Here is a 144,179-nt window from a genome sequence, read left to right as displayed (position 1 = left end):
CCCCGGCCCGGCCCGAGGTGGCCCGGTCCGGCCCGGCCCGGCCCGGCTGCTCCCCGCCCGGCCAGGCAGCCGTCTGCGGAGCTCCCGCGGGCGGGAGAAAAGAGCTCCGCGGAGGCTTTTCGTATGGAAACCAGGCGTTTGGGGAGCTTTTGTGGGCGGCTGAGCGTGCCCCCCTCCCCGCGTCCCTGCAGTCAGCGCTGAGGCGCGATTTAAATCCCATTTCCATAAGCCGGCGCCGCGGGCAGCCCGCCGCCCCCTGTTCGCGTGCCGCCCCGCGCAGCGCCCCGCGCAACGACCCGCGCAGCGACCCGCGCAGCCCCGGAGTACCCCTGCTGAGAGGGGCGGCCCCGCACGGAGCCGGGGATGGAGACCCCCGGGATGCTACATTGCTTCGTGTGCGCAGCGGAGCCGAGCGCTTTTATCCGAGGTTTCCGAAGGAAACCGGAGCGGGGGGGGGGGGGTGGCGGAGGGGGTGACGGACCCCATTCAGTTTGTCCCCCCTCTTCCTTTAAAACGCATCTCTTAGGTTCCCTGACACATGGAAAGAGGGAAGGAGGAAAGGGAAGGAGGGAGGGAAGGAAGGAAGCAGGAAAGGAGGCAAGGAAAGAGGGAAAAGAAGGAGGAAAAGAAAGCGAGATGAAAGAAGGAAAGGAAAGATGAAAGAGGGAGAGGAAGGAGGAAAGGCAGGCGGGAAGGCAGGCAGGCAGGCGGGAAGGAAGGAAGGAAGGAAGGGAGCGAGGAAGGAAGGAAGGGAGGAAGGGAGGGAGGGAGGGAGGGAAGGGAAGAGAAGAGAAGAGAGAAGAAGGAAAAGGGGGAAGGAAGAGGGAAGGAGAGAAGGAAGGGCATGCAGTTTCCCGGAGTGCCGGACGCCCCTCAGGACCCGCAGCTTCCCTCCCCGTCGGGTCTCCTCCCTGCGGGCCGGGGCCGGGGCCGTCGGCCGCCCTCCCCGTGGCCGCCCAGGCACCGCGGGGCCGGGAGGCTGCCCCGGGCTCCGCGCGGGGCCTTGGTGCCTTGCGGGGCAGATGGTTTCGTTCCCCCCGGTTCGTGCCAGGTTTCAGCCTCATGCTGTTATTTTGTTCTTCTGGAACGAGACTGGTGTTGCTTCCCAGAGAGGCCCTATTAGGACAAAAAGAAAATCCTGTGAATAGGCGTAACAGGGCACCAGGAGGGATAGGTCTTAAATGTATTTTAATATGAGCAGGGCATTGTGTGTAATTCAGCGCTCATCATCGTTTAGTCAAAGAGTTATGGCAGTGATTGGGAATGAATAGAGGGACATAATGGATACATGTGGCGTTTGCTCATTATATTCAACTTAGTCCAACTCCTCTGTGGAAACTGTTCAACTTTCTCTCCCTTTAGCCTGTCATAGTGAAATAATACAGACATTAGTTCCTCGAATGGGATAGCCTGCCATGCTATTATATTTCTACAGCTAACGAGGGCTTCATAAGCCTTTGATACAGCCTGATCTTTGAAACCTTTCCAAATCTCCTCAAGCTTATGCTAAATCCTATTTGGAACTTTTTCTCCTTTCTTTTTTTTTTTTTTTTCCTCCCGTCGCCTGCTAGTGCCCCAGGCTTAAGAAACCCGGGCGGTGACATGCATACTAAAGCATGCGGGGACACCTCCTGAAAGGCGACTTACGGCGCTGATCACAGGCTCTCACGCGAGTAACACACCACTCCGGGCGCGCAGCTGAATGCCGCCAAACCCCCCCCCCCGTTCCCCCTCACCCCGCACCCCGCTAATCCGCGCCCGCCACCGCCCCGCGCCCGCGCACCCACCCGCGCCCGCGCCGCACGACACGACACGACACGACCCGGCGCGACATGCCACGACACGACATGCCACGGCATGCTACGACACGGCACCTGTCCGACCTGTGGCACAATTAACAAACCCCGCCGCGCGTTTTACTCCGCGCTCCCCGCGCCGGCTCCGCTGCCGCGCCTCCGGAGAGAGCGAAAAGACGGGAAGGGGAGGAAAGAAGGGGGGGGGGGGGAGAAAGAAAGAAAGAAAGGGGGGGAAAAGGCATAAAGCCGGAAAAAAAAGGAAAAACCCCAAACCCCGGAGAGTTAAAGAAAACAAAGGCGAGGGCCCCGCGCCCCCGCTCCCGCCGGCTGCCGGAGCCGCCCCGGTTCGGGGACCGCCGGGGGGCCGCCCGCCGCCCGCGCCCCGCCGCCTCCCATTGGCTCCGCCGCCCGCTCATTTGCATACCGCCGTCTATTAAAGGCCGTGCGGAGGCGCGGAGGGGGCGCAGACGGCGGCGGAGGGTGCGCGGAGCCGCCGCCCGGGTACCGCGCATCACCCCCCCGCCCCCGGTACCGAGCATCACCCGTCACCCCGGACCGCACCGTCGGGCTGAGCCCCGCGCAAGTGCCATGAGCCCCCTGCGGCTGCTGGCCGCCGCCTGCCTGCTGGCCCTGTCCCGCTGCAAGACGGTGAGGTACCGCACCGACGAGGAGGGCGCGCCGGGCACGGTGATCGGTACGCTGGCCGACGAGATGCCGGTGAAGGCGCCGGGGGAGATGAGCTTCCGCCTGATGCGGCAGTTCAGCAACAGCTCGCTGGTGCGGGTGCGGGAGGAGGACGGGCAGCTGAGCATCGGTGAAGCGGGGCTGGACCGGGAGCGGCTGTGCGGGCAGGCCCCCCAGTGCGTCCTGGCCTTCGACGTGGTGAGCTGCTGGCGGGAGCGCTACCGCCTGGTGCACGTGGAGCTGGAGGTGCGTGACATCAACGACAACGCGCCACGCTTCCCCCGTGCCCAGATGGCGCTTGAGGTGTCAGAGAGCGCCGCACCCGGCACCCGCCTCCCGCTGGAGGTGGCCGTGGACGAGGATGTGGGCTCCAACTCCATCCAGAGCTTCCAGGTCTCCCTCAACAGCCACTTTGGCGTGGAGGCACAGACACGGGCGGATGGGGCACGCTGCGCCGACCTGGTGCTGCTCCAAGAGCTGGACCGCGAGCGCCAGCCCTCCTACACGCTGGAGCTGGTGGCGAAGGACGGCGGCAGCCCGGCGCGCTCGGGCACGGCCACCGTGCACGTCCGTGTCCTCGACGCCAATGACAACAGCCCTGCCTTCGCCCAGGGCTCGGTCACGGTGGAGCTGCCCGAGGACGCACCGCCCGGCTCCCTGCTGCTCGATCTGGACGCTGCCGACCCCGACGAGGGCCCCAACGGTGAGGTGGTCTACGCCTTCAGCAGCCAAGTGCCCCCTGAGGCGCGGCGGCTCTTCCGCCTCGACCCGCGCTCGGGCCGCCTCACGCTGGAGGCCGCCGTGGACTACGAGCGCACCCGCACCTATGAGCTGGACGTGCGCGCCCAGGACCGCGGCGCCAGCCCCCGCGCCGCCACCTGCACCGTCGTCGTGCGCCTTGCTGACGTCAACGACAACGCGCCGCGCATCAGCATCAGCGCCCTCCGTGGTGCCGCCAGCGCCGCTGGCGTGGCCTATGTCAGCGAGGCGGCAGCCAGCGAGAGCTTCGTGGCCCTCGTCAGCGCCTCAGACCGTGACTCGGGCGCCAACGGGCAGGTGCGCTGCAGCCTCCGCGGCCACGACCACTTCGCCCTGCAGCGTGCCTACGAGGACAGCTACATGATCGTCACTACGTCGGCACTGGACCGCGAGCGCATCCCCGAGTACAACCTCACTGTGGTGGCCGAGGACCTGGGCTCGCCACCCTTCAAGACCGTCCGCCAGTACACAGTGCGGGTGAGCGATGAGAATGACAATGCGCCACTCTTTGCCAAGCCCCTCTACGAGGTGGCCGTGCCAGAGAACAACCCCCCAGGCGCCTACATCACCACCGTGGTGGCCCGCGACCCCGATCTTGGCCACAATGGTAAGGTCACCTACCGGCTCCTGGAGACACAGGTTATGGGGGCCCCCATCTCCACATACGTCTCGGTGGACCCCGCCACCGGGGCCATCTATGCCCTCAGGACATTCAACTATGAGATCCTCAAGCAGTTGGACCTGAGGATCCAGGCCACTGATGGTGGCTCTCCACAGCTCTCCAGCAGCACCCTTGTCAAAGTGAGGATGGTAGACCAGAACGACAACCCTCCCGTCATCATCCACCCGGTGCTCACCAACGGGACGGTGGAAATCGGCGTGTCCAGCAAGACCTCCCGTGACTCCCTGGTGGCCCAGATCAAAGCTCGAGACGCAGATGATGGGGTCAATGCCGAGCTCACCTTTGCCTTCCTAGAAGAGCCCCAGCAAGACCTTTTCACCATCAACCCAAGTACTGGGGACATTGTGCTGAGGGGCGACCTCTCTGAAGAGCTGGGACAGCTGTTCAAGGTCATCCTCACTGTGACAGACAACGGCAGACCCCCCCTGGCCACGACCGCCACAGTCAACTTCCTGGTGACCGCCACTGCTCCTTCCAGTATCCAGGAGATAGCTAAGCCCAGCTCCTGGGAAGGAAAGGCTTTGCAGTGGGACATCCCTCTGATCGTGATCATCGTCCTGGCGGGCAGCTGCACCCTCCTCCTGGTGGCTATAATCACCATCGCCACCACCTGCAACAGGCACAAGAAGGGGAATGAGATCAAAAACAACGCTTCCTTGAAGGACCAGATAGATATCTCCCACCTGGAGAAGGGCCGGCAGGAGGAGGGCAGCCAGAGGGGCAATGTGTTTGAGGTACGAACCTTTCCCAGCAAAACCTCTTTCACCAGCCCCGACCCTTCTCCAGCTGCCGAAGAGATCTCCACCGCTGACAGCGGCAGCGACAGCGCTTGCCTCTACGAGGGTCAGAAGAGGCTGAGAGGACCGAGCGGGGAGGTAAGGTCAGGTCCCACCGCAGGGAAGGGGGGTGGGCGCATCTTGGAGGAAGCGAATCGCAGAGGTGCAATTCTGATGTTGGTTTACCCTTCACCACTTCCCTCTCTCATGTCTCCTTTGATCCCCCCACCCCAGCAGGGTTTCGCTGCCGCTCCGAGCTACGGCAAGGAGCCTGCTCCCCCCGTGGCCATTTGGAAGGGGCACTCGTTCAACACCATCTCCGGCCGAGAGGCAGAGAAGTTCAGCGGCAAAGACAGCGGCAAAGGCGACAGTGATTTTAACGACAGCGACTCGGATATCAGCGGAGATGCCCTGAAGAAAGATCTCATCACGCACATGCAGAACGGTAAGGGCTCAGCCCCTGCTCCCAGATGGCCCCTCTGGACAGACGGATGGGCAGACGGGGAGGTGGACGGAGGGACCCATCCCCGGGGCACAGTGGTTAGGCAGGGCAGCTGGAGGGGGAAGCCTGATGCTGCGTGACTCGAACTGCCCATCTCTTCGCAGCAGGCTGCTAGACGCCGGTTCCTCTCTGCACTGAGTGCCCAGCACAAATTAGCAGATGCTGGAAGTACTGGAGTATTGGGGTTTTTTCCTCCCCAAAAAGCTTCCCGTAAAGTTAGGATTGTGAGGAGTGTCCCTAGCAAAAGGACATAACCTTCCCAAGTGTGTTTTTTCGTTGTGCCGTAGAGCATCGCCTCCCAACTCCCACCGTCAGTGCATTGAATCATCCCATGACTGATAACTCTGAGGATTACCAATGATGTGGATTTATTCCTGCAGTAATGACAGGTTTCTCCTCCTCTCTCTCTCTCTTTAGGTCTGTGGGCATGCACAGCTGAGTGCAAGATCCTGGGCCACTCAGACCGCTGCTGGAGCCCCTCCTGCAGCCGAGCCAACCCTCACCCCTCTCCCCATCCTTCGGCACCCCTCTCCACCTTCTGCAAGAGCACGTCCTTGCCCAGGGATCCCCTTCGCAGGGACAACTTTTATCAAGCCCAGCTGCCCAAAACAGTGGGGCTTCAGAGCGTCTACGAGAAAGTGCTGCACAGGGACTTTGACCGGACGATCACGCTCCTCTCCCCGCCACGCCCCGCACGGCTCCCCGACCTTCAGGAGATTGGGGTGCCCCTCTACCCAGCCCCCTCGACTAGATACCTGGGCCCTCAGACTGACACTGCTGAGAAAGCGTAGCCCAACGCGCTCCCCACCCGAGCACACGCGTCCCTGCACGCACGCGACTAGGTCACTCCCGAGAGCCTTTAAGTTATTGACCAGATCCGGTGTCATACGTGTAAATATGCAAGATGTGCCTTAAAAATGAAGTCGTTGGGAAAGATTTCCAGTCACATCAGTGCTGTTTGATATTTGCAAACAAAAGAAAATTGTTTGTAGTTGATGTAATTTTTATGAAATGTGCAGTATTTAAATTTTTTTTTTCATGTTTTCTACATTGGGGTTTTTTTGCTTTCGGTTCACCCATGGCCTGCCATTTTTTGTAGTGTTTTTAACCTGTACATTGTGTAATGTAATGTTTGTACATAATGAAAATTGGTTATATTTTTATATAATAAAAGCTTAAAAAATGGGAATTCTTGCCAAAGGAACTGTCTGAAAGACACAATAATAATTATTAATAATATCCTGAGTACGTAGAACCTTGTAAGGGAAATTCCTCTTTCACGGTGTAATAATAACCTGAGCAACCCAGTGTACTGAGAATTTTGCCTTGCCAAATGTGACTTGTATTTCTTGAGTCTGTGGTCAACTTAAATGTTATTTAATTGCCTTTGGTTCCTGTAATCTGTGTCACTGATAAACACTAATAAAGGTTTTGTGATGTGTCGGAGGGATCTGTTCATGGATTTCATGCTTCAGAGCGTAGAGGTCTTTACAGGTCAACAAAAGTATTTTGTGCAGAGAAATGCAGTGGGGAGGAGCATTAACGATGCTACTTTTAGTCTCGCCCATCCTTCATCTCTGGCAATACCTCACTGGAGGTTTAGCTCTAGAGATTTTAATGATGGGTTGCAGGGTGGGAGGGAGGGCTGTGTGACGGAGCTGGCTTTTGCTTTTCACTACCTGATCTGAGCTCTTCCAGCTTGATCCTTCACTGGTGGGAAGTGGTGTAATTTTAGTGAAGGAAATGAAGCTATGTCCATCAACTGAAGTGCTCATGCTGTGCAAATATCCTTGCATCAGCAGCCACTCGAGCACTTTGCTTTCTGATCTGGCTGAGACGTTGGTTTGAGTCAAGCTGCATAGGTATGTGCTTATATGTTTATCCCTTGTTAAGGCAGCCTTACTAAAGGACAGTAGCTTGCATTTGTGTACATATATTTATACATCAAGAGAAAGGATAGGCTTATATTTGTGCATAAACCAGAAAGAATAGATGTTGATTATGTTGAGATTGTGATTGATACATATTTTGTCTCCTCCCAGAAATGATAGTCCTGAAAAAAAATCATATAGAGCTTTGAAATTCCCTTCCCTCACGGTTTCAAGGTAAAAGCACATCTCAAATCCTTCTCATGAAATCAGGTATAGAATAGCATTTAATGAAACAAACTGAAGCATGAGCATTTCTTCCTGTGTTCAAAAAAATGCTTATACCAGAGATAACACTTGTATTGGAGTTTTAATATTAGATTGAACTTTTCCGGAAGGAAGAACTGCTCCTCACTTCGAGTATATAATTTCACATTTTGTACAAATCAATAGTCCAGAAATTTGTATATGGCAAAGCTTTTGGTTTTTGTCGTGAATTCTTCAATTATATGTCTAATTAGTACGTGTCGTGGTTTAACCCCAGCCGGCAACTAAGCACCATGCAGCTGCTCGCTCACTCCCTCCACCCAGTGGGATAGGGGAGAGAATTGGAAAAAAAAAACCAACTTGTTGGTTGAGATAAAGGCAGTTTAATAGGACAGAAAGGAAGAAAAATAATGATAATGATAATAATAATAATAAAATGACAATAATAATACTAAAATAATTAGAATATACAAAACAAGTGATGCACAATGCAATTGCTCACCCCTCGCTGACCTGAGCAGTGATCCGCCCCTCCCGGCCAACTCCCCCCAGTTTATATACTGGGCATCATGTCATATGGTATGGAATATTCCTCTGGCCAGTTTGGGTCAGCTGTCCTGGCTGTGTCCCCTCCCAGCTTCTTGTGCCCCTCCAGCCTTCTTGCTGGCTGGGCATGAGAAGCTGAAAAATCCTTGACTTAGTATAAACACTACTTAGCAACAACTAAAAACATCAGTGTGTTATCAACAATATTCTCATACTAAATCCAAAACACAACACTATAGCAGCTACTAGGAAGAAAATTAACTCTATCCCAGCTGAAACCAGGACAGTATGGTACTTACATATAGAAGATGACTCACCAAGAAATACAAAGCCTTCTTAGACATAAACAAGGCCCTCTTAGACTTTGTGTCTCAAAATGTAAGTAGAAAACAGTATCCCACCTCCATGTCCCTTAACCAACAGAAATTCCCTTTCTACACCAACTTCCAGCTTTCTCAAGCCCACGTAGCAGAAGTGGCAGAGTCTGACCAAGATTTTATGCACACACGGTCTGAGTTTTAACATGGGCTTCATAAAAGCCTCTGCGTGAAGATTTGTGGTGGGCAGAGAGCTTCAGAGGCTGTACTTGAAGGGAATTGAAATCAGGTTGATGCAAGACTCAACTGGGAAGCAATATCTGTGATACAGCTTTTATGGTCAGAAAAATAGGTGAGCGTTTCTGGCGATTCATCTAAACCTGGCAGTAAAAATCATGGTGCATCTAATGAACCAAGAGGATCGTCTTGGCTAAATTTAGAGCTGAAGTTGGGGCTGAAGGGTGGGTGCTGAGAAGGAAGGCTGGGAGCCTCCCTGCCGGCTAATCATCAGTGATGCAGAGCAGCAAGCCTGCATGTAAAGTAATTAGTCATAACTCTGAATGTGGGGAGGGAAAGGCTCTCCGTCAAAAAAGCAGGGCAGTCTGATAAGCTGGTTCTTCCTCATCTAGTTCAAAAGCCTGGGTTACATACTGCAACACCTCCACAGCAGGTCCCTAGGCTCTCCTGGGGGAGGCTGGCAAGAGGTAACCGCAGCCGAAGGGCGGTTCATCGCATTGGGTTGAGGTGCCGAATCCACTCTGTTGCCTGCAACAAAGCCTGTGCACTTCTATGGATGGGTTGATGTTCATTGCTGCCTAACCAGGAGTTCGGGCCACCCCAATGCGAGGCAGTCTTGAAATGGGGGGAAAATGAAGTCACCTGTTCCCATTCCCAAAGCAGCTTTCAGCAGCAAGCAGCAACAGTCTCGTTGGGGTGGGGGAATCTGTCTGTTCTGGGATCCTACGTGCTGCCAGTATAATGTGGGATTCATCCACTCAGCATTTAAATCTGAGCCCATCGCTTTGCAGGGACTCTCTGGTTAGTGGAAAGATACGGACCTCTTCTGAGAGCTTCTCATCTTGGCTTGAAGACAGGCAATGGGGACAGCTCAGGTGCATCACTGAAGCTCCTGATCTCCCCTTTGCCTGTAAGGGCAAGGGGCAGCAGCCCAGACGCCTTTAACTTTTAGATGCCTAAAATTAGGTGAGCAAAACCCCCAAGCTCCATCAGATAAGAGCACACATCATCCAAAGTGCAGATGAGTGGAGAGGGGAGCCCAAGGCTTAGCTCCTGGGCAGGGCTCCTTGAATCAAACGTTTGCTCCATCGATGCTATTTCACTGTGTATGTCCTAGTTTTTTTCTTTTAGTTTTTTGATTAACATAACTGAGATTTTTGCTAACATACTTCAGAAATTAAGGCAGACCTCTCAATTAAATTCCATTTATTTGCCAAGCATGGTGTGGCATCAGCCCTGTGTCCTGTGTAGCAGATGAGACTGTGCGGCCACACAACCTCTCCGTCGTGGAGAGCTGCCCTCTCCTGCCTGCCTTTCCCCGGATCAGGGGGCAGAGGTGAGGAGGGGACATGGGACTGGAGACAGCACCCTTTCACTGAGCCAGCATTAATTCCATGGTCCAAACTGGCTACAACAGCTGGAGATCACAAAAGCCCTAACATCGAGCTTGAGCCTGCTCCTGCAGAAGTCTCTGGTAGTCACCTACAATGAAGCAAAGCACCCTTGGCTCCCTTCACAGTCAGTGGAGAGAAATAGGCACTTTTAGGACACGAATCATCTCCTCCTGAACCAGCCAGCTAAAATAGGTCTGGTGTATTGCACTGAGAAGTTCCCCATCCCTCCCTACATGCAGCCGGCAGTGGCAGTAGATGTTTGCACTGTGGACATCCAACATCTAGTGAAACGAATCTCACCCCATGTGCTTTCAAAAACTGCCAGGTAGTTCGCTGTTTGCTATTGCCGTGAGACCGTCTGATCAGAGCATACTGAGAGTGTGGCAAAACTAAGGAGCTGTAACTAAAGTAGGTTAGATGAAGATGAAGATACCTAGTAGCATGATAGCATCAAGCCAGGCCGTTGGAGACCAGCAGACTCACAACCAGGTGCCAATGTCCAATTTCTTTGGCATCAAGGGAGAGGACTGAAACAGCACAAACACAGAAGTGAGTAATTCCCACAGACTCTTTTCCAGGTGTACCTGCACAGCCATTAAGACGTAGCTGCAATACCCAGGACACACAGGAGTGATGCTGCAGAAGCACAGCCATGAAATGCCTTGTCTCCTGAGTGCCCCAGAGATGTTCTGGGACTGTGGGCTTGCAACTGCCACCCTGGAGACCTTGGGCAGACATCCAAACCTGTTTTAATTGTCAATAAATTAAATTAATTTTCCCAAAGTGGAGTCTGTTTTGCCTGTGATGGTAATTGGTAAGTGATCTCTCTGTAGCTATCTCAACCCATGAGCTTTTTCATCTGATTTTCACCCGCTGTCCTGTTGAGGAAGGGGAGTGAGTGAGCAGCTGGGTAGGGGTCTGGCTGCTGACCAAGGTCAACCCACCACACACACCAAGGAAACAAGATCCCAGAGATGCCTTCTGTGGCCCTTTAGCCAAAAAAATAAAGTGAAATTCCCACTGACCTGCTCTTCTCTCCTGTGCCTCTTGAATGCCTTCAAGGATGTTTTATGTTTGATGATGTGTGAGGGAGTCAAACACCACTGTGAGGTGTCTAATTCTGGTTTGTGCAGTGCATGCTCTAGATGCAGGACTCCTAGTAAAATGGGGTGGCAGCACTCATACTTGTAAGTGGATATGGCTGTGACCTCTGGGATGGGGGCTTAATCCTGTGATCTCAACACGTGCAAGAGATGCTCAGAAAATGCTGCCTGGACCAGGCCCTGAAGGCAGAGAGACACCAGGGTGGGATTTAGCTGAAGATTCAGACAGATGTGCCTTTTGTGGCCAATGCGTAGGGGTCTGCATGAACGGTAGGCATCTATGCTCCTGTGGCAGACAACAAGGGCTGGTCAGGGGGGTCTAGAGGGCTGCCTGGCTCATCTCACAGCAGGCACTTGCATTCGCTTAGCAAAATCATTCTCTAGTCTCCCATAACTGCGTTGATTACCTCACCATTGTATAACACAGCAGATTAAGCACCTACCTTACACGTAGACACACACTTTGTGGACACAGAAGTTCAGGTGGGTGCGCTGTCACCAAAGGGGATGGTCCACCCTTCTCTCCATCTCCAGCTTCATTTTCCCATGACTCCTTTGCCACCAGCACCCAGGAAAGCCATCTGCCCATGGGCAGACGTACAGAAGTGCCAAACCCCAGTAGATTTCTGCAGGTTTAGCTCAACCAGGGGTCAGGCAAATGTCAGACGCTGTCAGAGAGGGAGCAAAGAGGGAGGAGGCCCCCAGGGCCTGGGAAGAAGGCAGGACTGTGCTTTTGAGCAGCAGCCAACAAGTAGATCAGCCTATATGTAATGTAAAACCTCTGGAGGCTTCTAGACGATTCAAGGTTGGCCAAGGAGGAACGTAATGCCTTTTGGATAATTTGAAGGCTTGGCATCACTAGTGATAATGCCCGCTCACTCCTCAAATGTCACCTAAGCCCAAATTTAGGCTGAAGAATGTGGACTAGTAACTGGGGAGAAGTAAGTGTTACTTCCCACCGTATATGCCAAGGTCTTCAGGCCTTCGTTATTTAAGAGGATGCTTTGGAGAAGCTCCCTGGAGTGGGTTTCCCCCTCCTTAAGCAGTGATAAGGATCCCTCCCCTTGCTCATCCTTCCTGATGGACGCACAAAGCTGGTTTCACACTCATGCCCACAATGCCCATGGCAGTGGGATCCCCACCACACTTAGAGCTCCTGGGGCATGCTGCCCATCCAACATTAACCATATTGGGAGAGTTCACAGGGAGCCAGGGACCACAACGCAGGCAGGGAGGGATGCAGGGATCAGGAGGGGAACTGGCTTCGGTGGATTCCCCCCGCGCCGTAGTGCCTGGGGACAGTTAAAATCCTGGGAGCTGAATTGGAAAGGGAGCAGATGGCCACTAAGTTGAGAAAAGCAGTGACTTAGCCTGGATGTGAGAAGCCAGTGGGTTCATTCAGTTGGTAATTATTAATTATTTCTGAGTGGGCATTATCATCCTCGGGGTCACAGGCATGAGCACCCATTTTAGCCTGCAGCAGGCAAACCCCGCTTGCCCGTCAGCTCCTGCTGCGGTGGGCAGCCGGCTGCTGTGTCCTGCCAGTACTTTTTGAGTAAGGAGGACCTACCGGCCCGACACATGAGGTAGGGGAGCAACCCTGTGTGGTGCTATAGTTGAATGCTGTTTAAGGATGCAGATGTTTTTGTGGTAACTCCATCTTTCAGATTTGAAGGCGGGTGTCTGTTCCAAGCCCAGTTGTGCTCCATTGCCTTAACCTACACAGGCTGAATGTGCTGGAGGACAGAGGTGGAGGCTGCCTCCTACCCATTCTCCCCTCCCAGGTGACTACTTCAGATCCCAACACAACATCTGCTTTCCAGCTACCTCCAGCCATGAAACAGTTGACTAACAGTTTACGGATGCTTCTTAAATCAAGGTATTGGGCCTCAGCAATAAGGTTTTCCAGTCACACTTGTCCTCTGTGTTATCTGAGTGCCATGGGATTTGGGCATTTCTGTCCTGGCATGAGCACACAGGTGGCTGCAAGAGCTCCCAGTTCCCACCATGGCAAAGCCACCTCTAGGCTTTCTTCTGGATCTAAAGTGGATACATAGTGGGAACAGCCTTTGTGCCCACCACAGATATAGATGGGCACCAACACCTTCACAGCTTCCCAGGGTCTTGGGGTGGATGGCCTAATGTTGGGTGCAAGAAATGACATTTGTCCCTGCAGCTGTCTGCCAGGCAGCCCCTGCCCATCTTCACAGCCCAGGTCCTGGGACCCTTCTCCCACCTGCCTGCTAGCTGTAGCCTTCTGGCAGGGTGATGAGGCCTGGCCCTGCCTGGGTTGGCTGCTCTGCAGACGGTCGCTGTAACCCCAGCTGTGTTATCCATCCCCTTGGGATGGGGCAGCTCAACGAAGAACAACCAGCCCAAAGGGCCCTGCAGACAAGACCTCCCTTTCCCCACAGGCTTATGCTCTGTGTAGAAATACTCCTTATGGTTAAAGCAAAATGGCTCAGGGATAACTTGAATTTGCTTCTGCAAGAAGAGGGGAGTTTTGCAGGAGGTCAGCAGAGGCCATCATGATGGACAACGGTGTAAAACTCCATCGGAGGGATGGAGATACACAAAGAGAAGAAGAAAGGGCAACAGCTTCCTCCCTTCACCTGGAAAACTCTCTCCATCCCACTCACAGTAAGAGGAAGACAAAAGCACGGAGTTTGGGGGGACAGGAGAGAGGGACCCACATGGCATGGGACTAAGCTGTCTAGAGGCTGCAAACACACAACGGTTTTGGAGGACAATCCCCAGTAAAATAACCAATTTCGTTATGTACAGAGGTTTCTCAGCTTAATTCGTCCTCTCTCTTCATTCAAAATATGGCCACTGGATTTGGAAGAAATTCAAGAATCTTGACCTTCCAAAAATCCTATGATGGCAGACACTAAGAGCAGGTTCAGTGGACAACTAGCTAGAGAATAGCATGAAGAAGCACCTCTGCAGATCAAGATCTTAAAATTGCTTTTGCCTACAAATTTGCTACCGCCTGAATCCCTGCATGTGGGACAACGGTGCATTTGGCATGTGACCCCGTGAGTGGGGGCATCCCATCCCCAGGTCTTTGCCGCGGCTCCCGGAAAATAGTTCACCAAGGTCTCCTCCCTCCCCAGAGTTTAATTTCACTGCTGTACCAAAGACGTTCCTCCTCCCTCCCTTGGGGGCTAGACCACTTCAGAAATGGGATTCAGCCAGGGCTGGCAGCCTGCTGTAACCTTTGCTTGTTTGAGTAATGCATGGTAACAAGAGATCTGAGATACTTCCGAACACACAGCTTGGCAGGATGTTAATTAAAAGAGAGTAACACCACCTCTACTGTTTGCAGGGCCATAGCTCAGAGCAGTTTATGAACGCCTAGGAGGTAAAGAAACATGTTCAAGGCCACACAACACATCATCCGTGAGAGAGCTAGGAGTAAATCCAAGTGCTTTTTGTTTACGTATCAGCATACAACCAGGCATATACGATGAATCCAGGACAAGACCAGATGGATGCACCAGAGACCAGTGGCATGAGAAGGCAGAAAAATTGCTTCCAATCACTTCGCTGGAAAGGGAAAAAGCATCTGGCCTCCATCCTCTCTCACTCACACCAGCAGCAAACCATCACTGTTCAAATCGCGTTTGTAAAGGTCCCTGCGGTCCCTCGCTCCCCTGTCAGATGACAACAAAGAGGTTCAGTCTGTCGCTTCCAAATTCATAGCTCCTTTGGGCCCCAGGATGGCCAGGGTTCTGCTTCGGTTTACCACCCTGACATGACCTGGGTTTTCTTAGCAGTTATTTATTTTTATTTATTTAACTTTGTAAACTGATTATCCATGTAACAATTTTAATCAATTATCTGTGGCAAAGAACTTCTCTGCAACTTAATTAGCAAAGTTCTTCCCTGACCTAGCAATATCTGATTGCATCATATAAGAGCTTAACTTTGAAATGGCAACACAGTTCATTAAAAATAACTAATAGCTGCAGGGTTTAAAGATGTAAATGTTAATTTTCTTAATGAGAAAAAAAAGGGCATGCAGACTCTACCTGTCTATATTCATTATACTGTGTCCACATGGGATGACTCACATTTGCAAAACTCAGGTTTAATTAACATGCTTATTTTTACAATGATATTTCTCATTATAATAAATTAAATGTTTAAACAGCCAGTGCAAACATTTTGATCCAAGACAAAAATGCTTGCACAGTGCTAGTTTAAGCATTTAATTTATTATAATCCTTTCCATAACAAATGCCTTAGAAGTTGATTTTTTCGCTGTGAAAGGCTATTAGTATTATTTCCTCTGGTAATGTTTAATCCAAGACAATCAAAAATGTAAGGCGTGAACAAAATTGGACTGGAAGCAACGATGATAAATGAGATAGAGTGAAGGAATCTGCCTCCACCGGTAGCTGTGCCGGAGCCTGCAGCTGGTGCCAGCTCTGCGGCGAAGCTGCGCCCTGGCAGGCTGCGTTGTCATTAGGAGCTCACACACAAATTAATCAAAGCGCATCGACTAATCCAAAGCGCATTTGGTCCCCGAGAGCGTTTATACCCCGACTCTCTCCGCCGCCCTCCGGCGTACCCCGGGCCGGGGGGGGTTCTTTCTGAAGGGCTCCTTCCAAGTCGGAATTAGCTTTCTTTTAAACCAACCCTCCGACATGTCCCGGCTGAGGAAGGGGGATGGATGTGGTTCCTGACGAGGGGGCAAAGCCCCCTCCCCCGGGGAGCCGCGCTGCCGGCGGGACCCCCGCATCCCCCGGCCGCTGCCGCCGGCTCCGGCCGGGGCCGCCGCTAGATGGGGGTGCGGGTCCGGCAGTCCCTGCCCTGCCTGCGGCGGCCAGGACAGGGCCCAAAACTGGGGCTGGGCAACGGGGGGGGTGAGGGGGGTGTGGGATCTGAGAAACATCAGCAATAAGTGGAAGCAGCGGATTCGGGAGACTCCAGCATCCTCCACCGTGAAAGCGGAGCGGGAGGGGGTTATGCTGAAATCATGGTGTCTTGTAAGATGTAGGAGCTCTCTGGTTAATGTAGGTCCTTATTTTCGTGGGGTTTCCAGCCTAGGCGTTGGTGCAGGATAGGAGGCTCAGCCATGAAATCAGCAGCCGCTTTACGCCCACTACAACAAGGTTCAGCTGCTAATTTCTAAAAAGCTAAAAAGCTCCTGGCCCGGCTCCTGTCTGGCTGGAGTCCTGGGGGCAAGCCAGGGCAAGGAGGATGTCCTTATCCCCTTGGCATAAACTCATTGAAGGCCACGTTGCTCCCCAAAAGGGTGCCCATTGAGTGGGCTCCATCAGCTCCCACGCTGGATCGGGACTGGGACGTGAGGCTCCATGAGAGGCCGGGACAGCAGGGCATAGCAAGGCAGGCGAGGGGCTCCCTGGGGGCACGGGGAGAGCAGGAAGGGATGCTCAGCCTGGCTGGGAGCTGGGAGCCAGCCTCCATCCAACTTTCCCTGGGTTTGTGCTCCCAGGAGACACCTCCTGCACCTCCTCAGGGGAAATTTCCACCTTTGAGCTGGAGTGGTGTCTGCGGAAAGAAATGGGCCAGGAGGCAAATTCCTCTCAAAGTGGTCCAAGAGGAAAAGTCTTGCGAGGGGTAAAGCCAAGGCAGGGTCATGCAATCAGGTGAGAAAAGCCCATGTGTTCACCCCCCCCCAAGCAGCTAGAAAAACATGAGGCAATGAGCCGCCTGGGATGGGGACAGGCACACAAGGACCCACTGTGGGTCCCCAGCGTAAAGCCACCGGCATCCCCTGCCACCATCTCACCCTTGCATCCAGGAAAGCCCCCACCCTGGCTCGGTGGCCTGGAACTGATGTCAAATAACCATAGCTGTACAGGATATTTCGGTGATGCTGAAAAGTTAGTCTGCAAGTCACTCCAGTTTAGTACGTAATTCAGAAGTATATAATTTGAATTAATAAATAAAGCCCTTTAGGGGATCTCATTACACTGTGAAGAGCATTAGCAAAACACAAGTTGTCAATCAATTTAGCCAGTTGACAAGCTAGAAACCAGCCGATGGTCCAGACTGAGCCAAATCAGCAAAGGAAAAGAGAAATCTCTCCTGGATTTATCTCGAACGAATGACCGTGACAGTGATCTTTTTAAAGAAACGGGCATTAAAACATTCATGGACAAATGACAAAGTCTCCCCAAACTACTGAATTAAATTCAGGGGTTGCTCATGGTCCGACAAATGTCCTGCCAGAAGGCAACGATTTATTTTTCATTGCTTGCTGCTTGACAAATTGCTGCGTTCACAAAAACTCAGCGGATTAATAAACTGATCCCACTGCTTAACTAATTGCGAAAAGCCAAAAAGTGATTTGAGTACTAGTACGATGGTCATTACAAAAATATCCACTGACTTTGGAAAATTGAGGGCACAACATTTTTACCTCGGAGGGCAGCTTTATGTAGGCCACAAAGTGCCTTGGGTATTTCTTAGAGTCCTCGAGTTTATTCATCTATTATTTCCTCGGATATTCAGTATATTTTTCCAGCAGGCAAGAAACTAGGGCTTCTATGTATGAGTTTCATCTGCTCAAAATGTGCAAAAATATAGATCCCCTTAGCGCATTCTGCTACAGTAGAAGCAAAGTGTAAAAGAAAAATTCCAAATATGTAGATTTAAAAATAAAAGCACAGAACTCTTTCCTCCCTAACAGGGATTTGAAGCTAAAAAACCCTGGGCTACATATAGGTCTAGACTTTAATTGTCGAGTTGCCTAAGAAGAATTGTTGGCCTGAGGTCATTTTAATCAGGTTGCATGTCAGCTTGCAAAATCTCCAAATTAGCTTACAGCTCGGGGAGAGAAAGATGTTTTTCTTTCCTGAAGAACGCAAACAGATTGTTGTGACATGTTCTCAGTCATCATGACAGATCAGACCCCTGCCTTGCGCTGCGAGTCGGGAAAGAAGTCAGCCGCTTCTCTGGCTCCTTTGGAGATTTGGGCATCTCTCAATTTGTCAGAGCCGGGGATGGAGTTTATAGAAATCCTTCTGAAAATGAGGTTTATATGCAAAGACTCTGATAAAAGAGATTGACCTTAATTGGGAAGCAAGTTTCTTTCACATTTTTTAACAACCTCCAGGCCTTCCTAGCAGTCTGATGAAAGAGAAGTTGTGAAAAGAAACAATCTGTATTTATGCAGCAGGAACTATCACATCCTGAGCTGCGCGGAGAATGACAAGGAACCGACTCATCCTTTTAAAAAAAGGATTAATTTGCCATTTTCTTCCCAAGTTTGTAAAAAGTAAGGCTGTGGGTGGATTTCAAAACAGGCTGAGTACTTTAGTTAGATTTACGGCAGGCTCTGAGCCTGTGTGAGACTCTGCACGTTGCTGTGGAGCACCTGACCTGGGATGGTGTCCCTCCCTGGGTGTCCCCAGCCTATGTATCCAATTCAGTCCCTTGGCCCTAGCACATTTGGATGCTTTTTTCTTTTTTTTTTTACTTCTCCACGTTCAGTTTTTCATCTGCATCACCAAAGGGCTCCAACAGGATCACAGGGGGAAGACGAAGCAGGGGGACAGGAGCTGGGCTGGTGACAGGAGCTGGGCTGGTGGCTTGGTTTCATCTTGATGGACTACCAGAGGGAGAGGCAAGCACAAATTCATGACAACAGGCTGGTAGTGGGATGCATCTCACCTACCTGGTGACCCCCAAAGGTCTGCATCTGAACTAGTAACCAGCAGTGTCTGGTCCACAGGACGAAGGAAAGAAACAGAGGTCTCCAAATGGTGATTCCTCCAACTTCTAGCTGCTGCCTCTTTCTCTTAACTAGTTCAGGCACCTTATTTAGGGAAAATGAATCTATCTGTCCTTGGTAGTGGTCAAGGGCTCAGTATTGCCTGCAGCCGGGAAAGGATGCAGGCAGAAGGAGGAGCCCTTTCCTGAGACCCTGGCATGGTGCAAACATAGGTGCATGCCTGGGCAGAGATGGACCTGGGACCACTTTGCTGAAACAGGAGAGGATGTGATGTGCAGCAGGCGCTCACACGTTCGCCACGAAGGAGCCATCCTGAGTAGTTGACGTAAGACCCCCAGGCCTTTAAAATTGGACAGAACAAGACAGTGGGGGTATCTCTCTGTCGGGACAACCCCGGTGGCAGCAGAAGAGACCCCACTTTTTGTTTCTGTGATTCTGCAAGCCAAGAGAAGTCACAACCGTACATCTCTGGGTAGAAGCTGCCAGTTTCTTTCTCCCAAAGGCCTCTGCGTTGACAGCAGAAAAATCTTCATCTTCCCTGTTGTACGAGTTTGAGCACTTTTTCTTTTTTGTTCCCTGGCTCCCTGCCGTCAGCCCTGGTGAGACCCAGGGCAAGGCAGCAGTGCCATGCAACCCAGATGTCAGCAAACCATTAATCCCAAGGGACAGACCCCTGGGGTGAGATTCCTGCTGCAACTTCTCCAATTAGACGGCTTACCTCCTGCTTGGCCTCTGCTTTAGCCATTTCGGACCTAACATATTTTATTGTTCAGCCTCCTAGTTAAACGGCTGGGAAGCTCTGGATGTAAGCACACAGAGATTACTGGTTCAATAATAGAGTCGGGCACATTGGCTTTACTTCGTTTTGCTAATAAAGCTGCAAAATAAAGCTGTTGACTCTTCTTTCATCAGCATCAGCCCCATGAGGCTCTCCCACGTCTCGCATGGTGATTAGAGCAGAGGGCTGGGAACACAGGTCTGGAGTTCAGTCCTTAATGAGCCACCCGTTCAGCGTGTTTCACTTGGGGCTCTTGACCTCTTTGCACCTCGGCCAACTCAGCTGTAAAACTGGCTGAAGGGTAGACCTTGTGGAAACCAGCCACCGTGCCCCAGTTGAGTCTTGAGTCCGGGTTTCATGGGTAAACACAAAATAAAAATCAACAACAATTTGAATCTGCGGTGACCCAGCTCAAATGCCACGAGGACGTCAGGCTTTGCCAGTGTAAACAGCATCAGTCTCTGGGGTTCCCCATTACAATGTCAGAGCAAATATAAGTAGCGTCCCTGCAGTTTGTGCTGCAGTGAAAAAAAAAGGTGCTGCAGACATCAGCACAGAGAAGGCAACGTGGTCCCAGCTCCGGTACCCAGATACATCAGCACATGCAGCACCGAGCAGCGCTGGGAAAACCTGGGTGGCATGCACCCATCCAGGTGGGCATGCGGTCCCCCAGCCATGGGGAGTGGGGTCCCTGTTACTCTCTAAATCTCTGAGCTGTGAGACAGCCCCACAGCCCATCCCTTCTCCGGGAAGGCTCCTCATGGAGAAACCAGCACGAACCGTGCCAAGGACAGGAAAGCCCTAGTGCTCTCTCATACCAAGTCCAAAACATTTCCAACCTGTCCCACAGCCAGGACAGCTGCAGCTGCTGGCACCTCTGTTAGCACTCATTGCTCAATGTAACAGAAGGACATGAAAGGAGGAGCTCGTGTCTGGTACAGCTTGTTTGCTGTGTAACACCTTCTAGGTATGATGGGGATGCTGAAGAGAAGTCGTGCCTCAGCCATCTGACCCTGCCCAGCACATACACGTGTCTACTCACATGAAAGATGGTAGTTTCTCTCAAAGTTGAGAACAATTGAGAGCTTTTTCCCTTTTAAATGGGAGGTTGCAGGTCAGACTCCGAGGTGGCATAGAGGAGCCAGAGCTACCAAGCTGGCACTTCATTGGGGGGGCAGTGAAGAAGGGAGAGGCACCATCCCTTGGGATTTCAGCAGTGTGGGGTCAGCTTTGCATGTGCTGTTTGTCACAGCCGGCTTAGTAAAATGGATCAAGAAACTGTTTTCAGGCAGAGCAAGAGCACCTCGGATCCAGTCAATCCAGTCCTGCGGCAGGGCCATTCGCTCCCACACCTTCTCTGCACCTCATACAGTCCTCCGCTGTGCGGCCGTGTGGAGATGAGACTCCTGACCCAGAAAGCTCTTCCTTGGGCATCAACAAAAGTCCCAGAAGTACTTCTCCAGATGTCTCAACATTATCCCACCTTGCACCATGCAGACATACCCAACCAAGCATAGGCTTGGAAAGGGCTGAGGTTGAGAACTGTCCTACAAAGCCTTCTCCATACCAGGTACCTACCACTTATAACCCCAGCTGCCCTACAAAGTGCCCTTTCATGATTGGTGACCTGTAGGTGTGGAGAAAGGGCTGGCATGAGGCGTCTTCTGGAGTTGGGAAGGTGGGTATTTGCATGGTGTTTCCACCGTACAACGTGCTGGGATCGGTGCGGGTGGCTGGGTGTGAGCCCAGACCTTCAGCGTTCAACGGAGGTCTCTGTTCTGGTGTACGGATCCTTTCGCTGAGGATTTTCCATCCCTTGAGGAAAATATGCTAACAGGCTTTAAATAATTAAACAAATCACATTGCAGGCAAACCCAAACTGATCTTTAAAATGCATTATCCTCAGAAGGCGAGAGAAATGCTCAGTGCTTTACGCCTTCCTCCGACCTCTTCACACATTAACTAATTCATCGCACGAGGGACCACCCAGCTGCATCTTGGCCACGGAGCAAAGGCGATGCCAGTCACCTCCGTCTTTAAAACCAGTATTGCCACAGCTGGGGGCCAGGTTTCTTCAGCACCAACAAGCACAGGCAGTGGGGGAACAAAGCTCTTTTCATCAGGCCAAGCTTGCACGGAGGATGTTGCTCCCACAGAGCCACTTGCTGGTCTCGGCTTGGCAGGGCAGGCTTCCCTTATGGCAACGAGATGCTCTGGGGCAGCTGCAGCCACCTCCTTGCAGGAGGGGGGAGTCATGTGTGGTCACGACCAGGGACAAGTTTGGCTTTCTGTGGGCAGAGGCAAGGAAATCAGCTACCTTGAGCATCTCCTGTGGGCCACCGAGGACATGTATGGTGGAGACCTTCAAAGAGGGGAAGGCAGAGCAGCTGCAAGGCGGTTCTTTCCACCTAGTGTAATACTACAGAACATTTACCTAGCTCTCTGCAAGCTAACTCTTCTTCTTCCCCAAAAACAGCCCCAAAACTGCCTGGAGACAAGTCCTTACTGTCTCTGCCAGACTGTGTGAGGACAGGTGAGCAGCTTGAGGCAGCAACCAGAAGGTCTGTCAGCAAGGAGAAGGCCTTGCTGGCAAGAAGCAGGGAAAGGCCAAGCCTATCCTCAGCCCTCCCCGACATCCCCCCAGCCTGGCGGTGGGGCTGGGCTTCACCCCTGTGCTCACAGGACCCCATGGAGGACAAACTGGTGGACAGAGGCCACTGCCACCCCCTCTCCAATTAGTCTGGTTTCCTGCGGTGGTGTTTTCCAGCTCCTCAGCTCTCCCCCGTGCTGTGCATGGCCCAGAGCAGACGGGCTATAACATGTGGAGCTTAAATTATTTGACAGGTCTCCCTTTTGGGATTAGGGAATGCCATGGAAATGCCTGCTTGTGGCGCCGTGGGGCAAGCCCTGAGAAACAGGGCTGTGCTGGGGGTAGCCGTGGCTGTAAGCCCCGTGGCAGCCAGCTCTTCACAGGAGCTCATGATCCCTTCTCCCGCCTCACCTGGCCTCCAGGTTCACGGGTCGCCATTCCTTCCTCCATCCCTCGCTCTTCCAGGCTGTCCAAGGTGAAAGGTCCCCAGCTTTTTTCATGCTGTTTCTCAAGCATTTGTTTCCCTCAGCAGTCCACACCAGACACGCATGAGGACCCCGCTGCTCCAGGCTTATCAAATCACATCTTCGGGAAAGGAGATTTGGCCCTAGCCAGGCCAAAATTATTATCATTGCTGTTGCTAGAGCTTGATTTCATAAGGAAAGTCATGGAGGGAAGACAGGGAGTGCCCAGAAATTATGATTCCTCTTGGTCTCTCTCTACTCTATCTTTTATCTCTCAGGGAAATATTTATCCAAGCGGTCCATGGCTCCAGTTGAGCCATGGCACTGTCTGCTGCATTTTCCAGCGAGAACTTACCCATTTTCTCCACCGTGTCCCACCCTAAGCACAGAGGTCCTCAGAGGGAATGCAGCTCTCACGGCCTTCAGTGGGGAACAGAGAAGCCCTGGACCACCTTGATGTACATGTCACGGTCTCCATGGTCATTTCTGAGGACCAGCAATCTCAAGAATAGGGATGTGAAGCAACAAAAAAAAATCAATGCAGCACTAAAATTTAGCAGAAGACATGTTTGTTTATTGGTTCTTTCACTCTCCCAGGTTTAGTTTCTTAAATCTGATGTGAGGGAGGCTTTTTTGGAAGAATTTTTTTTTTGAGAGATCTGAATCCGGGGGAAGAAGTATTATAGATTGGATCCAAAAAAGCCTGATATAAGAGGCTAAATGAAAGAACAGAGCGTAGGTGAATAAGGATTAAACTCAGATTAAATCAACCCATGCAAATGTCTCACAAAGGTAATGAAAGCAAAAAAATATGTTTAAAGTGTTGTCAGAAGGGTGAGTAAAATACACGTTTCAAGAGATTGGATTTGTGAAAAACATTCTGGTGCTGCAGGCACCTCCAGGACAATCTCATTGGAAATATTCTCTAAAGTTGGGTCATGAAATCATTAGAAGAACAATGCATAGATCAAAAAAGAGAAATTTATTTGATTCATGGGTGCTTTCGGATGAAGGAAAAAAAAAAAGCCAGGCTCGGCCTTTGCTACAAAGCAAAAAGAAACCTCGCAGATTTCTCATGAAAGTGTAAAGAAGCCTCTGGGAAAGAAACAGATTGATGCTACCAAGTTGTTTAAGATAATAACTACCTCCAAAGCACAAAGCCGTGGTTGGAGGTTAAGAAAGAAAGTGGCCTATGAGCAATTTACACAGAATAGCTACAAAAGAGACCACATGGTTAAAGGTAGGAATGAAAGCATGTAATGACAGCTAGTTATTTTATTTTATTTCTTTAATTCAAGGAAAACAGAAGGCACAGCCACTAGCTAAATTAAGAAGAATAAGATGAAGACATATGGATAGATGGGATTCAGCCCTGGGGAAAAACAAATCAGCCTTTAGTGTCCTGGGGTGAGGAAGAGCAAAGCGCGATGGGCCATATGTCCTCACCCGACTGCAGGAGAGAAGGGGAAGGATTCGGGATGAGCGAGGTCCTGTACCCAGCATGTTTCAGGCCATCCTTTCAAGCGGGGCCAGCTCAGCTGCACCGTGCCGTCCTGCTGGGGATGCACCCCAAGCAGAACAAACGGGGATGCCCATCTTCTCCAGAGAGTAGCATCAGAGCAACAGACGTTGCAGGGCTTTCCAGGGAGAATTTCACAGCCTACCAGGAAAAACAATGGTTTTGGTGTTTGAAATTCCATGTGTTGCTGGTCAAAGAAGGGAGGACAGTGTCAGCACACACCCCGCACAGGGCAGGGGGAGAGAGGAGGAAAAGTGAGCATCCCAGGGGCACCACAATGTCCAAGGCCACTGCAGAGATGAGAGCTGTGGTGATGACATACGTACGTGGTTTTTCATCCTTTGGTCTCACTGCCAGCAAGAATCCTTAGAGTTTCTCAAAATCCTCAGGCTGTCATGGGTTAAATACCTGTATTGGGTTTGTGTGGCAAGGTTTTGGTAGTGGGGGGGCTACAGGGGTGGCTTCTGTGAGAAGCTGCTAGAAGCCACCCCTATGTCCGACAGAGCCAATGCCAGCCAGCTCCGAGACGGACCCACCACTGGCCAAGGCTGAGCCCATCAGCGATGGTGGTAGCACCTCTGGGATAACATATTTAAGAAAGGGGGGAAAAGAACTGCGCAACTGCAGCGAGAGAGAGGAGTGAGAAGATGTGAGAGGAACAACTCTGCAGACACCAAGGTCAGTGAAGAATGAGGGGGAGGAGGTGCTCCAGGCACCGGAGCAGAGAGAGATTCCCCTGCAGCCTGTGGTGAAGACCATGGTGAGGCAGGCTGTCCCCCTGCAGCCCATGGAGGTCCACGGTGGAGCAGATATCCACCTGCAGCCCGTGGAAGACCCCACGCCGGAGCAGGTGGATGGCCAAAGGATGCTGTGACCCCTTGGGAAGCCCATGCTGAAGCAGGCTCCTGGCAGGGCCTGTGGACCCATGGAGAGAGGAGCCCACGCTGGAGCAGGTTTGCTGGCAGGACTTGTGACCCCACAGGGGACCCACACTGGAGCAGTCTGTTCCTGAAGGACTGCACCCCGTGGAAGGGACCCATGCTGGAGCAGTCTGTGAAGAACTGTAGCCCATGGGAAAGACCCACGTTGGAGAAGTTTGTGGAGGACTGTCTCCCGTGGGAGGGACCCCACACTGGAGCAGGGGAAGAGTGTGAGGAGTCCTCCCCCTGAGGAGGAAGGAACGGCAGAAACAACGTGTGATGAACTGACCCAAACCCCCATTCCCCGTCCCCCTGCGCCGCTGTGGGGGAGGAGGTAGAGAATTCAGGAGTGAAGTTAAGCCCGGGAAGAAGGGAGGGGTGGGGGGAAGATGTTTTAAGAGTTAGTTTTTATTTGTCATTATCCTACTCTGATTTGATTGGTAATAAATTAAACTAATTTCCCCAAGTTGAGTCTGTTTTGCCTGTGACGGTAATTGCTGAGTGATCTCCCTGTCCTTATCTCGACCCACGAGCTTTTCGTTATATTTTCTCTCCCCTGTCCAGCTGAGGAGGGGGAGTGATAGAGCGGCTTTGGTGGGCACCTGGCATCCAGCCAGGGTCAACCCACTAGAATACCAAAGCCAAGATTTTCTTTTTCTGTAGGACTTCTTTCCCCAAAGGACTTTGGTTCTTTCAGAGAGACATCAAGTAAGTGGGACCTGAATCAGCACCGTGTTATGGTGGTGTAAAACCACGGCAAAGCAGAGCAGTGAATCAGGTGCCTGGTCTCAGTAGCCCTCACGAATTTCTGTTCAGGCCACCACGGAGTTCAAACAACTATTTGGGACACTTAGAAAATGAAGATAAAATGCATAAGGCACCACAAGAGACTTACGGAAAGGCGCGCAGCATCACCAAATCCTTCTCATTTTTCATATTTCCATTTCTCCTTCTAAACTTTTTCTTTAAACTGAAAAATAATGAGAAAATGTGCTTCCTTGAGACAAGCCAGTACTATCAGCTAAGCAACCTCACATTCATCGTAGCACTCCAAGTACTTTGGAATGCTTTTCAGCCCAGAGGATAATAGTATTAGACGACCAGAAAGGCTGTCCTGTAAAAGACTGTTATTATGATTTCCAGTCTCAGAAGTTGGCTTAATCCAGCTGAGCACACACATGTTATTTAGAGAGGAGACTGAGCTCAGACGCTAGTATCATCGTCATCTTTATTGCAAATGAAGAATTCAGCCGGTGAAAGGCAAGTCACGTTTTTTTGTCCTAAGCCCTGCAAACACTGGCTGTTGCACTCATCTGTGCTCCGCTGCTGAATGCTGAGCTGCTTGTACGGATTTGCGTCTGTCTAAAAAATCCCATTTTTGCTCTTGTCACCTAATCAATCAAACAGCAAAAGATGCGCTCCCCGCACCCTCTAAGGAAAACAGATCTGTGCCCACACAAAAGGCAAAGCATGAGCACAGGGGTTAACTAGAGGTGGTAAGCTGCAAACCGTATAACAGGAACATTTTTTTTTTCTCTTCTGTCTGCTTGAAATTTCATGCTGCTCTTCCTCTGCCTGTGGAACAAAAGAAGAAGAGGCAGTGATGCTCTGAGTTGGGAAAAAAAAGATCTGGGATTGTTCCCTGCATGAGAAAAATATGTTTGGAGGATTATTCGGGGGATTTGCACCTTGACTTGAGGAGGAAATGCTGCACAGCTTCCCTCCCAGGGTTTGGGCAGAACAGCTCCCTCCCGAAGGACCAGTTCTCCCACTCACACCTCCCCACGCAAGCAGGACCCATCTCACAGCCAGCCTGACGAGGACCGGCAGCCAGGCACCCATCCCTGCAGATCGGCCCACGGCTGGCACCATTGCTTGGGATCGTGGGAGTCTGGCCAAGCCGAAACCTGCCAGGGCCACTGCTGCCGCATCAGTAGGGTGGGGGTGAGCCCTCCGACCCCATCCTTTGTGCTCCCGGGGGTGATATTGCACTTCACCACGCAGCCCACCTCAGTTGCAGGGAAGCAGCTCAAACGAGCCGAACCCCAGTGAGCAGCAGCTCTTCCCGGGCAAGCGCTCCCTCCCTGGCACGTTTTCCCACGGGAGACAAGCAAAGGGGCCTTAAAATAAATCTGTCTTTTTAAAGCAGCGATGCTAAAAGGAGGTTTGAGATCAAAGGCTGGGATTCTCACATTTTGCCAAGATAGACATATCCATTCACGAGATTTTTTGGTGTAACAAAATACTTGCTAATGAAGAGGATTATAATCTTTTTATTAGCCCCAACCTACAACAGTATGTCATTCGAGAGCGGGCTAGAATATGCCCTAGTTTAGGAAGTTGCACAGTAGGCTTCGCTTTTGATTTAATGAGCTGTGATTGTGTTTATTTTCGGCAGCAACTATGCCCGTTAAATTTTAGTTTCAGGTCTGATGGTTAACGACAGTAATCGACAGGAAGGATGAATTTGGGCTGAAGGGAGGGAAAACGGGATGGTGTCTCTGGGATTTGGTCCCCAAGCACGCGGACGCAAGGCGATCAGCGGGGCCTGAGCTTTCTCCACGTTCGCGTTGCTTGATGATGGCTTTTAAGCTACTGGTCATGCCAGTGAGGGGATTTAGACATGAGAAACAGCAAAGATTTTTGCAGTTACTGGAGTGGCGCGCAGAGGAGAGGCAAGTGTAGGAAATCAGCTGCAGGGGCCAAACCTGCCTCCTGAGGGCATGCAGAGCTGGGATGAGCCACGGTGGGACAGGGTCATTGCCTGGCCTCTGCTGTCAAGATCCCAGAAGGTTTAAGATGGGGGGACATGTCAGTAGTGTGCAACAACTGAGCAAGGAGACAAAAACCTGCCAGGTAAGCAAAACAGAGAAGAGAGGGGAAGAGAAATATAAATGAAGACGCATGCTTTGAAAAAAATTTGCTATTGCAGGGTTGGCTAGCGTAAGCATTGCTCTGGAGTGAGATGGAGTCCCGTGTGCCAGGGTCTCCTCAGTTTAACAACCTCCCACTCCAGTGCTGTTGCCTGTCTCAGAAATTGGAGGTGGGCCAGTGAGCAAGTAGGGCAGGGCAGGAGAGGGCAGGGCACAACCCAGACTGTCCCCTTCACGCTCTTTTTGCAGTTGATATTTTTTCCCTCTGCTTCCAGCCTTACGAAGGATACTCTGCTCTGTGTTTGATAATGTCAGCCCCAAAGGGGTCCAGCACTATTTGTTTTTGAGCATCAAAGAGTGCACGCACAGACACATGCATGCGCATTTATGTACAGGCAAGATGTCTATACGGTGCATGAAGGGCACACAGACGCGGACAGACACACATAACCAGTTGTAGCCCTGAGTTTAAGCTTCCCATGTACAACACTGGAACAAGCAAATAGATGCAGATGAATGTCCCTTCCAATCCAGATTCCCCTATGATCCTACTGTACTTCAGATGCTCAAAAAACCAACTGAGCATCATGAGTAACGAAGAAATGGAAGAAACCTCAGGGGTACATCCACTTTAGAGGTCAAGTCGCAAGGTATCCATGACCTTTCTAAATCAAAAGATGACATTACCCGCCGTGCTTTGCCCCCACTGAGCCTGCGCCAGGCCTGGGCTCGCTGCGTTTCCCAGGCTGTGCCCAGTCTCGACGTGGGGCTCCGCTGGAGGCAGGGCTGTTTGCTTGTGCCACACATCGAGGTGTTTTGCAGAGCAGTCACGGAACACCAGCTTGTCAGCTCCAGCGCCTGTGAATTCCTGTGGCAAGTGTAAAAAAGCAGTTAAAATGCTGTTCTACTTTAAAAGCTGGTTTTTACGACGGCCGTCTGTCTGCCGGGGCACCTCTCCTCTCCGCAATGGCATGCGGGGTGTGTGCATCCCCTACACCCCTGACTCCCCCCTCTCCAAAGCTGCAGACAAGCCCCGGGGGTGGGGGGGAACGAGACTGGGATAGGGGGTCACAGCCCCAGGGAGCTCCGACGGCTGTTGGGCAGCTCAAGGGCTCACTGTGCCCGGGCGGGGGACGGTCCTGCCCGCCCCCCCCCCCCCCCCCCGTCGGGTCCGGGGCGGTGCCGCCTCCCCGCCGGCCGGGACCGGGGCGGGCCGGGGCGGTGCTGCCCCCCGTCGGGGCCGGGGCCGGGATCGGGGCGGCGGAGGAGCCCGGGGCAGCTCTCCCTCCCGCGGCAGCCATGGCAGAGGGCTGCGAGAAGGTGCCCATCGCCCGAGCGGGGCCCGACGATGTGGAGCAGTGCCTGCCCCCCGTGAGTGCTGCCGGGCGGCAGCGGGCGGGACGGGACGGGACGGGACGGGACGGGATGGAGTGGGATGGGGTGGAATGGGGGTCGGGACGGGTCGGATCGGGACAAAACGTGTCGAGATGGGTCGAGACGGAACGGGACCGAGCGGTTCGGTTCGGTTCGGTTCGGGACCGAACGGATCGTAATCGGGTCGGATCAGGATGGGTCGGGTCCGGTCAGGACCGGAACGGGTCGGGACCGGGACGCGGCGGAAGGGGGGCGGGGGGGGGTCAGGTCGGGACGCCGCGGTCCGCACGGCCGGGCCGAGGCTCCGAACGGGGGTCCCAGGGCTGGGGTCCCCGCCGGGCCGGGGGGGGGGGGGGCACAGGCTCTGCCGCCGGCGGGGGGGGGGGGGGTGTCCCTGCCCCGCACCCAGCACCGCGCTCTCCGCAGGCGTACGCGGCGGCGGCGGCGCCCCCCGGGCCGGGGCGGCTGCTGAAGGCGGGGGCCGCGGTGCTGATCGCCGGAGCCCTCCTGCTGCTGGCCGGGGCCATCGGAGCCTTCTACTTCTGGAAAGCCACCGAGCGGCAGGTGAGCGCGGGCGGCCGCCGAGCCTGGAAGCACATCCTCGCATCGAGACGGGGTGGGTTTTTGAGCTGTTTGATAATGTCAGCCCCAAAGGGGTTGCACGTAAGGAGGGGCACAGGCTGGAAACTCTTCTTGCGAGGTCGATAAAACGGTCTTTAAGCAGATTTCCCCCCCCCCCCCCCAAGCTTTCAAAAAAAAAAACCAAACCCAACCTAAAAAACCACCACCTAAAAACCAAACTCATGATCATTATCTTTACTGGCTGTTTGGATGGAGCCTCCTAGAAGCACATTTATTAATGAACATGAAACGTATCTTTGAGAGCACAGACGCTACATTGATTTCTGCTCGCAAATCCTCAGCAAACTCAAACCCCACGAAGTCCCCGGGGATTCACATCCTGGGCAAACTCCAGCTCCCAGGACAAAAAAAGTATTGAAATGTGTAAATTCCTTTTTCACATCATCTGCATTCTTGGTCCAGATTCTACCTGGACCCTCAAATATGTAATGCTATATTTAACCCATTAACAGGCACCATTATTTCACTCTGGCGGTTTGTATGACTGTGTGTACACATAGGCATTTATGGTTAGCAGCTGTGGAACAATTTTTAGTCATGATAAGTTTTATTATTTACATTTTCTGGGGTACATGAAAAACCCTGTATGCAAAGAACAAAACTGAGAAGCTGATCAGTTTAAGAACCAAACTTCAGAGCATTAGAACATGTTTGTATATGAACTCCTCTTTCTGTTTACATAAGATTTTGGTTTAAAACATGGTGGTGCACACGTGAATGTAACTTGCTCCGTAAGTGCAATTAGTATCTTTGAATTTACTTTGGAAGAAGTTTTGTACTGCCTCCAGCCACGCGCCAGTCCCCATCAAGGAGAGCCTTGTGCGAATCCCAGCAGCCAGAGCAGAGGTTCCCCGGTGAGATACACCCGTGCACATAGGAACAATTCAGATAATCAGAAAGAAAGTACAAGGTTTTACACCAAAAAGACAGGAGCGGTTGCTGACCTCCAGGATGCGCTGTAAGAGCCATCTGTTTCTGTAGGCTTTTGAAAAGGGAGAGGGACTCGAACGGGCAGGTAGACAGGGAGGGGGTACGGCGCATTCAGCTCTGACCGGGTGGGTGCATTTGCGGAGTACAGGACAAAGTTTCCTTTTTTTGATTGCTCCTGTCATCTAAATTCTGGTTTGCAAAATGTGTCATGTTCATGGTTGTCATTAAGCTTCCAAGTTGATCTCTAGGTAAAGATACTGGGAAAGGCAGCTTGGAAAAGTAACTCTGACCTTCAAACTCAGAAAGCTACACTTGACTTGAAAATGGTTAGGAAGCAACTGTAAAAATTATATTTAGAGTCATTCATAAAAAAATTCAAGGCATTGAATTTTAATTATTATTTTTATTTTAAATCTTTAAATTCTCCCATAACTGACAGGGGTAACAAAGTCTCAACTCTAGCTCAGCCCCTAGCAGGGGAGACCACATACATTGGTCTGGTTTTATGGACCACGTTCAACAGGAGTCCTAGACAGCAGAGAATATGGGACTGAATCTGTATAACTGAGGAACCATAAATCTTTAGCACCTTAGACTTTCCTGAGCAAAGGCGAGAGAAGAAGAAATTTGTCTCTAGCTGTCAGTGTAAATTTTTCATTAAAATGCTGTAAGGCTTTTTTAAGACCAAAAGTAAACTGCTTGTGCAGCACTTTTAGCAGAGCTGCACAAGAGAATCACAAAACCCCTCCACAGATTGTGGTCCTCCAGCAAATACAAACCATGCTGCAGCTTTCCTCATTGAAAATAGGATAAGAGCAAATACGCTGACAAGGAAAATACAAATCTATACAACTTCACATCCAATTTAAACAAAGTTCACATCCATCACAAGCTGGGAAGCATGTTCATATTCAAGAGGAACCTGTTTTCCCGCACCTCAGCAGAACATCTTAAGAGATAAATAGGGGTTGGCCTCCTTAGGAGTAGGATGTTCACTCCTGCTCTCCTTTGGGAATCATGCCAGCGTAAGAAGCGATTCCTAGAATATGACCTAGAAGAAGGTTTTTAAGTTGGAATAAGCCTGGATGTGGACTCACCCCACATTGTTTTTGAAGTAAAACTGTGAGTACTCCCTGGAGGAGGGACCTCAGGAGGTCTCTAGTCCTACCTGCTGCTCAGAGCAGGGACAGCTCTGGGGTCAGAGCTGGTTGCTCAGGGCTTTTCTCCAGTCAGGCCTTGAAAACTTCCAAGGATGGAGACTGCACAGCCTCTCTGGGCAACCTGCTCCACTGCCAGCCTGCCCCGACGGTGAAGCGTTGCAGTAGTGTGGTGGTAGTTGTTGGAGGGTTATCAAATGCCTACAGAAATAAAAGTTAGGAGCTGAATAGGGACATGACAGACAGATTGACCCCTCGCCTGGTATAGGAGGAAGGCAATAAGCAATTACTGATGTCTGCTACTGCTCTTATATCAATTCCAGGTGTACAATGTTCACTATACTATGAGCATTAATGGAAAAGTACAAGATGGATCAATGGAAATAGATGCTGGAAACAACTTAGAGACATTCAAAACAGGAAGCGGGAGTGAAGAGGCTGTTGAAGTTCATGATTTTCAGATTGTAAGTACCACCACCCTTGTCCTTCATGTAACATGCTCCAGCGCTGGACTCTAAGGATACCCTGCCCTGCCCCAGCTTCTCTGCCCCAGTCGGTCTTGGGTTCCAGCCCCCAACTATCCACACAAACATCCTTGCTCTCCCAGCTTGCTTTCACAGCGAGACAGGCAGTTTCCTCCAAAACAAAGTCTGAGTGCCTTTTGGGGATAGGCAGTGCCAGGTCCCACTGCGGGAAGCAGTATGGATCAGGCTGCATCAGGTTTGGCTCCACGTAACACTTTGCGCATTTTCAAAGCATTGAACAGAGCTACAGCATGTGCCCTTGGGATCCTGCTAGAAAAATGTTCCGGCAGGCTGTGACACAGCCCTTGCATGATTTCATATGATTTGAACTGGAAAAACCACCTCCCCCTCCCCAAAACATCACCCTTTTAGGAGCATAGGGTCAACACAGTAAGCCAAGTAGACATCAAGGAGAGACCACTGTACAGCGCTGGACCCACGCACTGCCCTGCGGTCAAGGATGGGAGCTGCTCTCCATGGCTTGGCCTGGGTTCATCCCCAGGGGAGAGGATGGAGGCATTTAGCATAGCTTATGCATCCGTGCACCGAACACATGGTACTGGGCCACCTGGGCTGACAGCAAACACATTTGGGTACCCCAGCATCTTGGCTGTGGCTGCTCAGCACAGTGCCTGGACTAACAGATGCCGAATCTCAGCAGAGCTCAACAGCTCGGATAGAGCGGTTCACTGAGCTGTACCACCTCTGAGCTACTAAAGGCACATCTATGTGATGTTGCAGAAACCTATTTACAGGGCCCAGATCCTGCAATTTACGTTCTCATGTGTGAAACACTCTACTTACTTAACTTCAGAGTTAAGCCTTCTCTAAGTCAAAGCAGCATCTAAAACAAAAGATGCTGCTGCTAGGAAGACTTACCCAGGGCTTCTGGAGCAGCCACCTTCCCCTTGCTGAATCTAGGAAGGTGAGGAAATTCAACTCCTTGGCTTCTCAGCAAGTACAAACAAATCCACGCCAGAAGACGCAGGACTCTGACTTTCCCAACAGCTGCGGTTCAGCCTTTATGAAACTCTCGTTAACATCACCATAGCAACATTATTAGCAGCTGAATAAGAGCAGCCACAACGAGCTCTTCTCATTTGCCTTCTCCGTTCCACATCTGTACAAAAGCACCAGCCCACTGGAGAGATGCTGAATTCATATTGCCTCCATGTGTGCTGCTGGTAAGCTACCGCCCGTCACAACCAGGTCAGAAATCAGCCCCCAGCACCAACCAGCTGAAGGGACCTCCCAGGGACGGTGCCCGCTTGTAATTACAGCGGGCCGGGGACAGGCTCAGCGAGAGCAAAGGGATGCTGCCAGTTGGGTTTTGAGCCAAGAATGCACATAAAGGCGAAAGAGATTGAAGAGATGCGCTTCCAACGGCCAAGTATTTACATTAGCAGCTTTGGATTGACTGGCACCGCTCGAATGACTGCACAGTCAGTGAAGACTTGGATTTGGCAATATTAGGATGCTCCTAGCACGCTCGGTGCACCATGAAGTCTCATTCCCTTGTGCACCCATCCCTGCGTAGCCATCTCCTCTCTCGCTGCTTTAGAATTGTTTTGATGGGTGTCTGTCCAACCGTACAGGACTTGCAGGCACACAGGACGAGACTCGGGTGCCTCAGTACCTTCCATCTCAAGCTGCACTAGATACCTAACGCATCCATGATGCCCGTACGAGGCAGGTGAGAGGGGTCACGATGACACCCATACCCCCCTGTCCTGGCAGCTAGAGGCTAGGCAGAAAACCAGCACACCTCAAATGGCACTAGATAATTCTATTTAGGTAGTTGAATGGAGCTTGTGCAACCCTACGAAAAACGCAGAAGTTTTGCCATCTACAACGAGGTATCTAAATTCCTAACATAAAAGAGAGCTCTATGGGTACCCAAAAACCTACAGAAGAAACACGAAAACTACAGACAAGGTTCCTATGCCAAAATGTTGATGCCCAAGGTACTGGCAGATACGACCCAGGACTTGCAGGAGACCTGCAGCCCTCTGGAGCTGCTGGGATACCCTTCTCTTGCTTAAAACTAGACATCCATGGTTTAGGCAACTGCATTTCACCCTTATAGGCCAAATGAAGGAAGTCCCACACAGAGATTTCTGCACCAAATTCCCCATCACGAGCTTCCCCTTGCAGTCACAGCCACTTATGTGTATAAATTGGACCAAGCTGCCCCCATATTTTTGTAAATCTGTGTCATAAGGGTACTGCACCACCAGCTAACACAATTTTGAGGCTGCCTACGTTAGGTGCTAAGTTACAGTTCAAATCATGTCAACTAATTCCTTAACAAAACTACTCCAAGTAGCCTACAGCGGGCATGGAAGCACTTATATAAAACACCCCCATCTTTCAGAAATAGAGCGAAAACTTCTAGACCCATTTGACCAAAATTGTAAAGCTAAAATGAGGAGGGCAAGGCGTTTTATTGCATCTGGTTTTAAATAAGATTTAAGCTTCAGACTAAAAATTCAGTGGCAACTTTAGCAGAGCTCGAGCGCTTTCTTGGGGGTGGTGGGGAGCTGGAGGGCTGCGCACAACCCCCTGCCTTCTGCTTTTGCAGGGCATAACTGGAATCCGTTTTGCTGAAGGAGAAAAGTGTTACATCAAAGCTCAGCCAAAAGCTCACGTCCCCGAAGTTGATGCTATGACTAAAGCGAGCCTCTCATCTGAGCTGGTAAGGGGTAATGTATTTACTTAAAACAAATCTTTGTATAGAGAGGGTCTTAAAGCAGTATTTAAATACAAATAAAAATGACATTTGAAAGCCACTGTGGATAGTGCTAGGACAGTTGAGGGTTCACACTGACTGATTGCAAGGGGTCCCTGAAAGGCAAGAAAAGCAAGATTGGTGTCAGAGGTGTCAGTGTGTCCAGGGGCATCGTCAGAGGCTGCAGATTAGTGAGCAGGGAAAGCCATAGACCAATTTCTACCAGATCCATGGGAGACCTCAGTGACAAGAGCATCTGCCTGAGATCAGGCTGTACACAAGGCTGGAAGGGAGAGCATGGAAGCAGCAGCTGCTTTAGTCAATGCACAGAGGGACTGTGGTAGATCCCAGGAGATTTCTATCAACACTCTTGAGCAGAAGCTCAAGCAGAAGACTCCATCACTCAAGTCCTCTGAAATAGTCAATAAAGGGGAATTGTGGAAAACATTATTGCAAAAATTCAGCTAACTCAGAAGAAATAATAGTTTAAAAAAAATGAAGAATTTGCCTTCTTAGCATCAGACTTCATTTTAGGATATTGTGGTACTAAATTTTACGGAATCTGTATTGCAACCACCACAAAAGCTTCAGTTCTCACCCAGATACCGCCAAAACCTCTCCTTACCTCACATTTGTAAAAAAGCCTATCGCTTTAGGTGCACAAAGCCGGAGTTTCCCCAGCGCTCAGACCCCCAAACCCATCGCTCACACAAGAGTGGCTCTGGTGACTTGAGTATGGCTGAGCCTGGATGCTGGCGGGGGCTCGGCCACCAGCAGGAGAGCACAGGATAGCCACAACTCCTTTTCCTGGGTTTGCTCCGCTCCCGAGAAAGTAAAAGCAGATACAGTTAGCTGGGAGAGAGGCACCGTTAAGGCTGCACCTACCTGCAATGGTGCTGTGATTACTGAGCATCTACTTTAAAATGAAGGGGAAAAAGGTCTCTCTAAACCCAATCAGCAAGGCACCAGCAATGTTACAAAGCCCCCTAAAGTTGGTGGGATTTTCCCCATGATGGGAAAGAGATCTTGCCCAAATTTGAGGCAGAGACCTACATCTTTCCCACCTTGCCTTATTTTAAAGGAAGGCTGGGCTATTTGACTTCATTAGCACTATTCCCTAAAGTCAAGGTTTCAATTCTTCATCTTTTTGTAAGAATGAAGTCACAGTCCTAAAGACATTATCCTAAAATAGTCAAAAAGTTATTTCTGATCTTCTACCTGGCTACAGTAAACCTATCTCCTTGTCCTGTTTTCTGTGCCTCTTCCCCAAAGATGCATCGCCTACACAGCCGCTGCAATAAATTGTACGCACCGAGGCCAAAACAAGCAGACGACTTAGTGCTACTGTTGGGATATTAACCTTTCCCTGTTGCTCAGCTTTCCAGGTTAGATGTACGACGGGAACGGCAAAGTAGTATTTATTTTTCTAGAGCAAGTCCTCTCTCCGATACGCACGTATTTAGGAGAAAGTATGCATATGCAGTTTTCGTACAACATGTATCACAACCAACGCTGCCTATAAAAGTGGTTGATTAAAATAAGCTTTTATAGATACCCAAACTCTGCCTGCTCACAAGTCAGGATCATCTCAAACAGAAACAAAGGATATTTTTATTTCTGAAAACTAGATTCAGATATTTCTGATGCTGATAAAAGCTTAAGTGGGAGAATATAAATAAAGAGCACTTCTCACTAGACAGATTGGATAGCGAACTTAAATGACTTGAGACCTACAAAAGAAATCAATAAACACTAAAGGAACAACAACTCGCCGGAATAAATTGATCTAGTCAGTTATATAACAAGTTTTGATGACTTCTATGGAAGCAATTTAGAATTTTAACTTTGAAATCATACTGGTTTTCATGATTCAAAAGTTGGTTTTCTTTTAATATTTCACTGTTCCTATAAAATACTTACACATTTTATGTAAAATAATACTTTGAACTAACAACTTTAAAGAATCAATCACTGGCATTCTCCTACATTACTTTGAAGATATGAACCAAAAACCTGCAGGGTACACTTCAAAAAGGCAGGCTCCTTTAACTTGCACTTCAAGCTTTTGGTCAATTGAATTGCTTTTACCAAACAAGACCTTTAATCAGACTGATCACGTTGACTTAAAACTGGAAGCTGGAGCAGTTCTGAAGCTATAATCCTCTCTAAAACTTCTGAACAAGATTTCTTTTTTCCCCTCTATTGTAAATATATCTTGGGAGTACATCAGATGAGAATGGGGCATGATAAGAGATTAGGGTCTTGTTTTTAGCTAGCGTATTTCATTGCTGCTTTGCTGAAGGTGGTAAGTCTTCAGTTTCTACCACCTGAAAATCCGGCACTTTGGGCTGAAAGATCTCTGACACCTAGTCCTTGTACATAGGGCAAAAGCCTTCCGAGAGAGATGGGTGAAGTCTTAGGCCCAGCAAAGCTGACAGTAGTTTTGCCATTTGTTTCAGTGGTGGCAACCTTTACTCAGGTTTTGGCTCAGTACAATTGGTTCACATTCATGAAATACAAGGATGCTCGGTATTAGCTGCAGCGGATGATTATACAGTTTGATGCTCAAGAATTAACAGCGAGCAGGCACATGACTGTTCACTGAGCAGCAAAGGATTTATGCTCTTCTATTTGCAGGAAGATGAAATCATGCCTGTGAGATTTGACGAAAACTCCCTTATCTGGGTGGCTGCAGACGAGCCTATCAAGCATAACAGTTTCCTAAGCCCCAAAATTTTAGAGCTTTGTGGGGATCTTCCAATTTTCTGGCTGCGACCAACATATCCCAAAGGTAACGCTTCTCTTATTTGAAAAGTATGTTATCCCTCTCTTCATCTAAATGCCTTCCCCAAATCAGGTTTGCCACCAAGACTTGCACATCGGGGAAACCAGGATCCTTTCCTCCCTTGCCCAGCCTGTCTTCCCAAGCCCTCATGGGTTGGTGCCAAGATTGCGGGTTTGGAGTTTATCCACACTTACTATACTTTTTCCATATTTGTATTTCCTCAGACAATTTATATAGCCCATGTGGGTGACTTACTATGAGATGAAACATTCCCAGAGAGGTCAGCCTCCTTCTACAGAAGGACAAGACAACAGCTTAAGCTAGCCCCCCAAATGTTTAGGCAGCTGACACCACGTAGCAGGAACACTGTACCTGGCCAAGAGTTGGGGAATATCAAGCTCCTGATCTGGGACCATAGCCTGTCCTGTTTCCTACCCTGCTTCTCCAGAGGATTTCAGTGGAGTGGAAGGACAAGACGCTTTAGCTAGGCAACTGGTGGATGAAGTTTATGAGGTCCTGGGGGCAGTCCCAGGACTGAAATACTCCCATCACCCAGAGCCAAGCAAAGGTGTTCAGGAGTCGCCAGGGAGACAGCAACTTCTCCAGGTGACTTCCAGGCCTGGGAGGAGAGGAGAAGGCTTGAAAATATTTACTCTTCCTTGGTCCAGTTAGTATTAGAACACTCAAGGCAGGGGGCAGGGGAGAAAAAAAAAAAAAAAACCACCACATTTTAGAGCACCTGTGGATCGAAACTATCAATATTTTCCACTTTTCTCATGACCTTGCATATCCCACTGGGCAAAAGAGCAGTATCAAAGCTGTCCAGAAGCTTTTTCTACCAGGTTCACTAGCTGCCCTTGGGAGCAAGGCACCAGTCTGTCACAAAAGCACTTTAAAAAAAATGAGATGCGTGTGACTGGTCTTGCTAGTGCTGGCAACTGCTGCTGAGTTAACATCAGTGACCACAGGGTGGGTCAAAAAACCCCCAACAAATCTCCTCAGACTCATTTTGCCTCAAGGGGAGAAACAGGGCGGGGGGGGGGGGGAGGCAATCTCACATCCCTTTGGACTGACGTTGGCTGCAGATACAACACAGGAAGGCAAGCAGCTCCCATGGGGATGCTCATCAAGTTTGCCACCACACAGTTTTGTCTTCCCCTCTGCCCCTTGCCCTCCCCATTTTTTAATATTTAAAGAAATCACTGAAACCTTAGATAATGTGTGAATAAGTACAAGGGCACGCTGAAGATAAGATTATCCTCTCGTGATTATTTCTTCAGATAACCAAAGGAGAGAAATGAAGAGAAACAAACGCCAGTCAGAATCAAACTTTGATACGGAAGACTTGGAAGCTGCTACTGAAGAAGTAAACACCAGGTCACCCACCACGCAGCTGACTCAAGAGCTTGATCACCAGTCTAATGAAACCAGACCAATGGGACAAGAAACCGACCAAACACTTAATCCAGACAACCCATATAATGTAAGCATTTGCACTGTAATCTTCTTTTAGAGCCCGAGACTGTTGTAGACAGGTACTACTGGTGATGTGGGGTTTGTTCGTCTTTTTTTTTTTTTTTTTTTAAATCTGTGCAGTCTTTCCCTGTTCAGCTTTTCTCTGAAATTACAGACTTGTGAAACAGCTAAGAAGCTCAAAAAAGTCTTCCCTCAGTCCTCCCTCCCTCATCCCAGTTTTCATTAGACTTCAGTGTGAAACAAGCACAGGTGCTTGCAGTGGCAAGACTAAGGCGAGTTGATGCCAAGTTGCTTTTCAGGGTTTCCAGGTCCATATGGAAGCAGCACTAGAGAGATCTGACAAGGATAGCACCTTCTGAAAACAAACCAAAGATGGTCTTGATCAGACAGCTGAACCCCATCATTTACTGACAATGTAAAGAGAGTCCAGTAGCTAGAAACATACTTTGCCCTCAAATAGAAGTTAGTATCAGAAGTGACTACTACAGAGGAAAGCAGTAGTAGTGTCTGGTTGCAAAGAGATTAGGATGAGGCCAAATAAATCTGTTTTCTCAGCCTCTCCTCTATCAGGGTAAAACGGCCCTAGTCTAGCAAGCAATTCACAGAGGAGAACCTGTTCAGAGACAGCAACAGTGGGCGGAGGATGACTATCGCAAAACTTGTTCTCGCTCTTCGAGATGAAGCAGCCCACAGAAAGAGCACAGGAGCCGCCCCGCTGTGTCCCAACACCTTTGCCGCGCTGCAGGAAAACCGACTGTACAGTAGGCACCCCTTCCAGTCTACTGCACCAGCGCCAGACAATTTACACCCACCATTTGGTGCAGCAGGAGTAAGTCATTTTAATACAACACTGTCACAAGATAAATGCCTCCTGCTTTGGAAGTAAGTCCCAGCTTTGACTTGACATTTATGCAACAGCAGGAGATCATTATACTGTGACAGCATTCTGCCGAGTTGACATCCCTTAATTAAACTTAAATTAATCACTCCAAATAAAGTGGATCTAAATCGACTCTCTCACGAGGTCAGCAAAACAGCAGCGGCACTGGAACGTAACTTCTCCTCACAGCTGCTAACGTGACCACGTCCATGGGGTCTGAGCTGCCCTGTCTCTGGAGGGCAGCAGCAGAACAACTGCCACAGGTCCCATCTTCCAGCCAGAGGGCCCCTGGGCCAAATGGAGAACGTCCAGTCAGATACGGTCACCAGACTTCCCTCAGCCTGCAGGGCGGGATTCACCTTCACTAACAGTTATCGCGTAGATGCCTATATCCAAGCTTTCTTTAGAGACTGATTCATTCGATTCAAAAGGACCATTAATTATACTGTAGGTCTTTCCTGTAGGGTGAAATGAACCCTCCCCAGAGCTATTTCTCTTCACCCACTATGAGTGGAGTCTGGACGATGAGCTCAGGTGTAGAAGTTCACACTGCAGGGATCTGAATTCAAGGATGATGAATCCTGCCCAAGGAAACGACGCCCTCCCTGCTCTCAGGGCTGGGAATGGGTCGCTGGGGGCCTCGACAACACCGAGCTGTCACTAGCGTCCTGTACAAGCCCAGACGAGAGATGGCACCTTTCTGTGCCTCACCTTTTCGGTGCGCTGCTAGTTTTCTGAATGCAAAATGCTCAGGTAAAAAGCTAAGTGTTACTCCAGCATTTGCTCTTTGCTGCTGCTTTTCTCGAAATAACACCAATGGGAAAAGAACAAATGAGTTTCAAAAAGCAGAATATCCAGGTTACTTTTTTCCCCAGAAAGGAAGAAAGGAATTTTGAAGGGTGAAGGCAGTAGCAAGAGCCTGCTTTTACATATTGTATGCATGCCTTGCTCCATGTAACTCCTTACTGTCAGATACAGAACAGGCAGAATTCTCGCTGTCCACAATGTACAAGTTGGCATTGTGGCAGAGGAGGAAAAAAAAAAAAAAAAAAAGGCAGACTGAAAGACAAGGGAGAAATATTCAGAAAACTGCAGGGTAATAGCTTACTGAATAGTTTCCTGGGAATGCTGTAAAAAGCATTAAAATACAAAAATTAAAACAAAACATTAAAAACATAGCATACACTTCAGACATTGTCATCTACGTAAAAGATCCAGATAACTGTCTTGAAATCTTTTCCATCACTAATATTTAAAACTTGGGAGTTTACTGCTGCTGGATCTTTTGCAAGAACTGTAGAAGAAAAATAATGAAGTTAGAGCTCCCTGTTGTTTCTTTCCATTTTACATGGGTGATTGCACTAATTCTACACTTCTACCAAACAGAGCAAGACAAAAGAAAAAAAAAAAAATAAAGCAAGATGCATGGGTCAGTTAGTGGGAGTCTGTTAACTTCAACAGGACCAAGATTTCAGTTTTTACCCTTTGTAGGGTTAACAGGAGCATCGGTATATTCTACATTCTCCAAGAATGAGAGCACCAGGATGACATTTAATATTTTACATTTCAGCAACTGGAAGGTGAAGGGATGGCTTTTGACCCCATGCTGGATCACCTAGGCGTGTGCTGCATTGAATGCAGACGAAGTTACACACAGTGCCAGAGAATTTGCGAGCCTCTCATGGGCTACTACCCATGGCCTTACAACTACCAAGGCTGTCGTACTGCCTGCCGAATCATCATGCCCTGCAGCTGGTGGGTTGCTCGTATCATGGGTGTTGTGTGAGAAAAAGCAATCAGAGCCTTGACAAAATAAGCAGGAATGCAATGACGACAAACTGGTGAAAGACTACAACCAAAGCAGCAGTACCAATCCTGGCTTTTAAAATCAAAAGTGTGTGTTACTGCACCAAAAGCCAGGTCAGCTATTCTAACTGTAAATAAAAATCTTGAGTTAATATTCCATTAGCTTTACAAGTTACCAGGGTATACTAGCACTTACTGAATTCAAAAACTAAGACATCCCCAAAAAAAGACAATATTCAACTTTGCTCACAAACTGGTTTAGCAGTCCAGAAGCTTGCTCATCAATCCAAATTCAGCCTTTCATAACAAAACCCTCTCTTTCCAAGCTACATGTGAAAATTTACGTCCAATTAGGCAACTAGCTCAACTTGTACACTTGGGAGTACCTTTCATTCATGTAGCTTACTTAAATAAATCACAAGTTAAGTTGCTCCCCGTTGCTATTCATACCGAGTTGCCAGGTCATTATGAATGGTTATAAACGAATTACAGCATACCTTTCCCACAAAGCTGCTCCAGGGGACACGGGAAAGCACACATTGTGCTAAATCGGAAACAACCGGCAGGAAAAGGGGCTGCGGAAGGGAATGTGCGTGGCCACAGAATCAAAACGCTTCGCACATCCCAACATCAAAGAAGCCCCAGCATCAAGAATCTTGTATCCATGATACCACTGTAGTGTCTAACAAGTATCTGCTATCCAGCTACTACGGCAAAAGTATTTACATGCAGTTGCAGACCTAAGAGTCTCAAGACCCTTCAGAATCTACAACAGCCACTGTATTTATAAATCCTTGAACTAGACACTTTTGACACAAGATTACAACCCCTCTTTATTCCACATGGATAGCAGCCATTCACGCTAGCTCCTTTAGCTTCGCTGAAGCTAACCTCCGTTCCCCGCAAGAGAAACTGCTTACCAGTAAGGAGAAAAACAAAAGGAAAAAAAAAAAGGGGGGTTTCTAACCTCATCCTTTTTGCTTAGGCAAACTCTGCAATTATTTGGATTGATCCTATTACGTATTAAATCTCTAAGGAAGGTACTTAGCTGAAACACAAAGATGGAATGACTAAGGATTTCTAGGCTTCAAAAACAAAGAGAGAGATATTACACTGCCTTCATCCATGCTATATGTCTTGAACCCTGCCATTGAGTTTATGGAGCCATCTACATGGGCTTTTTAAACAGAATGGTCCAATTTTTCTTAAAGTTCACTTTCTGGAGCATTCACTTTTGTGACTAAACAGCTCTTGAGATGTTGCAAGCCTAGTAATGTTATTAACACTGCGTGACACACAGAAAAGAGGAATTAATTTGACATAATCGTGGCTTAAAGAAAATAAAGACAACCTCATGTGGAATGCTAAACTGCATATCTAAAAAGCAAAGTGTTAAATGAGAGTAAGATGAGAATAGAATTCAGTATTTTGTTCTATTGTAGCTTTTTTTAATATAAGCTTCACCTTCCCTTAATCTGAAGACTTGCTTTGAAATATTTAAATTAAAAACTTCTTAAAGTGGGATTTCAAGGCCTGTTAAATTTGAGTTTCTGCTTTTTTAAATGAAAATGACCTTGATCATTATTTTGTTTTAGAAGTACGTCATTCATACGCTTAGAAAAGTTGGTTTTCCTTTTTTTTTTTTACTGCAGATTAAACAAATATATTAAAAACAGCAATCGCTTTCTGTGCTTTTTTCAATGTAGAAAGTGTAACAGTACCTTTATGTACGTGTTCCTCTCCTTTCCTGGAGAGGAAAACAAGGGGATCAGCAAGTGAAACACTGAAGGCAAAGAGAAGGAAATGTGACTGTATCTATGAAGCAGACTGCTGCTGTCTTTTGCATCTAAGGCCATCTTGAGGCAACCTGTGACCTGCTTCTCCCTGTGCCCCCCAGTAAAAAAACAACCCAGTCTCCTTCTGAAGACAGAAAAAACTATCTTGTAGGTGATTTCCATGTCTACATGCTCTTAACAAAATTAACTCTTCCTAAATAAAAGGCTTGTATCAGTTGTTTTCTATTAGGCAGTCACAAAGCATGTAAGAAGTAAAAAAGCATCCTACTCATGGATGTGTTAAACTGTCACATACAGTATGTACACTTTGAGAACTCTTCTGTATGCACCATGCCAAGAAAGCCCCAGTGATCATAAGAGAAGCATACACACTACTTACGTGGTCTGTGACCAGCACAATTGCCAGAACTACCATACTGCCCAACTACAACACAGAGGGCACAATTTATCCATTTCCAAAAGATATGCAACAAAATGCCTTCTCCAACTCATGCTTCAAGTAAGCAAATTCACATTTACGTATATATTGCATTCAAAGGAAAAAAAGTAAAGATCTCTTGCTGTGGCAAGGTTGAAAAATCTTATTTAAGCGCAACATCTAATTTTGAAGGAAACGTTCTGAGGCGACATAGGAATGACAATAAAACCAATGATCCAACGGTATGAAGTCGTAGCAATATTCCCCGCAGTGGTGGCTCAGACTACAGTTCTAACTATCCGCAGTGATCCTATTCACTACCGTACAGCATTTACTACCGATGTTGAAGACAAGTTTTCCACTGCCCCCACAAATACAATACCTTGCACACTGAAGAGGTTACAACACGTCTGCATTTGGGGGGGTGGGGGGGTGGGGTGGGGGATGTTCCTTGAATCTGACCCTGCACTAGCAGAAACCAGTTCAAAACCCTCCTTTGGCCAAAGCTTAGGGGGGGAGGAAAGAAAGATGGATGAGCTTGTCACCGACGGCGTTTCCCACCACAGGTGGGTGGATGTTAGTCAGAGCACCGTAATTCTACTGTCCTTAAAACTTAATTGTCCATGTGAATGTATACTAGGAGGATTAGGATGGCAGGGCAGATTAGAGCTGAAAAGGGGGATAAATTCAGGCTGGTGGAAAAGAGAAGGAAAACAGGCAACAAAGCCATAGGGTTAAAAAGACTGAAAGCCAGTGATGGGAAGGCTGGAGTCATCTCTTCTCTGCATCTACAGCCCCCTTTCTCCCCACTTACAAGGAATGAACCTGAGTCTCTCCCTTTGTCCTTTTTGATATGGGAATCATCCTCTACTTGTATCTACACTGAGAAAGTAAGAAGAAGCTGGGGGGCGTGGAAGGGGGGGATCTGTCTTCTGCCTCCCATGTAACACTTCACCCCCACTGCAGCACGAATAAATTCCAAGAAAGTTTCAGTGAAGAACAGACTAGTCACTTGTTCCATGCAGTGAAAAAAAAAAAAAAAAAAAAAAAAAAAAAAAAAAGTAGTGAAGCATAAAACTACAGTTGGCAAAGAACAGATTGTTGATTGGCACATTGGGGTGGACAGAATCTCTGCTCAGAAAGGGCAAGAGTTAAGACTGAACCAGGAGCACCACCATCTTCTGCTTCTGAGAGGCTCAACTGATCTTTTACAAACACTGCACGTATACCAAAGATGAGAGAGGCAGCCTTAAGCTACAACAGGCAGGCATTTTCTATGACCCCCAGAACAGTAGCAGAGAGTGATCCCATCTGTGGCATTAAATGGGAAAGCTACTGTTACCTCTTGCTGTCCTGTTGCCGTATTTGCAACAGGACTACAAATCAGAGCACTGAGGTGAAACTGCCTGGGTCTTCTAGACAGCAGTACATACAGATGACCAAAAGGCTTGGAAAAAAACCTCACGAAAAGTTCGAACACAATTAAAACATCATCCACTCTGTCCTTGCAGGCAGTTCTCTTGCCTCCAGCCAACTCATTGCCAGTGCTGCAACAAATTCCACTCACCCTCTGTAGTCCCAAAGGAAATGCCCTTTGTCACTGGTACCCTTCACAGCCTCTATTCAACCTCCAAGCTCCCTGCTACCTTTCTCTTGACCTAGGGCTTCTGGAACCATTCTGTGCATGTGTTTTGTCAAGAACAAAACATAAACTGTTCACAAAGTTGATGAAGCACCTTCCCCCAGTTTTGTAAGAAAATTTTGCCTACTGCTTTAATCCAATCCCCTCCCACCAGACCCCCCCCGGTAAGGCAACAAGAGCTACCATTATTGGTTCACCTAAATTCTAAGGTGGCACGCACACAGATTATCTGTCTGTGCTCAGAAATATGCTGGAATTATGTTCAGACCTGCAATCCTGGCTTACAGGATTGAGATGGACAGGGAGGTCTACCACTTGATTGCTACAAGTTTTAGCCCGAAGCTAAAGCATTATATTTGCATTACATATGCCTCAAGAGCACATAAGTAACAATGCATTTTATTTTACTTTTTGCCTTAGGCTAAGTGAATTGAATCCCAAAGCAGCGAAACAGTACCCACTTAATACAAGAATATATTGTGCTTATCTGACAAAATATTTGCATGGTCTTTCCATAAGTGAAAGTAGACAGAGGAACCCCTACTGTGTTCTCTTCAGTAAGTAAGAAGAACTTGATTGGCAGAAAACATAGTCAGATTACTTTTTCACTTCTATTTAAGAGATTTTTATCTAGGCTTTACCCACAGCAAGTCTTCGCTAAGCGCTGTTAAGTGCCCCGAATGACATTTATAAAGCAAGGCTGGCCAGGAGACAAGAACCCAATTTTGTGACAAAGTGAAGCGCTCATACATTTGTCTTCCTTCTACATTAGAAAGGAAGAAATGCCTTTCAGAGCATAAATAAAAAGCAGCAAAGCACTTATCCAGGAGAATCGAGTTCAAGTCCCTGTTCCAAATCAAGTCAACTTCAATGTTAGCATCCCATATGGATGGCAAATGCTCTAGATACTGAGCAACTAGCTACTCAGAATTCTCTGAAGGGCAAGAAATTCCCCACTGAAGCTAACAAATCTTCACTGAAATATGCCAAATGTATATCCTTAGAGAAACTCTTCCAAGAGGCGGACGTTGCTCAGTAGGAGTCAAGAGGTAAGGCACACGCAAAACCCTTCCTAAATTCAATCCATCTCCCTTCGTTGCATTCAAAGACCAGGACAACATTCAGTTCTGAAGGTCATCAAATTTGAGCTTTGGAAAAGATGAATCAATTCTGAAGCTAAGAGTGATTCAAAATGAAATCACTGCCCAGCTTGCACTATAGGATAATCATTATCTGAGTGCATCAAGAAACCGCAGCTATGTCAAAACTGTAGTCATAGTCTACAGCTGCCCAGTATGACAATCTGAAGTTCACAGCTATGGCATACATCCAAAACCAAGTTCTCTTTTTAAGATGTGTGGATTTTAAAATCTTGGTATCTATCTACTGCTACAGGCATAGTAACAATAGTAGGGGAAAAACCACTGCCCAGCATCACTGTAAAACCTAGATTCCTAGTCCTCAGGAGGAACAGAATACATCCTTTCTTCCTCCTCCTTAGTTTTCAATCACCTCTTACATATTTATTACTGTAATAGCTGCAGACTTCACTTGTCCTATTAAAACACCTGTTCTAATAGCCTTTATATTTTACCAAGCTCATCCAATTCTCACTGTAGTAAAATAACATATCAAATACAAAGAAAACAGGCAGAATAACAAACAATCTGGAAAAACCTACATAATTAGGAATGCAAGGCAAAGTAGCAAACTTAAAGCAGCATCCAATGGTTAGCAAGCAATGAAGTGGCTTTCAGGGGGCTGCCAATATTTGCAATTCATGGTGTTTTCTAGAATCTTATTTAGGTATCTCTGAATTCCCAAGAGACAGTGGCACATGGACTAGGCATGTTTACCACAACTTTGTAAGTTCATCTCTCTTTCACAGAATCACAGAACAGCTGAGGTTGGAAGGGGCCTCTGGAGGTCACCTTGTCCAACCCCCCCTGCTCAAGCAGGGCCATCTATAGGCCCTTGCAGACTTGTATCCAAGTAGTTCAAGCATACACAGTATTTCTTACATTTCTCAGTTCTTTTTCCGTAAATACCGTTCTTTTCCATTGATCATGATGGAAAAGCTGCACTGATGGAAACAATTAAGGACACACGGGCTCTTCTCTAAAATAAAACCAGTTTGCAATATTCTGAAATAACAGAACTTAAAGCAACTGCTTGCTATCTTTGATTTCAGGCAATTGCAAGAGATCCTTCTTTCTGAATATAGAAGGCAGACAGAGGATTCACTTTTCTGTGGAAGTTTCCAGCCACAACTGATGTTCTCCCTTCCATCACAGATGACTGCGGTTCAACCTATCACCCACGTGGAAGGACTCCAAAAGTGGAAATTTTGTGTCTGCATCAAGAATAGCAATCTCATCCTCTTCACTGAATGTGTGTTTTACTCCTATGCATGCCAGCTTTTTTTTTTTTTTTAAGCAGTGTATTCACATCCTTACCTACATGCTTCAAGTGATTCCCCCATCAAAAAACAAAATTACTAAAAATGAAATGAAGCAGCTTCCATATAGAAAAAGTTATATTTACAGTTTTATTTAGCAGATTTAAAGAGCAAACAATTTTAACACTGTTGTTGAAAAGTGTTTTTACTCAAAGTTGCCAGGATCTAGTAAGTTATTGAACAGAAATACCGGGCGTAAGGCAATAATCCTGACCAGCCATTAGAGATCACCCTATCCCCAAAGAGCAGAGCTGATAAAGGCGGTAGAAAATTTAGACTGATTGACTCAATTTCCAAAAATTAGATAGAGATAATGAAAATAGGGTTCCACTCTTGAATATATCTTTAAGATCTGCAGATGAAGGAATTTCTAAAGCACGCAAAATGTAAAGACAATTCTTGTTCCCAAGGGAACATTCAGTGCTTTGAATCCAAGAATGCTATGTCCATACACAGTGGTCAGTACATGACTATGGCAACTCATAGATGGTAAAAGATTAAAAACAGAATTAGAATTTTTTCCATTCCATGTCATCAGGAGGATTTACTTCTACCTTCCTTTTACCAACATCAGACCAGTTGGTGCTCAGAACTGTGCCTCCAGACTCCATCTGCAATATGAGAAAAAGCTTGTTTAGTTTGCTAGAGGAATTCTAGTAATATAAAAGCCACATTTCTTACAGCAGATTAACAAATTCTGAAGAAATGTGAGGAATTTAAGCTTCATGTAGTAGCAAGTACACAGGAATTCTGTGGACATATAGAATGAAATTTGACACAGCCATCATTCCATAATCTTCAGCCCAACAGTACTTTTATCAGTACTGGACACAATGAGATGTTACTTCATTAACAAGAAGCTTTTGAAGGGTCAGTCACATTCTTGCCTATGAAGACTACAAATAAAAGGAACTAGATATAAACAATTAAGAGGAATTTGATCCTTTCACCCATGGCAAGTCTTCAAGCTCTATATAAGCCAAAAATTGTATTTCCTTTGATAACACTGATTGAAACAAAGAGACCAGTGACAAAGCACAACTTTGGACTTGAAGAGTCACATTCATTAGTGTACAACGTTGTAGCTTTCAGTGAGACTTGTTATAGCAGTAACTCCAACAGAAACACTGCCATTCATTATAGGCGCAAGGTTTTGGTAGCTAGAGGCTTCCCGATTCATGCAAAGTTTAGTAAATTGCATCAGTGTGCAGAAGTTACACATTTCTTCAGAGAAAAAGAATGAAGACTTACAAACGATTTGTTCATGGCACGTTTCACTTCATCTGTACCATCTGAATAAATTTGCTGGAAGAGTTTATTTAAAGCAGCATCTCCTTCTAACTTCTCATTCTTCTCCTCTTCTTTGATTTCAACTACCAGTTTGTCCCAGTTCCTTGTATAGTGAGAGGATGATGGGTATAAGTGCTGGGTATCTGAAAACAGAAGTGGTAGTTATCTAAGCATTTTCTCACGACTTCTAGAGCAGTAGAGAAAACATACACATACATATATCTGATGAATCAAGAGATGATAATGGAACATGAATCTGAAAATGCAAATGGATTCCTCCTTACTGATATATGCATTGCAGTACAAAAATAAAGGAAAATAACAAATGCTAGAGACTACATTCAGCAGCTGCAAAAGTTTACTTTTAAGGAAATAGAGTTACATAATTTAGCTACCCAACAAAAAAATGCTGGACAACAGCAACACAGATAATTAAAGTCAAAATGAGGCAGGAGATAATGGCTGACAGTAAGGAAACAAAAAACCCAGTAGCCTAGAGCCATAGGAAAATTTGAGCTAAATGTCAAAAAATATCTGAAATCAATAAATCAGGAAATTCAAATACTCTCAGATTGTTAATCTGTCTTGAAAAACTGCAAAAGTATTACTTTCCAAGAGAGATGGAATACTTAATTATTTAAGCAACAACAGAGGTGTAACAATACCTAGAACTGCAAAACAGTGACCAAAATAGATAGCCAAACAGATAAGCCCAGAGGAATTAATGACAAGCATATAGCCTTAACAACCCATCAGATTAATGGAAGTTATGACTAAATTTAATTCCTAAATTTTAGTAATGCCCTGCAGACTTTTTCTGTCAATTCTTGGCAGTAAAAACAAAACTATTAGGCTTTTCATTGTAAATATGAAGCTGTGATTTTATTAACAATATTTAACACAAAAAAATATTATTAATAACTGCAAGTAACTTCACACAAATAAAGCATTTAATACTTAATAGTTCAGAGAACAAACCTGGTGTAAATTGCTTTAATTTAGGAGAATCTCCCTGACCCTCCAGCTTCTCCCATCTTACGGCCTCTGGCTTCTTCATTTTTATCTCAACCTATAAAACACAAGACAAAGAACAAATTAATCCAGATGGCAACGAGTTTTGCCAAATAGTTTCAAAGCAGTTGGATCCTGTAGCAGTAAGAAAATAAATAATTTGTTTTTAGAAACACAGTTTCTAATATGAAGCCTGTATTTTAGCAAATTTTACCTACCTTACAAGATGAAGTTACGTGACTTCAAGTCATGCGTCACCTAAGCTCTTATGCGGCTGCACAGCTCTTGTATCCGACTTTTATCCTTTCGTTTAGTACCACTTAACTTTCTTCTGCTTACTATTCACTTGATTCTTTTTGTGAATTATGGCATCCCAAAAGTAATGATCAGTCCCAATGTCTCTACGCTGCCGGGCACCAAGGTATTATCTTTCAAGCATCCCTTTCTTGCCAGTCAGCTCTAATAATTAAATAGCACTTTTGAAGGACTACAAAATCCAACTTTATCTAGGTTTACATTTCATCCACCAAAAAATTTCATATTTGATGTGTAGTACACAAACCAGAGAAACACCTTGGGACTATGCAGATCTTCCCACTGGAGAAACTCAGAAGCTGTATTCATTTGGTTCAATGAACAAACACTGCTATGGAGAAAACTGTCTAGTATTCATTGACAAAACTGGCAATTAAAAATGGATATGGTTGCAATTATCACAAGAGAAACAAAAATAAGTGAAGTATGTCATGCTCTATTCACAGCTACACATAATCCCTTTAGACAACCATATTGAAATGTTTTTTCATAATTAACCTTATCCTTTGGTTACAGGGTTACAAAGTTGCAAAACAATGTCTGCAAAACAACGACTGTCTAATGTCACTCCAAACGACAAATTCACTTAAGAAAATGTCACAAAGTTCCTATGATGCTATTAATTAACTGAAATCAGTGCTTGCTAAACTTCAGCAGCTCCTTATTTGTGAACAGCTCAGCAGAAGCAAGTTCTTAGTTCTACCTAAAGCCACTGTAACCTGGGGATCCCTGCAGACCCAAGAACAAAGGCACCACTGTAAAAGCTAACCCTAGAGATCCTAACAGCAAGCTCCTTGCACAGCATCATGTTGACCCGAAATTTGATCTTTATTTAATCCATTCTTCAAATCAGTCACTGGTGAGCAACAGACTGAGATACCTTATAAAAATAAAGAAACGAGCTCATTTAAGTTTCAAAGCTTCCATGTTTGCAATCATGCTGCATTTTAAGAATCAGAATATTCAATTATGATTGCTTCTTTTTCTTTTTTTTCCCCCCCCTGGGGAAGCTACCATTTCCCTAGACAAGTTTAAATACTTATTTTCCACCACTAACTTGTACTAACTGAGAACAACAAAAAGTTTAAGACAGGAGCATGGAATGCCCTTCAAGGCAGAGAAGAGTTTCAGTAAGTTTGTAAGTCCAACACCCACATGTATTTGACTTCCCATTCCCTGTGTCTGTTGGATTTCCAATGTTTTTAGCAACTTTACAAGTCACAAATTGAGCATCAGAGTATCAGTTTTTAAAATAGTGGAAGTCACAGTCACAGAACCAAAAATAATCAAATAAAGTTAAAATATTGTATTACTCTAGTTGCTCAACCTACTGTCCCTAAAAAAGGCCTGTATTCCAGAGTTTAATATTGCAAGCTGTAAGGACACAGAGATTTCTGTTGAAACTATGCAGAAGCAGCATTCAAACTGTGCCAATAATTAGTCTTCAGTAAAACGAAAGAAGTCAGCAAAGCTTCCTCCACTAGACTCTTCTAAAAAGACTTTGGAAACTACAACCTTAAAGCTCATTTTTGAACACCTACACTCATAAATCTAATGCTCTGCGATTAGCTTAAGGAAGCTAAAAATATTTGTATATCTACATATAAGACAAACATGTAGTTCCACAAGTGACAGAACTAGCAGGGTTTTTTTTCCAATGGATTTGGATCTCATGAGTCAAACATTTAAGTTAATTAGCCACTTACAAAGGCACTAATTAGTTACAAGTGAAACGTGAGTATTAATTTAAAACAACTTGTCTCTCCTCTGCTTCTTATATAACTCTCAACCTGAGGAAACTGTATTATCAATTCAGTTGCACATTTAAGTTGAGGAAGCCTTAATTTTAAGATTTTATACTCTGCTTATTAGCGCATCCCCCCCATATGTTCTGTTTAAAAAAAAAAAAGAAAAAAGAGATAGTAAATGCTTGATACTGAGACTGCTGAACCCTATACCTCTTTAATTTCTCTTCTATTTGTTTCTTCCTTTGCTATCTCCTCCTACCCTTACGCTTCAGGCTTTCCACCAATATCTTTCAGTATCTCAAATACAGACTATTTCATCCACACCAAGAATGACCTCTAATGCAATATAATGCTTGACGTGAGCTACTAAACATGGACTTTTTTCTTCCCAGAATACAATCCTCCTCAAAGAACCCTTGTAAAGACCTTCGGCTATTCATCAGAGTACTCTGCCCACACATAAAAAGAAGAAAAAAAGGAAGATCTGCACTTTTGCTGCTCCAATAATTCCCCTCTCCTTTTTTAATCTGCTAGTTCTTACACTTTCCTCTCTGAAACTGTCCCTAAGCCAATACTACATGACAAACATCCCTAAGGAAAAGGAAATGCTACAAACTAATTCCCAGTGTAAGATGCAGACTTCTTAAATCTAAACCATTTCAACCTTGCCAAGATAGAAGTATAGACAGCTGAAGAATTGAGACAGAATGTATTTATGACATGATTAAACCTCTACCCATCTACTCCATCCAATTGAAGTTACTCATTAGGCAAAGTGGCAGGCAGGAGTAAAACTAGGGAAATCATTAGCTTCATACCATTATACAACCACATCTTCCAAAAATATAAAGCTATAAAATTCTGCTTGTGAGGGCGCATATTTCTTCAACTTGAGAGCTTTATTTGATCTAAGGAGAAACAACTTTGCAAGTCTCAATTATGTGCACAAACGGCAATAAATGCATTTTAATGAACATTTTAAAGCAGATACTGATAGCTATCACACAGAAGAGTGACATATCAGTACGGACATTTGTGTCATATCTAACACAGAAGCACTGTTAGCTTTTTCCTCTCCTTTGAAAAAAATTCAGTACTCAGGCAAGAGAAATACATCAACACTTGCCAACTACTTTGATTTAACATTTATATTTCATAAAACGTATGCCTATGTGCCTCGTGCCAACTTTAGAATAAAAGACAGGAAAATTTCATTGCAAATTAAATGCTTTGCATGCCACTTAAGGACAAGCCTAATTTCTCAGCCTCTCATTGTAGCTCATGCCGTGCAGCCACCTGACCACCTCGGTAGCCCTCCTCTAGGACTTGCTCCACTACCTTAGTGCCCTTCTTGCACTGGGAAGCCCAAAGCTGGACACAGTACTCCAGATGTATGAAAAGTTCCAATGCAGAAATAATCCACTTTCTGTTGTAATTTTTAAGTTCCCGGTATTTTGGGCTCAAAGGGAGCAAAGCAAAAAGGAAAAGAAACATGGAATTTTGACAGAGTAATTCATGCACTACTTGTTTGAAATACTGTCTTGAGAGAAACCTACCCCTCTGAGAAGAGGGTCAAATGGGGGATTCATCGTTTAGAAGAAACCCCATCCGCAGTGAAAGGATACAGAGAAGTTTCTACTCACAGAATTTTCTAGTCATAAAAGTAATCAATTTTTTAAAATCTATCAGAGATTTAGACAAGTTTGTTTGCAACTTAATCCAAGCACTAGCTATCAGAAAAGATGCCACAGAGTTACTCTCAGAAGCTATTCTAAACTATTTCATTGGTAGTATAAGAACACAAAAAACCCTTACTGTAAGGTGACTGGCATAAAAGAGCATTTAGTCTAGTTTTAAGAAAGAACTTCTCCCCTTAGCTACAGAAAAACACAACGCTAGTTAGCCAACATTAATTTTCTAGGCAGAAGCTTACTGTTAAAAAGCCCAAACCTCTGATGAACTAGATTTCACCTGAACTTACGTTCTGGGACAGACATTGCCAGTTTAACTGAGAAACATTAAAAGGGAAAGAATTTTTATCTTCCTCCCTAAAAGAAGATTCTGGTGTACACTGACAAGTTACAAGAAGTTTTTTCTGATTTCTACTGTGTTTCTACAGTCCATGCTAAGGTAAAGTTCACTTACCACTGGCAAATTTGTGTCAAGCTCTGATGAGATGGACGAAGGAAATCAGAACTGGCAAAGCTTAAGCAGTAGTTCAGCCATTGATTTTAAGATGCATCAAAAATACCCTTTTAGATTCTGGCGTTTTGCTATATCAAACACACGAAAACGAGAATTCAGGGTTTCCAATCAAATACTTAGTTATTTACTGAACTACTGACTGCCTTGTCTGAGTTGTAAATTTTAAGTGTTCAGAGTTGTCATTTTGCAATCATCTCATGTATTTTGTTACCTAAATTTAAGGGTAGGACAAAATAGCACTATCTTCTAAAAATGTATGACCTATTCAAACTTAACTCTAAGATCATATGCACGTACAGTTTTGGTATCCTAGTTATTCAAAGACCTTTTATACATTGCTTATATTGTGAATTCCAAGATCTTTGGTCCATAACTTTAAACATATACTGAGATGAAAATAACTCTACACTGTTATCACAAATAAATGATAATTAAGAAATTTATACTGTAGCGAATACATTGCAACAGAAGGGATTTAGCATGCACCTTTCAGTTTCTTTGCCAGCTATGTACTATGGAGAACTGAGTGCAAAAAGGTCAAAGTTTCCACTTCACTGATATTACATAGCAACCACTTGTTAAAATTTTGAATTTTAAAGGAGCTAACAATACAGATCATTTAGGTATCCTAAAGCTCTTTGTCACTGCATCCTCAATGTAAATCATCACTATTTCAATAGTTCTTAAATCCACCTTCTCTCAAGACAGAGAAAAACCCTTATGCATAGTTTTCCTTTATGTATTTATATAAAGCATGCACACTGACTTATATGCTTGTTTAAAATATAGTTCTCAGAGTATTAACAAGTTTAAATCTGCCCTGCATCCATCTGCATTCATGGATGGGGGGAATCAAACTTATTTTGAGCCAAGTAAATATCATGCCAATCATTGGGAAAGTTTCTTTATGGTCTAGCCAGGGAATTGCTCCAACTAGCCCTGCCTAAGAGATGCAAGAAATTTCAGAAAAGTGTCCAACTCATATCTTAGATATCAGTTTATAATTTACAGAAAACACTCAAGAATATATATGGGAGATATGAATCTGCATGAAAGCCTCACAGAGAAAACAAGTACATGAGAGCAGGGAAGTCTGCATCCAAGTGTCTGCAAGCAATTTAATGAAAATATCCAAAATGAGAAAGTATCTTTTAAAGATCGGACTGCAAAGGTAAGAACCAACTTCAGTTAAAATAAATCTGTTCCTCTGTTTATCTATTTGTGTGCATTTGCCTCTGAATAAAGACTCTGACGACAGTCCAAGAGTGTGTGAAAGTTTCACTCTTTGCCTCTTCCTTTACATTTAGCAACAGGCATCGGTGTGCTTTTCCAGTAAGCTGCAGAGAGTATTTCAAAGTTTGCAAGGCAAAATGTTGGTTTGAGGAAAAGAAACATTCCACTGATGCACACTACCACATTCTTGGCATGAAGCTGCTGACAGTGTGCTCCTACCTCTAACATCTCTATTAAGTAACAAATGTCAACTGTAAAAGAGGCTGAGGATTTCTAACACGTCCCCTGTTTGCAGCACGACTTTGATCTCTCATTAAAGGACAGTTCTGGGGTAAAGAAACCACTTTTTACCACTTTTTCAAATGGCTCTGAATTGCTGCAAGTCACGGCTTGCAAAAAGCCCAAACCACTAAAAACTGAAAAACTTATAGTAATTGTCCCCAGACTTTGTAGATGCAAGAGCAAAGGGGAAGAAAAAGCACTAGCTCAAGTTTCCTTCGAGTTCATAAGCACACGTGCTAAAAGCACATCCTCATCCTCACTCTCCTCTTCTAGGTCTAAGGAAAAGAAAACCCTGAGCATCACCAACAACACAACAGAAGACCTAGAGAAACTGCTCATGTTACACAAGTTTCCAACAGAACATGGCAGAATATTCCCCTGGAATCCCAAATACACCGACTGATAGATTAAACAGAAGAGGGAAAAGAAAGCGAGGCTGATTGTGCACAAAGAACTGTTTCAGAATGTTAGAAATCCTTACACTCTTTGTGCATTTCTACTTTCCTGCCATATTTTCTGGACAGAGACAGATCAGCTAGTTTTGTCTAAAACATATTTAGTCACTCATTTTAAGTTTTTATGCCTTTTTCCTTTTATGAAGGGAACACAATGATACTATGCACACTGAGCTACAGGACAACTCCACACAGGCAACTTTCAAAGAGCAAACTTGGTCCAGCCTTTACATTTTGGCTCCCTCTTCTGGAAAGAAGTAAAAAACCAAGTAGCACCACTAAAGGGTACCTTCCTCCTGTTAAATGCTGAGTGCAACATGCAGCTTTCAGCGCGGCACAGTTTTTCACCCACTTCACCCGACACCTGAACGCAATTGAGGATGACCACCAAAATACACAAAATCCTACCTAATTGTGTACACAGTCATGCTACACACAAAGACCAGATCAGCTTCCATTTGTAAGACACAAATCTCAAATTTATACGGTGCTTTTTGGAGCTGCTGTTACTTCTTGCTTGATCAGATTACTACAGTCAGACACCTTTGACAGATGAGGAGTATAACCAATAATGTCAATTGATCAAGTTATGATCTATCAACTATGCTGTTCATGTACAAGAAAAAAATGCTATGTATATATAGCAATTCCCTCAAGAGAAGGACTCAATACAGTTGTATTCAGCATTGTCTCACATGAACATTAAGTTGAGGCCTTAGATCATCAGAGTTATATGCTGAACACCACCGGGTAATTCTAAGTAACTCATGACTAAATGTGAACAGGAACCATAATCAACTCAAAGCTGAATTTGCAAGTAGTGATATCTATTAAATAGCAGATAAACTTTTGAATTAGGTAAAAAAATGGCTCCAAGCATGGCAGTAATACATACAGCCACTATTAAAGGCAGTCTGTATCATCTATTAAACTGTTGACAATTAGAGAATACACAATACTAGGATGCATAAAGAAAGAGATGAAGATTTTCTCAAAACTGGACTTCACCCACACATTGTGCTGTTCTTGAGTTGGCATCAAGTGTTTTTCCTCTTCTAGCTCACAGCTTGAAGTCAAAAGTCTGCAGATCATGAACACTAATTTACTTCTGCTCATACAGAAACCATTCAAACATCTATCTATGCCACCTCTGTACCATTTGCTAGTTCTGTTCTTTTCCAAACAGAGACTTTGCATCTCAGAGCTAGACACAGCATGGATTTATTGAAAGGTATAATTTCTATTTCATTGCTAGGAAAGAAACAATTCTTAAGGTATCAATTGCATTTTTCACCACTGTTAACATTCCCTGAAAGAACCAATTCCAGAGTCTGTAAGTTCTGTCTGCTCTTTGCAGTTATTTTAGAATCTGTAATTCTGCAAATACAATTAAGGCTATTTTCTCCTCCTGAATTTGCATCTTTACATTTATTCCTTTGCATTTGTCAAGTGATGCTGAATTTCAACCAGTATTGAGAAATGCCTCTCCGGCTTCTCTTAGTTACCAAAATACGCAGGATTGTTCTACTACCTGCCAGTTCTGTTGTTTCATCCTCTATCCATTACATTTATTAGTTTTACGAAGCTCATGGGAAACCCGAACTATCCACCACATAGCCTGCCCATACATTCCACTCTGTTTACTCATATATTTCCTCATATAACTGGAAAAGAAAGACCAGACTCTTCGTTGCCCAGTGAAGACTACACATGCTAATGGCAACGTGGCTCACACATTCAAAGCAGCAATACAAAATAAAGCGGAGTGAACACATGCAGTTATTCTTATCTGAAATTATTAACCCACAAGAACAGAGCTGTTCCTATCCCACGAAAACACAATCTCTTTAGGAATGTGTAGTAAAAAGTTCATATAATTGGGAAGATAATGAGATTATGTCTTTCTTTCCAAGTCCTTACAAAAGGACGTCATGTAAATGGTACAAAATAATTTGTAAAGGGTTTGAGAAGTTTTAAGTAATAAGATAGTTTATTCAAAGTAATAACTGCATATTTTCCATACTGCTCATAAGAACAAAGTACATACATGAAACTTATGAAATCTGAACTTCTAGTATTCAAACACTAAGGCTGCACCCTTCCCTTAAAGCGCTTAATGTTTTTCAAAGTAAAATATTCTAAGCCTTTAAAGAAGTCTTTGCATGCTTAACGTAGACCCGCTTTTAAATTTTTTTCTCCAGACTCCATCTGCTGGTCGGAACTGGAATTAGCTGGGGCATCATTTAAATTGTATTCCTTCACCTTGCCTTCACAGATGTCCTTATACTATTTGTTTCTGCAAAAGGAAGAACATGTTGAAGCACTGACTTCTGCTGTTAGAACACCTCCTGTGTTCTCTCTTATCCTGTTTCGTCTCAAAAATATTCTCTCACAACTATACAGGAACAGTAAAACTTGAAAAAAAGTACAAAATATTTACAATTCAGACACTGCCTGAAACATAACTAAAGCTTTCACACCACTTTAGGAACCTCAATCTAAACCAGGCTCTAGACTACTAGAGATTATTTCAGAGATTAACCCAGGCTAGAGATGGTAGCGTAGAACGACAAAGTCAAGTTCGTTTCAACAGTGCTCAGTAGCATGCAGATACTTCATAAAAGCAATGGTAAACTTCAAGACGAAAAGTGTAACACAAACTAGATGGGAACATAAAGCAAACAGGACCTCACAGTTACTCCTCTTGACAAGGTCCGTGCCCATTCCACTCAAATTTATATAAATACTAATGGACTACCAGATTTTCTACATACTTTGAGCACTGTGCTTATCTCCCACAGCATAAGAGCTCACGTGACTCAATCACACAACCTGCTCAGCTTCCTTAGTGCGAGCAGTCGAAAAACGAGACCACCGTTCTATGGCAATCCTCTCATGTCATCTTGAAGTCCCTCTTCCCTGAAATGATGCAAGAACTATTATAGGTACCTTTCCAAGAAGGGAACAGGTAAAATGGAACATGAGAACAGAAAGGAATTTCCAAAAGCTCTACAGAACCACTGCTGAAATACAAGGAAAGAATCAACAACACACTCCTTCAGAGATTCAGGCTTGGTTCCATGGACAAAGCATATGTCTATGCATTATACGAACAATATATGCTATGTCAGACCACAGTCAGTTTCTCATTTTTCTATACCTGTAGTATAGAAGAAACAAAATGCTGAGACAGAAGCATTCTCTCTCATGCCATGCGATTTTCAAGTGTCTCCAAACAAGTACTATTTCCAGGAACAGCGTGGAATACACTCTCTCAAAAAGCCAAGAACAGTTAACCGTATGGCTAATCTTTACCAGCAACAAGTCATGAAAGGGTAAAGAATTATTTCAACACTGAAATCTTCAAAGTCTGACTTTTATTTCTTGGGCACACAAAGACAACAATGCTTCACAACGCAATATTGGCTCCTGAAAGTTTAGTAGAAAGGTGTTCGTACTTTCCTAACACATGAATTTTAAGAGTGAAGACCACAGACTTCTTTCTACAGCAATAACTAAAAGCATCCTCAACATAACTGTCATTTGCACTTCAATAAGCACCATCATATTACTATTTCTGATATTTGCACAAGTTTAGAAAGTCTCCCACTGGCTGAAAGGCACCTTGAAGAAACAAAAAGCATTTCTATATGAAAAGCAAGATATGACTGTTGCAGAGAGACAAGACAATAGAGCAGAAACGTTTTCAACATCAGGAACAGTCAAAGAAATAATTTGCACTTTAAGAAGCTTACCTTTGTTGAAAGCACTTTAAATGTACTTTGCTCTGGCACTATAGAATGAAGAAGAACAAGCTTTAAGTTGTAGTCTTCACCTGATGGAAGTCTCACTGATGCATTCATCTGTTAACAGGTGAAAACACGTCTCTGGTCATCTTTGAGAGCAGTTTTACATTTCCAAGTAAAGGACAGTCATTTCGCACCAAGATTATGCGATTAAATTAACGACCCTTCACTAGGGCACTTAAAGCATCAGGCGTCAGAAATTCAGACGATGTCATTACATTACTGCATTACTGAACAAGGTGTTTCTAAAGTATACTACAAAATGAACAGGAGATTTCAAGTCTTAGCCAGCAAATACTCAAAAAGCCTATTATACTGTCTGCTTGATCTGCATTCTTTGGGGGAAAGAATCATACAGCAAATGAAGTATCAACACATCAATAACAGAACCCGAAAACAATTTGCAACTTCCCTTCTAATACATGCAAACTACATTGCAAGCGCTCACACAATTTTAACAATCTAAAGCAGATAGTAACAACCAAGTAATTCTGGTAGTTCGTGAAGTATCAACTTAGTTGAGAATAAGAACCTAACTCTTCAATATTCTCAGCTAAACTAAACATGAACATTATTGGTACTGCATATGGTATTACAATAAAGAGATTACTGCACTTCCTTGAAATATATACTTTGCTGCCATTAACAATTTTAGTGATGCCAAAAGCAAGAAAAACACACCCACCAACATTCGTTATTTTTCTATAATTGTCCTAAAGCAAGATATTACTCATTCATACCTATTTTTAGAATACCTTGTCTCTGTCCATTCCTACTCCAGATGCATGCATACACAAACATTTTAAGTCCAGATTACTTCTTCCCCCACGCCTCCAAACACACAGGCAGCTGAAAACCAGATGTTCCCTTTGCAGCATGCACACCACACTACTGCTTGTATATAAATCCTATGGACACTGTTGTGGCAATAGATCCTGGTTCACTTGATTGGGCATATATACATGTGCAGAGTAACTGTATATAAAAAAAGCTCAGGCAGAAGACCACCTGTACCATTCTTTTCATGCTATTGCAGCAGATAATGTTCACTGTTTTAATTACTACATCTTAGGGAATCTCGGGATGTGTATCAATAACAAATACAAATCACCTCTTTCTCCGAGAACTGCACACTGACATCATCCTTCTGCGCATTCTTGATCATTATAGTCACAATTACTTGAGATTCTGTTTGGTACCAGTCATATCTGGGGGGAAGGGGGGGAAAAAAAAGGGGGGTGGGGGTGGGAAGAGAGAGGAAAAAATGACTGCAAAGAGATATACAGAAGAATACCAAAAGCTGGAACAGTACATTGTGTAGTTCAATGGGGGAGAGAAGACATACAAAATTATATTTCTTCCCCTTCCTCTAAAAAAGCAGTTGCAGAATTGACAAGATAAGTAGTTAAAGAACAAAGAATGTTTTTTAATCAAGAAGCATATCAAAATTAGGTCACTTTCTTAACCAATTCATAATATTGTTTGCCTTCTATAAATTAAATGGCACTTTTCAGTTCAGGATCTTAAAAGGATCTCAAAAACACTACCTATACTAGGTACAATGGGGCAGTCTTTGAGTTAAGCTCAGCATGAGAATTAGAAACAGAAGCCAGAATGCTTACTCCATTCCCCACTCTCCCAGTGAGGCATAATCTCCTGAAAGTACAAATTCAGTCTGAAGAAAAGCGATGACACTGAGAAACACTTCACTTAGACTGCCATGTTTTTAAAGTTACCCAAAAAGAGTTTCTACAGTCATTACCTTGTTTCTCCTATCCCCAAGTCAAAGAACAGTTATACGTCAATTATCTTAATTCTCACAGTAAAGCTAAAGTCAACTTACTTGATCTTTGGTGGCAGACGTTGCTGCTGCGTATTCTAGTTGATGCATATTTCATTGGAAAGAAAGTTACATCAGTGTAAGTGAAAATATACCATGAAGTACTTTTCAAAGACACAAATAATTTTCATACTGATTGCTCCCCTTTTCTTCATTTATGTATGGGCATTAACTTACAGGTGAAGCGCTTCACTGTTCTCCTAGCCATTTATGCCAGATTAAGAATTAAAAAGTTTCAATTTACATTAAATGTATCAGTCTAACTTAGAATATCTTGGTCAGACATTTTATAAATAGCAGTATGTTCAGCTTTAACTCGTTTTCTTCCTGGATAATAAGTATACCTGAAAGACATACAGTGGCTATGTTGCTAATCTAAAAGTCATGACGGAAACCTGAAATAGATCTGAGAACTCAAGGTATAACTTTTAAATATAAAAACCTTTTAACTCTAAGATTTGTCTTTACATACACCCGCCATGTTTTCTGTACCCTTTCCTCCTCTACCCTATTCTTAAAGTGTAAAAAATGGAAGTAACTAAAAAGAGGGAGCAGAACATCCAATGCAAATTCCCATTTTTTTGTCTCAAGGAAAAAAAAAGGGGGGGGGGGGAATGTTGTGTCAATTTCAACATTTCTTCTGAAGACTTCTAATAAAAAAAGGAAACTGAAAGCTGAACAAGTTACAGCAGAAAAAAGTCCGCACAAACCACTTGCAAGCTACTGGGGGGAAAAAAAAAAAAGTTACTTTCCAGCAGTCACAAGAAAGTTGGCATTGACAACATGAGCTGGCTAATTTGTAAATTAGGCCAGAGACTGCAAGCCAGAAAGTTAAAATTTACTTCAATGACTGCACAGTAATTGTCAGATTTGTATGCCATTCCTAAGAGTTTTCAGGGTTCAAATTTTGCAACTTTGGTCTCAAATAAAAGAACACATGTTTAGAAGAAAAGTTAAATCCTTCAGAATTGCATGCAATAGAAAAGATTATTTTTAAAGCCTGAAAGTTGTAAGAAGCCACTGAAGCCTAAAAGTATGCTCTAGCTTAACAAAGAAATCGAAACAGTAAATGTATTAAGGAAAACATCTTACCACTTCTGTCTGTGATGCTGCAGAAAGAAAAAAGTTGCACTTTCAGAAAAAGACATACTGTATTTACAAGGCATATACTTATTCTAGCTTTCCTCAGTTACTCCAGACATTCCGCATTTATTCCAGTCTCAACAGTAGAAGAGTTAAAAACATGCCAGTTCTACCTCTAGTATTTTGCTTTTAAGACACTCTACTTTTTAATCAGATTTCAATCAGCAACTTGTGCAAAGGAACAACTGTAATATATAGCATGTTCTGATTAACAGAAGGAACAAACTTTCCATTACTTTCCCTTGCTTATCGGAAACCTATACAGACCTTTTTTAACGAAAGCAACATCAAGGCAAACAAAAGTTTTAAAAATCACTTCCCGTGAGTCTGTACTAGGTTTATCATCCATCCATAGGAATAGCACAAAGTTCTCATCAAATTTGTATCTCATGCTAGGCAAACCCAGTTGGGGAATGAGATGGAAACTTGGCAGACAAATTGACTCATGTGACCTTAATACTGTAATACTTAGATCTACACTAGAGCTCAGTATCTCCTCTTCTAAGTATTTTTTCCTAAAAATATTTCAGATTAAATAGGTTTGAAAAGAAAAAAAAAACATTTCCCTTTGCTTCTTTATAATGCATACTGCTAAAAAGAAATAGTGATTAACAAAAAAAGAGTATTAAGTTGTAATGAAGAAATCAGAGTTGTTGTTTTGTTGGGGGTTTTTTTGCTGGTGTATCAGAGAATTAAGAAAATGGCTCAAAAAAGAAAAGACAGGGATGAATATTCAGGATAAAACAGGACAACTGAGTTGAACCAGACAAAACACTGCAAAAAGTAATTATGACATTAGAGAAAAATGTATATTATAACCTCTTTCCTTGAGAGGGCAGAGAAAGTTGTCATCCAAGATAACTCTTTGCAAGTAAGACCATGCATGCCAATCTAATTTCTCCAAATAAAAATAAACCTGGCAAAAATGTATCATGAAGCAGAAACTTGTTTATTCCTGTACAACACAAAAGGGTTCTCCTCTATTTGGTTTGTAGTCAACAGGTTGACATGAACTTGTTCTACTGCCCCATTTTCCAGTGTGCACTACAAAGAGGAGGGAAAGTCACAACAGGTGGAGGAAAAAACTACATCAGTTATTCTGTTATATCTCATTAAAATCCACAGGCAATTTAAGCACTATTGATGAGTTAATTGTTGATGGTTTCAGTCTGTAGGAAGGTATGAAAGGAAACTATACTCACACTGACTACTGTAAGACACCAGAGCAGCAATTAGCACCTAAGGCACTCTCCACATGGAATCAAGGAGTAAAATCCCCAAATTTCCACCTCTTTCCAACTTTATATTCTGCAAGACTTGAAAACTTATTTTGATGTTGTTTTTAGAAAGCAAGCTGACACATGCTTCCACAGTTAAAATTAGTTAGCAGTTGTGTATGAAAACAAGTTAAAATTAATTTTGATTGTCTGAACTTTAAATAGGTACTCCCTGTCACAGCTGATTATTACTTTAAAAACCTAATATTAATGTTTCTCTAAATCTGAAGTATAGAAGTGTTCAGGATGTATGCTTTCAGACAAACAAGAGATAGGAAAAAATTACTTTTTTTTTTTTTTAAATCTTTTGTTCTAATTAAGAGGTAAGCTGTAAATCTTTGAAAAACATGACATAGCTTCAAAGCACAGGGCACATCAAATCCCTTATCAAGTAAGTGTGTTTTTTCTTACCGTTTAGTGTTTCTTCACATCTCTTAATCCAAATAGTAAAGGTATCATCTACATCTAGAAGAGATCAAACACAGTAACTTTAAAACTCTTCAAGCACTACACGTATTGCATAAAGAACAATTCCTCACAATTGCCAATTGGAACAAATCCGTCCCAAACTCGCATCAATTTACTAAAAAAGGTATTATTTCCTATTATCTTCTTGTAACCTCTGTCATTCCAGTTCAGCTTTAAGTATTTTTATACAACTCTACTATTTAATTCTGTTATATTGTCATAGTTTAACCCCAGCCAGCAACTAAGCACCACGCAGCCGCTCCCCCCTCCCTCCTCCCAGTGGGATGGGGATGAGAATCGGGGAAAAAAAAAAGTAAAACTCATGGGTTGAGATAAGGCAGTTTAATAACTAAATTAAAATACTGTCGTGGTTTAACGCCAGCCGGCAACTAAGCACCACGCAGCCGCTCGCTCACTCCCCCACCACCCCTGGGATGGGGGAGAGAATCAGGAAAAAACCTCGTGAGTTGCGATAAAGACAGTTTAATAGGACAGAAAGGAAGGAAAAACAATTATAATAATAATATGACAATAGCAATACTAAAAGAATTAAACTATACAAAGCAAGTGGTGCACAATGCAATTGCTCACCACTCGTTGACCGATGCCCAGTTAGTTCCCGAGCCGCAATCCGCCCCTACCAGCCAACTCCCCCAGTTTATATACTGGGCATCATGTCATATGGTATGGAATATTCCTCTGGCCAGTTTGGGTCAGCTGTCCTGGCTGTGTCCCCTCCCAGCTGCTTGTGCCCCTCCAGCCTTCTTGCTGGCTGGGCACGAGAAGCTCAAAAATCCTTGACTTAGTATAAACACTACTTAGCAACAACTGAAAACATCAGTGTGTTATCAACATTATTTTCCTACTAAATCCAAAACACAGCACTATACCAGCTACTAGGAAGAAAATTAACTCTGTCCTAGCTGAAACCAGGACAAATACTAACAATAATAATAATAAAAATATAATAATAGTAATGAAAGGAATATAACAAAAAAAAGAAAAAAAAAGAAATAAAACCCAAGGGAAAAAAACAGTTATGCACAATGCAATTGCTCACCACCTGCTGACCGATGCCCCAGCAGCGATCCGCCACTCCTGGCCAACTCCCCCCTGTTTATATACTAAGCATGACGTTCTATGGTATGGAATAACCCTTTGGCTAGTTCGGGTCAGCTGTCCTGGCCATGCTCCCTCCCAGCTTCTTGCACACCTGCTTGCTGGCAGAGCATTGGAAACTGAAAAATCCTTAAGTTAGGATAAGCACTACCTAGCAACAACTAAAATATCAGAGCGTTATCAACATCATTCTCACACTAAATCCAAAACATAGCACTGTACCAGCTACTAAGAAGAAAATTAACTCTACCCCACCCAAAACCAGGACATATATTTAACTAACTTCAAATTAATTTGTAGGACACTAGATTTTGTCTGAACTGACCCAAATACGCTATTGCTTTCCAGTCTGCTCAACCCCTATATAACTGTTTGGAAAGGAAGAAGTATAGTTTTACACATTTTTCCATTATTCTTAAAATTATTTTTTCAAACAGTCACACACTTCCTCTCTAGAGAAATATCAGAAGAGATGGTCTCTTCTGAGAACAACCCGAAGTTGCACAGTTTTCACAAACACCAAGTATTTTCTCCTGGTGGTTTCACACAAACTTTACAAACATGTCTGAAGTTTCAGGGATGTTAGAAACACATAGGTGCCAATTACACCCTATGAATCAAAATCACAGAAAAGTTTAGTAAGACTTTGATATTCTAGGAAGCAAGCTCCCCAGATAGAAATGAATTCACTGGAAAATAGCTCAAAAGGTAGCAGTGTAACAACAAAGTAATCATCTTATTTCAACAAAACTCCCAGAAAAGTCTTTCACAGTCAGGAAAGTAAAAAAGTGGCAATGTTACTGACCAACTACTAAGAACAGCTAAACTTTTTATCGTTTTACAATAGAGAGAATTCACACTGAGGGAGTTCACGCAGCCAACTATACAGCAGAGGGCTTGAAGAGGCTCGACAAAAGAGTTCCCAGCAGACACGCCTGTAACACCAAACGTGACTCCACTGCAGGTATGCAAAGTATGCACCCCAACCCCTTCAAACATAAAATGTACATAAATTTTAAGGTGTGCCTTAGGTCTTAAAATTGCTACCCCACTCCTCAAGCCACTTCCTCTTCCCTTTTCTTCTGCCATCCCCACCAGTCATCTTAGAAGCTATCTAAATTTTAAGCTACACGATATTTATGTAATGTCTCAGTTGTCGTTAGGAAAAGATAAAAATGCAACTAATAATATGGCTGTCTTGACATTACAATACAATCAGTCACTGACTGTTGCAGTCTTTTCTATATTCCTAGCAAATCCTAGAAAGAAGATACCTATTTTCAGATGGAATTAACCAAAATTAGCTATCAGAGGGTTCTGTTGGGGGATCCAAGGGCTGTCTTCAATTACCTAATACTTAAGGTATTCCAATGACTGACCGCAGAAGTACATGGGGAAAGGAAGCGAGGTAAAGGATCCAAGATGCAGCAAAGTAAGTTCTGACTAGATAAGGAAAATTCTTTACTAAAAAAGTGGTCAAACACTGGAGCAGGTTGCCCAAAGAGGCTGTGGAATCTTCAGTCTTGGAGATCCTTGGAAATCAAAAGTAGAAGGACCCAAGCAAACACATGCAAGTTCAAAGTTAATACTGCTTTTGGCCAGGGCATGGAATTAAATGAGCTCCAGAGCTTCCCTGCAACCTAAATTAATCTATAATTTTAAAACTTAGCACCCATACCCTAAAAAGACTTCCAAGTTTTGCAGCTGGGAACAAAGTCAATTCATCAAAAGTGAAATTAAATGAAGTAGGTTCAGGAGTCTAAGCAAAGAGAAACTGAGTCAAGTCTCCACTGATCCAGCCTCTGACTTTCAGCAGCAGGTGAGGAATTCTCTTTTTAACTATGGCCTACGACAAGACTGCTATGCAACACAAACTTTAAAAGAAAGGTCCAGTGTTATCTTCCCTATTTTCCTAGAGGATCCCCCTTGCCAACCACTGCCTCTTTCCCTGCATCCCAGCACATTTTATAATTTGAGGCAAAAGATTTTTTTTTTTTTGTGCTCTATAATTGCATTATCCTCCCAAAGAACTTACCAAAAACTTCTATTAATAACTTTCTATTTCAGAAAAACTAGCTGGGTCTTCACTTCCTGAAAATCTACTAACTCCTAGAATACAAGAAAAGTACCTACTAAGACATTTCTTTAAAAAGTTGACACATTCCACCTTTACTAGATTCATTAGGTAGTCACAGCAAAAAAACCAAGAAAATTTGAGTATAACTGTCCTAAATCCACATAACATACTGAAGAACAACAAATCACACTGCTTCTTCAATCTAAGGCAAATTAATGAACTCCAAAAATCCACGTGCGTCTAGTCTCATGGTTGAGTGAAAGGAATCTTGCTTCCTAATGTTATTTTATAAAATAAAGAAACACTGCACATTCAACAACTCATCACGTCAAGTCCTATTTAGATATCTCTCTAGGTGGGTTGGGCCTAACAGTAATGAGCACAAGTAGGAAGCTCATCATTGTTAGCATTCCAGATTAAGATTTAAAACAGCCCTTACATCAGCAAGGAACAGAAACATGTACCAGTGTAGTTCTGCCCCCTTGCGTGGCAAAGAAACCAGCCTTGCCAACAAAGAATTCCCCACCACAGCAATTCTCTCCAAGGCAGCAGCAGCTAGTGTCTTCTCTATCACCTGCTTAGCGGTACGTGGCAAATTTTCCCTCTGCACCTCATTCATTCTGCACTAGCCGCACTGAACTGGAAGTTAATTGTTTTGCCAAAATGCTTATGCTCACAATTGTTTTCACCTGGGATCCATCAAACATTCTGCTGAACTGCAAAGGCAAATTCTGTTATTGACATAAACTTGCCAGCAAATTAGGTAATATATGGAAGAGAATCAAGACCTTTTTGAAAAGGCCTTCAGGAGACTCCTCATCTCACAGCGGGTCACAGAATTTTGTAACGAGATATGGGAAGCCCAGCGGAAGCTATCTTCAGATGAGAGAGTAATCAAGAAGGACTGGGAAGCTTCAGAAACACTTCAACTAGGTAAGCAGCAAAACAATGGCAAATCAAACTCAAACAGGTAGAAGTCAAGCAATTCAACACAGGAAAATGTTGTGCTGTATTTCAGGGATTCTGAATTAGGTAAGAGGATCCTGGCATTCACTGACGTACCTAAAAAGGTATCTGCAGCTCTGTGTGCTGTTGTACCCTAAGTAGGATGTGAGGTTAAACAGAATGGGGGGGGGAAGGAAGAAAAGATGCTCTGGCCTGAGGAGATTTTGTGTATAATCTGTATTTTGAACAACTCCAACCGACAAACTAGAAAGGTGACAAAATCCATGTACATGAAAAGCTTCAAACGGATAGTGGTTGCTCGGGGTGGGGCAAGAATATGAAAAAATGTAGATTGATCATTCAATTAAATTCAGGAGTGACAAGTTTGGAGATGTATGAAAAGTGACCTATCAAGTAAGGAAAGCTACAGAAGTCACTGGTAGGAATCACGTCCTTTCACGGGAAGATACTAAACAGAGAACTTGGCTAGACTGCAAAGACACACTTGTCTTTCTAGTGTACGAACTAGTGGAGACTACCTAGTTATCCAAACTACCAAAACTGAAAAAACTTTAGGAAATTTCTTATAGTCTAACTCCTATTCCAGAGCAGCCTAAGCTGACAACTAACAGTTGCTGCAATTCCACCACATCCCCCTTCCACCACCATTACCACTACCCCAACACTGGTCTGCCACTTCACTTCTGCTGGCTTCAGCACTCAGACCCTTCATTGGGCCATTTCAACACATCAATCCAGGGGGAAAATAGTTTAAAAACAGTCGCTTTCTGCAGACTTCATGCACTGAAAGAAGAGACTAGGCAAGCAGAAGAGTAGGAGGGAGCATGATTGCTTGGCAGCAAGCACATATTAGCTTAACGCTCCCATGAAACTCCAGTTTTAGATCAGAGGATCAGATCACTTATTTGGGAGACGCAAAGTAATTAAATTTTTGCTAAAGCTTCAGGTCCCAGCCACTGTTACAGATAAGACAACATACTAGAAAGATCTGAGACCATGACAATGCTTATCAGATTAGTGCACTTTGCTCTGTGTAACCTTTCAAGGTGCTTTTCTTACCGTTTCCTTCTGCTGTTGGGAGGGGAGGGAATGGAATGAGGAGAGGGTTTTATTTAAAATGAGGAATAGGAGGGAAGAGAAAGGAGTCACAACCATCTTTCAATTGCTTTGTTTTATGCTTCCCCATGTCTTCTACCAAAGCTTTCTGTATTAAACTACTCCTTTCTTGCTTCTAAAGTCAGGTTTTAAAAAAAGCTCTAATTCTCCCCAAACTAAAAAGTACCCAAGTCCAGCTGGGAAGCCAACACTTTAAGAAAAAAAGAGACATAATAAATATGCTTCTGTAATTAAGTGATATGTAATGTGAGGTAAAAATCCATTTTGTCAGTTTGAATACCCATCAAGTTGCATGTTCTTTCTAAAGATCAGTCTATCAAACGGTTTAAGAAGTAAGAAATTCCAGCTACGTATAAGGAGCCTGTTCTGCTCAGAAACTTTTCTATGACACTTAATGCTACACCTTTGCCATCATTTATTTGTAAGACCTCCAGGAAGCAGGAAAACACTTCCCATTTTATAAAGAAAAAAATAAAATAAAAAAAAAAAATCTACTACTTGCTAAGAACTTTAATACACCTTTTTAAGCCGTTTTACACTTTTATGCAGTGATTGCACAAACTTTCCCAAAAGCCAGACATCTGAAGTCAGGCACTTAATTCATTAGCTTTTAAAAAAAAAAAAAAAAAAAAAAAAAAATCCTTTGTCTTCACTTTCAACTAACACATTAAAAAGTTTTTTCTCATTAGCAAAGGAGTACTGTGCACACAAGAAATTTTAATACTTACTGTCCAACCTCTGTCCCTCTCTGAAAGACTCTAAAGCAGATGCATAGTTTTTGATATGATATTCACCTAACCTGACATGAACAAAGAAAAACACAATGAAACAGTAATTACTTTCCAATCTAATCCACATTCTGAAGATCACATCCTTAGTTCACACACTGCATTGGTTAAAATTACACATCTAAGAATTTAAATCACCTAAGAGGTGTGCTTTTGAAATGGCTAGGCTGTTAATCACCCCAAACTAAATTGCTTCTTGTAACCATAGCTTTATTCTGGATGGGTTACAAGCAGTATGGCATTAAATTTATTCATTCATGGTGTTACAAAAAGCTTGTACAGAGCCATAATCCAAATACTAGTATTGCCCTACAGATTATCACAATATTCACAAAGTACAATAGTTGATACATACCCTTTTCTAAGGAGTGCTACAGCATTATTGGGGTTGAGTTGTAGGGACTTCTTTGCATCTGCAACTGCCTCTGTTGGAAGTCAGTTTAAAGATGAGGAACATAATAGTATGTTATAAAAAGCAGTGAACTGTGAGTCTTTTAGTAGTGAAATTTTTTTAAGGTGTGCTATGTTACCTTTCTTAGCTTGCACACAAATCACACCATTTGAATTAAATCTAGCCACAACTGCTACAGATGAACCCTTCATTCAGCTGCAGAGCTCTATGTAAGATGTAGCATGACTTTCATTTAGTCAAAACCTCTACTTAGATTTGAAGTGTGAATCTGTTTGTTTGGTTTTTACTGGAAAGAAAAAATAGACCAAATCTTAAGTTGTTCAGTTAACCTTTTTCCCAGGTATTATTCAGTTATCACATTCCTACCATGACAGGATTCAGTCTATACCAAAAACATAAGGATGGAAGATGCTTACAACACAAAGCTTCAAATCTGCCTAAGAAGTCTACTTAAAAAAAGCTGCCAAGATAATACTAGGCTAAAATCAAATGGCAAGCTGGGACTGCAGAGTATCCAATTCATTGGAAGGTTTGCAGAAACAAAACAATCAAAGACAAAGAAAACTATAAAACTATGCACTAACTGTAAAGGCAGCATATTAAGTTACAGATAACACTTCTCTTATTACTATATTTGGCTTCAGATTCAAGACATCTTCTGTAAAGAACGTGTTATAATACATTTGTAAGAGGATTCTCAATGTTGTCTGAAGATGTTACCAGCATATTTCTGTAGAAGAATATGAGCATAAGCTCGTTGACAATAATATTCGGCATCATCTGGATTCTTTTCCAAAGCTCTTGTCAGTTCCTGTAAAGACATATTAAAAAAACATGAAATGGCACCTCTGAAATCCCCATAAAAAACACCGTACCAAACTCTGTCAACTCAGAGACATTTCAGAAGAAAACATCCTAACTGGCATGGCTGTTTACCTGTTACTCAGTTCTCACCCACAAAGCTTAAACATCAGAGCTTGAAGTACAAGGAACCTGTCACTTAGATCAAATTCAAGGAGCCTGTTTCTTACTGAGAAGGAAACAGGACTTTCAAATGCCTTAAACATTAAGTCTAATGCACAAATGATCCTCTACATTCCACAGACCATCCTACAATTCTCAGCATATTTGCACACAGGTCTGCTGGATTTGAGGAAGCACTGCAGCACCAGGAATTTGGAAATCAATGTGCAGTATGTCAAAACACTTGTGTGGGGATAACATGTTCAAAGCATTGTAACACATGATGAAATACCACATTACACGATATTATTGAGCATAAGATTGTTCCGATTTATGCTGAGCATAAAAGCAGGAGAACAAAAGACTTATGGAGCACAGGGCTCACAGGAAATATTGTTGCGCAATGGAAATAAGCATAAAGTAGTCTCTTGTTAGGGGAATCACTGGGTATACATATTGAAATAATTATATTTTGCTCTTTATGAGAAAAGTTTATGACTTTTGCACAACAGAATAAAATCACAATGACTCAATGCACGCACCTGGAAAGAGCATCTCCAATTCTCTCCTTATTAGTGAGAGAAGTTCTTCTCTTTGCTAGAAGACAGTAAGTCTTCCAAAGCCACCACAGTACATCGCTACAGTACGGTAACTCTGTTTGCTAAATTGACTTCTACTCACACTTCTACCCAGAATCTAGCAAGCATGAATGTAGCTAAGATACAGGCTTTAAACGTGCATAAATATTAGTACAGCACAGCTGCCAAAACTCTGTCCCATCAAGCCAGAGAAAAAGGAAGAGCAGAAGGACTTGCCTTAGTTTTAATTCAGATCAGTCTCTTGTTCTATTTCACAGATGTCATATGAAACGTTTATACCAACTAGGAGTTAAGTGGCCACAACAGCTTCTTTTAGCAGTAGCATGAGTTCTTACCAGTGTAAGATATGCCAATCTATATATAGGTACAGCATATAAATCTAAAACCTTGGGGGTCTCTGAAGAAAGTGGCAGGCAGTAGACAACTGTAACTTGATCTAATTGTACCGATGCCCTCCTAAGATTAAAAGTCATTCAAAAGCAGTTGTCATTACGGAAATACTCATGGCTATAGGTATTCCACATGGGAGGGACATGAGGTAACCCACATATTAAAATTGGTTCATATTATGCTGAGAGGTGAAGTACAGCTTTTGACCCTCAAAACCAAGTGGGGTCTGACTGACACTGAACACTACAGGCACTTCACAAGCAGAGTCACTTCTGCGACAGATCACCTCTCCCTCCAAACATTATTTCCTGTTATCTACGCTGATGACAGAAGCACCGATTAGAACCAGCAGACAAGATATGAATGGATTCTCCTACAGAACTAGCCCTCACCCCAGGAAAGCAAACACGACCAAACCCAAGCTTTTTCAACAGTGTGAAACTCATCTCTCTGTTGGCTTTTTATCAGTAAGTTGTCACATATCATTCAGCCACACACACATGGAAGAAGTTAGTCCTATAACACAGCTATCTGAGAAGACAGCCAAGTAATACTCACCTAGCACCAGGAACTCCAGATTATGGACATCAGCAACACTTACTTGGAACAAGCTTAGACCTTGTCCTCAAAAACACTCAAGTATGTGTTTTCTACATATTTTGACTCTAAAGGCCCTTACCATACGATCAAGTTGAAAATCTATTTCTAAATACATCGGGAACTTTCAGGTCCCTCCATGCTAAGAGTTTGTATGAATTAAAGGTGCTTTTGGTCTCCACATAGTAACCTACTTTTTCAACTTAAAATGACAGAAAAGTCATTAAAGAGTTCACAGCTTTATCATTCAGACAGTATTTAAAGATGGATGATGATCTTTCAGTTGTATCAGACCCAGGTGCAGAAAGCCAAAGCATGCTCTTCAGGAGTTAAACGAATCAAAAGTCCGGAGGACACAGTGCAGAAATGCCATGCCAACTGGACACCAGTCTAGTCAGGCATGGAAGCATTACACAGCACCATTTATATAGTATCGTGTCCCAAATTAGAAATATTAAGTGCATGAGCTAAAAGACCACACCTAAGATCATGCAAACATGGTATACTACCTGTAGATCCAAGCTTCTATGTCAGCAAAATGCTACACTGAGCTATGGGACTTACCAGTTCAGACGTTATCAAGCACAATCTGCTTACTCAATTCAGTACTTTTAAAAAAGGCTACACAAGTGATACCAGTATCAGATATTAAATAATGTCTACAGAATGTGTTACATATTGTTTTGAAGCGCTGAATGTACAAAGAACTGAAATATAAACTAGAAAAGCAAAGCAACTATGTTAATAGAGAAAAAAATGGAATGCATATTCTGACAGCATTCTTTAATACTTCCAAAGACCTTTTGGTGTTGGTGGTTTTTCAGTTTGTTGGTGGTTTTTTTCCCCCACAATAGGAAACTTACTTTTTTTTTAGATCTTAAATTAGTTTTACTATGCCAAATATATTTGGTTATTCCAAATTACTTTTTAGATGTCATTTATCTTCTGAAAAACTTTTACAAGCTACAGCCTAAACCCCAAAGAACTGTAAGATTTAGCTTCACCATTTTCTTTATGGAAAGATAATTCAGTATCATCTTATGCTTCTGCCATCTACCCTATTCAAGCAGAACTAACCATTTACATCCCCTCTCCTGCCAAATATCCTAAATAGAAATACCTATCAACCCTCCAGTTCTGTCTTCTTGCTAACCCTCTGTTTTAAGCAAAAATAACCTTTGAAAGCACATTAATACATGTTAACGGGTAAAATCACAGAATCATAGAACAGGCCAGGCTGGAAGGGACCTCGAAAGATCATCTTGTCCAACCTTTCGTGGGAAAGGGAGCCCAGATGAGATTATTCAGCACCCTGCCCAGTTATGCCCTGAAAACCTCCAGTCATGGGAAGTCTACCATGTCCATGGGGAGGCTGTCCAGTGGATGATCGTTCTCACTGTAAAAGATCTAATTTTTATGTTGAGATGAAATCAGTTCTGGTCCCCACAAAATATAGAAAGAGGAAAAATATAGACCAGGATAGAATAAAAACTAATAAAGATTGAATACATTTCTCCAATAACCTTGGGGCTTTTTTAAGTGCAAATCGCGATTGATTTAGTTATTTGAACTACCATCTACCTACACAGAGGAGAAAGTTGGGGTTTGTTGTTTTTTTTTTTCCTTCTTTGCAACACAGGTAGCACAAGTATTTTGACAGAACTGCGCTGAACTCCTCTGTAGCCAGACCTCACGAGAGAGGGGTTTCCAGGGGGAAACTCTGCAAGCCCCCCGCTCGCACCAAGGGCAACCCCACGACACTTCAGCTGTTCCCCTCACCCCTAAGATCGGCGCGGCACGGCACGCTGCAAGCCCCGGCTCCCTCCAGCACCCCAACACCGACGAGCTCGGCAGGCCGGCAAACTTCAAACAGCCGAGAGGCAAGGCCCGCCGCCGCCCCCCACCGCTTCCGAGCCCCCGCCGCCCTGGCCCGCCCCGGCCCTCACCTGAGCCGCTGCCTCCGGGTCCCGGTCGACGTCCCCGTCCGAGAACCTGCCGAGGAAACACAACGGCGTGAGAGGGCGAGGCGGGGGCGGGCGGAAGGGGCGCGGGGACGGCGCGGGGCGGGGAGGCAGGGGCGGGGAGGGGGGGGCTCACCGCGGAGGAGCCGCTCCCGCCGCCGCCATGCCGCCCGCCGCCCCCGGGAAACTTCTGGAGCCGCTGAGGCACCCGCGCGACAAACCCCAAGGCCGCAGCCGCGCAAGGCTTGACGGGATGCGGAGGGGCGAACCGGCCCCGCAAGCTCCTCCCGCGCCTCTCCGGGCGAGGCGGGGCGGCCGTGGCTACCGAGACAGGCGCGCCTCCTCCCCTGCCATAGAGCTGGAGGACCGGCCGTGGCAGAGGGGCTCGTCAGCCCTTCCCGCCCGCCTCTTCCTCCCCCGGCGGCGCTGAGGGGGGATGGCGGCGCTGTGGGGGTTGGCGGTTCCTTCCTCTGCCGAAGCTCGCCCTGGATGGCGGGCAGGGCTTCCCAAACGGGGTCCGCGCAGACACGGGGAAGAGCAGGCAGCTGGCGAAGCCGCGCAGCTGCCATTTGGGGTGCGAGCCTGAAGGGAACGGGGGTGAAGGCTGAGGCGTTCGTGGCCGCGGGCGCAGGGGCGGCCCGCCCGGGAGGCACCGGGCTTGTCTGAAGCTCAGAGGCCTCCTCTCGCCCCAGCCTGAAGGGTGCCAGCGCCCACCGCTGTCACGGTGCCTTAGCGAGCACCTCCGTCCGCCTGGCAGCTGCGTCCCGGCCGGTGGGCCAGGCCAGGCCGGGCCCGGCGCTGAGGCAGCGCTGGCAGCTTGAGGCCTGCCTCTCTCCCTCCCTCCTCCTCCTCCCCGGGCTCCCTTCCGTGAAACGCCTCAGGAAAAAAGAAGTGCCTTTTTCTCCTCCGCAGCCTCACACGCGTGCAGAAAAGAACTGCGGCCTTAATTTTTTCTGAGTCAGCAGCGGCTGGGGTGTGAGATCGTGTATTTTGTTTGGCTGCTGCCACAGGCACAAAGGCAGCTGTGAGATGGGAGGAGTTGCTCAAACTCCAAATGTGAGCCCTCATTTTATGATTTACTCCAGCTTCTCCCTTCCTTTGTCGTACTAAGGAGAGCTAGAAGTACATATACACCCGGCTGGTAGACTGGAGCCTAAGGGACATGGGAAGAGAGCGATTTTCACTTACTGTTGGTTACAGAACAGTCTGCTGCTGGAGACATGTTACTGTCTGCTGGAGATTTTCTCTTACTGACATAAACTAAGCTGACAAATCATTTTCCCTTTGTGATAGTTGCATCTATGGCAAAAAGTTTTGTTGGTGAAGTTGTAACCTTATGGTGTGGTTTGGTTTTTTTTTAATCTTTCCAGTAAATGGGCAAAACAACTTCCCCAAGTTTAAAAACACTAATGTCAGTCAAGGATTATCACTTCAGGTTTCCTAGTATTATGAAATACTTGTACTACAGGAAAAAGTCCTTATTTTATAGTCTGATTAAAAAACCTAGCCTCCCTCTCCAGTGCTTTCATCAATCTGAAATAGCCCTCAGGATGAGAACTGCATCAGATACGCTTCTACAATGCTTGCCCACATTCCTAGCAATATTGCCAGCACTCCCCAGCTGCGGGGAGTGCTGCCAGATTAACAACCACCGGTCAGCTGGCAGCAGTCGCTTCGGTTTGGGTACGGCCAGCCTTCCTGAAAATGAGGTGAGGTGCGTTGGATTTGCAGGTGGAAGCCTGACTGCATGGGAGTCGGAGGGAAGAAACATTTAATTAAATGGGGCAGTTTCAACTGCCAAGGAACAGGGCAGCTGTGGCAGAGAACTGCTCGTTCGATTCGGTTTGTAGAGTTACTTCTGTTCAACTAGACCAAACTACCTCTGCCACTGTTCTGCTCCCATTATTTTTTCTAGTACTCATATGCTTATCTTTAACCTTATGAACCAATGAAGAAAACTCCTACGTGAATTCAATCATAGAAAGTCGTATTTCCTTTAATTTTACATTCCACTAATCTTACCAGGCATCATGCTTATTTTTAATCCACCTTCTCTTGAAACATTGCAATATGCAAGGTTTTGAAGCCCTAGTAGTTTGGGCCAAAGCTACAAAGTCCTTTGCGACGAACGGCACCCCAGGATTATGTTCAAAGTTTTGGGTTGTTTGTCTGTAACATATTGGGAAGTGATGGAAAAGGAGAAGTTTAAGTCCACTTCTTGGATTTAGCTCAACTTTAATTAGAGCTACAAAAACGTACAGTACTGCAATTTCAAAGGATACCCACAGCATGTTGGTTGCGTTCAAGTCTGTTCAGAAGTGGTTCGTGAATTGCTCATGTCCCACCACCGACCCACACTGATTAATCACGTTGTCCTGTTTCTCAGTGTATGTTGGTTATTTGTGGTGATCGTCGAAACATTATAATAATATAAAAACATTTCAGAGTAAATACAGAAAAATGTTTTTCCACTGGATTTATTTTCATAATAAACCAATTAAAAATACAAAAGACAAGGACCCAAGGTTCAGAGGGCTCCATCATTTAAAAATTTGTCTTTAAATACAAATTCACTCTGTAATATGAATACATATAACATTAGACCTCTAAACATAATGATCTTATTTGCATCTATCAAAAATTTGTATGGAAACAAATTAGCTGAAAAAACTTCCCTGTGACATTGAATGTACATTATTTACAATCAAAAAAAGAACTCTTAGCAGTATTAAATCTCCAAATACCTGCATAAATTGTATATATTTCATTTCCCTCCCCCCTTACAAAATAATCTGAAGTAGAAAGCAAGATTGTTAAGCTTCATAGTTGCAAAATGGCATGAGAAGTTTGCACCTGTAGTGATGCTGTTAGCTTCTGTAATTAAATATATCTGATGTTTTCATATAAAATATAGACATGGCATTGTCCATTACTGGAATAAATGTTTCGTGTACTCTCAATAGGAGTGTATATTCAATTTTGCACACACAAGAGCTTGTGCTGCAAAAAATGCAAGAGGATACCTGGTTATCAAAGTCTAAAACTGGTGTAATTCACCAGTATGAAACAGATACTTGATCATAAAAATTCATACACATGGAATGAAAATGTCTCACTAAAAGTAACTGTTGCTTCAAAAGTTAAGTGATACACATACGGATTAAACAGAAAAGGTTATAATAACGTTACTGCAATGTAAATCGGCAACAGACTGAAAACGTACAGTAAGAAAGAACTTTGAAACTTTGGCCAACAACCTCAGGGGAAAGTCTTCATAGCGTAAAAAGCATGTTCCTTCATGCCTGTATTTTGAAATATGAGTAATATATAATTTTATTTATATGATAACATTTAGCAATTAACAGAAAATCAAAATCCATTCTAAAGCATGAATTCTAACAATTAACTGCAGAAATTAAGTAGCATTGCAACATCTTGTTTCAGAATCAAATCATATATACATAACTGAAAAGGTCCCATCACATTTATGAAAATAATGATCCACAGGGTCTTTTTTTTTTTTTTTAATTTATTAATATGAATTGGGTTCCAATGGCTCATTTTCTTGCTTCACTTGCACGTTAGATGGGAAACCATTCGAACTGGACACTACCATCACAAACGGTTGCTGCTGGAATCTCTGCTCCGACTGCTCAGTATCATCTAATTTGTCACTGTCTTCTTCTTTTACCACTCCTTGCATGCCAACCTGTTTCGTTTCTGGTGCTTTAATAACCGAAGTGATCACCGTGCCCGATGGATGAGCTACCACCTGTGAGCTGCTAGGCGAAAACGTTACCACGGGGGTGGTGGCACTGAAAGATGGAGACGAAGCCATGTTGACTGTTCCATTGCAAATTGTCTGCACGCTGCTGGTGAGCACCTGCTGAACTTGTGCTGGGCTCAGCACAATTGAGGAAGGAGGCGAGACTGGCTTCTGAGACTGTAGCATGACGTTTTCTTTAAGAACCGTCATGGGTTGCGAAGTAGGAATGGCTTGTAAAATGAATTTTTGGGGCGTTGTTGCTGAAGCTGGATCTGTGCTGGCTATCACGGTAGTAAGAGGCACCGTCTGGAGTGTTACAGTATGCAGCTGCTGATTTCCAGGAGAAACAACCACTGGAACTTGAGTTGGAGTCTGTAAAGTCCTGTTAAGATTAGAAAAGATTATAGGGTCAGAACACTTCCACACTGAGTTTTGAAAAATCATTATAGATTTGCTATTGAAAAACCACTTGGCATCATAAACATTTCATTTACCCAACAGTTCCAGAAGAGGTAGCAGTTGTTCCCCTAATAAAACAAGAACTGAACCTGACCCCTGAACTCAGCAACACAGTTCCCAAAGGGAAATTGCATGAACAATACTACCATCGCCAAACTGAACAGCCTGCCTTTGAAACGTTCCGTAGTTCATCAGAAAACCTGGCAATTGCATCCAAGATCTCCCTCTCAAGCATCAACCATCATGAGCATGACCCACTACACATCTGCCATCAATTTCACGAGGTACCCTAAGTAATTCGTAAGTCAGGCCTCAATTCTTCTGACATCTGTATATACATTTACCTATATGCAAAAGTATCTGCACTGTAACAGTGCGTCTGGTCAGGACCTTCTCAGACTCCCCGGACACACAGTTCTCTGTCTGCCAGGCTTGTACACTCCTTCTGGTAAAGCAACTGAACAGAATGTGCTCCCAAAAACATCAGTTTAAATTAGGAATGATTCCATCAGTTGCAGGCTCAGAGACCTGGGTACCACATTACTTTCTATATATGTACAGCTGAGAGGGCAACGTTAGAGGATTAACAGCCATATTGCTGAAGTACACAACTACTACAATGGACAATGGTGACTTAGAGATGTGGCTGAAACGCATACACTCCGGTCATGCAAATAACAACAAAACAAACAAAAAACCCAAACCACAACATACTCCTGGTGAAGCAAATGATTTCCAGGGGAGGGAAGGAGGAAGGGAAGGGTAACTGCTTTGACACCCTCCCACAGCTTGCTCCAGCCCACCATGCCATGCTGTCTCTGACAACCTTTTTCTTTCCTTCTGTTTGTCCTGCAAAGTTCTCTCCAACCTTCCTGCTTCTCTTCAGTGTTTCTCCTGCCTGCCCTCCTCCCCTTTTTTAGTCTTAAGCTCTCCCTTGGGTTTTCTTGAACATGTTTGACGCTGACCGAAAACAAAAATAACTATCTCCTCCTCCTCCTAGCTTATTTCTACCCCTGCTGAAATCACTTTAGATGAAAAGCAATTTACTGTCAACTTTTGTACTTTCAAGTCTATGCACAATACTGCATGCTCTACCTTCTGAAGACTGGTCCTCAGATACACTGTAAGGGTTGCCTACTATACATCTACCATGGAATGTCCTCCTTTCTATAGTCCTTCTATCCACGTAGTACCTATTTTTTACAGCTCTCTGAAATCCTACTTGCCAGCGTTTAGCCATTGACCAGTCAGATCAGGTTTGCATATTCAAAACTTCAATTTAAAACCATGCTCTGGCTACCGCAGTTAAAACAAAGAGCTTACCAAAGCAGGACTTGGGCGATGCTGAAGCCATGGGGCAATGTGGATGCAGATGCTGCTGCTGGTGGTAGTCCAACCGCACAGGGAGCTGCATTCCCCCTTTCTTAGTGCAGCAGCAGAGACAAGTGAAGGAATATTTGTAGAGGATTTACCAGGTCCCTCTCAGCTCAGTCCTCTGGGAAAGGCCTCTAGCTGAGCTCCAAAGATTGCTCCAGCAAGAGCAGCTCCACTAACTCAGCTGGTATCAGGCTCGGAGCACATCAGTACTCCCTGAGCACCCTCTAGCTGCCAGTCCCTGCTGCAGGCAATCTCTTCCCCACCTCCTATGTGACTTGGTAATACAAGGAACAAAATCTGCATCTTGGTAATACAAGGAACAAAATCAGGAATGCTGCTATAGCAAAACAAATCCTTGCCCATGAGGCTCCCATGCAGGTCTCATTACAGAGGCCATAATAACCAGGACACAAAATTTGATGCGAGTGACACCAGAGTCAATCTTGTCCTGTTTCACACAACTGGAGACAGCCCAAGGAAGAAGCTCACAGAAATGGAGGCTGGCTGGAGGTGAAGCACCAGCTAGAGTGATGGCTTCTTTCTTTCCAGCTTCTGGAGAACTTGGTGCTGCACAGCAAATACCAGCAACTGAGCTTAAAGTGCAAGGCTGAGAATGACAGTACCAAGGCTCACACCAAGTCTGCTAAGGGCTATCAGTGCTAACTCTTCCCCTTGCCCCAGCAAATCCCCTGGGACCTTGACAGAAATATCACAAATGTCTGTGTCAAAAGTAGTAACAGGATGAGGGCATCCACTAGCTTTAAAAAAAAAAAAAAAATTAAACTACCTACAGTTAAACAAACTTGCAGTAAAATCAAAATATCACATAGATACAGCTCAACCCAGGAAAGTCTACAGAGACCAGCAATGCAAGTGGAACAGCGAAGAAGGAAAGACAACTGACACTTGCCATCAGAAAAGCATTAAAAGTATCAGAGTAGATACCAAGCCAGCTCTTTAATCCATGAAGAAACAAACTTGAGCCTGAAGGATTAAGATCAACTCAATAGCTGCAGTTTTGAAAGCAGCAGCTGAAGCTGCTAGCCTGTGCTGGTATGCCATCCAAGTATTACTTTGAAGCTACTTTCTTGTTCTTTAGCTGTTTTGTTTTAAAACAAAATAGTAAAAATAAAAGCTTCTAGCTGCTAAATGGCTGCAAAGGACAACCTCAAAAAGTGTGAATTGGATCTAATCAATGCAGAAGGTATTCTGCAAAGCACTAGGAGCAACAGCTCTGAGAGGACGGAACCAGACCGCTTGTCTCAGCACACTGTAATTAGTATTTGCATATTGATGCTAACCCATTTTATTTCTCCTGAAAGCAAGTCCCGTACCTGTACATCATACTGTGACTAACAGTTTACTCCAGATGCTCTATCTTCTCCATCAGTCAAGATACATATATATGATATGCACATATATAAACATGTATATACACATATATGTATACACACACACGCAGTGTGAACTCGCTACAGGGAAAGCATGCAGCAGATGTCTGTACGAGCACACAGCACCATAAATACATGTTGTAATTTATGCTACTGGTGGCCAAGCAAGACATTTGCCTTAATTGGTAAGACTACAGACAACTGTGTCTGTTTACAAACTAAAAATCTATCTGCTCAAACTCTTTGCCTTGAATATAATTGAAAAAAATACAGGTTTGGTTAATCGTTTTGCCTGTTTTACAAAAAAACCCAACTAAGTACATACTACTTACGGTGATCTGTTAACACTGGGCTACATTATTTTAGGTGCTCTGAACTGTGTATTTTGCTATGCTTCTGAACTTCACTGAGAATTTGCTGACAGCCTTCCTACTCTAAAGTACAAATCTATTGGGTGATTACTTTAAAAGTTCCTGCTGAGGTTACAAAAAGAACAAGAACATTGAGCAACAGTGATGAAAAGGAAATGCTGCCATAAAACAATCTCGTTACAACTGAGAAAAGAATGACAAAAATTCTGAAGTCATTTTAGCTTGGCAGAAAATGATCATCTGTTTCTTGGTCCATTTGGTACTGTTAACAGCCTAGAATTGTGCAATATCATATTAGCTCATCAAGAGGTAACTAGTGATAAAAGGAACAATAAGTGACAGGCAGGAAAAACAAGTTTATTCATGGTAATTTACATCAAATTTATGAAATGGAGAAAGGGAGAAGATACCAAAAAAAACCTGAAGCTACAAGCCAAAGTAAAGAAAGTATTTCACAGCACAAGAAGAAAATTTAACGAAGCAATATTAAGAAATACATAGGGAGAGTTAACAGAGGAGAATTCCCTCTCCAACATACACATTGTTCAACTTACAGCTACAGGGGAAACATTGTCCTTGAAATAAACGGGTAAATTTCCAGGGACTTTCCCCATTTGTTCAACTAACTGGTTGCAAACAACTCAGTCAAGCTAGGAAGAGCGAGGGAGGTGAAGGGGCGGGATGTGCTTGTTAGAACCACTCCAGATGTCCGAATCGAGAGGCAATCTCTTTTGAGTGACTACAGGAAGCATCAGCTAAATGCAACTCAGGAGCTCTACTGTCACTGCAAACTGCTCCACAGCTGCGCTCGTGTACATGATCCTCAGACTCGTCAGCAATCTTGTCAATACTTCACCCCAGCATATTGCCTCATAGCCACTGGCCCTTCTACAGCACAAGCCACGCAGACAGGAGCTGCTAAGCAGTCTAGGGGGATATGTCCATGAGAGGCAGAAAGGCACTTGATGCCTTCACACCCAGTCTGAACATAGCCTCCTCCGAAGGGAGGGCAGAACTTGCCTGTTCTTGTCTAGCTCTTTGCCTGGACAAGATAATCTCTTATGTCATGAGGACAGAGACAGAGGACTCAACTCTCAAGTCTGGTGTCCTTTTTTACTGATCCATGCAGTCTTACAGTCTTCTTTCCAGAGTTTTTTCAAAACTGCACACTCACCTGAATTAAAACTCAGAAACTTTGCTACTAACAGAGACCTGCAGAAACCCCACCTCTTTTGACAGTGCCAAAGTAAAGAGAGCTCCTGTGGATAGCTTCTCATTGTGCAGAAACAAAATTAATCTGTCTAGATGACTTTGAAGTCCCTTCTGCCGTAAGCAGCTTTCTTCCTACCTACCGCAGAAATTAAATCAGAAATGGGCTTAAGAAAAGGTCTTCTCAGCTGCAGGAAAATCAAATAAAAATGTTTGGCTATAACCAAAGTCTTTGCTGTGATAGAAGTTGTCCCTATTGTAAATGTGTTCTGAGAAACACCCTGTTGTAAGCTAAATGAGTTTCTTGTAGAAGCCCACTGAGATCACATCAGCCTATTTCTGACCAGCACCTCCCTCAGGGAGGGCATTTTCCTCACCATCCTGAAACTGGAAATGCAGCCAAGCCTTCACTTAAGAGATGATGGAGATCAGCTCTTTGCAACAATCACCTGCTTCCCTTCCTGTGGGGAAGGCTACAGCAGCGGTGAGCCAGATCCAGCAGTATCTGCTAGTCGGTGTGCTGGAGAGCTTCTACTGCAGGCCTTCCTTTGGAGCATGAACACCCAACTTGTTGCACTGATGGAAGACTACCGTCTAACTGCAAACAGAAGCAAAGCACGTGCACTGATGCTGGCCCATCAAAGTAAGGCCTTCCAAATATTAGCCAGGAGTTGTTTCCAGTTATCTAGAAGTCCTCAGCTGGCATTGTACTCCTTCACATATGTTCCCCATCAAGTCCCAGGGAGCCCTAGTGAGCTCTTTACTGAGACTGACACCCATGATGGGTTTTATTCAGTATACCTATAGGAACGGCAGAGGAGTGATGCGCTACAACATTAGCTCACATCATGCAGATTTGACTCTTGTTTTTATTCAGGGAAAAATGACTGAAAGCAGATGGTCAATGCAAAATCTCAGTAGGACAGTGCCAGACTGCCTCCCTGTGTCTGTGTGGTTATGCAAACTCGAGCAAAACCAATATAGATAGGGTATAAAGTATGATTACAGAATGTAACCGTGACATTCACTGCACAACTTACACAAGCTAATGTCGATACATGGCACAAGATGAAGACACTTCATTTGAAATAGCAGCTGTAATCACATTTTCAGAGTTGATAAACTCATGCTAGACAAATCTGTCTATTTTTCAGAATGAGCATAGCTGCAAGTTAGACCACCAATACATCATAGCCTGGACAGAGAAACAGATTATGGAACAACAGCAGAAAGCGTATGTGTTTGCTTGGGGTAGACATGACTTTCAAAGGTAATTCCCTCTGCTTATTAGGACAATCCACTGTGCTGGCACATTGTTGGCTTCATCATTCTTACACAGAATGCTCATGCCCAGAAAAAACACAATTCACCTTCACCTACTTCCTTCTCCTCTTGAATGAGGATCTTGCCACTGTGGTCCATGCTTGTGTCACCTTCAGGATGAATTACTGCAACATTTTCTACCCCAAAGGTTGCAAAAAGGTCAAGATGAAAGCTGTGGCTGATTCATCACGTAGCATTTCTCCAGTTCAGAAGTGAACACACAAAGCATATCCCAGTGGTCCTCTGTGGTCTGTATTAGCTTTTCCCCCAGCTACAGAACAGAGTCAGGATACTGGTCTTCTAACATGCTCTGTCCAAGCTATCACAATGACAACTTGAAAATACAGAAAAGAAACAATAAACTGAATTTTGATAGAAACATTGTGTTTAAAACCTGAAGTCTGCTAAAGCATTGCACAGGATCTGTCAGCAGTCAGCTAACTGCAAGTTTCTTGGTATACAGAGCTGCCAGCTAGAAGATTCAGCTATATCCCATACAGTCAGTAACAGATAGAGATGTATAATTATAAATTACTCGCAAGATGATCTTCTCTGAACCGTTAGTAACATGAGAACCTCTTTTCACTCCATCCAGAAGACACTCCATCTTAAATCACTACTACTCTAGATTAAAGGTAAATGAAACTGCATCTCTCTCTATCTGCAGCCTTAGTCATTTAAGGGTGCAGTTCAATTGCCCAAACGCAGGCACCTTAGAGCCCTGTACAATGTCCTAGACAAGGTAAGTCCCTAGCCTTACAGGAGAGGTACACTTTCTGGAGCAACAGAAAGGATGCCCTTTACGCTCAGAAGACCCAATGAACATGGAGCTGAATCCCAGGCCTACTTCAGTGCCTCTGAATTCCAAGCTAAAACACACTTACTCCAATAAACCAGATATTCTGGTTAACCTGTCAGTTATTCTGGTTTAAACAGAAGAATTTTACAAGCACTAAATTCAAAGAGACTTTTTTTTTTCTTCCTTAAAAAAGCTGTCTCATTGGAAAAAGTTAGAAAGAAAATGCTCATCCAGAAAGGCATTTTTTATTTTTGTCTTATCACTGGAAACATGGTGCCAAATTCAGCTCCCAGTTACATGACTGGAGACTGCAGTAACTGTGCTTGCATCCACTGAGCCAACAGCAGTGAGTTTGCAATTCTGAATATTCCCACTGGGGATACTAGATGTCTTCCCCAGTCAGCAATACCCAGTTTGCATGACTTGACCCTGCTCCTGCCCAGTTTCCCAAGCTTGGGTTAGCACCACATCACAGCCTTTCTGTTTAAGCACTGGGGCTGAAGAAGAGGCATCTATCCCTGGTAAGCAACACTACTCCTTGCCTCCCCTGCATACAGCAGCACCAAAACTTGTATAAAAAGCCCATCAAAAGCCATCCAAAAGCCAAGACCTTTCCACTTCAGAGTAAGACAGTACCCTCCCCTCAAAGTACACAAAACTCTGCACGAGCTTTGTGCAGCTACAAATGAAGCCACTGCCTGTCTCCTGTGAAGAACCAACCCCTGATTTTCGCTGGCATGCCCACTTCTTTGAGAAATGCAAAGAGGCCCTGGGGAATGGCTGCCACACTCTCCCAGTGACACTCCGGGAGTAGACTTTACCAGGCAATGCTGCCTAGCACAGGGGAGTGATGGTGACACGAGCCCTTCACAACATTCTTCAAATACGGTTCTTTTACCAAGTCCCATCAGCAGAGAAGATGCATATTCAGACTTCTCTGAAGGATATAGTTAAGTGTTAAGAAGCCAATTGTTTTGACCTCAAAAATCCCCAATATTTTCTCTGTATTTTTTTTCTTCTCACAACACAACAGAAGCAAATTGCTGCAGAGGGAAGACCATTTATTTCCATGAAGAAGACATAAGAACATTTTTACGAATAAAACTGTAGAAGCTACATTGCGTAAGACAAATTATATGAGTCCAAGATGTTCACACTTCAAGGCAGAGCCCAACCACTAACCAGTATGCATCAGAAAACCTTCTGAGGATCATTCCCAAACCCTGGTTGCCATTTCGCCCAAATGACCTTGACTACCTACATGCCCCAACCTCTGAACACCAACTGGCAACCAGTCTTGCTATTCGTCTTCATGCTTCCTTATAAAACTACTATAAAGTGACTCCAACCACAACCCTACAGAGGGTGTGCACAGATCAGAAGGTTTGTCAGCTCTTCGTACCTGCTGTACATTTTCAAATCATGTAGACCATTCATTTCAACCCTTAAGAAAGCCCCATTGGAGCAATTCAGAACGTGTACACAAACATGTTCAGCTGCTAGAGATTTATAGCTGTTTGAAGAAACAAACCCAAAATCCAGTTCCTTTGTTTTAGACTTATAAAACAAGACCTAAAACATATGCTCCAAAATATGTTCAACGTGCCATTCTAGCTCACCAAACTACTTGAAGTTTGCATTTTGAAACTGAGCAGAAATGTATCTGTCATAAATTGTACTTTTAGAGCCTGGAATGGGCAGTGACTACTGCACAGGACTCATCAGCACCTTGGTTTGTAGCTTGGCCCATCCTGTTTAAAAGCGCACAAAAAAAATCTGGGTTGTGGTTTTTACTTTCACTCTAACTGCTCAGACACCTCAGTACATTCTTTCTTAAACAGCAATACTTCTATACCATTCAGTAATTACGTACTGTACTAAAAAGATCCGATGGGTCTTTTTTTTTTCATCTGAGACACTTTGTCATCTTAGCTAAGGAAAGTGCAATTGAAGACTTTGTGGAATAATGTTTTAAGTTACAAACAATGGATTAGAACCGATGCAATACAGAACTCTAAGGCTTTACGGCTTTTACTTTATTCGAACTTCACACATGTATCATCTCTACTACTTTTTTCCCCCTTAGCTTATTGCCCAAGGTCCGATTGTGAAATACCGTAATGCAATAATTGGATGTCATAATGTCACTGAGCAGCTTTCCAAATGTTAGGCTGGACTTCTTGCCTGCCTGCCTTATTAGGTCTTACAGATACTTCTGTTTGTTGTTACCATTTTTTATACCATCTATACTATTGATATTGTTTTTGATATATAATCTAGCGTAGGTCTAGCCTAGAGCTATTTAACTCTGCAAATTGCTGAACTTTCCCCCATTAATGTTTAATAGCATTATTCTACTGACTTCAATGGTACTGTACAGCTTCAATTATGTCTGTACTTGTTTCCTTTCACTATATTGCTCTAGTCAATTTTTACAAGTAATTAAATCCTTCATCAACCCTGAAATCATAGGATTGCACTGTACAGAGTAGCTTCATTCCTAAGCTTTAAAAACTTACAAGACATTACCTTGATGCAGATTTTTATTAATTTTCTAAATGAATTCCAAAACTGGTTCTCTTTTTTTTCCGTCAAATTCTTCATAATTATCTTTCACATAAACTTCTGATCAAATATAACCCTTCTCTCCCCTATGTGCATCTGGAACTAATTCTAGTTAGAACAATAAGTAAAACACAATTTGATTTCAAATCATGCATTGTAGAATTAAAAGACAAATGAAAACAGATATTGTCTACTTAAAAATGGTAACTCTTTCCAGTTTCTTTTACAGTGCCTACCAGGAACTACGAAAAATATTTTTGCTTTCATCGCCCAATGTATTTATTCCCTTGCAGCCTTTACTAGCGAGTTAATTTCTCTTTTCAGTGTGAATTTTTCATATTGCAGCATGAACGAAAACATTTCATAATTTTTAAGGAAATCTAAAAAAACCCCCCAGGATTCAAACTAGGAAGCCTAGGGATAATTTTAAAGTTTGGGGTTTTTTTACCTGAAGGAAGGAAGAGATAATATAACTTTTTTCCTTGATGGAAGCTGCAGTCTTGGTTTGTCATTTCCTATATATACATCTTCAGCTTCCTCAACTACTTGATTACCTCCTAAAGCGTTTCTTATTGATTCTATTATATCAGTCACTGAAGGCTGATCTAAACAGTTTCAGTTCTTTCAGTTCTTCTGAAAAACCTAGCTGTTATTGCTATTCTGGATTTTCCTTTTATATAAGTGGAGTTTTAATAACTGACTAGCTTTTACAGCATCCCTCTAGCAGCAGAGATGAGAGAGCAAAACTTATTCTTTGGAAATGAAGAAATTATTTGGTCTCATTAGTGTCATTACTTACTTCTCTCTGACAAAATTGCATGGTTAACCCCAGATAGTCAGTGCCACTCCAAATCTATTGGTGGTTCTGGATGTAATTTTCAAAGGAAAGAATAGAGGAAGGGAGCAGGAAATAGGATTATTGACATTTTGCAGCACAAAATGATAACCATTATAACGGTGATGTTAACACAGCAAATCTCAAAAAAAAGTGATGTTCATAATTCATTAAGAATTTGCAGCTCCTGAATTATATCCTGAAGCGTTCCTGAAACAGCTTTAAGGTCCAGAATCACCATATACAACTCTGACATTCCTGTGAGGGGCCTAGATTACAAGAACATTTATTTGGTTTAGGTCTTTTGTAGTCAGTAGAGATGAACAAGCTCCATCAGGGGAGGCCTCAGGCTAGGGTAAAATCAGGCTTAAGTGATTGTTTTTAAAGCCTCTTCAATTAGGATGCTGCTACTAATGGGCAGGTGCAAAGGAGTCATGATGCTTAAACGCTGTGTAGTGTTAGCCAGTTGACTTACAAATTAAGCATGGAAGCATGACTGTCTCCCAAAATAGTCTGCAGATACACAGCTCCCATGAGATTATTCTCTTAATTGTTTTCCAAATCAAAAGAACATGCTCTTGTAACAGCAGCAAAATGCTAGAGTAGATAACATGGAGCTTTCCCTTGTTGTAACTGGCGACAATACAGAAGATGAAAGAGATGACAAAAAATTCTTAAGAAGAAAAATTAAGAAGCAAGAAGGAAAATCTTTTTGAAGGGATCACACAGACACACCATGTATAATTCAAAAGCGAAGACACCAAACAGTCAATGAAAAAGCAGAGCCATGGAAATACTGCCTCTGCTGCGGGACAGAACTGATGATACCAATTTTAAAGAGAAGTTGTGTATTTTTCCTCTCTAAAGGATTTGTATCAGGCCTAATACCGCAGGAAAAATGCACTTCCCTCCAAAGGCAGAGCATTTCTGAGTGTACATGTTGCAGTATGCTGTAGTAACTCCCAATTCCTAGGATCAGCCACAAAGACACCGTTTCACTTCAACCAAACTGGGAGATGAGCATTTTTTTGAAGCACAACAAAGACTCTAGTCTATCTAGCCATCATCCAGTGAATTTATTATTATTCATACATTTATTTTCTGTACATTTTCTTACCTTATATTCTGAACCGAGGGATTTAACGTTTCATCCAGAACATTACTGGTTACAGCTGCATGTCCTTCTGTGAGGGACTGCAATGGCTGCATTACGTGAACTGTCCGAAAAAGCTGAGTGGGATGTACTGGCTGCGGAGATTGCATTGTCCTCAGAACTTCTGAAGTCAAGCCAGGTGACTGCTGCTGTACAACTTCTACATGCTCCTTCAGCTTAGCAGGCTTTGGGTTTCCTGTTTTTAGCACTGTGGTTGATCCTCCCTTTGTTCCCGCGTTTGCAGATGCTCTAGATCTGCTCGACTGGTTTCTATTGGCCACAGGATTTGAAAGCAGAGTTGAATCTGATGATTCAGTGCTAGGGCTGGCATCTTCATCATCTATATAGATGAGATCCTTTGGCATTTCTTTAAATTGATATACTAGGCGCTGACCTTCTACTTTAGCCAGTATTCCTCTTTGGTAGTAATATCTGTTTAAAGTATACACACATCAAGTTACACAGTCTATTTTGCCAAAAACCAAACCAAACCAAACCAAAAAAGGGGGGGGGGGGGGGCAACAAAACCCCCAGAAAATAAGACCAGCAGTAACAAGTAAACAATATTTTAAGTGCCTAATTTCTTCATTATAAAGAAGCGGTCAATTTAATAGTGTATTTTTTCCTCAAACAACTTTCTTTTACTGGTATTTCTTGTAACCTTTTAATTTCAACCTCCGATAACTCTGAGGAGAAAGAGAAGAAGTCCATGACGTGGCAGCTCTGCTAAAAGTTGCATGAAACTTGTAATTCTCCTCTTGACTCATACAGTTCTTTCAGTTACCTGAATTCATGCTTATTCACCAGTGAGCACAGGCAGACATTTTAGCTACAGCAAAGCAAAGGGAATAGGACAGGAGAGCACTACTTCTGTTATATTTACAAATTAATATTGCAATTTGAAATTACACACACCGAGATGAGGGGTGAAGGGAAATGAAAAGAAATGCATAGCTGCTTAGTTGGACAATTATCAATCAGCAGGTAAGACTGAAGCTTCATGGATGTCTGCTTATTTTGCACAGTCTTTTATGTATGAGAAAAATCCTAGCCTGATAGGCAGAGATAACATGATAAGATGTTTTAAAACTGTCTGTACACACAAGTTCAGAGAAGTACAACCACTCCTGAATTCTAAAACTGTACCTTCCACTGGAAACAGGATCATTTGCAACAAGTAGAAATAATTTCACCAATACAACTGAATTTAGGATTGTTTGAAGAAAAGAGATTCAAATTTTATGTAAAAGGCTTGCCCCACTTGGAATCTTCAGTCTCTTACTTTGTCTGTGGCTGACTGTGAAGATGCAGTTTTTGCAGCAGCACTGAAAATGTCTGAGCTGAGACTGAAGGTGACTCATTTGGCGTTGAGGTTAGTAAGGATTACTTGTAGTTAGCTTATTTATTTTGCTGAAATAACTTCTTCACTTCCCCAATTGATACAATACTCTTTTCTGTTATTATACAAATTAGATGAGGCATTGAATGCATGCAAACACTAAGGCAACAAAACCAGTCTATTATTAAAAATGCACATACCTGAGAGCTCTACCCATTGTTTCATAATTCATGTCAGGTTTGTTTTTGTGTTTTCCCCACAACCTGGACACAGCCTTTGAATCTACCAGTTTGAAAATGCCCTTCTCTCTTTGAGTCCATTTGATATATTTAGGACATGTAGCTTTGTCCTGGAGCAGTGCTAGTAAGAACTCCCAGAGATAAATTGTATTTCCTAAAATAAAAGTATTTCAGGACACAGAAAAAAAAAGAAAAAAAAATATTAGTTGACCGTATTTTATTAATGATGTAAATAATCCAAAAATTAAGAAGCTGGTATCTTTACAAATACACTGTAATATATCATCAAGACTAGGAAATAGTGATGGAAGGGCACGGGAAGGGATTCTTGTTAGTTATTGTAATCTGAGTGCCCAAACACCCTAGCTACTGTCTGTAACCTACAGCGTCAGGTACCAGTCAACCTACAGTCACCCCGTTCCAACCACCCATGTTAGACAGCATTGGTCACCTATGTGTATACTTCCCTCCTGCCTAATCCAGTTACAGAAGCAGTCACTATTGCTTTACCTCGAATAGGAACATGTTCAGGTCCATCCTCTGAAAATGCTGGAAATTAAGCCCTTGCTTAAATACTCTGCTGAATTGAGGTGAGTGTTATAATCCTTTAAAAGGCTAAACAAAATCCTTACTTTTAACAATTAGATTTATGTGGGGCTATCAGTGCCATATGCTGAGGTAGCAAACCTTCAAGAATAAAGTTCAGAAAAAGATATTTGTTTTTAAATCCAGTGAGTGCTTGCACTTGCTGGTAGACAACATTCAAATTTCATTTTACAAACAAGCAGGCACAAACACTTATATATGGAAATCCATCACATCTGTTTGGTGTTTACCACAGATAAAGAAACAGTATTAAAATCACAGACTGTGAATACCTAAAACTACTACAAAATTTGCATATTCTTTTTTTCTGAAAGCATATTTAAGGAGTCTAAACTCATAACTAATGAGACCCTTTTTCCTGCCTTTTTTAAGGCTTTTGGTGTCTGATGTTCTTTTGGACGCTTGAAGCTGCACATAAGCTTCTTAGTGATACGTTGTTAGTCTGAGAAAGGAAGAAAAAACTTCTTGTATGAAAGTATCACCTCCCACAAGTAGCCGTGCAAAAACACAGCAAGGACAGCATGTGCAGATTTCTTAAGTTTCACAAAAAATGATGCCCAGTGCATCAGAAGGTGACAGGATCTCTTTTGTTAGCTTCAATTTAACCCGGCAATTTTTTCAACTTTAATAACCACCAGTCTGAACTTTTTTCAACAAGAGGAGGTGTCTTACAAATTATACCTTCCATACTACTGTATTATAATCTATATTTTGCAAATATTCAGCAAAGTCATCAGCACTGGCAGTACAAAATGTTAGCAGCTCCTTCAGCAGGTGGCAACTTGAAAAGTGAGCATCCCTAGAGAAAAAACACTGCCTTTGCAACAAATGTCTCCCAGCTTACATAAAATGGTCAGCGTGTTTGCCTTCAGATACCCCGAAGGCAAAGGTTAAAACTGCTTAGGCAAGACACAACGTCAGCCAGGAGTGAGAGCATTCCCAGCCACTTACTATCTAATCCAGGGTGCTTTTGTTGTAGTCTAGACTAAAAATGCTCAGCTGCATCAAGGCAATCTGAAAATTTGTCACTGTTTAGCTACTGAAAATCACTGTGAAGAGGATTGCCTGCGAAAACCACGTCTGCTTTACTCACAGGCAGAATTTTTAACATCCTCTGAGTCACAGCAGAAGAAGAAATATGTAGGAAACTCAGTTTTCTCCATGCATTGCATCAAATAATTATATGGAGGGCTTAGTATTTGAGCATACATGTTCCCCTTAGGGGAACATTGTGGATACTGAGAGACAGGCAACTCTCATGATTTTCTAGCTGCTTCTCTGCCATGGCCTGTTATATTAATATCCCTTTTACTTCAATTCAATGTTCCTCAAAATGCAAAACAAATGCTTTTGTTGTAGCTTTTTTCGTAACAGGCAGTGGTTTCAGGCAACACGCTCCTTTTTAATTCCTTCTGAATTAGCAATTTTGTAACAATGGACAAATGTGAAATATGGTGTATCCTTGCTATCATCGACAGAAACATTAGACTCTTCCGCCTTTTAATTTTGTGGCTAGCTGCTTTAATATTTTCTATTATTTCATTTGAGCACTACTTGGAGGTTCCTCTAATACTTTTCTTTCATTTTTACTTAAAAATCAGGTTTTAATTTAAAAAAAAAAGCAACAATGCATACTCAAAATTGCTGGCATTAACCTGTTAAATATTTATTGTTTGCCAACAGTTTCTTTTTCCTGTTATTGCAGAAAATCCCTCTTCAAAAGAAAAAAACCCATACTCATTTGTCAGTGTAGCGATTTTTCTGATTTCAAGAGAGTCTGACATTCTTATGCCACCACCTTCCAGGTTTGGCCGGGCTTCTGCCCTGGCAAGTACTGCACACGTGCAAGCACATCAGTCCCTGGGCGTGCGTGCAGGCACTTGTAGTGACACAGGGGAGGCTCATTTCCAGCTCCCGGCCGAGCGCAGTAGAACTCGGTGGAGGCCGGGGCATCAGGCTGCCATTCAAACGCCAGCCCAGGCATGGGTGCAGGCACTGGACCCAATAGCAAAGCAACTGAGTTGCTGACAAACCTGACAGGCACTACTGAACAGTTCAGTCTGGAGGAAATGATTTATTGTATCAGCTATGTGGTATTTATTTTCTTTCTTCCTTTTAAACACAGGAGGAATGAAAGAAGCATCAAAACCTCAAGTTTTCTGCCCAAGTCTTCAAGCTGCGTTATGACTTTCCTCAAAATTCAGGGCTTGGTACTTCCTCCTGCCAACTGGCAGCCTTGATTAGCTCCTCATGCAGAATTAGACACACACAGATGGAAAACGTTTTCAAAGATCATCTGTCAAAATATCCACAGCCCAAGAAACACTAATACAATGCAAAGCGCTCCCCAAGACTTCACTCAAAACGCAGCAGCCTCTGCGGGGGACTGAAGAGTTTCCAAGAACCCTTGCAACAAAAGTGACAAATATGTTATTCTCCCTAGGAAATGGGTATTTCACCAAGAAATCTCATGTGCTAATTTTTTACTTGCCTTAAGATGAGATGTTAACCATCCCTGAGCATAAGATCTGGTTTTACATCACAAGAGAACTAGTGAACTTTTTCTTTTTACAGGTCGCTCAGAAACAATGTTCTTTTAAAAACTTCAGTGACAGCTCTTTGACTTACCCTTTCCGTCTTTGTTTTTCTTTTTCACAGATATGTTTGGAGTTGTAGTAGGGGACTCAGGACGAGATGGTTTCGGCTTCTTCCCTGAAATAAACCACCAGTAAGTCAACAGTAGCTTAAAAAAAAGGAAATAAAAAAGAACAAGGACCTAAAAAGGGAAGAGATTTGTTTCCCCAATTCAGAGAGGATTCAATTTCTAGTAAGTTAGGAGCTCAGTTCTATGCTGAACTTTTTCAATCTCTACAGCAGGATTGGACCCCCTATGCTCTTAGTGTACTTCTAGTAAAGATTATGCTCACTTTTCCAAAGTCCACGTACCTTGGAAATTTCTGTGGCTTTTTAGGTACTCTTAAGAGCACTTAAAACAGACGAGATGAGAAGAATAAGCTATTAACTGCGAGCAAGAGTTTAAACAGGAAAAGCTAGATAAAATACAGAGCACTATCTTGTTTACTCATCACCAAAATGGAATTTAGGGATAAAGCAAGATTGTCTGCTTGTTTAATAAATTGGAAGTCTCCACTGACAGCAGCAAACTACACTGTCATGTGAAGAAAGTATTTTCCAGTGCTATTGTCTTTTACACCTTTCTCAACAGTGGCTACAGGTAAAGGAAAGTCACTTGTTTGTTTGTTAAGACCAGCAGAACCAGTAACAGGCTCTAAAAAACCACCAGTTTTTAAAGTCATAAGCATGGTGGCTCTATCTGGTGAGGAAGACTGAAAGGAAGAAGTTAGTTACAACTGATAACAAGAATGAAGAGCATTCATTTGAAAATGTTGAGAAATCAACTACCTAAACGTAAGTGGAGTAAAAAATGTAAGTCATGCTGAAGTATTTTTCAGTATAAAACCTTGAACCTATTCCTTTATTAGTTCTCATTCCCTGCAATGGCAGCTTTTACAGGTAATGGAATTAATCAGAAACCTTCAGAACTTTCTATGAAATAAAAATTTTTCTTATCAGGTTTTGCAGTGACCCCTTAGTACATTGACAATACCTACGTTATTCATGTACTACCTTTGCTCTTTTGAGAGGCAGAATGGACCAAGCAGACACAGGACTCAGAGAAATGTATTTCTAGTCCAAATATCATATTATCATAATTAAAGATCTAAAGAAAAATATTTTTCTTTTTCTCTATTTATTGCATTTCCAAAGAGTTTATGTTCTAAGGAGGCAAGACCAGTAGGCCTGTGCAATCTCATACACTATGATGTTCCACTTTTGGTTTTGTTTTTAGGGGCTGTTTTAGTAAGGAAATGGCTCTGCTGCAGAGTAAGAGTGAGGGTTTTTCACTAGCTCTGAAAAAAAATGCTCAGTGCCAGCCTGCGCTGTCTGCTTTGTTCTAGACTTCCAGGTATCTATAAAGAAGTCATAAGAAACACTGGCTTGAGCACTCACCTTTTGACATTAGCAGTCTTGCTAAATCTACCTTTGCAACTTTTTCTTTCTCTCTCTTTTTTTGACAGGGCATACGGGAGGAGGGATAGTCTCAGTTGAGAGAGCTATAGTGAGGAAACTCTAGTAATACCTGGAGTCCTCTAATTTTCTTGCTTCCATTCAGGCAGGATTCATGACTGAGGATGGGACACAAAGTTCAGCCACTGTCTTGGCCAGTAATGTCTTCCTTGATTTGAATGAAGATGGGAGGGAGGAAATCCTACAATACTGTTTTTTTCGTATATCATCACATGAAAGGATGTACTACTGCAGTACATTTTTAGCAGCTTTGTTCCACTCACCATTATTGGTTGCAGAAATGTCTGTTTTCCCTAAAATGTCTACATGAAGTCACTCTTGTATAGGTCAGCTTCTACTGCACAAGAAGTCCCTCAGGGTAACTTTGGCTAAGTGCTTTTCTCCCCTTAGAGTTGTGTCATAGGAAGACTCTGTTGGGTGCTCATCTTGTTTCCCCTCTTGTACAGGTGTAAATGTATGCAATTAAGGAGTGGGGAGTGTTATTTTGATGTCATGAATTACCTCGTGTCCAAATGAGATCAGGTCTTAAAAGAAAATGAAGTGGATGAGGGCTCAATTAGGTCATGACTGAACTACTGCTGATCAACTTCAGGAAACCTAAGTACCAATCACATATAATTTATGCACTTCTGATTGGGATAACCTAGGCTACTGAATATGAATACTACTGCTACAGCAATTCTAGGCTCTCTTACTTCAGCCTGGACTACTTCAGGACATCCTGTTTGGACAATCATCTACCAAAAACCCATCTGAAATTAGAAATCAGTGAAGAATGTGAAACTCGTTTACAGAAAGGTATTGATGTTACTGCTCTATATCTGGGCTAGAGATACTTAAGATGATGGGTTTAGACTACGCTGTGAGCTATAATCTCCAGGCACTGACTGATACCATCAAAAACACAGTTAACAGAGACGTACAAGATATGTTTCCTTTGTTTAAAAGAAGATATTTTCTGAAAGCACATCAAGCATTAGCACGCTTCCTCCTTTGGTTCAATAGAGCATGAATTTGTTACCTTTCAGAGTACATCACTAAATTCCTTTTTAGGAGAGAATTTTACAAAGAGGAAGGATGAAGAACGTGCAAGAGCTAAACTTTATGTGGGGTTACTATAATTTTGTACAGCTAATTGAATTTATAATTGGTATTTCCACTTTCCTATTTCCACGGTTGCAAAAACACCTCAAGTTAGAAATTCATGCTACAAATTAATGTGATATTTAGACAGTGAGATGATCATCCTGATTAAATATTTTATACCACACCAGAAAAAGTTCAATACATTTTCTTGCACTGCTTTCAGTGTTGTTTAAAAAAATACAACATATGTAAAAACATAATAAACAGTATATATCTAAAATATAATGTGTATATAACTTATGTGACCACCTACTGCCAGACACCTCCCATAGCAAAAACGGGACTGAAGGTATTAGTATAGGAAATTTCCAAGTTTCTTTGACATCCCTTTGTTTTTCCTGTCTTTCTGATCTGTAGTTCGGCAGCAGAGTGCTCAGACATTCAAGAGTACAAACATCATGCTGAACACAGGTTTGGAGTTGAGCAGATGGGTGCATACAGCTCTCCCGCTGCAGCAATAAGGCCCACAAGGAAAGGAAGTGAAATCACCCCATCACTTCTGAAGAACATTTTCTTGGAGGAGCTCTACTTGGCAGTGCCATTCTGGCTCAGTTAGCTGGCAATGCTCTGCACAATGCAACCCTGTAAGTTTAGCTGATGGGTTATATATGCTAGAAGTCTATAAAATCATGAGTGGTATGGATAGGGCAAAATGACTACGGTCCTTTGCCGTGCCACAAAACTGACCAAAGGAAGGGAAACAGATTGCACTTAAAAAACAAAACAAAACCAAAAGAACCCCACCCATACACTGCACGTCATCCTGAAGTGCACTACAAAATTAGTTACATTTTGCAGCAATTGTTGTACACCAATGCCTTACAAATCCCTGGACTTCAACATCACTCAGACCATACCATCTACCTCACGAAGTCTCAACTTCATTGAAAACTACTAGTTAATGAAACACTAAGCTGATGCATCTTTTCTAGTATTTTTCTATCCAATGTAACTGTCAAAAACAAACACGCATTTACTGTGAAGCAACTGGTTTTCTAACCTACAGCTAGGGAGGAGGAAGGAGTGGGAGTAAGTAGAAGCACAACACGAAAGAGGGTACGAAAGCATCAAGCCAAAGAGGTTAAATGTCTGGCAGACAGCGGCTCCTTGTTTTGACCCACATAGCAGCCAACATTAAAAAGAAGAAGAAAAGAACAAAAACAAAAAAACAGTTTAAAATCCTCTTACGGTTGGTTATCTCACAGTAGTGCGCACAGCACGGTAGTTTCCCCAGCAGCACTCTCGGGCCAGCTGCTGGTAAAGCTCTCCTCCACAGCGGTTTCAGTTCAGCTTTTTTACAGGAATCGGAGACTTCCCGACCCACACCCGTCCCTACCAGACCTTGTGACACACACGGGGCTCAGGCGGCTTCCCCAACATCTCCACAGGCCAATATGCTCTCTCTCACAGATAACAACTCCCAACATTCGGAAGTAGCAGCAAAAGTAGCAGCAAAAATGCACTCTCATTCAGCAGGAGTATGGTTAGGTAGCAGGAGCCCTGTTCTGGAAGGCTTGTATTTCACAGGGGAACCTGTCAAAGTCCTAATGCTCTGATTCAGCCCTAGGATTAGTTCCAGAAACATAACTCTCTTGGCTTATTTTTCTTTTTTTTAAATTTGTTGCAACAGCACCTTACATCTGCCTGCACTGCATGACTCTCTTCCACTGCAGACATCAGCTTCAGGACCTCTGATGGGGTCCACACTGAAGCAGGGTGGGAAAACAGGAGCAGAAGGTCTGACTAACACCACTTCACTGCTCTTTGGCACAGCACTGACTCCAGTGGAACATCACTCAGCAGACACTGTGCGAATGTTACCTACTGTAAAGGGCACTAACACTTACTATAGCATGCAGCTATTTAAAAAAAAAAATTAAACTGTTCATATTTAAGAAAAGCTAAAAAACCCTCCTCATTCTCATCCCGTATTCTGAACAGATCAAGTGTCTTTAGTTGAAGCTAAATGAGAGCTAATTAAAGTACTTCAGGAATCACAGTAACAAAAGCTCTATAGCTTGTATTGCAATTCTGCTCTGAAGAAGAAACTATAAATAAGAACAAGCAGAGATTCATGTTCCCTGTGGGATAAGCCATCATTGCTACCTCTCCAACATCATTAGTATTTAAGCACCAGTACCTGTGCTCACACTACCCAGTAAGAAAATGCTTTCTCTGTATTTCTAGCTGAGCCCACTCAGTTACTTTGACCTCACACCCAGAATAGTTCCAGACACCCACAGGGGAGGCGAGCATGCCACCCACTGCTCTCCTACTCCACGCCGCTGTTATCCAGTAGCATCTTACCTTTTTTCTTCTTTGGTTGTTCAAATTCTGGAGTCTCTGGTGATTCGGCATAAGGGTCTGGGGCTTGGTGAACTTCCACCACCTCAGGGATCCCGTCAAGCGTGACTGACACGTGTGTAATAGGAGCCACCATATCATCATCTTCAGTTGCGCCAAACATAGTTGCTTAAGGGAAAGGGACAATAGAACTATTTTCACCCAGCCACAAGTGAACTTTTAAAAGCTGTTTTTTAACAGCAAAAATTTAAGCACAGAGTAAAATAAAACTATGATGCTTAAGGCCTTCATAGGAGAGAAGACTAGTTCATAATGGAATCTATGCACCGACAACATTTTACACAAGCAGAAGCACTACTAAAATAGAACAATTTAATGATATAACCCACTCCCCCAAAAAGCACAATTATTTGGTGATCACACATTTTTATTCATATTTAAGGCAATCTGCAGATGTAAGTGTATATTCTTTTATCTTGGCAACATAAACAGACTAATCCTCTATCAGCCAAACAAAACACTGCAATCTAAACCACCTGACTTCATTCACACCTTCCCTCTGTAATTTTTGATTCTTTCCTTACTGGTTCAACTCTGGCATGGCAATGAAATCCTTCATTGCATACAACACTGGATTTCTGACATCCAAACTACGTACATAAAGGCTACCTGAAAGCAAAATAATCTTACCAATTCCATGCAACCATGCTGCACTGAATCCCTCCTTCTTTCACAACTAAACAAGGCAAATACGGATTGGATTTGCTTTCATAAAAAACTTACTTATTCTTTTTTCATCCAACATAGGACCAGGGGAGTCCATATTGAGAAGTGCTTCAGCAGCCTCGATTGTTTCCATTGTTTCATCTCCATTATGACAAGATGCTTCAACTAAAAGCAAGAGAGAAAAATTAATTCTTAACAAGCTACAATCTGGACTTAAAGCTTAACTTGATATTTATTCCTATTTCATTTCTAGAAAAAAAGAAGTGGTAAACACGGTCTTCTACTAGATGAGTAGTAACAGGTTAGCTGGGGAGAAAATGCACACTGCAATAATTTATTTAATACACTACATTTTTCAGATTGTATGTATTAAAAAAAAAACCAAACAAAACCAACACAAACCCTTTGTTTCTGCCTCATCTTTCTAACCCCTCTCTTTGCTGATCAAGCACATGCAGTAAAACTCAACACCCGTGAACCCTAAGAAATATCACTACCACAAACAATATTCCAGACAGTATCCTTTAAAAAACCCAGTATCACTAATTTCTTCTTATGGTGGTCCAAAGGAAGTGAATTCCATAATTAAGAGATGCTCACCAAAAATATCCTGTCATTTAGCCTGGAGGACAGACAAGAAAATATTCCACAACTTTTATTAGAGAGCATATGATATAAAGGTGTAGCTGAATCCTAAACCATTCAAATCCATGGGGATTACAGGTAGGGCTAACAGTGCAGTCTCCAGGAACACACTGGAAAGCAAACATAAAACACAAAAAGCAATACAGAGGGCTGGCAAACTTTTCAAAAAGTTTGACTACTTTTTGGGTGATCATTAGACAAATCTGAAGCTCTGGAGCATTAATTTATAAATAAGGTCATCTGAAGCGACACACCAAAAAAAATCCAATAAAATATCATTTTGCAAAATAACAGCTGTCGAAGAAGAGAATATTGGTTTGACTGGAGGAGTGAGTACCTTACCAGAGGATTTTTTCCAAAATAATTGTAGTGTGACAAGTAAGTTAGATGTTAGTTCCAGTACCTGGTACCGTAAACCTTTAGAACTGTTTAACATATTCTTTTAGAAATTACTCTTTGTTGGATGGAAATGCATGGGCCAGGCTTCCTTATCCTTTGACATGAATTCGAAACTATGTTGGGGAATTCACTTGCATCTATCAAAGCGGTACAAAGGGCTGCATTAGTATTCCCCTTCCTCGTACACCAATGAATGTCAGTTACTCTCTGAGTCTGGTAATGAGTCAGCTTCACGCCCTCTCTCCCTGTTTAGCTTTGAGGAATTTTGGGTCGGGCAGTCACCAAAAAAAAAAAAAGAAAAAAAAAGAAAAAAAAAGGAGACTGACTGAGAGAACAAGCAAAAATGCACCATAAAACACAACACAATGACCTTGGAACATTTCTTTTTAGCATAAAAGCAAGAGTTTTATGCCAGAATTTCTATACTTTGGGGGGGGGCGGGAAAAAATCATCACAGTAACAACAAAGCACCCAGCTCACTAGCACTAAACAATAACACAATTAAAAAACCAACCAAACAAAAAAACCTGAGTTTCACACCAAATGTTTACAGCTTCAGCAATCGTATCATTAGGAGAGGGCAAAGATAAATGCAGACATTCACACATCAGCCCTACCTCCTCTACCCAGCTGTGATTTACAGGCAGCACATGGAGCTCAGGAGAAGCCTCCTTACCTTCTGGATTTTTTCTTGACCTTAGTCCTACCATGCCCCAAGCGTCACAGGCTCAGGCTAAGACAGAATAAAGTAGACAGGCGGTGGGAAACCCTGACCCACACAGCAACTCACTCTGTTGTCTACAGGACCCCCTCCACCCCACGTCTTACACGGACATTCAGACAGTTAAGGATCTGCACCTTCTGGCTGACATCTCCAAATAGGCTTAAGAAATGAGAAACGCAGAGCAGGGGAGAAGGACAGCATGAAAAGAAAAGGGGAGGTAGTGAGCATGGACTAAGGTCTTGGCTTGGGAAGCCATAGAGAGAGACGGGGCAGCAAACTGCTGACATTTTTGTTGTGCAGCTTGGAGGCTCAGGAGCTCAGTCGCAGAGCATCTCAGCCCCAAGAGCCAAAGAGCATCCCTAGGGAATGCCTGGCCAGATGAGGAAAAGACTGAACCAGGCGCAGTCCACTCAGTCTGCAGGCATGCTCACACTTGGCCCAGCAGTGCTGACTTGATCGCTTCTGGTTCTTAGTTCTATCTGGATGGGAACTTTCCATACCATCTACCAGCATAACGAAGACCACAATAAGGATGTCACCCTAAATATAGGCACACAGTAGTGCCAAAGCAGCTGTCATCAGTTCTGACGTTGTTTGAATGGACAGGAAGGTAACCTGCCACAATCTAGCTCAGCCAACGCCATTGAGCAGGGCTGGTTTACACTGCCACATACAATTTAAAAGCCAGCAGTGGTACCCCCTGGTTCTCAGTGCTGCAGGTGGGGAGGAGGGAGCAGCCGCTGTTTGCTCTTTCCCTGGCGAGAGCTGTACGAGGAGCAAATCCACCTGCTTGCTTTCAGGCACTGAGGTGACGGAGCAGAGTCAATTCTTCACTCTGAATAATGGCAGGCAAGGCAGAGGTCGCCAGCTTTACATCGCTGTTACACCCTGTGGCTCGAAGTCGACATCCATATCCAAGACTAATGAAAAGAACTTATAATAGTCATATAAATAATGTAAACATAGAAATTAATATAATTTGATGCTCACAAAAAACATAAGGAGCGCCAACTATCTGTCTATCCACAGACAAAGAATGGCAAAAATAATTTTAACTACATTAATGCCCTTGCTAACACGCTTCCACATTAATGCCCTTGCTAACACCCTTCAAGCCTCTTAGAAGATGACTTCACAAGGTGGTGTGAGCCAAATTAATATTTCCTTGTTGCTGAAAAAACAAGGGCTGTGGTTCTTCCTCCCATCTCTGCCCCTGGTTCATGATCCAAACTCCTGTCACTTAACACAAGCCAGGCTTCACGCTTTTTTGATCACGTAGTGAGACAATTTAGTTTTATAAAATGGCTGAAAAGAAGTTTTTGGGGTATTGCTGGGTTACCAAGTTGAATTACAAGAACTCAAGAGCTAACACAAACAAGGTGTGGGGCACCGCACAAAGGAGATGGAGCACCACCTCTCTGTCCAACTAGCAGCAAGATATCAATTCGCATCACTCAACTTGAGACAGTGCTTGGAGATAACCAACTCAACTACCAAAGGCAAGGTGGTGTCTGTTATTTTAGTTTTTCTCTTAATGTTGCAGAAAGGTATTCCAATCACTGGCAATTATGATACAGTCAAAAATTGAAGAAGAATTGGGATGAAATAGCTTATTTGTTACACTTTGGCAAAGTCAGGGCTGAAAGAATGGTGTTAGGGGAGGTAATTTCTGAGGAGTACCAGATTTCATATGTTATCTTAAATAGGTAGAAACTTTAAAAAGAGGAAAAAAAGAGGGAAAAAAGAAAAAAGGGGGGAGAAAAAAGAAAAAAGGGGGGAGGAAAAAGAAAAAAGGGGGGAGGAAAAAGAAAAAAGGGGGGGAGGAAAAAGAAAAAAGGGGGGGAGGAAAAAGAAAAAAGGGGGGGAAGAAAAAAGGGGGGGGGAAGAAAAAAGGGGGGGAGGAAAAAGAAAAAAAGGGGGGGAGAAAAGGGGGAGGGAGAAAAAGGGGGGAGAGGGGGAGGGGGAGAAAAGAGAGGAGGGAGAAGGGAAACCACACCCAAAAGTAACTTCATTTTTTTCCCAGGGTACTCTACAAGTTCTTGTTTATCTGAGCAAGCCACAAATGTAAGCCTCTGTATCTGCACGCCAATTATAGCCCAGTTACTGCGACTCCAGGTTCGCTATGAATCAGCGCTTGCTGTTAATGCGAGGCTTGCCCAAACACAGCTTTCTGCTCTTCTCACCTGGCGGAGAAAGAAACTATGCCTCACGCTGGAACCTCCCCGCCTCAGTCCAAAGTCCTGCTTTCCCTACTCCTGCCTAGTATCTTTTTTGAAAGCTTTACACCGCTTTCAGCAATCCCCTCCTGCTCCCGTTGCTTCCCTGGTGGCCGGCAGCTCTGAAGAGTGGACAACACAAGTCCTTGTCCAGGCCAAGATAAGGGCTGTGCTAGTCACAGCTGTGTTAAATTCACTGCTGGTTTTACTATAGACAAAACCAGGGACCGCAGAGCCTCAAAATAACGTCAGAAGAAATCTAAAGTTGCTAAAAGTAGAAAGAGAGCCATTAAGCATGGACAGAGCCCCCTTTTGCAGAATAGCTGGCCGCTAAATTTAGGCGATTGCTTTTTAGTATCAACTCTGAGCTGACTGTTAACTGACACTGGAAAACCGAGTTTAAGAACACAGGTTTTTCAGGAGACCTACACATCACCCTTCATTTTCTTTTTTAAATAAGGCTTTACAATTTGTTAAGAAAATCATCTCATTGGGGAGCTATACGAAAAAACCCTCACTGTTTTTAACCAGATGCTACATGCAGCAGTGAATAATTTCTTTACAAAGTAACTGAATCCGTACCCGTTTTTTTTACATCTGGCATCTCGTCAACTCAAAATCATCATGGATTAACACTATGAAGTTCAGTTTCCACCTAACTACTCCTTTGGATTTCTTTGTAGCATCATAAATGATCACCGAAGGCGCTGAGTTTGTGCAGGACTGCAGTACCTAACATCTCTTTGCCTTCATTCTCCTACCTGACCAGCTTGGCTTGTGCCATGAACGCTGGAGTTTCACCAAATGTACAAGCCAAATGCTACCGGACTTCGAAATGCTGTAAAATAACTTCTGAACTGGTTATTAAGCACCATTATCGATCCATGAAAATGCACACTTCCATGCTTCCTATTCACCCTACGGCACAGGGCATCTAAGCGCAAATACTCTGTCCCCCCTCTCTCATCCCCACAAACTGTCTCAGTGCAGCCACTTCCCTGATCCCATCAAAACAATGCCAGAACAGGTGAACCACAAAATGGCAGAGTTTGATTAACTGTTATTTTTCTAAATGAAACTGGCCAAACATAGCAAAGTTGAAAAAAAAAACTCAAAACAAAAACAACAATAAAACCAACATTTTCAGGAAGTTACATAATCAATTAGTTCCTCCTTCCTATGTACCTTATAACCATAATTAATCACATTAATAAGGTACATAAAGTGTAGCAAATTGTACCATCTGACAAGTTGGCCTAGAATTTATTCTGCACAAAACATTATCCCCTGTATTTTTCAGAGAAAAAAAACCAAAACAATTCAATATTCCTTTTAGAGATAAAACTTCATTCAAAGCCAAATGCTGCAATTTATTTCGTTAATCACCCTTTACTACATGATGGTTAATCCTTTAAAATCCCATAATATTGGCAACAAACTGACCACATAAATTGCCATCGCAGTTTTTCCAGGGAAAAGTGCTTTTAAAGAGGAGGGTGATAAGGCAGGTCTGCCTATTCACTATAACAAAATTACAGCGTGAGCGTTAACGTAACTAAAAAGCTGGTTGTTAGCCATCTTTCATCAGGGTTTCATGTGAAACAGATGCTGTTCTTATAGTTTTCTGCAAGTTATAATTTATACTACAGGTAAGTAATCACCGATGTGCGATAGCTGTAGTTTTAAGGGGCTGAAGCTACATCCTACAGATGGAAAAACCTACCAGCGTCCATCATTCTGCAGATAGATCCCTAAAAACTAATTGCTTCAGTTTCAGGAGACCTACTGCTAATTTCTGTTAGTTTAGGAGAAAAGAGAAGCTTAATGTATGACAGAGTCATAAAACAGTACTGAAAAACTAGTAACTTTAAAAAAAAACACCTGCATATTAAGCAGCCATTTCTCAGTAATGTTTAGTCACAAATGATGGCAGATTCAGTTTCGTTTTGCTGTGAACTTCAGTCTTATGAATATTTTAATGTGGAATTAGTACAGTCTTTATAATGTCTGATCCTCTCTCAAAGGCACAACGTGGAGGTCACTGAAAAGACTGGTACAAACTTCAAAGAGCAAAACAACGCGTTTCACTGTTGAGACCAAACACGCCCCATGAAAAAAATCAAGAAGGGAACTTCAAAGAAGGGAGGAAAAAAAAAAGCAGCTGAAAAATAGAGTAGGTGGGAAATTTCAGTTACGATTAGCCCCATTTCAGAGGCAGCCTACGGCAAGCCATGCTTGAACCCAGTCTCTTCCATGGCAGCTTTGCAGTTCAAGCGGGCAGCTGCGGCCACAGCCGATGCTTGCCTGCAGTGGGCAGGGAGGTGACAGGGGGCTCCCTCCCCAATGTCCTCTCCTCACCTCCTGTGGGGTGCCCTCGCACCCCTGGACCCTTGAATTCTGCCCCACTTGAGTTAGGCTGGATAGCTCCCTGCCAGAAACGGGGGGCTGAGCTGCCAGTGCTGCCCGCCTTGCATCCTGAGCAGGAGCTTTCAGCAGCGGTGCTGGTCCCTGCCTGGCCTGGGCTCATCCACTTTCCTTTTCAAGGAAACCCACAGCATGCACAGTAGCTAGCAGGATGGAGAGTGTGAAACAGATGATTAGTTAACATCTCCCTCACAACAATAATCTCTGCAAAGTGGCAGCTCTGGTTTTCTAAGGACTTTGCCTTTAAAGAAAACCAGATTGCTTGAACTACAATGGATGATGGGAACAATATCGTACTTGTCTGCCTCCAAAGTATCCCAGAAACCCTTGGACACCATCGGTTACAAGGATTACATATTTTCAGTCTGGCACCAATTTGCAAACCCTTCTCATGTGACCAGCAACAAAAAATTGTTAACAAGAGCATTCACAAAAGTGGAGTTTCACAATTACTCATGCAAGTAAAAATTCACACACAATGTATTGCAGTGAATATGGATTCATAAGAACGATCTGCTATGAAAAATTCACACAGCCGCATTAAGTGGTGCTTAAGTAACACACTGAGGAAATGCCAGTTGTAGTGTGAATAATTAATATGAATAGCAAGTGAATAGTTGGCAAGAGGTCTCAACTTGAAATAATGTTTAAGTATGTAAAACCTTCTTGAATAATCAGCTAACTTATTTGTACGGTCACAGTCTGTTCACAGATAATTCACTACTAAGAAAAAAAAAGGAGCCATTTTTATCAGATAAAACCATTTACTGAGAACTCATGTCAATTTACTCTGTGAACTGTTCCTCATGTCAAGTTTTGTTGAGTTTTTATTTTGCTTTTGGTGGTAAAAGATTGTATCAGAGTATGCCTTTGGAAATAATGTCAAAAGCATGATTGAAACCAGCAAGCTGTCTCCAGCCCTGGAGACAGTCCAGATGTGGAGCCTAATGGCTGAAAGAAGAGGGAGAAACAGATCCTCTCTCTGTGAAGTATCCACTCCACCTTTCAGACTTGTTCTGCAAAAATGCTTCAAATACGTGCATTCAGCGAGGGGTTGTTTTTCAAAAAATGTGACATATCTTTGAGCTTTCCTCTTAAGAATTGTCTTCTTTTGGGGACTACCTTTTCTAACAGAATTTACACAGAACATCTGTATTTTAGGTGTTAATCATTATTAGGGATCGAAAATTAATACTATGCTGAGCATACTTACACCAGTAAGTCATGCTAACGTGCACATTTTATGGCTAATTGTATACCCTCAGGAAGCTAAAAGCAGTACATCTACTCAAGCTGCATATTCCTGCTTTTTGGTATGTACGTTTACTTAGGTACGTACCAACCATTAAATAAGAGCAAACAAATCCTATGAAGAGCAAAGAAAAATCTTGTTGGTACTCTGAGCAGGTCTCTGTCTTAATCTCTGTTGATGGATGAAACTCTTCACAATTATCAGCTGTGCAGCTGGGATTGCAAGCCACCTGCTAACAGTATTAATGCCATTTTCTCTGTCTTGCACAGAATTAACAGCATTCAATACTACTATAATTTTGTTTCCTGTTGTTTTGTGTCATTAAGCTTTTTTCCACCATTAGCCACAGCCATCTTCGTGCAAAAACATGGCACAGAAATGTTTTTACTGCCAACCTGTGAGGGTAATATCATCATCTTCTATGATTTGCTCTTCTGCGACGTCCAGAGAGCTCTCAGTGATCATGTCACTAGGTTCATCCACGCAGGTTAAGCCAGAGTAGTTATGTAGGAGGTCTGCGCTAGGAACATGCTCCACGATGACAGCAGGGAAAATAGATGGATCACCAAGCTGGAGGGTGGAAAAAAGAAAATTAAGATAACGGTAGTTAGACTACATCCAATCTAACCACTTATTGATTAATACTTCAACAGACCTATACTACATCACTTGAATATTAGACTGTCAGGAGGGAGTACCAAAGCAAGAGATGATTTTTAGCACATAAAACCAAGTAGCAGCAGTGTCCCACTATGGGCCAGAGGCTGAATATCACTGTAGTATCTAATATATTGACTTTACTCCAGTAGGTAATACCAGACTCCCACGACATTATTTTGCAGGATAAAAGCTGACAATACAGAGGAGTGACATAGCAGAGTAAATGCTAAACTTTGCTGGCAATAATGCTGGGCAAGCAACTTGCTGGAAGCACCGTAAACTTTTGCTCTTCCCATCAAGCTGGGGATGGACGAGTCCTGTGGCTGTCAGCACTGGATGAAGCTCTCACAGGCACCAAGTTTCCCATCAGACACTAGTTGAAGATCACTGTTTTAGGCGACACTTGCTACAAGAGCAAGGGCTGTAACAGGGAGTGCTTGACATACGTGCCGTAATACTTTTCCTCTCTAATTCTTATGGTGTTAGTCACTTGACATTACTTCCCCCCTGCTTTCCTTCCTAAGTCTGCTTTCAGACATCATCCTTCCGTCTTGATAATTATTTTGCATCAGATACAGAAGAAAAGAGGCAGCTGGGAAAACAGAAATCAAGCTGACCGGTAATAATAATAAGATGCACACTCTCTGAAAAGGCAACCATTCAACAGGAAGAGGTTTTCAGAAAATACCATTTACTACAGACACAGTATTTTCCAAAGCGAGTCTTTTAAAATGTCATTTGCAGGAAGAAAGTCATAGCTGATGACAGCAGAGCAGGCTCAAAGAAACTCTAGTGTAACTCTAAGGTTCTCACTATAAAAATAAATCACATTATGAATGTGGCAAGCTTAAAAACAAGAAAACAAACCAAAAAGTTGCTAAAACATGTTTCTGAAAAAACCAGTATATGTACATTTGGTCTCACCCTCCACAGAAGAGCACAGATATGCATGGATCAAGCAGGTTTTTTATTTAACCACACATATGATTATGAGCTTGCTTAGGGATTGCTCATGTCTCACAGTCTTGCCACTACGCACACTGCCACCAATGGAAAATGATATCAGAGCTATTGGCTCAACACAGACAATGGATATGGGAGTAAGCCTCTCCTAGGGAAGAGTCTGGAACGTAAGTACTGAAAGTAGAAAGTGCAATTAGAAGTTTTAAAAGGCAGTAATTACCACTTTAAATTGCTGTGTGTTTTGTAAAACATGTCTCAGCAACAACTGTGGTAGGCAATCAGGAAAAAAGGAAGAATTAAGAAACAAAACTAGTATTTCTATGGGCTGTCATGGACAGTCTGCTAAGCAAAAAACCCAACAAAACCAAAAGCAAAAAAACCAACAAATAACCTACCTACTATACCAAACATAAGCTTCAAAACAGAATAACATGGTGGGAGATCAATAAAAATGAACAAAGGGCAGATGAGTTAAAGCCCTCTTGTGCAATCATGTTGCCAGATGATGGGCGTACATTGAGTCAAGCAATGGGACAGCTTCTACCCCACGCCTTTGCGGCCACCTCTATCCAAGGTTGCATCTTGCTGGGGCTGAGAAACAAGGAATCATTGGCAGCCAAGAGGTCCCCGCTGTTCCTCAGAAAGAATCGTGTTCACATTGTACATCCTGTTTGTTTAGTGACCCCAACATCCCTGATCCTATTTGCTTCCAGGCAAGAATAAACAAATAGATTTGATTAAATAAAAGTCACATCAATAAAAAAGATAAAGCACTGTAAAGAGAGAAGAAAAAGAAAATACTGTATGCATTAAAAAAAGGTTTTATTTTCAACAATATGTTCCATAAACTAGAAGGAAAATGGTCCATTACAGCCTTATTACTGAGATACAATTCACACTCTAAAAATAGTTTAAATACCTTAATTTCAGTAATATGCCACAGTAAATAACTTTTGGGATATAAGTTACATATATTGTACACCCATATATGTAACTACATTAAAAAAAAAAATAAAAGAAGGATCACATACATCACTCCACTCAGGCTCCTGTCACCTGCAAGTAAGAACAGTACATGCTTTACAAGTATCTGTTCAGTATTCTACTGAGCAGGTAAAAACTATGGATTTTAGGTAGGGAAGATGCAAGTAAGAAGACTTCAGTCTTCTCAGCCTACTCTAGTTCACAGACATCAAGGGTGAAGTTCATCTCACCTAACTTCAGACAGCTGTGGTGCAGGCACTTGGACTTGAGCTAGGAGCCCCAGGTTTCCTTCAGAGCCGACAAGAGAAATGGGTATTTCTAGGGCACAATTTCCCTGGCCAGTTTTAGGCTCCTGCACTACGATAGGATGAATCATGCCCTAAAAACGCCCATTCCTCTCCATTGACTATAAAAGGGTGGAGGCGTTGGGGTGTATATGTCTGATGTAGGCGTCCGTCTCCTACACGCTCATCGGCAAATGGCCAGCTGCCTCCCCGCCATGTCTTCGAAGCGAGGCACTCCTTCCTCCCTGCTTCCACCATTGCACCAGCTTGTGCAGCAGCTGCAGCATCTGCAGCAACACATCGAGTTGCCTGTGCTCAGAATAAGCCTCATGTTAGCTTCTTCTGGATAAAAAAATTACTCTGGCTCAGCACCGTCCTTCTCTAATGACTGACGCTCATGTCACTGACTTGGCCTCCGAGAGGCAAAACCACCTCCAGCACTGCTGTTATTCTTTAGTGGGGACAAGTCATAAAAAACTGTTTCAGAATAATAAGTGAAACACAGATAAAACCAACCAATTGTCACACGTTTGCAGCTCAGTTTCTCAAAGCCCTATTTATATTACACCCTACTCGTCACTCTGCTGTGAAACCTAATGACAAAAGCCCAAGCATCCATGTGTTACCGAAACACGCTTCACCGCTGACCGAAATGTTTCCCGTGGTACTGAATAGTGCTGCTGTCATGCATTTCAGCAGCAGTTGGTGTGATCTGTATGATCAGATGTGATCTGCTCTGCAAGGTTAAACTGTATTTTGACCATGTCTAGAAACAACCACCACATACATACTCCAACGTGGTCACTGTGTGTCTACAAGCAGAGAAACCCCCATGGCAGGGGAATACCTTGTCACTTGAACTTGGCACCGGACTGTCCAAGGAGCTTGCTGACACACTACGCTTCCGAAAGACAAGAGACAAACACAAAAGCATTCACTCGTGGTTAAGACACTTTAAATGTGGTTTTCTTTAAATTAATAACAGTTTTGAACTGGAATAGTCAAGAGCAAATATCACTTCTTGTGGCCTTTTATTTTAAAACCATTGTTACACCTGCTTCCAACTCATACCTTACGGAGGTACAAGGTATGGAATTTCTTTCCTGCCACGGATGTGAAAAGGAAAGGCTGGAACAAATACATAATATGCTTTCAGAGAGAAAAACATTCACAGAACTGCAAACAAATTAATTTGAAATGCATTTTTGTGGAAACCGTCTTCATTTTTTTCTACAATATTTGCAATTGGTTATGATTTCATTAATAAGCATTTCATTCAGTTTTAAAAGCTATTACTAATGTATGCTGATGTGTATATATGTCACAGTATATATGACTGTTGAGAGGTAAAATCTCACCTCAGTACTTCTATAATGTTCTTGATTTCATTGAAAGCACCTGAATCCCAATTGAGAGCCAAGCTAAAGCTTCCTGTAGCTCTGTTGTTGTAAGACACAGGAATAACTTTGTACATATTTAGAACTGCAGAAGAGCCCGTGTTTACTACGGCTCCCTTTGATGCTAATGTGTAATGAGAATTACTCGCAGGGAAAACATTAAATTAAGGACTAGAAGGTAGTGATTCAATTAAGAAAAATTAAATTACCTCTCTAATAGCAAGATCACAAAATAATTTCTAATACAAAGGTGGTTCTACATGCACTAACAAAAAGGAAGAGTGCAATGTATCCCAAAATTCAAAAACCAGTCCCAAATTAAAGTGTCAGCAATGATTTTCAAGAAATCAATACATAAATCCATAGGAAAACAATTTGTGTATTTTTTCCTTTTGCCTCCTTCTGCTGCTTCATCTTTCTCATGCAATATATAGTTAAAATATCACACCCTAGCTCCGCCAAAGCTTTGGTTTGGCTTCAACGCATCTCCCATGTCTGCTGGACACATAAAGGAGTTGAGCGACTGCTGTTATCTTCCCAAGTCTTAGACACTGAATTCCTCACTGCAGTTTATCTACAAACCAGTCCTGTAGACCAACCATCAGACAGATGCTGAAGTCCATGGAAGGTCCCATGAGCAGGTCCCTGAAAGCATCAGTCATGCTCCATGACCCCCTGAAAACTGAACCCTGCCCTCCTCCGGGGGCCAAAGGCAGCAATCTTCCTTCCTGCTCTCAAATTCTGCTTGGGTGTTTGACATGCTGACAAGGTGTTTCTTTTTTTCTCTGAGAATTTTCTCATCAGCTGTCGCCAACTGACAGAAGATCAAAACACCATCCTGGTTATGGAAATGGAAAATAAGAAAGGGGATTTCTTCTGCTCTGGAGGTACTGTCTTCTCATACTACAAGTCCTCTGAGGAAGAAAACTTGTCCCAGGAATACTGTGACTAGCTTCTAACTGGTGTGGAATAAATTTTGTGCAAGTGAGTGACTGGTAGAAGGAAAGGCATGCAATAGATAGGAGTAGGGAAAAGCTACAGGGTGGGGGGCGGGGGGAAGAGAAAGAAACCTCAGTGAAAAAAACCCGTTTTTTTAACAGAGCAACAGAATTCAGACTTGCAATAGAGTTGGCCATTTATTTAAAAAAAAAACTAAACGAAACGAGGCAAAGTGACCTTGGTGACTAGAAAATGGGCTTCGGTTTTCTCTTGCTGAAGGTTCCTGTGCCAACAGCAGAGGCAGCCTCTTGACTTTGAAGGCATTCCCATGGCCAGCATCTGAGAAATTATGAAGTTTGACAGAGGGATGCTGGAAGGAGATAAATGCCGCTTGCTTTCCTGGGGAGACAACCTCATTACGGATCTCACAATTGTTTCCTTAAAGTCTTCACAAAACTGCAAGTGGATAAGGGGGGGACTTTCTGCAGAAGCTGGAAATAGCCAAAAAATGTAGACCTCGGCCTAGACCTGGTGACTTAATGTTTCAGAAAGCCCACGGCAACACCAGGGAACATGGAAGAGCAAACCAAGGCATGAGAAGATGGTGCAGAAGTCACGGCCCAACCTAAGGGCTTGGACCCCTCTTCCTCAGAAGAAGGGAAGAGAGAAAGATCCCTCAGAGATACAGGTGTCTTCAGGCACAGCTTACTACATGCTTCAGAGCCACTTGAGAAGGTGCCTGTTGGCACAGAGTGGTCATGCTGTGGACCCTGCTAGCAATTTAATGGTTGCGATGTTTCAGCATGTCCCTGGCACCATTTAAAACTTCCTAGTACGGATCCAGCCTTTATGTGACCGCTTTTATTCAGCTTTCTAAATCAAGAATGTCCTGATCAAGTATCACGTTAACTGTAAGTTAATGAAGGGCTAAATGAAAAGACATTGAGAGGAGAAGCTGCAGACGTGAAGAAAAGCAGTTTCAGGCAGCAGCACTGACTCAGCCAAAGCCTGTAGGAGCTCCTGCCCAGTTTCATGTGTGCAGTCTCTCTCAAAAAAAAAAAAAGAAAAGAGGAAAAAAAAAGGCAAACCGTCTATTTAACCAGGACCTCTGACACGGAGCAGCAGCCAGTCAGGTTATCAGAAGCATTCGTGCAGGCCATTTATTCCCTTCTCAAAATTACAAGGATATTTTCATCCTATTTCTTCCTCACCATACATGCACAATGCGATAAATGAATCCTCTAAGGAAAAAAAAAAACAAAAATCCTATTTTGTAAACTGAAAAGGATAAAGCTGATAAGAGAGAGCCTTTCCCGTTCACACGGGGCCATGTGATTGAGTCCCTCCCATTGGCATCTGCCACTGGCTGAATGCTTACATTTGCAAATGGACTGTTCATAATTTATGGTTGTTTAACCAAGACTTAAAAAAAAAAAAATAAAAAAAATAGCCATGAATTATGACTTCCCTGAAATACTGAGCGTAGCTGCCATCTAGACCCCGAACCTCTCCCCGCAGCTGTTCCATGTCTTGACAGCTCTTGGCACAACAGGGCTCCAGGCAAAGCTTTGACAAGAAGAAAAGTACTGAAGTTCTTGCAATGACAGCTTTTGGGGGCATCGCAAAAATAATTATCCAAAGATCAGTTAAATGACATCTGTGTATAAATATGTCACCTTTTGTATACTGACGAAGCTCAAAAAATGCTTCTGACCAACACAGAGCACTTCTAGAGCTAACATTTTTGCAAAGTACACAAATTGTGTTATCCATCCCTAAATACAACTAATCTGTCCAGAATTTAAAAACTTCAGGAGTAGCAATAGCTCCTATGTTGTAAGAAGCAGATCAACCAGGTATAAGCAATAAGCAATCTTCTTGGGTTAATGTTGTACTATAAATCCTTGTCCGAGCTAAATCTTGCTCCAGCTTCCCAGATCTTTCCTTATGCAGGACTCCTTTTCTACAACTGCGTATTTAAGATCTACCTTCGTGCAGCCAGCTAGCTGGCTACTTGCATCTTTGATATCTGAACTAAGTCAACCCAGTGATTTAAGAGGAGCTTGCATCTGACTGTTTGCAGTGATGGACCTTCTGCTATGCACTCTCTCTCCTTGGCCTTTCACATCTTTGATTTCATCACCTTTAGGGTATGCTACAGGATGCCTTCTTCCCTTATGCTTCATCTGGAGTAGGATTTACTGAGGTTATGAGATAAATGCCAAGCTTGAGTTTGTTCTGGAGCTGGAGAAAGCTCTGTTTAGGGAGATTTTATTGCCTTGTTGAGTGCTCTCCAGTATTTTTGAAGTTTTTCAGGTGAGCATCTGAAGAAATTGCAAGAGGCACAACGTATAGCTAAACTGAATAAAACCACGTTTGCTTGCACTACCCCTTCCAGAAACCACACTGAAGTATCCTCCCCATCTCAATTCTCCCCTCTCTCATTGGCTTGTAAAATAAAAGCCAGCAACGAACAACAAACAGAGGTAATAAATAAGGCTCGTTTTCGACTATGTTCGTGCAATTCCCATATCTAAATCCCCAGGCTACCACAAGCTCTGGAAAAATACAGGGAAGGAAGTTACATTACTAGTTCCACCCAAAACTGAGTTAGCACTTTAGACAGACAACACTCAGTTCATTGAAATGATCATATGACTCTGACAGCAGAAACAGGCCACTGACCCAGCCAGATATTAGGCCATACAGAAAACCCAGAGACGAGACTATAAAGCCAAAAGTATTTTTGAAAGAGGGGAGGATAAATGCTTTTCACATTCACAAAAAGAGGAACAGTTTGTTATGGCACTTCTCAGCCTTTTAAGAACTGTCTCTCCACAGTACCCAGACACCTAATTTCTTGTTAATAAATGCAAAACCTTACTATTAACCACCACCTATAGAGGTGCTGCCTGATTTTTACAATAGTAATCCTTCACTGAAGCCTCAGGACTCACAGGATGTGGTTTAGATAATCAACACCTAACTGAGAGCCTCCTTAGATAGAAAGAGACATATTTTCCCTGCAGTGTGAAAGAAACCAATTTGAATTATTTTGAAGCTTATTTCTGAATAGCCGGCATACAGTAACACAATTTAGAAACCAATCTGTAAAAAGCAGTAAGCAGGTACCTACGGCTCCTTCTAGTCGTCTGTACTGTGACCGTTACTTTTATTCAGAATTTTATCCTAGCACACTAGGAAAGTTAAAACTACTACCAAATACCAGAATTTGGGGAATTCTGCATCACAAATGGATGGATTCTACTGGCACAAATCAGCGACACAGGAAAAACATTTTCAGAAGAGGATGTCTCTGCAATACTGCAGAAGTTATAACTTTTCAACCAATTTCTGTTCTGCCTATGCAAGTTACAGGAAGCAACAGGAAGCTTTTGAAACAGCACAAAGATCCGCTGCAACAATAATGACCTCAGTGTTTGCTTGTTTGTGTTTTACACCACATTTTTTCCTCACGTTTTCATAGTGTTCCTAGCACCAACTTGAACAAATATGGTTTCTTACACCATCCCATACCTGCTGCTCATCCTCCATGACGTTGCTGGCAAATTCAAACACAAGCTCATTCTGCTGTACAACTGCTGCCATAATAACGCATTCCCAGGTCTCAGCTCCACATACGAAGAAAAATGTTCTCGAATGTGAAAGAATGGAGAGCGTCACTGAGGTCCAGCTGGGCAGAAAGGCAGGATCATGAAATGAATCAAGTATCAGTGTTTGTATTTCTTAGATCATCAGTGTTCCCGGGTTCTTCTCTTCTCAAAGGGAAACAAACCAAGGGAAATCCTTTCCTGAGTTGCTCTTCCCACCTCGATAGCCTTTATCACTGCGGAGGGAAAAAATAAAAAAGTTATAATTAAGAAATTATTGCTTTAGCTATGTGAAATAGTAGCAGTCACAATAAAGCTTGCTCCGAACTATAACTGTTCTATATAACTCCAAGGAAGTCCGACACCTTTGTATCTTTAGAGGTATTACTTTTACTGATTAATACATGCGAATTTTCATTCCCTTAAAAATAAAACTGTTTCAGGAAGTAAGACATGAGTTTCAAAGTGTTTCATATTAAAAGCATGAGACTAAGAAAAAGTTATGAAAGTTAACAAAAAGAAAATCCATCTTTTCATTTGGTTCATATATGCAGTTTTCACATTCATTAGTAACTCTCATCTTTTAAGGTACATTCAAAGTAAAAATACAAAACCCAGACTGACCTACTCAGCTGTAGGATATCTCAAGCATATCACCTTTCTTCACACACAGTTCAAATTTAGCAAAGTTGTTATTTTGCAAGTAAAATGCTCTAGATCTTGATTCCCACAGTGTCAAACAGATGAAACCAGTAAATAAATTCTTTGTACAATCCAGAGAGTCCCCAAGTTCCTACATGAAGGAGATCTTCAGCTTCTTGTTAAAAATGCACTGTAAACGTATCCTTATCTCTACCACAGGCTCGCAAGCAGCCGGAAGGAAACAGCACTGACCACGTCATGGCAAATTAGAACAGGCAAAAAAACTGCACAGTACAATAGCAAAGGAAAAAAAAATATCCCAAACTATGGAATGTAAACAGCTTCACTGGAGGGATGCGTGCCTACAACTCCCATGTTTTCATTTACTCATCAGCGCCAAAGGTAAACATAGTTAACATGAGCTTACAAAGAGGTGTGCTGTATCACTTCTGGGGAAAAGGGTGAGCACAAAACATAATCTTTTTATACAACTAAGGTGACCAATATATTAATAAAAAAATCCACCATTTCAAAAGAATAACAGAAACAGGTGTCTAAAATTAGGAACCTAAGGGAGTATGTTGGTGCCTAGGAATTTAAATCCATATGTTTTTAAGGAAGCGAAATATGTGGTGCCTAGCATTTTGATCAAAATTCTTTAAACTGCCTTTGATTAAGGGCTGCTGTGACAGAAGAACAAGGGGCAGGAGTCTAACACGTACCCATCCAGACTGAGATCCCCAGGAAAGCCCCTGGGTGACTTCAGCGCCATTGGCAAGGATTAAAAACTGCCTTTGTACAGGAGGTTTAACTTCGCCTCGTTTTTGCAGTAGGCTGAAACTCAAAAAAATGAAGGGTATCTTCCTCTCCCCAATGCTAAGCAATTTAATTAGGGAGGATCATGTCACAGGCTTATACTCCCTCACTCTAGGAAATGTAACAGCTGTGTTTCCCATATAGATTGTGGTATTCCCAAATTCCTAAGTAGTGATGGCAGAGCATTCAAGCATTTAAGTCACTAGATCCTACCCTTCTAAGAAATCAGGAAACCCAAGATTATGCAAACAGGAGAACCTCCCTAACTTCCAAAGCGTGCTTTAATTAGCTGTTAAAGGGTTCATAAGAGTAGCCACAACCCTAACTAGAGAATATCTGCATTAGTGAGAGCTATATGCATGAACGGAGAAGGATGTGCTTTGTGAACCATGACTGTTCAACCTCAGCCCTTGCCATTTTGCAGGATGATTTGAATAGTTAACAAGGCTTTCTCCGTACTTCAGCAGGGCTATGGCACTGAAAGCATTGCATGTGACCATATAATCCTGGGTAGCTTCCCTAAATGTAATTATTTGGCCTCACCTTTTAGAAGATAAAAATGCCATTAAGAAGTTACACACACATGCCAGCACACTGGGACTAAGACCAACTTGTCCCATCCCAGACTCCTACCATCCTGTATGCCAGCCTGAAAATAAAGTACATAGCCATATAATATATAGTTTAATATTTCCTACAGACAGTGATTGAAGTGGGTCAATCTATGTCAATAGGGACACACCAGCTCTTTCAGAAGAGAGGACAGATATGGAAATTTAAGTATAACTTCTATTTTGGTTACTGCCTAGAAATAAATTGTAACTCTCCAATAAGATGAAATAATATTTTAAGTCACTCCCTCCAATCAGTGAAGAGTAACTTGATTCCAAAGGATCACTGTGCAAATATGAGAACCTCCTCAGCTTCCAAATGGAGACTTATTTTAAAATGGGGGTTAAGCTAATTGTCCAGGGAGAACCAGAGCGGAATACAGCACGGACTTATAATCATCTCCGTTACACTAATTGAAGCCACATGTATGAACAAAGAGTACAAGTTCTTAAGGTCCAGTAACTTTCTAAGGTCAGTAACAATTAACAGTGTCAATGTAAAATCACGATAAATGAAGTGTTGGAGACACAGGCTACCTAGTAAGCTCATGAAGCATAAGGAAAACTGGAGGTACAGGCACCATAAGACAGATTTTAGAAGTTCCCTGTATGCACTAGGAACTGGCATATTCTTCCATTAGTTATTCATTATTGTGTAAAATATTAATATTTTACAGTAGATACTACAATACCAAGGTGCACACTAAATGCATAAGATCCAAAAGCTGTGGCAGCAAACTTACTAAAAGCCATAAAGAAACGTTTTCTTACTTATTTTTTAAAAATCCAACAAAACCCTCAATGCAAAACTAATCATCATGATTTAATATCATTTAAGAGACTGCAGCAGCGTAACGCATTTGATCCCAAAGGGATCCACACAAACACTACTTAGAACAGTCACATTTTATGGTAACATGAAGTTCCTCATCATCTGATACCGTTGCAGGAACAGACGTTCAAAAGCCGGGTTACGAATTTTGCACCACGGTGATGCAGTGATGTAAGACTATATGGCAGACTCTTCCCTCCCCTCTATACCCCCTCCCCAAAACCACCAAGGAATCTATAAATAAAGTCAAACGATACCTTCTTCTTACAAGAAAAGAAACATCTAACCACAACATTACAACCAAAGTCAAAGACAAGTGAGCCAACAGGCTTTAGTGAGCTTTTATATCTAACCTTATAAAGGTTAGGCACTCAAACTGTTATTATTTACAGGAAATTTTTCATTACTTCTTTAGCGGTATGCAGTAATAGCAAATGATCTATTGGGCAATAAAAGCATGGCAAAATAATGCAGAAGTACTTTCCTTTAACCTATATCACTTTCTCTGGCATATAGAAAACAAAAGCAGCTTTTCACAGAAGCCAGCACAATTCTAAACCAGCTATATTTTCCTCCACATCTATTTTTATAAATTGTGCTTTCATTATTCCAAGTATCACAGGATCCTGCTGTCTATAGGCTAACACAAACATGACTATTGTTTTTGCTCTATAATGCCACTTATCTCCCTGCCTGATTTTACGTACATCTGTGAGTAGAAAATAAGTTATTTGCAAACAGCATAAAATGCGTAAATTGTATTCACATGCACAATAAGCTTGACTACGTACAAACAGTCCTAGGAGAAAGGGAACCCAGTATATATTACCATAAAATTTACATTAAATTTTCAGAACTACAGAATAAGTAAGGTTTTGCTTTCATTTTTACTAATTGTTGTAGAAACATAAAAAGCAATATTAAGACACAGCAATATAAATAAACATCTTAATTTTGCTTAATCCTCGAAACTGAACATACAAATAAATTATTTCAATCCCTCTGGAAATTCCCCTCCTCTACTGATTTCAACATCTAGAAACAACCTCCTCAATCAGTCTGTCAAAAAGCACATTCATCCAATTTAACACTCAGTACACTGCTACCCTGGTATCCCAGAAGATACATTGTAGGACTCCTTCCAGCCAGACACTACAACTTTTTTCCCCACCACTCTTCACCATATATACCCTGCACTTAATCCTAGCCCTATTTAGCCAGTTCAACAAAGTTCGTAAGAAATACCTCCAGAACCAACATTTTTGGTCCCAATGGTGAAGTTGCAATACTGCAACTAGGTTCCAACCTGGAAGTAACAAATCCACAATTTCTCCTTCAACTCCTGACAATATGAGCCGGTACAGCCCATACTGCCTTAGTATTCAAGCACTGTGATGCAGAACACTGAAATAACACAGCAGCACCACACTGGAGCAGGCGTAGCAGGCATCAAAGTGCCAGGCACAAACCCAAAAATTTGCTGAAGAAGCTCAGCTATAAACTTGGAAGGCTCAAGTCTTGGTACTGAGAGCACCCCAGCTGAGCTGAAAGATGCCTCCAGCAAGCTACTGGATCCAGTCCCATTTAGGGTTATGAAAGATGACTGTAATCATCCTGCACTGCCTTTTTTGTGAAATTAGTAAGAGCATTTGTACATTTAAAATTAAGAACCATCTCAGCTGTGTTAAAATTCAAATGCAGATCTGAATCCTGAGTTACTGCTGAAACAGCTCAACTCATTTAGCACGGGGACAAAGGACTTGCAATTGAAATTTCCCATTGATTTTCTAAGACAGTCTGCAGCATTAGCTCTAGCCTAAAGTGTCAAAGTTCTGACTTAACAGAAATGCAAAGCTGAATCCCCTTCCCAACACCATCTTGCATGCAGGAGGAAGAGGGGAGTCAATGAGAGGAACAGGGAGAATAAAGACATCACCTGGAAATTTTGGACTGAAGGACTGAAAACCATCCCAGGTGAGGTCAGACGAACACATGGACGGTAACCGCACCATTTCACTCAAGTTTCTAACTCCTTTCTACTAGTGGAGGTTAAGGATGGATCAAGCCGGAGCCAGTCCACCCTCTGCAGAGTCACATCTTTTTAAGATACTGTACAAGCAATACATCATAGAGTCTGGTTTTCTTAAAAAGGGGGGGAAAGCTGAATGATATCGCAGTTCTCGTAATGCAGAAATCCCAAACCCATGATGATCTTTATGTATGGTCCACACTAAGCATAAATGCTAACAATATAGTCTACTGTGGCATTCTTCACAGACTGATTATTCCTATTCAGTAATATTAAGAAATTGCACAGAACAGGGGCTTTGAACCACGTCCTTAGACCCGGAGCATCTGTAGTCAGCAAAATGACAAGCAAGAAGAACAAGTTAATATATGTTACTTGGCACAAGAAGTTTCTGAAGGCTCAGTATTTCAACTGCTCACACAAATTAAAGGAGATAGGAAAACAACATGGTAAGGGGGTATCACCGAGGAAGGAAAGAAACAACGTAAGGAACAGCCTGAAATCTTCTGAAAGCATCCAGGCTGCCTAGGGGAAACTGCAAAAAGCAGCTGACATAATAAAAGTCAACAGAGTGACCTTTGCTGAGCTTTCGTTAAGGACAAAGAAATCATCGGTATCAATAAATCCCCGTTTTGCAGCCAGGCTGGAAACCAGCCTATGTCACCCCGGGCTCTCAGTACATATATAGCAAGGAGGACAGAGAGTAAGAGGATTCATCTGTTAAACATAAACAAGCATAAAAAAAAAAGAATTGGTACACAATTCAGTCAATGCAAAAGAAGTGAAATGAACCCCCCCTTCCCTAAATCTCACATAAAAGCACGTTTACTCCAAAGAGAGCAGAAAGCACAAACGCAAGCAACAAGCTCTTCTTTGCCGTCACCAAAAAAAATCACATTTTCATCTTTTCTTTTTTTTTGGCAACTACCTCTTTTAGCCTGAATATTTAATACGAGGCAAGATTCCTTTCCACACTATTAACAGTAACAGCTCCAGCACTGTTTACAGACTCCCCCACCCCTGAAAACCTTCCTCTTCCTATCTCCCATGTTCCCTGATACTTTTTAAGTCCCTTTTATTTAGCATATTTATATAACACAGCTGTTGTACACAAACCCAGCAACCTGGCAGAGCGCTGTTGGGAAATCTGAAGGAAATTACAGTGTGGTTGAGGCTTTTTTCCCTCCGTATCCTCTCCTGCCAGCATGCTCGAAATGTAAAGGTAGCCCCAAATCAGTGTAGGTGTGTAGACGTAGAGCATTGTAAATAATTGATTTATGCTGCAGCAACAAAAGATCAGACTACCACCGAAAGGCGAGTCCTAAACAGCAAGCTAAAAGATACTGAGGCGAGGAAGGCTGTCCCCAACTCTACTACTGAAGCTCTTGAGCTCTGAATAAAGTATTTGAACATCTGCTAAGATAAAGAGCAAGCTTCCCTAATCTGCTCAGGCAAGAGAAAGGCCACGCTGGGTTTTAGTGACCTCTCCGCAAAGTGTTTGCTCTTGCAAAGCAGAGCCAACTCAACAGGAAAAGTTAGCTGTAACTTGCCCTAAAGCAAGGGAGCAAGGGCACTCCAGGGAGAAGCAAGGGTCCAAATTCTCTCCTCCGCTTCCCCATTCCCCTGAGAAGAAAATAACTGAATCTTGCATTTCCATAGGTTGGGTGCACGGTATAAGAAGAAGAGGTTAGGGAGATGGGACATCACAACGCCACCCCTCCCTTCCTCCCCAGATCGTGTCAGAGATTGGACCTCCTTCCCTCCTCGCCTGCGCGCCCCCCCCCCCCCCCCCCAAGATCAAAACTGCTTAGTGGATTCAAACACCATTTTGCAGCTGCCCAAATTGCACTTTTTGGCACATTAGACACATAAAAGAGAAGATGAGGGTAAATTTTCAGAAGTGGTTATGTGACCTAGCAGCCTTGGCTACCTGTAGAGCTTTGAAACTTTTCAGATTGAATTTGTGTTACTAAAGCCTCAGCTCACAGATAAGCTGCATTACTTCAACTACAGTTAGATAAAAACCATGTAATGTTGCTTCACTGCATAGCACCTACTCTACATGCCAGTGCAGATGTATGCATACACATATAAGTTGCAGCTACATAAACACACTTTATCCCCATTTTTGTGTGTGTATGTGCACATACACACACATACGTATACACCAAAATAAATGTATGAAATGTACGCCCTTCTACTGACTTGACTTTTTACTTTTGGTGTAGCTGTTTTGGCTACCAAAGCAGCAAAAACCCCACAACCTCCCACATCCCTGTACAACAAGGGGAAATGCAGAAGTGCTCCTTCTCTGCTTCCATTTCAGTCACCTCCACCCACTGCTGCTCATCACCACCTCAGTACTGCTGGGAGAATATTAAGCTTCATCTTCCCCTCATCCACTGAAGGCCAAACAAACGAGATTAACTGGACCCTCCCTAAAAAGGCCAGTGTCCCCCAGGCAGTGCATAGGGAGCTTGCACAGTCTGCCAAGCCTGCGAGAACTCAGCAGTCGGTCTACCAGTCTGCGGAACAGAGCAGCAATAACATCTCAGTCTTGCAAAGATAACATCTGTGCGTAGTGACTGTCAAAAAGGGGAGAAGCGTACGTGCAAGTCAGGCCTTCACCACCTGAAAAACACTGGCCACAAGCACATCATCACACTGAGCTTCCTGGCGACCGACGGCGTGACTGGCAGTCTTTCTAAGAACTCCGTGATGGGCTATCTAAAGGTCTGTTATTCTATCAACGATCAGGTTTTGTTATGAAGAACATTTCCGAAAGCGTGGCCTTGTTTAGCAATATAATATGGATCCAAGGACCAGCTTAAAACAATAACATTCATAGCAAAGACCTGCTTCTCCTCTTGCTACTGCATAATGGTACATGTGCAGGCTAATCTCCAGTAAACGCAGAGGCTGGGGAGTGTGGTTTGCTGGTCCAGAACTCTTGGGAATCACTAACTTGGTCTGTCTTTTGAATCTACCTTTGTAGTTAATTCATCACTACTGGTAAAGAGAAGGAAAAAATCAGCTGCTCATACTTCCCAGTTGATAAAATGAGAACAAGGAGACACTCAATTAAGTTGAGAAGCAACTAGTTTTGAAAGGATGAAAGGAAAGCAATTAAAAATGCATCAGCCTAGATGTACTTGCTCAGACTCCTTGCTACAGCCATGACAGAAGTCAAAAGCTTAGGAAAATTATAAAATGTTTTAAAAACAGCTCGATGTAATTAGACCAAATCAGCCTCATTACATAAGGATTTCTTTTTAAACAGAATGGAAAAGACCTGTCATAACACAAGACAAACGTCCAGTAATGCAGATTGCAACCACACATCTGTACAGGCAGGATTTTGCTGTAATTTTTTTCTTTGTAACTGCTCACTTCTGGACTCACGTATTCTCTACCAGAAAAACAGTAATATATTAAACACTCCAAAACCAGAATAGATGGACTACAAGTTTGATATGACACTGCAAGTGTCCGCATAGTCTAGCTTGTCAAGAGGTAAGTGATACCAATTATGGAGAGAAAGGAAAACAAAAGATCTCTCATTACTTCCTCTCCTACAACACTCAGTATACGCTATTTTATCCAATAGTAAATTTGCAGAGATAGGATTGGTTTTATGTGTTGTCATAAGATAACCAAATTACTAGCATTAATAAGTAACATTAGTATCAAAGATATCTTACTATTTTTTATATTGCACAAAATCTCAAAAAGCTGGTTAAAAAGGATACAGAGAAAACTGTAAATTGATAAAATCCCAAATCCGGTTCAGAAATTTCTGTAAACCAAATGAATTATTCCAGCGACACAGAATAAATGTTTTAAAAGGCACCCTCAAGCGGTTTCTGGTATTTAATAGCAACTTTTAAGGAGCATTAAGATCACAATCCTATAAGCAACTATAACAAGAGAGCTGCAGATAAATCAAATCTCACTGATTTCAAAGGGAAGAGGTCTCAGTAGAGACAGCTGAAGGGCTGAGCTCCAAGACAGCTAAAACAGAATATGAGGAAACTTGTAAAAGAGGGTGGAGGGGGGAAGAACTGCTTGACCCCGAGAGGTTTTGCTCTTTTGATTAATGTATACACACAAGAGAATGAAGCAGTGGCAGTGGGAGGAAGAAAGATCAGGGGAAACTAAATATAATTGCTTTGGCTAGGTGCCAAACTTCACAAATTACCAGTTGCCAGTCTGTACCCAATACTGATATAAAACTGTCAGCCGTTCTCTAAAAATTACTTTGCCCACAAATTAGTAATGCAGTCATTATTTTTAAATCACCTGCAGGTAAAAGTTAAGTTTACCAAAGAAAAATCTGCTGGCCAAAGACATAGTCTTTTTTTTTTTTTTTTAACTGGAATATAAATGCACACAAAATATATACATTAAAGGGGGAAACTGAAAAAAGGCCAGCGGAGATCAGGTTCAAGTCAAAAGTTTCTTATTCCAGGCAACTTTTTCCAGCCAAGCGTCAGTAATTCTAGATCCGGGAGTTAAACTCCCACAGGACTTTTTCAGCATTCTGCACAAGATGCTACAGGACCAAACTCAGTAAAAATCCCCATTACAACTTCTGCAACGCAGATTTTTAGCATTCTGTGGCTTTCTTCTTGCAATTAATTTATTTTTAAACTTTTCCAATTGGACTGTCAAGCACAATGAACAAAACATTTAAATAAATTCAAAATTACTCTCTGTTGTAGCCATACAAATACTGTGTGATTTGCATTTCTATGTTTGAGTATTTGAGCAGTTTCAGAAATGTGAATTTGATTTAATTGATGTGCACTAACTAGAAATGGGCACAAACTAATCCACACAGAACTTGCTGAAGCCTCCCCTTTCCCAGACACACAGAGACACAGACTTCAAGCCTCAGTTTGGTACTTTACTCCTGTTGACGATGTATATGTTCAAGGCTGCATTCAGCAACTCTGCCAGGTTGAGAAATGTAAAGGGTCTTACCTTTGCAGTGTCTTTAAAGAATCTGTATGAATATAGATCAGATTAGGCAATGTTTCTGTTGTTTGCCTCTCATTTGCTGTCAGCTGTCAGCAATATGAACAGTCAAAAGCCTCTGGAGCAGGCTGGTATTAGTCAGCCAGACTTGAATTTCCAGTTCTTTTACATTGCTGTCTATTTTCCTTCATTAAGTTAGCCTGTCCTACCCTGGTATCAGATTACACGGAGCCAACATTTATAGCACCTTGCAAAACAGTCCAACATATCACATACCTAAGTCTGCCTATACCTGTTGCCCTCAATGTTTAACCCTTGCTACCAACAGGAAAAACTTTTATTCTAGAATGTATCACCTCAAAAACATTTGCAGCAGAGGAGTTGTCTTTCCTTCTTACCTGACAGCTACAGGACGGCATGAGATTTCGTTTTACGAACTGGAGAACACAGGCAGGCTACGCCGAGAACAGCGGCTCTGAGATGCCCACAAGAACAAAGCCAGAGACCCAGCAGCAGAGACTTCTCCTACCTCCAACGAGAACCATGGCCTGAAAGCACTTGCTGCTTATTTTAGCAGGTCTCAGAAACCCCAAACGGCTTGTTCTGGGTTCAAAATCATCTAATTACACTAATTCCTCACCTCCCTGCTGCTAGAGCGGCAGGTAGGCAGGCGCATTGTCAGCATGTGATCATCGCGGTGCAAGCAGATGGTGTTTCCAGCCCGTGGCTCTCCCAGCGCTGCCGGCTTCCCTCTGCCCGACCAGGACACGGTGCTGCCCTCGGCTTGGCTCTTCCACCTTCTCCCTGATGGCTTTTAGCCCACCTTCCCTTTCTGGACTGTGTGCTGCTAATCCTATTTCCACAGTCTAGGGTCTGCAGTCTAGACAGCGGCAAGTTAAACCGTACAATGCTGGGAAAAAACGTAGCAGTGATTTCTCTCTTCATGCAAGATGTGTGGCCATCCCTGTGAACATCAGCTGTGATGGTGACGCTTCAGAGGACTACACAAGGTATTTTACGTGTTCTTGTATGACAGGTACCTTAGCTTTCCTACACGCACATCATACATCTTGGAATTAAACAGAGTTTTAACAAATAAATATGTTTGTTGTTGAACCAAGGGTTGTTCAGGTAGCCTCCTTCTTGGGACAAGTGGTCCATTTTGCTAAAGCTGAGAATATAAAGTAATACACCATTAGACTCACACAAGCGAGCTAACGTGGAGAGCATGGATGAAACACATAAAAAGAGTTTTATTTGCATGGTGCTTTAACCTAAATCTTTACTTAAGTAACTTTTTAACCCTTCAGACAAGAATCACAGACCCAATCAAAGCAAAGCAAAAAATAAATGGCTAAGAGGGCTTGTGTTGAGAAACAGTACAGGCCATATCACAACGCACTGCAACTAACACTTATCTATAAGCTTCTTTCTTAACACAGCGTTAAACAAGCGTTTCAGTCTTTGAGAGATTCCAGCTCCAGATTTAGAAGAGCACTTACATTTATATTTAAGTTAGCATTGTGGTTAACAATGATGTGTGGGTAAAATATAGATAGAAACATCAGATTTTCAGTCTGTCTTATTTACAAAGCTTATCAGTTAAAACACATTTTTGCAAACTGTGCCTGAAGCTTTTTAATCTATTTGTCACAAAGATCCTCATTTAACTTTACCCACAAATGTAAGAAATTAAGTACTCAGCCACGCACCTCCAATGGTTATACCACAGGAATTAATCAGTGAGGTTTTTCACACCAGGCAAGAGGTGACCTGTTTTCTCCAGTCTGTAATCAGACACAGCACAACGCCCATACGGTGCCCCAACACACACCTTCCTTCTACATCCCCAAGGGTCCATTTTGTCACCTGTTCAGCCATGACTGTCGAGATTACTTCTTCTTGTAAGTTCTTTCTGAACTAGTTTGATGAGTGAACTAAGACGAGTAATACTGTGAATTTTTTGTTTTTAAGGGCTTGGAGAGTCTAGTGCTATTACTAACACAGCCACGGAGTTATTTATGAGGTTGGGACAGGCGAGACACATCTCCATCAGCAAATCCCTCAGAAAAATTAAGACAAATCTCCTGCTTTGTCAAAACCACACAGCTGATGTCTGCACTAAGCTTTCATACAGATTCCAAAAAACCCCAAAAAGCAACAAAAAAGCCCAACCCACGAGTGAGTGACACCACCTCCTAACATTTCACAAGCAGAAATACTTGATTCAAAAAAGCCCGTAGAAATAGGAATGAAAGAGGTAAGAGAAGAGGTGCAAGAAGAGGAGAGGTATAAGAAGAGGTGTGAAGTACCAAACCGTACCTACAGTCGGGCAGATTGATAAAGAACAGTTGCAGGCAGGGAAGTCAGAGATGTCAATCAGACTTCATGAACACCCTCCCACTAACCTCCAGGACTGACAAGTCTCGGGGTTTTTTTCACTGTTTGTCTTTTCTAATGTAACTGTCTGGGTTTTTTAGCATGAGTGCATTCAACTTTATTTTTGGCTTAATCAGGTTCTTTACTGTAGCTCAGACAGTGTTCATGTAAGAAGAATTCATGTAGGCCATGACAGACTTATTCTCTTAAATGGGATATCAAAACAAACTCCACGCCTTCAAGATAGTCTCCCAAATCAAGGCATTGGGTTTGTTACTCCTTTCTGAGGTGAACTCTTCTGCCTGATTTCTAGTGTATCATATTTTACAGATCACTGTGGCTGCAACTCACGTGTCATCTACAAGCCTAACAAAAAAATAAATTAAATTTATTGAAAATTATAGAATGAGGGAGCTAAGCTTTTGAACTCACAGGGAGAAGGGCTAAGGCTCATTTGGGGTTGAAGGCTCTAACTGTACATTTTCCCTCAGCACAACGCATCACAGCTCTGAGCTGGTACGTGCTTTCTGCATGGGTAATTTGTACCGGTGTTCCTGGTCACAGCTCACCATGGAGAAAGGCAAGAAGCAACAAAATACTCCAGATATGCTCAACTAAACACGGTTAGTAAGCTCTTCTGCAGCATGCAGGAAAGGGAGCAAAGTCACCTGCCAACCAGTTTGCTCTGAACTCAAGGAATACTTCTCAAAACATTAGTTTAAAACTGAACTTGAGATTGGAAACAACTTAAAGAAAGCACTAACACACACACGCAGAGACAAGGAGGGAGGGACGTGGCCTTGGTTAGAAAAGGTGAGCATTACATAGCCAGAGGGACTTCAAAAAACAAAACAAAGCAAAAAAAAAAAAAAACCACCGAACCCTAGGCTCTGGCTTTAACTTGTTTGGTACACAAACCACCTTGTTACTAGACAGCCAACTACTTATGGGCGTGGAGCGCACAGCACAAAGAGCTCTATGTGCACATTATCCCAATAATCTCGTCTAATGTAGACACACTGAATATACCTCCACTGTACCCGGAAAAAAAAACCTTCCTGAGACGACTTCTTCATCCCTGCAGAGAGACCATAGGTTTGGGTTTTTTCATCCCCAATCTTTGTCATCATCTTTCCTTCTTTTCCCTGTTAGCTTCTTCAGCATTAACTCACTTGATATACTTTAAGAATATTGTTTTGAGAGGCAAACGATTCTACGTTTCTCTTATTTCCCAATTGGACACGTTTGTCTCATTTCAGCCAGCTTTTCAAAAGGTAATCATCTACGTCCAGGTTCCAGGTGTTTGCCAAGTCAGACATTCACTGAAAAGTTGTGCTGCTTTCACAGAATCACAGAATGGTTGGGGTCAGAAGGGACCTTTAAAGATCATCTAGTCCAACCCCCCTGCCAGGGGCAGGGACATCTTGCACTAGATCAGGTTGCTCATAGCCACATCCAGCCTGACCTTGAGCACTTCCAGGGGTGGGGCAGCCACAACTTCTCTGGGCAACCTGTGCTAGCGCCTCACCACCCTCATCGTAAAAAATTTCTTCCTTATGTCCAATCTAAATCTACCCTCTTTGTTTAAAACCGTTGACCCTTGTCCTGTCACTACAGGCCCTGGTAAAAAGTCTTTGTGAGTTTTCTAAGACAACCATAAAATCATAGAATCATAGAAACATAGAATAGTTTGGGTTGGAAGGGACCTTTAAAGGTCATCTAGTCCAACCCCCCTGCAATGAGAAGGGACATCTTCAACTAGATCAGGTTGCTCAGAGCCCCGTCCAGCCTGACCTTGAATGTTTCCAGGGATGGGGCATCTACCACCTCTCTGGGCAACCTGTGCCAGTGTTTCACCACCCTCATTGTAAAAAATTTCTTCCTTATAGCTAGTCTAAATCTATTCTCTTTCAGTTTAAAACCATTACCCCTTGTCCTATCACAACAGGCCCTGCTAAAAAGTTTGTCCCCATCTTTCTTAGAAGCCCCCTTTAAGTACTGAAAGGCTGCAATAAGGTCTCTCCGGAGCCTTCTCTTCTCCAGGCTGAACAACCCCAACTCTCTCAGCCTGTCTTCATAGGAGAGGTGCTCCAGCCTTCGGATCATCTTTGTGGCCCTCCTCTGGACTCGCTCCAAGAGGTCCATGTCCTTCTTATGTTGGGGGCCCCAGAGCTGGATGCAGTACTCCAGGTAGGGTCTCACCAGAGCGGAGTAGAGGGGCAGAATCACCTCCCTCGACCTGCTGGTCACGCTTCTTTTGATGCAGCCCAGGATATGGTTGGCCTTGTGGGCTGTGAGCACACACTGCCGGCTCATGTCCAGCTTCTCCTCCACCAGTACCCCCAAGTCCAAGAATGTGGAATACAGTGGTGCCTTTGCCTTTGAAGCCTGCATAGCATGAGCCATCATCTCCTGAGTCAACAAGCTGCCTTTTTGAAAACTATTACCTTCACCTACTTGTTCAGTATTATCCTTCCCCAAAAGCTGCTGCTGGGTTAAATCAATGAGGTGCTGAAGGCTGCCTAAATTGGAGAAGGAGCATTAACAGTATGAAGAGTACAGGCGTTTCTGCTGTACTAAACATCTATCCAGGATGTAACGTGACAGATGTGATTCACTTAAATGTCTGCAGAAAAAATCCTAGGTAAAGAACCAAATAGAGAATACTGCATCTAAAACTGTGCCTTTAAAACCTCTGCAAGGCAAGAGACCACTTACACAGTTATACTGGAGAAGAACATTTACTCAAGCCATAATTAAAAGTTAGGTAATACTTTTTAAGCTGCCAATTTTAATGCACTCTAAAATGCAATGTATTCACTCAGATTATTCTGAGAGTGTGTGTGCTTCATGACGCTTAGTGTAATTAGAATAAAAAATACACTAACTTGCAGCTATGTAGGATAAGAGAGAAACTAATATTCCCATGCCATTTGTACATTTTTCTTCTTACAGATCAGCGTAGCTTAAATTTTATGTTCTAAAGTATTTGCATGCGGTGGGATTAAGAAGTGAGGCTATTTGTCTGGGGAATTTCAAACTAGTGAACTTGGCTATTAAGAGAATATAAATTATCTCCTGACACTGCTAGACTAACAATTCCCACCATGGGGTTTTAAACAGTGATGAAACACGAGTTAAAGACCAACAAGATTAATATAAAAAAGCAAAAAGATTTCTATTAAGAGTGATGTGGAAAAGGAGTGGGATCTGCAAAGGTCCCTCCAGGGAAGGCAGCGTCTGGACAGGCCAGTATTTCTCATTTCGTAATGTCTGGGGAAATGTTCACACTGAAGCCTAAGTCACTCTCATATGAGCACACACCTGCTCCTGGGAGACACAGGAATTCACTGCTAATGAACTAGACACAGAATTTATGAGTGTTACATGAAAAGACCTACAGAATCAGGGTACTCTGGAAAGTTTCAGAGCCCCCACAAAGCAGGTGTAGAGAAATTCAAGCCTCACCTCTTCCTCATTTCATCATTCAAGTTCCTGTGTCTTTTGCAGAACTAAATAGGGCATCAGAGATGGCTGCTGTGCGCGTCCCTGTGCGATCCAGCTGTAGCCCCTACCACAGGGCTCCATGAGCCAGCCTGACTCCCCAGCTGCAGGGGGAAGCAAGGCAGCAGGGCTGGGGGGAACCAAATTGCCTGGGGAAAACACAAAATCGCCCAATCACCTTGGGCTGAGTTGTGTGCCCAACTTGGTCTCATCTTGCAACAGAAAGCAGTGCAACCTCGCCGCAGCCACTGGCTCATGAACCTGGAGACCTCTTCCTACCTCCCCTGGGCTCCACAGAATGAATAATACAGATATTATGGCACCCAGGCTCATAAAGACTTTGATATGCACGTTGTCAGCTCAGGAGATGACCGCTCTTGCTATGCAGGCTTCAAAGGCAAAGGCACCACCATATCCCACATCCTTATTCACACAGGCAAACATGCACATGCAAACATATGCTCACGCACACACATGCACTTGCCCTCTCTCTCAGGTGCTGTCTGTATGGAGCTGTTGCACAAGTTCACCCATGCCTCCCAAAAGAGAAACCCTGACAGTGTCATACACAGGAGAAGGGTTGAGCAGACATGCACCTGCACAGCTTCTACCGTCAGGAAACAATTTTCTCCTATGACAGCTTTTCCCTCTTTGACCCACAAAAGTAGGATTTTTCCTGACAATCAAGTCCTCTAAATTCAGATCAATTCTAAGAACCTCAAACACCTCTGTAAGAAAGGACCTTGGTTGCTCTAAGTTTTCCCCACAGTCAGTGGGAGGAAAGGTGGGCTCCATCTCCTGGAGAGGATGGTTTTTCTCCACTGATTATAGGACAGCAACATACGCTAATTAAGGTCCTTTCTTGAGTCACTTGTCTGACTTGCCTAAATTATCAGGAGTTGATCTGCGCCTCAATTCACAGAATCATAGAATGGTTTGGGTTGGAAGGGACCTTTTAAAGATCATCTAGTTCTAATCCCCCTGCCAGGGGCAGGGACATCCTGCGCTAGATCAAGTTGCTCAAAGTCCCATCCAACCTGACCTTGAACACTTCCAGGGATGAGGCATCCACAACTTCTCTGGGTAACCTGTGCCAGTGTCTCATTTCCCTCATCGTAAAAAATTTCTTCCTTATGTCCAATCTAAACCTACCCTCTCTCAGTTTAAGACCATTGCCCCTTGCTACAGGCCCTGGTGAAAAGTCTCTCTCCGTCTTTCTTATAAGCCCCCTCTATATATTGAAAGGCCACAATAAGGTGTCCCTGGAGCCTTCTCTTCTCCAGGCTGAACAACCCCAGCTCTCTCAGCCTTTCTTCAAGAGGAGAGGTGCTCCAGCCCTCTGACCATTTTCATTTAGGTCTCTGGGAAAACAAGCGTATGGTGTGGCTGAAGCAAGCACTCCAGCCTTTCTTGAAGCGCAACAGCCTCATCGTGCAAGGAGCTCCTCAGCAGACGTCAGCTCTGTTATGAAAATTTGCAAATTATCATAGAAGCTAGAGATTAAAAGCATTTTATCTAACACTTCCACATTTTCCTCTCCCAGCATGACATTCAACCTGTACAGAGTCAGGAGAAAAAAAAAAAACAACAAAAAACAAGAGAAAGCAGAGGTTAAAGTGGAAGATACCTATACTAGTACCATAAACAAGGTAATGCAGGGAGAGGTTGCTTTATATAGTTTCTAATCCATCCCTTCACTTATCCTCCAGCCTCCTTTCTTTTTCTTCTTTTCTGTTGCCTAATATTTTATCTACTTCCGTGAAGGCTCAGTTTCCATCCAAATGTGGTTTGTTGTGATCGCAGATACAATAAATAAATATCAGAATTGTGGGTGGGTGGCGAAAAAAACCCCAACACTATGCCTTTTTTCAAGATGCCATAGACTTCAAACAGAGTTTCTTGGAGGTTTTACTACATGTTCCCCTCAGAGGGCTGTGCCTCATTTCTACCTTTCCTCTCTCAAACAAGATAGTACTGAGAAAAACGGTGCTCAAAACTGAAAGAAAAAAAGGTCAGCAGAAGCATCCTGTTGCTGTGAAAGGCTTCCAGCGCAACTATGTTAGAAATGCGAGAGCTGGTGCCTTTCACAGAGGCAAAATGCAGAGTTTTGCCCTTGTGGTGCCAGCTCCTGGCCCTGCAGAAACCCGGGGGGACCAGAGCTGCTCCCTTGGGGTCAAGGCACTGCCAAGAGCTACGAACAGTGCCTGCCTCTGCGAGAGCAGCTCTTCTGCCGAGCACAGAACCATCTCCTCCCCATGTCTCACACAGGGTGCGATGCACGGTGTTTCATAACCCAAGAGAAGTCAGGAGAAAAAAAACCAACAAAAAATCCCAAGCCCAAAACCCCTTACCCATCCAATCTCACTGCCCCTACAACCTTTCTACTCTTCCCCACCCAGAGGATGTGTCCCTCAGGCTGAGAGCCTCAATTTTAAAGAGCATGTAGTACAGAAACATTTTATCACGCAGCAAAGGTATCTCTACTCAATGCTGGCTAGTCAATGAATAAACAGCTTAAGGGAAAAAAACAATATTCTGGGAGTTATGCTGTCACATGAGGAAGAAAAGAGCATCAAATTAGGCAAAAAGGCTGAAATGAATCCACACAGTTTCAGTTCTAATATAATTTTGATGTGCAGAGTACTCGGTTCTCTAAAATCTGATGCTGGGGAAGATATTATTACACTTCTAGCTTCAATAAATGAACTATGTTGTAATAACATGTATATCTTCAGAAATCATGAGACCTACTTAAAAACCATTACATCTTTCAGAATAGAAGGTTTTATGTGCTTTTTCTGTGCACTTGTAACAAGTTGTTTACCTGAATGCCAGAGTTGCCTCAGAAACACACAAATCCACAAGTGGATTAAAATGAAAAAAATTAATAATAATAAAAAAAAATCACTCCAAAGATCACAGGATCTTACAATAAAAACTCACCAGGTCAAGTAACGTGGCAATTATCTGCCCAGAAAGATATTCATGAAATTGCATGACTTCACACCCAATCTGTCCGTTTCTCATACGCATTTGAAAACTCCTACACTGGTAGCAGTGGAAAAAGAAACACTGGACCTCAGCTCTCACTGCGTTAGGATAACTCCCATGGTTCCTCTTTTACAGTTTGTGCTTCAAGAGTTCGAGTACTGTTTTCTGTTGAACTAATTAAATTCTGATCTTTACTCTCAGGTATCTAAATAAGGGTCTTGGACAGATAACAAAGTCAAAACCATACGGGCACGAGTACACTCTTGAGAAGACAGTTTATTACACAATGGCTGCCCGGGGCAGACAGCAGAGTCGTCATCTCTGGGTGCATCTGCTCCCCTGCTCGTGGTTTAACTGACAGGAAGCACAGCCGAAGATACCAGGACCCAGCGACGAGTGTTTCCTGCCTGCACAGCCACGTCTCCTCCCTGCGTGCCCGTCACCGAGCACGCCTGTCCTCCTGCATGGGCCACGGCCTCCCACGAGGGGGAGAAACTCCGTGACACCTTCTAAAAAGAAGAAAAAAAATTAAGTAGATTAAGCCCACGCACAGAAAGCCAGCCAGCTGGATGGATAAAAAGTAATCAGATGAAGCATATTGAAATGTGGCCCCAGAAGGCCACCAAAGCAGGGTATAAAACGCTGGTGGCATGTTCTCGTCCAGCATGGCCCAGGACAACACGCAAGCCAGCTCTGGAGGTTTTAGAGTCTGGCCTTCCTCAAAAGGGCTTGTACACCACCAAGAAACCGAATTACTTGACTTAGTAAATGAAGACGCAAACAAGCAGAAATCTTCAGAAATGAACCACAACCAGTAGCAGAAACCACACTGCCAAATACAGCACCAGCATGTCTACTTAATGGGACCACCCTGTCCTAGAAAAGGGCACAGGTTAGATGATCTACGGGGCTTTTCTAACACTAATACCTAGAGTAACACCTGTTAGTCTACCACAAAATTGAAATGCTGAAGAGGCATTTAGTACTAACAGGATAAGCACAAGAATTGATATAGCTTAAGCAAGCAAAGAACCAACTGCTAGACAAAGCAAAATTTCAGTGAAAAGCAGAAACTCCAGCACAGCTGTAATTTCTACGCTATCTATATGTGAAGCAATATGCTATACTCAGCCCCTCTCTAAGTAGTCTGCTCAGTCTTAGATTACCCCATAACGCCACCTGTCAGAAAACATCTTCTCCTTAGCCAGCCTAAAAACTATGCTTCCAGGTAGGATGAGAAATTACTAAGATGGCCTTGTATCCTTCCTCCACCAATGGCCAACTGGTCCTATAAAACTGAGGAAAACCAATTTTGAGCTGTATCTGCAGGGTTGCCAACTAAAGCAACAGAAGACACGTCACTTGTGTAATTAAGTTGGGAAATACATCAACCAGTAGATAACTAGTAGATTTAACACTATCATCTACTGCTATAGTCTAGGAGCATTTTCTGCATAAACTTAAAAGCAGTAAAAAAGTCTTCATTGGATTTCATGGGAGTTTCTGGTACATTTTACCCTTTATAGAACCGAGGCTCTCCATCCTAACACGCTCTCCATCCTAAGATGCTCTCCATCCTAAGATGCTCTCCATTCCCATCTCAGAACAGTTAGGAACAAAAATGCCTTCACATGGTGACTGGCACTGTTAGTAGAACTGCCATCTCAAAGTCAGTGGTCTGCAATTTCCTGAAAATGACCAGGCTCCAAATTCTCCTCATTTCTAATTAGAAACCTATTCTGTAACTAGGTTCCTCCGACAGAGCATGCTTTGTCCCCAGCTTTCACGTGCTGCCATCTGAGCTCTGTGACCATCTGGGTTACCGCAGAGAACCGCAGCTGTCCAGTGCTTCAAAAGACAAGACTACATCCCTTCACGTCACTGGGCACTTGACCCCTTCATGCCTTGAAAGTCAGAATGAAAGCCCTAAACCAGGACCCATCAGACACTAACAGCCAGTGGAAGAACTTGTAGCAGAAGCTCGCTTCTGCAGCATTTCTGACATTCACTTAATACGCAAGTCCCACCCTTGACAAATACTCAAGTAATCCCAAGCAGCCAACAAATTAAAAAAAGATACAAAGTAATGGTTGCTCAAAAGCCTTTCTGAACAAAAAAGCCTTGCAGCATGATCTGAACCTTCCTAAATATTGCTGGATTGGCAAAAGGACTTAGAAGAGAACTGAAAAAAACAGTATTTTCCATCTCAGATTCCAACAATACTATGTAGCCAACAGCATTTTGTAGATTTGCTTCTTAGTTTGTAAGTCACGTTGGTCATATCTTGCAACATGTACTGGCAGGATTCAATGTTTTCCTAAGAAAACCGGGGTGGCAGATGCTGACACTGATCCAGAAACGGTTTACTCTCAAGCTGGATATTCTTTTTAACCCTGAAAGTTCATCTGCGTCCTGATAATGAACTACAGATTTTATTACAGCAAACATTTCAAAATTCTCATATGTATTTATTTTCATGGTGTATTACTATTGTACTAGCTGTAACCATAACACCAAAAAAGTTATATTTACAAGCATAATAATCTCTATGATATTGATTATACACTATTAAATTAGCCAAAAATTAAATGTAACACAAGCCCAGAGCTAGAATAAGGGTGGGGGTGTTCTTTTATAAATTATTTTGAGGCACCTTAAGATCATTTAAGTTTTCAAGCTCTGCATATTTTAAGCAAAAATGGAAAGGTAAATGTTGTGGTATTTATATTTATAAAAGCAAAACAAAAATCAGGATGTCTCAGTTCTTACAAAATTTAAAAATTATTCCTCGAAACTGCTGCTGCATGGCATCAGCAAGGCACCGGCATGCTCCGAACAGCCTGCCCCCTGCACTTCTTTCTCCGACTCAGTTACAGCTAACAGAGGAGGAGTGGTCTCCACAGAACTGCTTTTCCTGCAGAACAGCTATGAGTGAACTTGTCTCGTCTCTGCAACTAGCAGCCTAACTTCCTTACTACCGGTGTGTTTTTTGGGGAGGTAGGAGGGATCACACCTCACTGAAGTGCCATATAGAGAGAGGAGCAAAAGTGAAACTGAGCTGATCGACACCCACTGACCAGGCTCCCTGGACAGCAAGAAAGAAACTGCCTTCACGGATTTCTATTTGTTTTAACCAGCTTCAATGGAGGGGAACATGATTTTTAATCCTACAGTGTCCCTTTAATAAACACCCCAAAGAAGACATTTTCCAGATAACCAAGGAATTTTTTACAGTGTTGACTTACCAAGCAGAGCACAATAACCAGCTATTCTGTTTGCACTGCAAGGCAGTACAGTGCAATGAGTTAATAATTTATCATGGCATTGCTCTTGGCAACTCACCATAATCAACTTTTTAAATTCTTCCTCATTCTTACATTTTTAGTCTTAGCAAGAATATGGCATCCTTAGAGCTTCAGCTCTATCTGAATATTTTCTAGCTGAGGTAAGAGGTTTAATCTTCCCAAACACCTGCTTTCCTCCTGTATTGTTTCAGGCTCAGAGCAAAGGTCATAATTTCATTTCAATAACCTGATTTAGCAGACAGGAATAACTAGAATATTTTTAAACAAAGCAAGAAGTTAACATTCTTTCAAAAAGACGCAGTGGTGCGGTTCTCATCCCTGCATTTCCTTCCCCTTCTTCTCCCAGAAGGAAAAAGAACAAAAAAGCCCAAGCTTCTCCCTCCACCAAAAGCTTTTATTTGCACACATTCCCCAACTAACAAGCAAACACGTTTTCCTCCCATTTTACATTATTGAGACTTATGCCTCTACATAATTTTGGGCAAAACCTAATTTATTATTTAACACACTCGTCCTCTCAATCAGAAGCATCTAGCTGTGGTGTTCAGACAACTTGTTTGGAAAACAAGTTTTTAAGAGAGTTTAGATGTGACATGTAGAAGAGAGTTAACTGTCCTAATTATCACTTCATTGAAGCTTTGGCCATGGAAAATGGTCCTCTTCCAAGGACAACGGTGCTACTTCGTCCTCCCCCTTATTTCTCAACCCCAGCTCTTACAAACTCCACAGCTCCGCCACTCCGAAATCAATCCCTAACCTGGTTCAGTCAACCAACCCAGCAACTTCCCATGGCATGGACACCTGACTTGCCAACTTGGCTCATCGTGGCTGAACCAGGTAAGGGGTTGCTCACACAAACACTTCGGACTGCGGATGGGAGGGGAGGGCAATAAAACTCTAGGAAAAAAACTATGCCGTCAGTGAGGAAAACTGAGGGTGGCACCCCTCAAGCAGCACTGAGGTAGTTGGATGAGTGCTCCTGCCATGGAAACATCTAGGAACGATCATGCCCACCTTTAACTGCTTCACAAAGGGTACATTTTAAATTAAATTAGACCGGTGCAAGTTCGTATGCTCACAAAAACATACGTCCAGAGTTTAAATTGCAACTTTAGCCCAACTAGAGCAGCTTACTGTTGAGTTAAGAACCTAAGGGCAAGCTAAGGGCCTGGGCAGATGCTAAATGAGCCGTTTAAGGATTTACAACCCATCACCTCCAGGACAGTTCACTATCCGAGTAAAACTTGCTTGGTCCAAACCTCCCTTCTGTGCTTCAGGGCATATCCTCGTAAACCATTGCCGCATGGGTTTAACGGGATGTGCCGCCAAGCGACTGGGGTGGTTACGCAGGCAACCTCCACTTATGAGTGAAAATGAGCAGGTGGGGTGAGGCTGAAGCACCTTCAGTGTGCACGTAAGCTGGGTAAGCACACAGTGTGTGGAGATACCAGAGACAGCATTGAGGCACTAGCATCATTCTCCCATCTAGTTAGTAAATACCAGGCTTGTTCACGACAGACGGCGTAAGGCAACCTCTGTCAGAAAGCAAGCTGCTTTCTCCACACAGTCTTCTTTTTTCCTGATTTCACCCCATCTAGAGATCGTCTTGTAAGGCAGCAAAAATGAACCCACAAAACTTCCCATTGTTTTGGTTTTTTTTTTTTTTTTTCCAGACATGCTGCATGTATGGATCAGTGGTTCTGGGCCTCTTCTCTCAGGGCAGCAGCTATTTTACCCAGCTAGCTATTTGCAACTAGTAACTGCTACCATCTCTCCCTTCCAATGCACACATTTTAAATCCCAGGATATCAATAAAATGTCATCACAGCTCTTTTGTTTAAGAAGCCTGGCAGTACAAATTAACAAAATGCTTCCTAAGTCCACCTGAACAGAGGGCACCCATAAGAGAAGCTTTAAACATTACGAACATCAGCATCTAGACACAAGATGTACCCTTTTTAACTATGTGGCTTCAGAAGTATTAAACCTTTTCTGCAAATATCCCTATTATTTTTAAACAAAACATTTGCAAGACCGAGCTCTTATCTTGTAGTCTGGCAAAAGTTTTCCTACATTTCTTACTGTGGAGAATTATTTCTAGTCCATTACCACTGAAACAACATTTAATGCAGCTCATTTGAAGGACTGTATTAAAAGACAATTGGCTTTTTATAAAAACAAATGGTAGAATGTTGTATTACATCAAGCATTCACAATTAGACATACATCTTTCAGAAATGCACATTTAGGAAAATATTCTACCAACAATAACTTTCTTCTTGGTTTTCTTCTCAAGAAAAGCCTCCACAGCCCATTTTTAAATGGTCTAAATTAATGGCTTGCTATATTACGGCCCCATCAGACAAATTAAAATTGTATTTCACTTAGTGGCTTCAAAAGCAACTTACTTCATTGTTGTTTTTAGCTGATACTAAAAGAAATATACTTTTTTTTAATAGATAAGGGCCAGTATTTTTAAAAATGCTGCAAGCCATCCCTAGCAGTCAAACTTGAGACTGTTTCTCAACACAGAAAGTTTCATTTTCATTCATATGTCTAAACCACCTTTGTAAAGAAAAAAAGCCCCCAAACAGACACTTCCTCTCTACAGTTCCTTCTTTTCTCTTTTTGAAATAAACAAAAGTTGGTTGTTTTTTTGAAAAAAACAGGATGGCAGCCTCTCAGTAGCACACCACCAAGGGCGCCTGGAGCCCCTTGCTGGGCTCACAGAGCTCTCAACAAGCTGGTTCGGGGGCACCACGAGACAGGGAAGTAAATTCTTGCAATTTGTGCAGGTTTGTCACCCTTCGCACTCCACAGCTGTAAGCTTCATAATTATTTTCTTAATAGCTAATACCCTCATTTGCATGCTTAATTTACAGGCACTGTGACAAAGCTTGAATAGCTACAGAGAGTAAATAGTTTACAGAGGCTCTGGAGAGGGGGAGAAAATAACAGCACAAAACAGCAAACATACCAAGAGAATGGGAGTGGATAACGTAACCACCACCTCCGAGGACAACGTCACACGAAATTCTGCCTTCAGCAGACAACGTGCAAGCCCTGGTGCCTTCAAGACAGAGTTTTCATGAAAGCTCTTCCTAAGAGGGTCATCTTCTGGTCGGAAAGACAGCCTCCACTAAAAACAAACCATGCCATCACATCCTTGGGAAACTATTCTTGTTAGCTCCAAAATTATCTAGTGCAGCACATGTAGCACGCACAAAGAGGAGAAAACTAACAGTATCCTTGTCAACCTGCTTTTAACTTGAAATTGAGTCTGGTTGGAAGAGCAAGTTAAACATTAATTTTCTGACAGCGGTCAGCCCTTGGTATCACAAGTTGTAACCGTAGTTTCACAATCACATTTTGCTGCTTCTTTCCCTAGCTGCAATATAAAACTGAATAAACACCGAG

At 43.3% G+C, this 144,179-nt stretch overlaps 4 protein-coding genes across 6 annotated transcripts; 2 read left to right on the top strand and 2 right to left on the bottom strand.

The window, feature by feature from the left end:
- The first annotated feature begins 2,344 nt into the window (after nucleotides 1-2,344).
- PCDH8 (protocadherin 8) lies at nucleotides 2,345-6,645 on the top strand. Of its 3 annotated transcripts, none has more exons than XM_050904909.1 (3): nucleotides 2,345-4,551; nucleotides 4,933-5,142; nucleotides 5,617-6,645. In XM_050904909.1, the coding sequence occupies exons 1-3, from the start codon at nucleotides 2,385-2,387 to the stop codon at nucleotides 5,988-5,990; spliced, it is 2,751 nt and encodes a 916-aa protein (XP_050760866.1). In that variant the 5' UTR covers nucleotides 2,345-2,384; the 3' UTR covers nucleotides 5,991-6,645. The 3 variants fall into 3 exon arrangements, with proteins under 3 accessions (XP_050760866.1, XP_050760860.1, XP_050760852.1); XM_050904903.1 differs by having other exon boundaries at nucleotides 2,345-4,796; nucleotides 4,935-5,142; XM_050904895.1 differs by having other exon boundaries at nucleotides 2,345-4,796; nucleotides 4,932-5,142.
- A 22,437-nt stretch (nucleotides 6,646-29,082) lies between these two features.
- CNMD (chondromodulin) lies at nucleotides 29,083-42,137 on the top strand. Its single transcript, XM_050910650.1, has 7 exons — nucleotides 29,083-29,154; nucleotides 29,584-29,721; nucleotides 32,210-32,350; nucleotides 34,992-35,105; nucleotides 37,776-37,929; nucleotides 39,204-39,406; nucleotides 41,850-42,137. The coding sequence occupies exons 1-7, from the start codon at nucleotides 29,083-29,085 to the stop codon at nucleotides 42,063-42,065; spliced, it is 1,038 nt and encodes a 345-aa protein (XP_050766607.1). The 3' UTR covers nucleotides 42,066-42,137.
- A 6,338-nt stretch (nucleotides 42,138-48,475) lies between these two features.
- On the bottom strand, nucleotides 48,476-76,710 carry SUGT1 (SGT1 homolog, MIS12 kinetochore complex assembly cochaperone). The gene is made up of 13 exons (XM_050897574.1): nucleotides 76,597-76,710; nucleotides 76,446-76,491; nucleotides 72,671-72,761; nucleotides 71,894-71,963; nucleotides 71,479-71,549; nucleotides 65,416-65,469; nucleotides 63,677-63,693; nucleotides 62,588-62,622; nucleotides 61,856-61,952; nucleotides 60,694-60,801; nucleotides 50,668-50,758; nucleotides 49,651-49,832; nucleotides 48,476-49,010 (listed from the first exon to the last, which is right to left on the bottom strand). The coding sequence occupies exons 1-13, from the start codon at nucleotides 76,623-76,625 to the stop codon at nucleotides 48,909-48,911; spliced, it is 993 nt and encodes a 330-aa protein (XP_050753531.1). The 5' UTR covers nucleotides 76,626-76,710; the 3' UTR covers nucleotides 48,476-48,908.
- A 2,125-nt stretch (nucleotides 76,711-78,835) lies between these two features.
- On the bottom strand, nucleotides 78,836-119,363 carry ELF1 (E74 like ETS transcription factor 1). The gene is made up of 9 exons (XM_050902245.1): nucleotides 119,301-119,363; nucleotides 118,603-118,912; nucleotides 110,234-110,408; nucleotides 102,236-102,343; nucleotides 101,456-101,620; nucleotides 96,521-96,604; nucleotides 93,248-93,440; nucleotides 91,673-92,140; nucleotides 78,836-80,608 (listed from the first exon to the last, which is right to left on the bottom strand). The coding sequence occupies exons 2-9, from the start codon at nucleotides 118,672-118,674 to the stop codon at nucleotides 79,993-79,995; spliced, it is 1,881 nt and encodes a 626-aa protein (XP_050758202.1). The 5' UTR covers nucleotides 118,675-118,912; nucleotides 119,301-119,363; the 3' UTR covers nucleotides 78,836-79,992.
- Between the last annotated feature and the right edge of the window lie 24,816 nt (nucleotides 119,364-144,179).

This window comes from Gymnogyps californianus, chromosome 1 (genome assembly GCF_018139145.2).
Source record: "Gymnogyps californianus isolate 813 chromosome 1, ASM1813914v2, whole genome shotgun sequence".
NCBI lineage: Eukaryota > Metazoa > Chordata > Aves > Accipitriformes > Cathartidae > Gymnogyps > Gymnogyps californianus.
This window is presented reverse-complemented; position numbering and strand designations above follow the sequence as displayed.

What these genes read in the sequence shown, in the direction of transcription:
- PCDH8 (XM_050904895.1), top strand. Translation starts at nt 2,385, where the DNA reads ATGAGCCCCCTGCGGCTGCTGGCCGCCGCCTGCCTGCTGGCCCTGTCC. An exon ending in TGAGAGGACCGAGCGGGGAG is followed by an intron (nt 4,797 to 4,931) that starts GTAAGGTCAGGT and finishes CCCCCACCCCAG; the next exon opens with CAGGGTTTCGCTGCCGCTCC. An exon ending in CATCACGCACATGCAGAACG is followed by an intron (nt 5,143 to 5,616) that starts GTAAGGGCTCAG and finishes CTCTCTCTTTAG; the next exon opens with GTCTGTGGGCATGCACAGCT.
- CNMD (XM_050910650.1), top strand. Translation starts at nt 29,083, where the DNA reads ATGGCAGAGGGCTGCGAGAAGGTGCCCATCGCCCGAGCGGGGCCCGAC. An exon ending in TGGAGCAGTGCCTGCCCCCC is followed by an intron (nt 29,155 to 29,583) that starts GTGAGTGCTGCC and finishes CGCTCTCCGCAG; the next exon opens with GCGTACGCGGCGGCGGCGGC. An exon ending in AAGTTCATGATTTTCAGATT is followed by an intron (nt 32,351 to 34,991) that starts GTAAGTACCACC and finishes CTGCTTTTGCAG; the next exon opens with GGCATAACTGGAATCCGTTT.
- SUGT1 (XM_050897574.1), bottom strand. Translation starts at nt 76,625, where the DNA reads ATGGCGGCGGCGGGAGCGGCTCCTCCGCG. An exon ending in ACCCGGAGGCAGCGGCTCAG is followed by an intron (nt 72,762 to 76,445) that starts GTGAGGGCCGGG and finishes ATGTCTTTACAG; the next exon opens with GAACTGACAAGAGCTTTGGA. An exon ending in ATTAAAGCAATTTACACCAG is followed by an intron (nt 49,833 to 50,667) that starts GTTTGTTCTCTG and finishes TTCTGTTTTCAG; the next exon opens with ATACCCAGCACTTATACCCA.
- ELF1 (XM_050902245.1), bottom strand. Translation starts at nt 118,674, where the DNA reads ATGGCAGCAGTTGTACAGCAGAATGAGCTTGTGTTTGAATTTGCCAGC. An exon ending in GAAAAACAAAGACGGAAAGG is followed by an intron (nt 93,441 to 96,520) that starts GTAAGTCAAAGA and finishes CTTTTATTTTAG; the next exon opens with GAAATACAATTTATCTCTGG. An exon ending in CCCTCGGTTCAGAATATAAG is followed by an intron (nt 80,609 to 91,672) that starts GTAAGAAAATGT and finishes TAATCTTAACAG; the next exon opens with GACTTTACAGACTCCAACTC.